This window comes from Podarcis tiliguerta (assembly GCF_965153285.1).
Source record: "Podarcis tiliguerta genome assembly, chromosome: 5".
NCBI classification, from domain to species: Eukaryota; Metazoa; Chordata; class Lepidosauria; order Squamata; family Lacertidae; genus Podarcis; species Podarcis tiliguerta.
The window spans coordinates 63,754,245-63,881,619 of NC_139538.1; the positions used below are offsets into that span (position 1 = coordinate 63,754,245).

The 127,375-nt window shown below is 42.1% G+C and overlaps 2 protein-coding genes and 1 long non-coding RNA gene across 7 annotated transcripts; 1 reads left to right on the forward strand and 2 right to left on the reverse strand.

Annotated features, from left to right (window-relative positions):
* Window positions 1–2,076: 2,076 nt before the first annotated feature.
* On the reverse strand, window positions 2,077–10,104 carry LOC310679029 (gastric triacylglycerol lipase-like). 4 transcript variants are annotated; one of them, XM_083443744.1, is made up of 11 exons: window positions 10,086–10,104; window positions 9,041–9,090; window positions 7,946–8,058; window positions 7,277–7,400; window positions 5,548–5,746; window positions 5,148–5,257; window positions 4,678–4,814; window positions 3,746–3,892; window positions 3,164–3,235; window positions 3,005–3,073; window positions 2,077–2,403 (listed from the first exon to the last, which is right to left on the reverse strand). In XM_083443744.1, exons 3-11 carry the CDS (start codon window positions 8,045–8,047, stop codon window positions 2,170–2,172), a joined length of 1,194 nt encoding a protein of 397 aa, XP_083299870.1. In that variant the 5' UTR covers window positions 8,048–8,058; window positions 9,041–9,090; window positions 10,086–10,104; the 3' UTR covers window positions 2,077–2,169. The 4 variants fall into 4 exon arrangements, with proteins under 4 accessions (XP_083299870.1, XP_083299871.1, XP_083299868.1 ...); XM_083443745.1 differs by lacking the exon at window positions 10,086–10,104 and adding an exon at window positions 9,792–9,910 and having other exon boundaries at window positions 7,283–7,400; XM_083443742.1 differs by lacking the exon at window positions 10,086–10,104 and adding an exon at window positions 9,792–9,910.
* Window positions 10,105–16,589: 6,485 nt separating this feature from the next.
* On the forward strand, window positions 16,590–108,103 carry RNLS (renalase, FAD dependent amine oxidase). 2 transcript variants are annotated; one of them, XM_083443753.1, is made up of 7 exons: window positions 16,590–16,866; window positions 17,904–18,009; window positions 21,090–21,232; window positions 23,317–23,475; window positions 79,286–79,459; window positions 93,167–93,342; window positions 107,808–108,103. In XM_083443753.1, the coding sequence occupies exons 1-7, from the start codon at window positions 16,746–16,748 to the stop codon at window positions 107,958–107,960; spliced, it is 1,032 nt and encodes a 343-aa protein (XP_083299879.1). In that variant the 5' UTR covers window positions 16,590–16,745; the 3' UTR covers window positions 107,961–108,103. The 2 variants fall into 2 exon arrangements, with proteins under 2 accessions (XP_083299879.1, XP_083299878.1); XM_083443752.1 differs by having other exon boundaries at window positions 16,696–16,866; window positions 23,314–23,475.
* Window positions 42,642–48,511, reverse strand: LOC310679054. The gene is made up of 3 exons (XR_014512102.1): window positions 46,977–48,511; window positions 46,591–46,688; window positions 42,642–43,179 (listed from the first exon to the last, which is right to left on the reverse strand). It is a non-coding gene; the product is annotated as an uncharacterized lncRNA (long non-coding RNA).
* Window positions 108,104–127,375: the final 19,272 nt, after the last annotated feature.

Sequence of the window (127,375 nt, forward strand, 5' to 3'; positions counted from 1 at the left end):
TCAAGGAGAATTAAGAAACACACAATTTGGGCAGCTTGCATGTTTACATACTAAGCTGGTGCTTTTGCTCCACTAGAGTGACTGTCTCCAGGGCAATAAATATTTTTTAATTATTACATTTGTTAGTTGCTTTATGTTGCCCAGGGCAACCCAAAGAAACTTACAACCAAACAACCTAATAATAATAATAATAATAATAATAATCACATTGATACTGTCATGAGTTTGACAGTGTGGGTTGGGGACTAAGCTTCATGTCATTCTAAGCCTGGATCCAGCAAGTGTTAAAATATAAGCCAGGTTAACTTTCTGTGTCGAGGCGTTAGTTTGGCTGCCCACCCTTTCCCTCAACTGGCTGCTAGCTACAAAAAGTCAAAAGACAAGAGTTGAGAGTGGAGTGATGTGACCTTGAGGTAAAACAGCAAGCTGGAGAGAGAGTCAGAACAACGTTGGAGAGCAATGTTTGATTTACGTTTGAATCCAAGGCCGCGGCTATGGGAGAAACTGTCAGGAGCTCGGCCTACACTCGAGTAGGACCCTGGCAGAGACACATGCCTGACTGGCATGTTCTCTCCCTCCTGGTTGATCGTTCAGGAGCTTCAAAAGCTTTCTTCAGCCCGAACATCACCGGCACACTTAGGGATCCACAGAGTCTTCACAGATTCGCGTGACAGACCTCAGCAATTCAGCATTTTGGGTAATCTACTTTACATATAAACACACATGGAGCACTGTAACATGGCTCCCTCTCTCTCAAGCATCAGACAGCAAGGAGAAAAAAAGAACAAAGGACAATAGTCCCACTTCACGGAACACAGTAACACAAACATCCTGTCTTCGTCACGTCCCACTCTGTGAAGTCAAAACATACCATGTCATGTGAAAGACAACAATCCCATGACTACAATCATGGAGCAGGAATTCTAACAGAAACAAGACCCCTTTTGGGTGTGAATGCTGTGAACCCCTCCATTGTAGGTTCAGGTTGTATACAGTGGTACCTTAGTTCTCAAATTTAATCTGTTCTGGGAGTCCGTTCGACTCCCGAAACCATTCGAAAATCAAGGCGCAGCTTCTGATTGGCTGCAGGAGCTTCCTGCACTCAAGCAGAAGCCACATCAGACATTCAACTTCCGAAAAAACATTTGCAAACCGGAACACTTACTTCTGGGTTTGCGGTGTTCAGGAGTCGATTTGTTTGAGAGCCAAGCTGCTCGAGTACCAAGGTACCACTGTATATGTGTAAATAAATGTACACAATGTACAATGTACATTACACAATGTATATGTGTAAATATGTGTAAATAAACTATATATCATGAGGACACCACAGTCTCTGCTGTGCCACATATCCAAAAAGGAAACATGAACCCGGGTCAACTCCTGGAACCCCTGGAATCTTGCAACGCTTAGAGATTGAGGTACGCACAATATTACAATAAAATAGTGGAAAGCTTTTGCTTGGTGCCTAAAGCACCACTGGCAAGAGCATTTCACAAATGGGGAACTACCACAGAAAAGGCCATTCTCCATGATTTTCAGGTAGAATTCATCAGGGCATGAGATATCAGACCCTGAGATCATCTCCTGAGGCCCTTCTTCGTGTGCCTCTTCCTTGAGAGGTTTGGAGGGTGGCAACACGAGAACGGGACTTCTCTGCAGTGGCTCCCCATCTGTGGAATGCTCTCCCCAGGGAGGTTCACCTGGCACCTTCATTATACACCTTTAGGAGCCAAGCAAAAATGTCTCTTTTTAACCAGGCCTTTGGTTGATCCGAATTACATCCTATGCTCTTTTTAAATTTTTTTTTTGGGGGGGGGCTATTGGGTTGTTTTTATTTTTATTAGTTATTATGTGGTTTTATATCTTGATTTTATTCTGTGAACCGCCCTGAGACCCTTGGGTATAGGGCTGTATATAAATTCAATAAATTGATAATTAATAATAATAATAATCAGGAATGTCCTTGATGATGTGTAAATTGGGCAATATATTTATCAAATCAAATTTGACTGATGTGCATTCAAATCTGAGGTGGGGTGAAAATGTACTGGGTACAGTAATACTATGAGAACGTTTTATAAAGTATTAGCTTATTTTTTATTTTAAAAAAATCAGACAATCAGGAAAGCAAATGGACTTCGTTCTTATTCCAAGAGAAACATTTCCTTAAAGGTTCTCTTTTAAATTCTCAAGGATTTTATAATACATTCGATCGGCAGCATCAAGACCAAACACAAAATCCAGATGATTCCACTCAGGAATATTTTCGTGGTAAAGGAGGTTTTTTATCTTGGGGATTAACATATCGACATCCTCAGGGCCAGAAAGCCAATCGTTTCCAGCACTCCAGACTATTGTTGTTACATTCATATTCCTTATATTGTATTCAGGAGGTTGAACCTTTAAAAAAGATTGAAAGAGAAAATGAGCTCAAATGAAACGGAGTAAGATTTTAGCAAAGTTTTGTCCATTTTTTATGTGTAAGGGGAGGGGGGAGAAATGTAAAGAAATATTTCATAAAAGATATGCACTGTTAAACAAGAAGAACCCTAAATATGGTTTACAAAGGTTATTTTTTTAAAAAATCAAGAAGAGTTAACAACAATAATCTAATATTTCTGCAAAGTTAAAATAACAATAGACTAAAAACAGATTGAGAACCTATAGCATTTTTTTACTAGCTTGTTTTACTTTAGTTGTTTGGTAAAAGGTACAGAATATTATTATTATTGTTTAATTAATTTTAATCACTGCAATGTTTTAACCACTGAACCTGGCTTCACCAGGCAGTGTAAACCAGCTTACTCTCTTGAACAATCTACTTTCTTCCTTTCGCCTTCTCACCCCTGCCCCACTGTCATCCGTCAGTTGCTTTTTAGAATAAATACAGCATGCTATTCAACGCTTTAAGGGCAGTGGAGATAGTAAGGGCATTTGCAAACTTTCAGTATTTTTATTTTCATTTTGGAACAAAGTCTGAAAAACTTGGAAAAGGCTTTACCTTGCTATAACGAGCTAGGTTGTCAAACAATCCATAATCATAAGCTTGGAGTTTACCACTAAGGATGCTCTGCAGATAGAAAAGAATCTCAAATGTACGCATGTATCAGGAAAAGGAACAAAGGGAGAGGGGGAGGTTAATATTTCCGGTGGACCATACCTGCTTCCAATGGATTATATTCTGCACAGATGTTCCAGATGGGACATGGCCTGCATACACATCTATTCGGCTCTGAAAGATAAAACAGCTTCTTTTTCACAACCCAGCCAGGCATCGAAAAGGTTAAACATGTGATTCAGAATAAGAATATTTATAGGATTAGCTAAATGTGCATGCAGTGATGTACAGAACTGTGGCCTGAATTTTTGTGTATGGTCGCAGTTTGTTCCCTTCTTGCCTCGACTGCTTAGACCAGTGATGGGGAACCTAGTGGACATTGTTGGACTCCCATCAGCCCCAGAGAGCATGTTCAAAGGTCAGGAATCATGGGAATTGTAGTCCAATATCTGGATGACCAATATCCTTGGTTTAGACAGAACCAGACAGATAATGTGTCTCTGTTTATCCAAGCCAGGCACCATCTACTCAGTTGCATGTTCAGACTCCTTCCTTGGTCTTTAAGTGGTCTATCCTTGAGTGTGGCCGTTGCTTTTCATAATACATGCGATTCAGGAGGAGTAGGTGGATGGAACAGGTAGTCTTGAGAATGCAGAAGAGAATATATTAAAAAATTCTACTCACCAGGTTTAGGTTCTTCTCATTAAATCCACACAATATGAACAGGAGGTTGCCACAAATGGGGGCCAATAAGTTTCGGCTGCAAAATTCAGCAGCAATCGAAGAACCAAAATAAGTTTTTGGTAAAAAGTCTTTCATTCCAAACATGGCCTGCAAAATGTCAAAGTGACACTTGTGTTAAGGATACAGAATCCTCGTTATTCCAGTTCCGTAGAGTGATAATATGATCTAAAAAGTCCCAAATTATAAGCACTTAAGATAAGCCAGGCACGGACACTGCTCTGCATGGCAAATGTCTCTAGTTGTGGTCAGTGTGTGCAAGGGATAAGTGTGTGAGCAAGAGTGAGAGGTGGCCACACCCACTGCTGTCCACAACCGCTGTTGGCATGGGGCCCCCCAGAGGCTTAGCCGTGAGTGAATGTGGTGCTCAAGTCAAAAACATATAGCCAGTGCTGAGTTAAACCAACAGTCTGCCTAGTTTACAAGGCAAAGTTGTCCACTGATGCACTTTTTTCAGGGGGTCACTGCAAGGTTTGATAAGGGCCTGGCCAAAGTGCCCTCTGGTGGTGCCCTTTCACAGCCTCCTGGTTGTTTCACCCGAAGCTTACCAAGAGATGGGTGTTGGCAGTGGCAGGCAGCAGAGGAAATGGGCAGCTGCGGTGAAGGCACTGCAGACCTAGCCACCCGATACTATGACTGCCGCCATGCTTCACTTCACAGCGCCAGGCCACAGAGGGAAAAAAGAGGCTGACGTCATCTCCAATGCTTGCCCAACCCACGTCAGGTGTTGATGCCCGGCCTGTCAGGCATCACACAGTGCTAAAGGGTAAGGAGTTGCTCTCGTGGGTCTTAGGCCGCAGCAGCACCAAATTGTTTACCACTACAGGGTATTCCGCTCTGGATCTGTGTAGTGAAGACTCAGAAGAACTGCATACCTTGATTTGCACTTCATGAAGCAGTGAGAGCTTTGCCAGAGGAGTTCTAGCATATTTAACTGTGGCAACGGGACCCAAGGCAATGTACAGCTTGATTTTTGCAGCCAGTCGAGGATTGGTAGAAAAAGCTATAAAAGCTATGGGGAAGAAAGAGGAGAGAAGAACAGGTTTTGTCATCAAAGAAAGGAACTATGGGGGAGGGAGTTTAATGGTAAACTTGAAGAACTGATTTGTTGACATTTTAGCTTCTAGGGACAAGGCAAAGCCAGGACCCCACACCGCACCCATCACACAACTACAAGCAAACAAGTTTAGCAAAATTGTCATCTACAACTTCATATTTCACTGCATGTGGCTATGCAGAGTGACTGTAAATAGGAACCTTTAAATAGGTTGCAATTCTAGGCTTGCCTGTTTGGAAATAAGTTTCATGTGTACCTGCTGGTCAAGTTGCAAGCTTTTGAACTTACCCATGGTGGTTCCTTGTGAATGGCCAATATAAAACAGTTGTTTCTGTCCAGTTTTCTGCAGAACATAATCTATAGATGCCGGAAGGTCATATTTTGCCATCTGATCAAAGCTGGGCGGGGGGAAAGATTATCCACATTAAGCTGGCTTCATGGGGATAACAAAGGACTTTCCAGAGTCTTTGAATTCCAGAATGTTATGTCAGGACTATCTTCCCATTTGCACTGTGCTTAGTAATTGCAGATACTCTGAGGTTATTGAGAAAAGAGGGCCTAACATTATGACCTTTTCAGCACAATAGATGCTGATGCGATCAATACATTCTCCAATGTGGGGCTGTCAATGTGGGACAGGATTGCTGCTGCCAGACTGCACACTTTTGCTGTGCAACAATCAGGTTACCTGAATTCCCAGAACTCCACTGATCTGGGTGAAAGAAAGTGATGTCTTCTGGACCAGCTGTTCCCTCGGCTGTTTCCTAGCCAAACATCATAGCCAGCATCAGCTAGCATGAATGCCAGGCTGTTATGAGGAAGGTTTTGGAACCAGTTTGCAGCATCTACAAGCAAGCCATGCTGCAGAAATACTACTGGCCTTGGCCCTGAAAGAAAGGAAAAGAGAGGGACGCTGAACAATCTGGGGGATGCTTTGACCGGGCCCATTTTTATGATGCAGTAAAGCTTCAACTTGCACACACAGTATATCAGGGACAGTGAAAGAATTTGGATAAATGTCTTCAGAACATGAGAAGATTCCAGTATGATTGGCATGTTCATTTGTTTACTATTTAATAGCACATCCAAGGACAGATGATAAAGTGAGTTGAAATTTTACATTCCTCTTCCTAAAAGGACAGGATATTTAGAACATGCCACCCGTCTACTGTTGAAACGCATCAATAGTATCCTCATCTTCCAACTGTGCAGGTGTATCTGTTTCATTAATTGGTCGTCCATCTAGTCTGAATCTAAACTGTCTCATTGACAAACCCCATCTCTCACAATAGGCCTTCATTAGTTTACTTAGTGGTGTGTGCTGTTTTGTTTTACTTTTAAATTGATATGGTCATTCTCCATTTTTTACTCCTTCCTTGGGCTTCTCCTAGGACATGGCGTCGCATCAGGCAGGGACCTCTCAAGCAGCCAGTCTGCACGCGCACGGAGCCCCCGTCTTCCTGCCCTCTCCTCTCCCGCCCACTTTCTGGCCTCCCATCATTATCTTTGAACTTTGGCAAGCTCAAAGGCAATGGCATCGGAGGATTCCATAAGAAACGGAAGCAGAAATTGTTGATGTTCACTTCTTAGTCCCTTGTTTTCTTAGTCCCTTGTCCTCTGTAATTTTGTAAAATTCTGCCAGAGGACAGTGAGAGGAATAACTTAGTTTTGTCAGAAGCTGAACTGCAGAACAGAAACAGTGCTGAATGCAATGAATGCAGGTCATAATCGAAATTTATGATTTTTTACATCACCACTCAATGGTAACTTTTGTCCTATAAGATATCATTTGCTGCTATATTAGATTATGGATCTATTGCTAAATACCATATTTTTCGTTCTATAAGATGCACCAGACCACAAGACGCACCTAGTTTTTGGAGGAGGAAAACAAGAAAAAAAATATTCTGAATCTCAGAATCCAGAACAGCAAGAGGGATCGCTGCACAGTGAAAGCAGCAATCCCTCTTGCTGTTCTGGCTTCTGGGATAGCTCTGCAGCCTGCATTTGCTCCATAAGATGCACACACATTTCCCCTTACTTTTTAGAAGGGAAAAGGTGAGTCTTATAGAGCAAAAAATACGGTATATACCCGGAAGAGTCTGTATGTCTATTGTAACTACTGGTTGCAAATATTTTGACATGCTCTATCTGAGCTAACCTGTCCCCAGTAGCAGTGATGCCACTCTAATTTTTAACCCCACTTTCAGTACCCAGACATGCACAGAGAAGGGTCAGATGAGTGGGAACAGAGAGCAGAGGAAGGTTGAGCAATTTTAAAATTCAGGAGGCAAACTAGATATTTATACACAGATTGAAGGGAGTGGGGAAATGATTCCCCCTTTGAAAGCACATTAATTCTTAAGCATTGTTAAGTCTTAACGGAAATCAAGCAAATAAGAATTTATAGTACAAACTCGCACCTGGGTCCGGCCTGTCAGCTCTGCCATGGGGAATTCTGAGGATGGTAAGTATATAGCCATCGTCTGTTGTGACATCATGTTCTTCAGCAGGGTATTCCCAGTACTCGATGAGTGATTTCTACAGAGACACACACAATATTTAAAATCAGTTTGAGAAGCTTTAAAAGTCTCTTCTACAAGTAAGTATTGTAAGTATTCTGTCACAGCTCAGAGGGACTGGAGGAGTAGTAAAATCCAGACACAGCCATGTGAATGAGAGCACGCCTTGCTCATGTGCTCCCTTCTTTTTCACTTCCTCTCACATCTTTGACAATGTTGTGGGAGGCAGGAAAGGAGCATACCATGTATGGGGAGGGGGGAAGAAAAGAATCTGCCTCACCCTCTTTGTATAGAACAATGGTAGTAAGAATCTGGCCCTCAGCCATCCCTCATAACGTTTCTTTTTAGGGATGCTCCTCTTTTTCCAAAGATAATAATCATCATGGCCCCTGGAAGCTTTCCAACTAGTGTGTCCCCTGGAGTAGATATGAGCTCAATCAGCGTGGAATGATGTTTGGCAGAGAACAGGTCACACATTTTGTGCCTGAACCCATTTAACTGATCCCCTAATGGGCTTCTCTCATTCTGTGTCTTGAGGAACATCCCCTGCTTTGCATTACTTACCGCATTTAAAGTGGCTTCATAATCAACCGATCTATCCCCAATAAGTCCATGAGCTAAGGCAGAGCCATAAACCAAGCAGATGAGAATGGAAGCCCACGACATCGTCTGTTTGCCTGTTGGGAATGGATCTTAATTAGCACACCCGAATTTGATGAGTTTGAGCTAACTTCACATGCATCAATGTTATTCATACTCAAGGCTTTTAAAATGATCAGCTTGGCGTCTTTCATCGGGTCATTGCACTTCAGGTAAGTCGACGGTGTTTTCAAAGAAAGAAGTGAATTAACTGCTCTTAGGAGCACTGTCCTAGACAGAAATCAACACTCAGCAGATAAGAAGTATTGAAATGTTGGCCACTTATTAAAGTTTGCAGTAGCAAAAAAAATTAACAGTGCCTCCAATTTGGCCCCCTTCTGCAATAACAAAACTAAACAAAGCGCTTCCCATCAAATAACATGTTACATTAGCGGCGTATCTGTGCCTTTAGGTTTCGACCTTTCCCCCTACACAGCAGCAAACCAGATCAGACCTTATGTGCCAGCAAAAGGGAAAAAATAAGTTCCCATTGAAGTGAAAATTAGAGGGGTTTTTCCTCAATGCGGATTGTAAGTATTCTGTGGGGTCGGTTGAGTGGTCTGAACCAGGACTGCAGCAGGTGGGTTAAAGTCACCCCAACACCATTCTAGGGTCCCTATCTGCATCAGGGTCCCTATCTGCATCAGGGTCCCTATGCTTACAATCAGTGTAAAACAAACAAACCAGCCCTGCATTTAAAGGCACAGATATGGAGCTAAACGTACCATATCGTTTGGCCCTTGTGTGAAACATAGCTACTGCTGCAACTCAAGTTTTCTCCATCTATATACATTTTCCACATTATGTGTCATAGGCCTCTCTTCTGCAGTAGGCAGCGACCATCAGTTTTCTGTCAATCTGCCCCTCTCTGTGTAGAGAGAGGACATCTTCTACACCTATATCAGCAGAATCCATGTGCTGTACACATTGTGTGTGAACGATAAATCTAGTATTAAAAAACATCTTCCATCTAACCGTATACACACTTATACACACCCTGGACAGTTCCGAGAACCTTACCTCTGAAGATCCGATGCTTCAAAATGGATCAACTGCAAAAACAGCAGCACCTGCAAAAATCAGAAAACGCAAGTAAACCTAATGAAGGGCAGAGCTAAAACATGTAAGATGGCAAAAGGGAGCCACAGTTCTCTCACTACATACCGTTTAGAATAAACTGTGTCTCTTGTTGACTGAGCCTTTCTCAGATATAAACTGTGGAGCTCAGGGGGTAGGGAGGGGAGAAGAATGCAGGGGTCACGTAAATAACTGTGACACTGTCTTGGCTATCAAAAGACAACAAGCCACTTGAGATAAGATCTCCTTACAGTTTAAGCAACCACTTGAGTCGGTTCTGCTCACATCCCCCTTTCCTCCTGCCCAAGAATATTTATGTACACTTTTAAAAAATGATACATCTAACATCTTTACAGGGTCCCAGTTAACCTTCACGAAAAGGTTAGCTCATAAATCAGAGCAGTTGCGTGCTTTCCTAAGCTATTGTGAAACAGCTACGCAAATTACGTTTGGACATCCAATTAACTGTTGGCTTCCGGAGGCTATTTTGAAAGTTTTTGTTAAACAAGGTTAATGTTAATCTCAAAGTTAATTTTGGGATGAACATTAATCTTAAAGCTAATCTTAAAAAAGCAGGGTTTGTATAAATAAGAGAATGAAGAAATCAGTAAATCATGCTGTTTCAAAATCACAGCCTTGTGGTGATCCTTCAGTGGAATGGGGAAACTCTGTGAGAGTTTCCCCCTGTTCTTACCTGTGGACAACTGGTGGGATAAGGATGTGTCAGTAAGGTCAGACATCTGCCCAGGCTGACAGCCCAGGCACTAGCATTCAGTGCACTGCCAAGTTGCATCCGTACAACTGACTGCCACGCCAGACATAGCACTGGACTATTACCTTTGCACCATGTACAAAGCACTTTTTTAAAAAAGGGAAGAAAGAAGCAAAGGTTCAGCCAGAGCAGTAATCAGTTGCTGCTGCTAAGCAAACTCAGCTAAGTCAGTTAAAAAACAACAACAAAAAACCCTGCTGCAATGCCCCCACCTACCAAACGTCAAAATGAGGGTAGCCTTCACGTCAGCAAGATTAAATGTCCTTCCACGAGCAGATTGGATGGGCTGAAACAAAGGAATTCCTAAGAAGGACAGAGCTTGTGGTTTAGTCAATAGAAGATACAATTCATGAATGCCCTTTTTATAATGATCTTAGAAACAATTGCAGGTATATTTACCTGTTGTTAAGATCACAGAAGGGAAGCTGATCCCTAGCAAAGACCTGTTTCATGCTGTCTGATGTACTATATACTTCAGAATATCTAGATTTCCTGCTTCAAAAAAATCTATGCTATTAAACTTAAAAATTAAGAAGCAGAAATGTAAATCTTATTATTATTAATAATACTTTTGTTACTGTTTTCATGTGTAGAATGGCTGTCTGCAAACACACAATGGCTGTCTGCTAACACACAACAAACTGACTTGACTTGGCCCAGTCCTTCTTGCTCTTCTGCTGCCTATCCATCACTACCCATTTCAGGTCATAGACTCCATGGGCTGGGGCTGGTGAGGTCCAGCAGGCAGCAACACAGACGAGCAGCAACCGTAGTGCCAAGGATTACCATATTTTTTGCTCTATAAGACTCACTTTTTCCCTCCTAAAAAGTAAGGGGAAATGTGTGTGCGTCTTATGGGGCGAATGCAGGCTGCAGAGCTATCCCAGAAGCCAGAACAGCAAGAGGGATTGCTGCTTTCACTGCGCAGCGATCCCTCTTGCTGTTCTGGCTTCTGAGATTCAGATTATTTTTTTTCTTGTTTTCCTCCTCCAAAAACTAGGTGCGTCTTGTGGTCTGGTGCGTCTTATAGAGCGAAAAATACGGTAAGTCATCCCAATCCCCCGACTGATCGAGTCAACCCAGCCCAACCAGGCTGTGCGTCTGCAGGTACTGAGATTCTTGTCTGGACCTGTGAAAACCTGGAACAAACCTCTGCTGGCTGCCTTTAAGATATGTTGTTGGCATCCGTCTGTCTCAGGAGACAATGGAGGGAGCGCCTCTGGGGGTGAAGTCAAACTGTTGGACAGTTGTAGCGCCCGCTGCGGCTATAGAGATGGTCATATGGGAAATACATGTTTTGTTGCAGCTGGGGCAAATGAAGGCACCTGGTTGTGGTGCTTCGGATGCCCTAGGGCATTTCTTTGTGCTCCCCCAGCAGTTGTTCCACCTCTGGTCACTGCCATGTATACATGACCTGACTGTCTCCAGGCACTGAGGTTGTCTGCATGGGGTTCTTACATGGTGGGGTTGATGTTGCCAGCCTTCGTGTCACGCTTGCAGACATCTTTGCAACACACGGTTGGTCTGCCCAACGGGCCTTGAAAAATAAAACTGCTAGTATCACAATGCTTTTATATACAATACGATACTATAAACTTTATTGTCATTGTCCCATACACAACAACGAAATTGAAAAAATCTACATCAGACATTCAAAAACCAACAAGCCTGCTATCCCAGCTATCCCAGCCTGGTTAATCCCCTAAAAACTCTGATACCCCATAATTAAATGCAATATACTCCCACAGGTCCTAACTTACACTGCGTTTAAAACCCAAATCGCATTTTGATAAAAACTGTTTCTCAGGCGGCTAGTCCTGGCCTTTATAACCCTATACCTTCTTCCAGAAGGCAGAAGCTGAAATAGATCATTTCCGGGATGCGCACTATCCTGCACTATCTCTACAGCTTTCTTATGACACCTGGCAGCATAGATTTGATCCAAGGTGGGAAGAGTGCACCCAATTATTCTCTCCGCACTCTTTACAACCCTGGACAGCATTGTTTTTTCCCTGACTGTGCAACTCCCAAACCACACACACATACACACACATATACATTTAATACTTGGGTCAGAACCAAGGGCTAGGTTCAGTTCTTCTTTTATATCATGCTTGATATTTTAGGCCACTGTGTCCACCTTACAAAAAATTATTTAAGTGCCCTGGCTTCCTCAGTGCGATTCTGGGTTTCGTATTCTACACTTGCCTAGTTGTTTCTATTCCCCGATTCTGCAAACTGGGAATTTGTTGCATGTGATTAAAGAGACAGTATAAGAAAAGTGTGTGCAAGTGTCACAGTGCCTAACTTCTACAATCAATAAAAACGCTTCTAAAACAATCAATACGCTTCTGAGAGATCTCTAAAGAATAGAAAACACACAGAGAGAGTGAGAGAGAATAAATATACAGTGGTAACTCTGGTTACATACTTAATTCGTTCCGGAGGTCCGTTCTTAACCTGAAACTGTTTTTAACCTGAAGCACCACTTTAGCTAATGGGGCCTCCCGCTGCCACTGTGCCGCCGCTGCACAATTTCTGTTCTCATCTTGAAGCAAAGTTCTTAACCTGAGGTAATATTTCTGGATTAGCGGAGTCTGTAACCCGAAGCGTACGTAACCCGAGGTACCACTGTATGTTACTTAGCACATTCTTCTGTACGGAGATGTAGCTAACCTGCATCAATTTATTTGCTGCTGCAACTGTGAAGAGCAATTCCAAAGGCTAAGCCTGCCCTCTTCTGGCCGTACATAGTACACAGAGACAAATATTTCTCATTCACAATACATACAAATTTCACAAACCAATGCAAAGTTCTAATAATAAAAAAAGGAATTGGATACATATCCCAAGTTAAGCACTTTCTAGTCCTGCTGAATTCAGTGTTAAGCACATTCTAAACTCTTCAACTAGGGATGGGCAATGTGTCAATTTCAATTTCTCCGTTTCTAATTTTTATCATCTTAAATTCAGTTCCCTATGTTAGCATACCATTTTGCAAGGTGGGGCAGAGAGAATTAAAGTCCTCAGAAATGCTCATCAGCATTTTGGTATGCACCTCTCCTAATATACCCATTTTTCTATGCACTTTCCCCAAATATAGTAGCCTCCTAGAGTGGGTGGGACAACCCAGTCAGATGGGTGGGGTACATCATCATCATCATCATCATCATCATCATCATCACTGCTGCTGCTTCAAAGTGGTTTCCCCTAATATAATGCATTTTGTATGTTATTCTCACTAATATAGGCATATGTGCACATTTTACCCTGGTGTGCATTTTTATACATATGGTTTGGCTAGAGAACTGCACACCAAAGCTCGGAGAAGTTTGAATTTCCCAGGATGGCTGCGTCTTGTTTGCACATTGTTTTGGAAAGTGAAAATAGGGCAGGTTTATCCTTAAATGTGAACTGCATCGTGCTTTCCTCTCATCTCCTAGCCCAATCAAAGAGTGCCAGTTTGTTCCATAATCACTCAGCTGTTTCTAAGGAAGTACATTTTGGATTTCTAGTGCACATCCAGCAAGCCTATCTACACATTTTTGAAAAGGAAACAGGGTTGGCACTTATTTCTGCACAAATAAAAGCAAGTACTGTACTTAATAAGCTGCTTTCAACAGCCTTTGAAAGTTGCAGCTACTCCATGCCACAGTTTTAAACTCGCTACAGTATTTACTTATTTGTTTTCTAAGAAATAGTTATATACCGCTAATTTGTTTGTGTTTTTTTAAAATTGGAACAGTTTACAACAATTGTAGTTTTTTTAAAAATACACTGAAAAGTATTTGCTTAAAAACAGAAACCAGGTAACTATTATTTGATACAAGTTACTTTGGTGCACATAATACTGATATCTAAACATATTCTTTAGGAACTTTCAAATGGTTTCTGAAGTACAGTGGTACCTCAGGTTACATACGCTTCAGGTTACAGACTCCGCTAACCCAGAAATATTACCTCAGGCTAAGTACTTTGCTTCAGGATGAGAACAGAAATTGTGCTCCAGTGGCGCGGCAGCAGCAGGAGACCCCATTAGCTAAAGTGGTGCTTCAGGTTAAGAACAGTTTCAGGTTAAGTACGGACCTCCAGAATGAATTAAGTACTTAACCTGAGGTACCACTGTATAGGCCTATAGGCCTCCAAATACCTGTGTTTAGGAGTCACACGTGGAAAATCAGTCACTCAGTCCCTCCTCCTTTTTATTATAAACCATTACTGAACTTTAAAACATAAATAAATTACCAAGCACAAAGTCTTGCCTTCCAGGACAAATGCACGTACAGATGTAAAGTCTTCTATGTGGTCATCCACAGAGCATTAAAACAGACTTGGAAAATATTTTACATTACACATTAAGCCCATAGGTTGGCTGCCAAGATCCTGGGTGACATGGGCCTTTGGTCTGATCCCGCAATGTCTCCTTACATCAGGAATAGGGAACCTGTGGCCCTCCAGATGTTGCTAGACTACAAATCTCATAATCTCTGACCACGGCCCTTGCTGGCTGGAGCTGATGCAAGTACAGATTCAGCATCTGCAAGGCCACAGTTTCCAAATCCCCACCCTGTGTGATATTGTGGTGTGCTTAAAAACCCCCGAATCAGACAAATTGGGTTTCACAAGGCCAGAGTGAAGAGCGAGCTTCATCTTCACCCCAGGCTGTTCTCAATTACAGGCACATCAAAATATCGCTTTTAATGCCTTTTCCTTTGCAAATGCCGTCACTTTCAGGTCAAATTGTTGGTGCTTTGACATGTTCATTTGATATAGCTACCAAGCCAACTGAGTTTCTTTTGCAACCTCGTTGCAACATAGTTGAGTGTTTGTAAATTTTTATAAATTTGAACTTTTGAGAAAAGCTTGTGATATAACCTGCTGTGGTCCATGTTTTATAAGCCTCTGCAAATTATTACTGCAGCTGTTAGACCAGTTAGTAGGGTCACTGTAATTCAGACAAAGCATAAAAAATACCACCTTCTTTTGCAGACTTTACAGTCCTCTCACATTTCTTGACATCCTTTTTTTTCTTTGTGTTTTCCAGAAATATCTCCAATTTGTGAAACTTCCGGCTTAGAGTTTATAAATGCAACCAATCAATCAATTTCAACTCCTTCGGTGCTAGTTTCAACAAGAGTATAGTCATATTCTTGTTCTTCCATTTCTTTCTGTGCACAAAGGTATTTCAGGGGGAAACCCTCTTGCTTTCCTTGCTCCTTAGCTTTTTCTTAGCCTTTCATTTGCAGCACTGAACTCCAGACGGTAGCTTTTTATCACCCATAGCTCACTAGAAAAATGCATACATTTTAAAAGAAAATTAAGATACGACTGTAATATATATAAAATTAAGTAATTTTTCACATGAAACATAAATTCCAATCAACTTTATGTTCTATCTCATATACTGTAAGTAAGCCCACAAATTACATGGGGGATAGGTTCTGGGGATCACACCCTAAAGCCAAAATCAGGTATAACCAAACACACTAGCTGCAATGGTGGGCAGGTTTGCCAAAGTTTTTTTTAGCCAGATGCCTGTCCTCTCCCCGCTCCCCTTTTATTTTTATGAACTTTTATTTTGCCAAGCACATAAAGCTGAATATGCACAAGTTAAATGCATGCAAGTTGAGGGTGTGTACCATATACCAAAAATCCCCCAACAATTCTAATGTATCAATTACTTCAAAAATGATAAAATTATCCAAAATATAAAATAAAATGAAAATATTTTCAGAAATTTTTCAGCTATAACAAAAACTAATCTGTATAAAGCTGCGCCTCTCTGAGGTCTCTGCCCTAGGCAACTGTCTAGCTGACCTAATTATAGCACTGGCCCTGTCTTCACCCTATGACGAAACCTAGGCTGTACGCACATTGAAATGTACTCCAGATCCACGGCACTCCCACCACTGGTATTTCAAGTTAAGTACACCTAACACTGGCCACAATCCATATGTATTCTGTTACTTTCTTGAGAAATGCTACTGTATTGATGCACTTTCCCTCAAACCAGCTTCCACCCAATTTGAAAATGTAAGCTGTGGCTGAGCTGATGTGTGTACATTTGAGACACTGCTGCAAACTGTGGTTTGCTCATTTCAAAGCAAGAAACATGCTTAATGCATCTGAGCTGCGAACTTTCCTTGGAACGTTTTAATGTATGTTATAATGAGTATTGTGAAATATTCTTAATATTGAGATGCGTCAATATTACATATGAAGATGCTTCTGAAATATATATATATATATATATATATTCTTTTTAAAAAAGAATCGCATGCATCTGTCATTATATTTCTTCGTTTCCTTTCCAGTCAGGACAAGGCTGCCCAGGACCCCCACCCATGAGGCAAGGGGAGGCAAGGTGACCTCAGGCGGCAGGATGCACAGCAGCAACAGATCCTATTGTATATTTTCATTCCCCTGCTTGTTCCTGATTTAGATCTGCACTCCCCGCCTTCTTCCCCTGTGGGGAGTGGGACACTCTTTTGTGGTTTACCCCAGGTGCCAAAATGTCTTGGGCAGGCCCTGCGTCGGTAATTAAGTATGTAATTTGGTTCTGGTGCGCAATCCAACTGAACAGGGAGCGGGGTGTGTTTTTGCACAAAACAGGGTCCCTATGCACGCTTCCCAACTTGGAGAAATTAAGGTCCTTTTCCTGCCTCCTCCACCGAGAAGGCCGGCTCTGAGGAACCTCCGCGCTCGCAGTGGCACCAGGACCGGGGAACAAGCTACCAAGCAGCGGCTGCCTCCGCGAGGAAGCGGCGCGATCTCCCTCTGCCGGCAGCCCGCAGCGAGTCGGCTCCGCCTCCCGGTTGCACAAGCAACCCAGGAAGAGGGAGAGGATCCCACCCCCATCCGCCGGCCGGTCCTGCCATGGCGCGGGTTCTGATTGTGGGCGCGGGGCTGACGGGCTGCCTGTGCGCTGCGCTTTTGCGCAGGGAGCTGCCGCAGCGCCTCCTGCGCATCGTGCTGTGGGACAAGGCGCGCGGCGCAGGTGGGTCTCTCTCGTCTTCGGCCGTAGTAGATCCTGTCGGGTCAAAGAATTAAAAAAATAAAAATAAACCGGGCAGGCAGGCTGCGGGATCTGGGAAGGCTGGCAGGAGAGGTGCCGCGAATAAACGCGCCCAAGTTCCGCTTCTCTACATGAGCACGCTGCAAAGTGTCCGCCCTAATTCTTTGCACGTTTACTCAGAGGCAAGTCCCACCGTGTTCCTTGGGACTCGCAGGTAATTTTGCACAGGGTCTGTGGCCGTCCTGCCGCGCCGTCCTAAACTAAAAAAAAAAAAAAAGTTGAGCGAGTCCCGGCGGTAAATGCGTTAAGCATAGCGCACGCCTTCAGAATACGTCCTCCTATGCAGGGCTTATTTCTGAGGCAGCGTGCATTATGCTCAAGCTTGGATAAAGGTAGATCGGGATCTACTAATAGATCTACGGCTGATTTGCCAGGGGAGCGTCAAGGATTTCTGACTCACCGTTGTTTTAATAAAATGACGCAAGCGCTTTCCAAATTAGACCGCAGAAAACTCGAGTTAACCGGACTCGATTTTTGTGTGGAAGAGCTGTTGTTGTGCTTCAACACTCTACATCGCTTAGGTATATGTATAGGTTGGTAGAGTCTGTCAGTCAATCAATCATTCAATGAATGCGTGTCCTTTGCACCTAGCTGCAGCTAGTGGATTTGGGGTGGAGGGAAAACACAAGAACCCTGAAGTCGGTTCTCCCCCCGATATACACGATGAAAAATCCCATTCCGGACGAAGCTGAGGTTGTTGGGTCTTTATAACTTGGAACCGGATTCCTAAGCAGACAGCTTTAGGCAGCAATCCTATAGATGCACTTATCTGGGATTGAGCTCCTAATTAAGCGCTAGGCAACAAACCATCGCCCCCTGCTCGGAATGACTTGACCATACCCCTGCCTCTTCCCAGTTACTAGGCGCCACTGGCTTATTTTGCCCCACGGAGGAAGCTGATTGGATACGCGCGGCTGTGCTTTAAAAAACTTCTTGTCTCCACGCACGTGATTTTTAAGGGGGAAGAATGGCTACAAGCCGCAGCACTCAGGATCCGAAATGCACGGCAGATCTAGGAGCCCAGTACGTCACTCGGATGCCCGAATATGCCAAAAAGCATCAAGGGTGAGCGGGGGAAATGAATGACAACGGGCTGGGTTTCTCTTTTGGGGGGGTGGGGGGGGTTCATATGTCAAGGGTGAGACCTGCCAATACTGTTACAGCAACCCGTGGTTATTGATTACATTGCAATCTACCGCTGAGCACCAATGAATGGAAGATTAAAGGGAATTTGGTAAAGTGACTTTTAAGAAGGAAAGTGACACTGCTAATGAAAGTACCTTAATTTTGCTAATTAGATCTTACTGAAACTCTTGAGATGGAATCTCAGTTGGCATTTTCTCTGTTCATGCTCAGCTTTTTCCTGTTTCACTTTTTGTTTTGTTTTGTTTTTTAAAAAAATAAGAGGTTGCTTTAATTTTGTACACACTTGTAAGCTACAGTTGTGTTTCATAATTTGCGAAGCATTGGTGTCTGAATGACTGTGTTGAAGCATCCTAAGTGGCTCGTGTAGGTCTTTTGCACATTCTTAGTATATGAAAGAGCAGTTGCAAATCTTTGTTAACATAAGGATACTGTGAAAGTTGAGATTCCCCCCCCCCCCCCCGCCATCAAGGTTAGTCTTCTGTTTCAGAGAGCAGGTAGTGTAAGGTTGCCAAGTTCTCAACCAGCTAATGCACCTATGCCTTTAGTGTGAGTAGCAAACAGTTTTAGCCAGCAGCCCTACCTATCTCCATTTTGTGAAAAGCTTCACCTGTTAATTTCTTGACATCAAAGTCCTGTGAAAGGTTTAAGAGTTTGACAGCCTATTTTTGCCTGATCAGTTGGCATGTCTGCATTGATCCAGTGCCTATGGAAGCTCACAAGTAGTATTTGTTGGAAGAGGATTGTTCTCCTTACGACTGACTACAGGCTTGAAGCAGTCCTCGGCAAATTGTTCTCCATGCATCTGGTAGGCTTACCTCGTGATGCTGCTCTGCCAATCGGTGCCTGTTGGCGACCATTTTACTGGCCTCGAACAATGCTATATCGTGCTTCAAGGTATTGTGGGAAACTTAAAATGGTGGCTCAAAGCAACCCAGCACATGGCAAGGGAGGCCCTAGACAGGTATTTCCCTTCACATACGGCACAACCCTGATCTAAATCACTTGCTTTTTAAAAAGAAAGTGCCATTTGTAGCTTTGAACATAGCTCTCTGATGTAATTGACAGGTTTGGGCCCAATTTGTTCTGTTTCTCTGTACGTAGTGGGTAGTAGCTGCTGCCAGACATGTAACCAGGGCTAGCCACTACTACATCTCATGCTAGTGAACTCTTCAAGTTCACAAAACCATACCATTAAAAAAAATACAAACATTCAAAATCATAGATCAGCTAACTGTTACAGAAATATGCCTTCTTAGTTGCCTGCATAAACCTGACAGAATACGGAGGTTTTCAGCATGTTTTTTGAAGTTGAAAGAGAAGGCACCTGCTGAATCTCTGTTGGCAGGACTATTTTGTGGAAACAAAGCAAAGTCTTTATGGCCTGAGGCATGCATCATTTCCTTTTCATGTTCTCCCATGTCACGTTGTTTATCTTTGTGTTTTCCTTCGGACACGACAGTGTGTTAAGAACGTGGGTAGCTTCAACAAGAATTTGAGTAGCTTCCATTCTTGGTAAGCTTGATAGGTGTGATGATGAGCAACTGTATAGTCATCTTTCACTAGGAAGAGAGAGGGAGTTGGGCACATTGACACCTGCTTCCAGCTGAAGATTGCTGCTTTATCTTGAGAGGCGGGGCAGGAGGGCTTGCTTTTTCCAACCAGAACATAAGGCAAGGGTGGGGAAATGTGGCCTGGACTCCCAACTCCCATCATTCCTGACCATTGGCCATACTGCCTGATGTGAACTGAGGTTCAACAACCTCTGGATAGCACATACGGCCCACCACTGATGCCTTGGGTGAGCTGTGCAGTCCCCTTACACCTGCTGTTTCCTTCCCATGGAATGTAGGAATATGTTATTTGAACTGGGCTGAAAAGAGTCTGTGCTAGAATGAAATAAATTTAATCCAGATCCTTTCATCAAGGAAAGCCAGAATCTGTGACTTGTGTAATCAGGACAATTTTTATTTTTATTTATTATTTACTTACTCACTCAGTGGGTTATAAAAATCTTTCCCAGGGTACAATTGCCCTCCCAAGGCTGTGCTCAAGATTTTATAATAGAACAATAACAATAGGAGTACCCAATAATGTAGTCATCCAAATTAAGACCACATTGCATTCCCTTTAAACTGGGTGTGTAGCAATTAATTCATCACAGAAGAGAATAAAGACCTGACTAAAATAAACATATTTTGCAGTTTGCTTATTTTTTTCTTCTTACTTTAATCATTTCTACTGCAGTTTCCGTTATTTTGCATCATTTGTCCTGGTTTTACTAGTTGTAGGAGGATACTGGCCCTAACAGACCTTTGCCTTCTGAGGTTTCAGCAGGCAGAGTTCATTTACTTTCTAGCCTTTTTCAGACAGCTGATTCCTGTATCCATGCCTGCATTCTGTGCATATCCAGAGGGCCAAAAGTTCCTCAGGCCTGATGTATTGTCAAGCATTGGGAGTGGCCAAAGTGGCCTAGTACCAGATGTTCTTGAAGTTCCAACATCCCTGACCACTGGCAGTGCTGACTGGGGTTTGGTAGTTGGGGTTTTACTGCCACTGTTGAATAAATATGCCTCTGAATGCCAGTTGCTTGCAATCACAAATGGGGAGAGTGCTGTTATTCCCAACCTATGGGAACCTATGGCTTCCCATAGGTTGACAACTGTCTTGCATTCTTACATAGCTTCTTGAGGGCAGCAGATTACACAGCACACACACACACACACAAGCACACATAAACTGGTCAATCAGATCTTAAAATTAGGGCTGTGAAATCGGTTCTTGGTAATTCATCTTAAGTAGCAATAGCTTTCTGGTGAATGCAAAGGCCACTGCTGCGCATGTGGATATTTTTCCTTTTGATTTTAATGGTTGTGGATTTGATCACTCAACTTTAAGTTGGGTATTTCAAACAGAAGCATCCTTTTGGGGACATAGTTAATACAGTAGCTATAGACAATTTGACATTGATGTGTTTATGCTTTTGTTTTGCTTGTTTTCAGCTTCTATGAAGATCTGCTGACTCACGGAGTGCTGCGGCCATTGACTGCCCCTGTAGAAGGAATGCAGATGAAGGAAGGGGCAGATAATTTTGTAACACCAGAGGGAATTTCATCAATTGTGAAGCACTATTTAAAGGAGTCAGGTATAGACCTTGAAACAATGATCCTAAATATATTATTGTGGAAGCATGCCCCACATTTAAAAGTGAATCTTTCAGTGCAACCCTACACATGTTTAATAGGAAGTAAGCTCCATTCAGAACAATGCAGTTTGCATTCAGGTCAGTGTGTGTATAGAATTGCATTCTTGGTGTGTTTATAAAATCACATTTGGCAGGTAACATCTTACTATGGATAAACCCTATAGTCTATTTTTATTTGTTACTATAAATTCATGCTTCTCTCTCTCCCCACCCACCCACACACATAGTAATGAATGGTGGAACAGAAATAGAGCTACTGGATTTGGCCTGTCTATGCGTTATTGTACTTAACTTAGTTAAAAGATTTATCTCTCTCTGCACCCTATGCTCAATTCAGCAAATTATTGTGCGCATGGTGGCAAAGCATTTCTGGCCTTTTTCATTTGGGCTTGCCACCTGGTTATGATGATAAAACGGCTCCGGAGAAGCTGGTAGGTTCTTCACTCATAATTAAAACTGCAGCATCCACTTTTAATAAAAGCAGATTGCAGACAAGTAAAACATCTGCTGCAGCACTTAAATATCCAGCCAAAGTGACCTCACCTCCCCATTGCTGTTTGCATAAGGAAGGTCTTGCAGCCCATTCTAAAAGCCATCGGGGATGTGCTACTTTGCCTTCCTGACTACCACTCCAAGCAGGTGAGAAAGATCTGGCTGGCTCTCTTAACCAAACAGGTGTCAGTTATGAAGACAGATTTGTTTCTTGGAGGATAGCTGCTTTCCTTACCATAGGCCTGAGATTAACTAATGAAAACCAAAGAAAAAGCTGTTGAACCTCTTCAAGTTGGGTTCCATCCAGCTGGAAGAAACAGAGCCCCAAATTCTTTCCATTCTCTTACATACCTATCCTACTCTACCATTGCTTGTTTCAGTGTCCCAGACTTACACTTTGACTCTCATAGTCCACCCTCTGTGTACAGTAGTTCATGTCAGAGGAGAAAACCAGAAAGTTAATATATCACTTGTATTAGCTGGTGTGGCAGGGCGGACAGAAGGACAGAAGGACAAGCTAGCAAGTGAGGTCTGGCCAGGAAGGTGCTGGGAGAGAAAAGAATATTTGCAGATTGGTTTTCCTTTCTGTCTCTTCAAGGAGCAGAGAAGAACAGGTCCATTGTGATTTAAGGTGGGATTAAAGCCAAGAACCTATGGCATATTTAGCTGCCTTATTCTCAGCTGCTAGAGGAAAACCATGTGAAAATAAGGTCCATTAGTAGCAGTGGAGTTGCTTCAATGTGACAAAAAGAAAGATACAAACTAATCAATACAATTTAAAAACAACATTTATAAATGAAAGACAATAATGAACAGCTACATAAAATACCACGTGAAACTTAAAGACCTTAGAAAATGTAAAGGTCTTTGTCACCAAAAAGGCATTTGCAACATATGTGTCTACTCAGAGGTAAGCCTTGTTGGGTTCAATAGCTCTTAATCACAGGGAAGTGTGTAAAATATTTCAGGCACTGTCCCATATTCAGGAGAAAATCCTGTTGAACGGGACTTGCCTCTCAGTAGATATGCATAGGAAGGCGCTGAGAGAATTCCCAAAGTGAGGTTCCACAGTGGAGAACCTTCCCCTCTCCACTGTCACAGCCCACCTCTTCGAAGATGGCTAAAAAACCCAGAGGAGGGCCTCCCTTGCCGACCTGGTGCTGTAGTTTTAGACTACAACTCCTGTCAGCTGCAGCAGGGACTGGGACTGATGGAAGTTGTTGTTCAAAACATCTGGAGGGCACAAATTTGGAAAAGGCTGCTCTGATCTACTGCACAAGCAGGTTTATGTGGGACTTGAGACAAACCAGGCGCCAATGAATATGGGAAAGTGGAGTCGCATGTTCTGCCTAACTGTGTCCAGTCAAAACCTGCGCAGCTGTGTTCTTAAGAGGATGAAGTTGCTGGACAGCCTTCAAAGGCACCTGTGAGTAAAGTGTGTAGCATCAGCCTTGATGTAACCAAAGCACGAGGGATGTTTGTTTGTTAATTGGTTCAGATATCTCTTAGGTTCTCTCTTTCTTTCGAAGCAGGTGCTGATGTCTTCTATAACCACCACGTCACACAAATCTGCCTCAGAGATGAGAAGTGGGAGGTCTGCGTCAGTACAGGCTCCTCGGACCAGTTTGACATAGTTATTCTCACAATGCCCGTCCCACAGATTCTTCAGCTTCAGGGAGACATTGTGAACAGTAAGGTTCCTCATTTAGTTTAGTTTTACATACTTGTTTGCTTGCTTGCTATATTTATATCATTCGCTTCTCACAAGGAGCTTAAAGAAGTATATGTGGTTCTCTCCCCTACCCCCTATTTTATCCTCAAAAAACAACTCTGCAAGGTAGGTGTGGCTGAGAGAGAGTGGCTCAAGGTCTTCCAGCGAGTGTCATGGCTGACAGGATTTGCAGCCAGGGCTTCCATGTTGGCTGGCTGTCAGTTCATACTGGTGTTGTGAAGACCACAATGTTCAGTTATTAATGTAATTTATATGTGTTTTTATGTAGTGTAATATATATGGAAACGTATATCTGAACTTTGCAGACGTTATCGGAGACATGCCTCCATGCCCCCCCTCTGCCCCAGCCATTTGATGTTAGCCATGTGGCGATTGGAGAGATGAGATGTCATGATTGAAAAGGGAATCTATGGAATAATATCCCTAGGGAGGCTCTGCTGGCACTGTATTTGATGCCGTTTCTGCACCGGGCAAAGATCTTTGTATTTGTTATGCCTTCTGGCATGTGCTGTAAGCTCATTTGGGTCAAGTTTTGTCTGTTCTGCCGAAGTGTTTCGTTTTGATGCAGATTCCACCTTGGAATGGTTTTGTATTTCAGTTGTCTTTATTGCAAGCCATCCGAGAGGTTTGTTGCTTTTGTTTTTTTAAGTGTGGCAAATTCTCTAAATAAATCTGTAATTACTTTGCCCATTACATCTAGGACAACTGAAGGCATAATTGTCATTAAGGTGCCTGGGCTATGCTACTTTAGACTACAGGTTCGGAAAGGGACATCTCAGGTGATAGATAAACAAACAAACAAAACATCCCAGCCCATAGAAAGCTAGGTGTAGGAGTTACTAAGCATTCTCACCTAGTTCTAGCCACAGTTGCAGGGGAAATTGTAAGGTTTTTCCTTTAAAAAATATTAATCAAAAATCAGAATTTCAACATGCCCAGTAGAAAGATTCTTGGACCTGTTTGCTTGTGCATTGGCAGCTTTAATCCTCACTAAAGGGATGCTGGGCATGCAAATTCCATCCACTTTTCAAAATGAAAAAAAATATAGATTATTGTTTATTTCCCAACAGCAAATTGAGGGGTGGAGGATGAAACCTCCCCACCACCAAAGAGACGTTGCCTTGGACCCTAAAACTGAGTTAAACAGCCTTCAAAACCCTTCAGATTGAGGCATGCTGTTTTCTGAAGCTCTGAATGGGGTCTGGACCTAATCTTGGGGGTAGTGCATAATTTGGTTTATCTTATCTGTTTACCAGGTCTCATAACAAAGGAAATGATAGTGTGATAACTGGAAATACTGAGAGATGTGTAGTGATTTCTGTGGGTTACTTCTGTCCCTTAGAACTGAGGCATTGGCATTTCCACATTACTCATCGATGTTAATTTTATTTTTGTTTCTCATTGTTGCTTTAATGCCTTTTCTCTTGTGGATGTGATTCTGCAATTGAAGACTATTTCACAGGACATAGAATCTTGAGCAGGCTGCAGCCTAATATTTATCCTGATCAGTTCGAACATATTCAAATGAATAGACTCCTTTAATGGGAAGACAAAAGCTGCTCCCTCATTTATAAGTTTGAGCTTATTTTTACTTGACATTTACCTTTAGCAATTTCACCCTGCGTGTGCAAATATTTTAATTATTAAGATGTTTTTTCTCAAAATGAGTCAGTGATTTAAAAACAAAAAAATTGCTGTCAATCAATGGCTTTTGCCACTTTCTACGGAATGGGGGGGGGGGAAGATGTCGGAAACACAAATTCCTTAAACATTCAGTTTCAGAATGCAAAAAGCCTGCAAGCTAAAACTTAAAAACCAGAAACAGTATAAGTTTATCAAATTGAATCCCCACTGTGACACTTAACTGCCAGAGTTAAGCTTCAAAAGAACCAATATTTTGACATGTTTCAAGTCTAGCACTTCCTTGCATTGGATTTATCGGGCAGGAGAAATGTTTGGCGCTTGAAGGGTTACCATTTAATGAACCTGGAAGTGTTTCGCATGTTGCACTGGAACCAGTCTTGCAGGGGATGAGGCAATCCTGTTCTAAGCTGCAGTATTTTAAAGAGGCAGTGGATGGCAGCATTTTAATGGCCTTTGAAATGGCTAGATCAAAATGCCTTTAAAAATCGGAAGGTAGGTTTGGTTTAGCTGTGAATAAACGCCAGCTATTATTTCAAGCTCAACTTCGGCCTCTAAATCAATGTTTTCTGCAATTAAAGCATTTGTGCTGACTTCATAAGGTTTATTTAAAATTTGTAGAGGAGAAATGTAATAAACAATAGAAAGTTCCTCAGCCACACATGTGTAGGGAAGTGGGATTTTAATTATCCATCACATTAACAGTGCAATCCTAAGCATGGATGCTTGGAAGTAACAGCCTCTGAGTTCAATGGGATTTACTCCCAGGTAAGTGTGTAAAGCAAGGGTAGCCAGGGTGAGGCTCCCCAGATGTTGTTAGACTGCAACTCCCATCAGCCCAAGCCAAACTGATAAAATGTCAGGGATGACCAGGCTAGCAACATTGTGTATAAGATTGCACCCTCGGCCACTACACATGATGAAGCATGTCCCGACTCGCCCTTGATGACTTGCAGCTCCAGCACAGCATGGAGGTTGAGAGGATGCCTGGTGATTAAAATATGAAAGCACCATCTTTGGTGTTAGATCCTTGGCAGCTCATTCCCACATACAGGCCACCACTTAACATGCTTACGACTGCAAAATTGTGTGTAAACAAGCGCTAAGAGGGCTTTTTACAGATTTTCAGGTGGATTTCAGGAGAGCGGGAATTATTTTCAATTTCAATAAATAGACCCCCACCCCAACATTCCCCTGTAGTAACATAAAGGCTTTCCTGAACTGGGAATGCAAGGGTGTCCCAACAGAAGTAATCACAAGGTAGATCCATTTCTTAAGTTTAGGGTTGGGGCATTCATTGGGCTCCATGGGCAGCCTAAATTTAAGCTCGCATCCTTGCCTGGCTCTTCTTTCCCCAAAGTTTCCCATTGAAATAACACTTTTTTTTTAGCCCTGTGTACCTTTTGGAGGTTTGGTTGGCATGTTCTGTTAAAATTCAATAAGAGGCGGACTGCAAAGCAATAAAGATTTGTCATCAATTATTATTAGTTGTAGTAGTAGTAGTATTATACCGCCCTATGCCCGCAGGTCTCAGGATGGTTCACAGGAAGAAGAAGAAGAGTTTGGATTTGATATCCCGCCTTTCATTCCCTTTAAGGAGTCTCAAAGCGGCTAACATTCTCCTTTCCCTTCCTCCCCCACAACAAACACTCTGTGAGGTCAGTGGGGCTGAGAGACTTCAGAGAATTGTGACTGGCCCAAGGTCACCCAGCAGCTGCATGTGGAGGAGCGGAGACGCGAACCCGGTTCCCCAGATTATGAGACTACCGCTCTTAACCACTACACCACACTGGCTCTTTATCACAGGATAAAATCACAATATAAAAACACAGAATAAATAATCAAAATAAAAACAAGAACAACCCAATATCACCCCCGGGAAAAAATACATTTCAAAAGGACATTGAATGTCAGTCAACCAAAGGCCTAGTTAAAGAGGATCATTTTTACATGGCACCTAAAGGTGTATAATGAAGGTGCTAGGCGAACTACTCTGGGGAGAGCATTCCCTAACATGAGCCACTGCAGAAGAGGCCTGTTCTTGTGTTGCCACCCTCCAAACCTCTCAAGGAGGAGGCACACGAAGGAGGGCCTCAAGATGATCTCAGGGTCTGGTAGGTTCACATGGAAGGAGGCGGTCCTTGAGGTATGGAGGTCCTGAGTTGTTTAAATATACTTTTATTCAGAGTAGACTCATTGATATTAACAGACCAAAGTTAATTATAGCCATTCATTTCAATGGGTCTTCTCTGACAACTCAAAGCCTTTTTGTATACTGGCAGATGTCTGTGTTACACTGTCAGTGAGTGAGTGAATGAATAAATGTCTTTGTGTCTTCGTTCCATAAAACTCTACCTTTCCATTTTCAAGGCTTCTTCCCTCTTTTTTCCCCTCTCCTCATCTTCTATCCAAATCCGTGTCAAAATATTCCAAGTTCTATACATCTGCCAACACTTATCGTCGGAATTTGTTTTGGGAACAGAGGAGACCCACCTCATGCCTTATTTGAACAATGTTATTTGGACTGGAGAATCTGGGATGCTAAAGCAAAAAATAAAATCTAGATCTCTCCTTGGTGAAGTTTCCATTGCTCGCTCGCTTTGCATTAATGAAAATGCCAATGGGCATGATAATTCACATTTGTTCTCTGATGCCTTTTAGAGCAATTCCCCATGGCTTTGTTCCATACCGTTACACAACACAATTGTTCCATAGCACAGTCAGTTACTTGTAGAATCTTCAGTCAATTATTTTCCCTTTCCATTTTAATGTATGGTTGAGGGTGAAGTGGAGCAGTCAAGCTGTCGTCTTCACTGAGGAAAAGGGCAGAGGCTGAGGCTGGCTAATCAAGAGGAATAAGCAAGTGTCTTCTGTTTCACTCTGCAGCTTGCAGTTGTCCCAGCCAGCTATATAAGGATGCTGCAGAGTGGATCATCTTTTTCCTGATCGAGATGTTTGGGACTGCAACTCGCATTGGCCTTGGTGGCTGGGCAAGGCTGTCTCCTATCCGTGTATACCTTCTTTCAGCTAACACTGCTATCAGAGTTTCCTGATAATAGTGTTAGCTGAAAGACACCACCAACACTTCAGATGTGTGAAGTGATTATATTGACTACTTGGGGTTGTATACATGCGTGCATTCCCTCCATTCGACAGTTTTTTTCCTGTTTGTATTTTTGTGTTTTAAATAATATTTTTATTCAAGTTTTTCACAATACAATAACGGCTACAAAAAAATACAAACAGAACAAGTAAAATATGGAGTCGTCTCCTAAAGGGGTTTCAGCCCCTATTACCCACAAAGAGCCCCTCCCAGCTCTCATCTGGCACCCCTGTTTTTTCCTCCTAACATCTCACCCTGGGAAACCGACATTTCCCTGTCTTGCATCCAAAGTCCTCCATCAGCCATCCACCACCTGCATTAGTACACAGTCCCTGGAACTTAGCAAGTGCCCCAAACATAGGACTCCAAAGGGAAAAAAGAAACAAGAATGTTTCTTTTCCTTTTGTCTTTCTTTCTTTACTCTCATTCGGCAGTTTGGTTTGTGTGACTGTCCCCTTTCAGCTGGCTACGGTGTCATGCACATGAGCTTCCTTTTCATCCCTGCCTGTTCATCAAGAGTTAGCTTGAGAGAAGCGCAAGACTGCTGTAAGCTGTATTAAAACAGAAGCATGGAAAGCTGATATCTAGCATACCATCTGCTTTCTGTGAAAACCATGTTGTCACAAGCTGGTGGGGGTGTAGCTGGGGGGAAAAAATTATTCTGAAAGAGTCAGGACTTTTGAGTGCCCAGATAGGGAGGAAGCATAACTGGTGCTATGCTGCTTTTATTGTAAATATTTGTATGCTGGTTTTTTAAAATGTATATGATGTTTAATTGTTTCAACAATTGTTTTTTTCAATGTTTTTAGCAATTCTTGTTTTTATCTGTAAGCGCTTCTTGTTTTTAGCTGTGGCGCTTTGTCCTGGATCTTAGGCAAGTCAATTGAAAAATCACCTTTTTTGGCATTTTGGGGTTTTCCTTTAAAAAGCTCAATGGTTTTGGGTGTTTCCTGGGGGGGGGGGGAGCTCAACCACCTTTGGGGTGTCCTGGTTTTTACTTTTTGAAATATGGCAGCCCTATTTAAATAATGATAATAGATTCTAATATTTATGCTTGCAAATGCAGTAGACCAGACTATAAGAGAAAGAGAAAGTAATGTGTGGAATATGTCTTGAAACCTTTTACTAGGTGGGAGCCAAACTGTACCCAAACTGTAAAATACCACCTACTTCCTTAGGAATTTGCTCCTGTATAAGTAAGTGCTTCACTTGGGAACCTGGGTAGTATCCTTAATAGAGGGCTAGGCTAGGCCAGGACTGAGGAAACCCAGGTTAAAAAACCTCATATTTGAAGTTCACTGGGTGGCCACATACTGTCTAGCCCACAAACAGGTTGTATGAGGGGAAGAAAATGGAGGGGCGCTGCTTCTCCTCAGAGAAATGATGGGATGTAGTTCAATCACAAAAATGCTAATCTCTATATATAGGAAGATAAGGTTATTCCTCACTTCCTTCATACCTCAGCAAGCATGCAATTAACTTGAGTTTAGTAGATAGATAGAAACTTTATTTTCATTAGCCACTAGCCGTAGCAATAAAGGAAAATATACTGGGGATAGAGATAAATAGTTAGCTATACAAAATACATTCTGGAGGTTTACATCAATACAAATAGCAGTACTGATACATGATCCTTTAGCCACAGAGAAAACATGTTGAGCCAATAGGCTTTCGTTTGATTAAAAAGAAAAAGAAAAAAAGCTGAGCAATGTTAGAAAATTAATCAAATAATAGATCCTATTCTGATCGCCCCTGCTAATTTTTTTGCAGTTTTTGCATGCAATTAGCTTGAGTTTGTGTGTGTGTGTGTAACAGCCTATATAACATGTCTTGCTTCATCGTGGGAATTTCAAAAGGTGTCAGGCTGCCCTACACAACCAAATGTAGCCCAAATGTATTGTAGCCTGCCAAGTCCTTAACTCCTGTTTTTGCAGGCCCAGGCAGGCAGTAAAAACAGGAGATTTATTAAGCTTCTAGTAGGCTGAATCCAGCTTTTGGGGTCACAAATTGTGCACATCTGATATTGTGCAGGCATAATTTCTTATTGTTGTCATGTTCCAGCACCCCACACTTAGCTTGAGAGGCCTTCACTCAGCCAAAATTGTTTAATAAAAAGGTGCTAATGGAGCCAAAAGATAAACATTCCCATGCTTTTATAACACTGGTGATTTGCTTATTCCAAGCCCTTATCAACCCAGTGAAGTTTCTGTAGCAATATCTGTATAATATTTGCCTTTCTGAAAACATCACGCCATTTTCCATACTGCCATGATATGAGGAAGTATGTCTTTAAAAGAAGTAAGCTTTTTGTTGTTGTTTAGATTGCTTTTTTTATAGAGTTATTTTCTGCTGACTAGCAGGCAGCTAGAGATTTGCACAACTTCATAATTGTCCTGGGAATGTCAGAATCCAGCTTCTAATGTGAAGCCAGTTTGGTCTTTCAGCTCTGCATGCGTTTTCTTTCTTTTTTAAAAAAGGAAACACTGAGCCCTCATTTGGGGGGAGGGGGGAATAAGGCGGTTGGCTTGCGACATGAAAGCCGAGTCTGTTTTAAGATCTATCATCATCAGTTCATTTGCATTCCACTTTTCTACAGTGGTGCTCAAAACGGCTCATTACATACCAAATGAGCAATAATAAATGTAACAATTCATTAAGAACAGATAGAAATAATGTCAATAAATGCAAAATTAAATAAATCCATACAGAAGCAGTACAAATAAGCTAACCTAATTTAAAAGCTTAAAACTAAACAGAAGAGAGAATATTATCCAACAGGGAAATAAAATAGTAGCATTCAAAATGTAGCAGGCAGGTGGGGGGTGAGTCTTTATTCCCATAGGACATTCCACAGAAGCTCACCACAGTTAATTTGCATATTTTGTATGGTAGCCTTATCTCCTAGTTCTGAGATCTCTCTCAACCATTTCCCCATCTCTCATCTGCAGGTGTAAAGATTGCCAGTCCTTCTTAAAAGCTCACCTGCCCTCACAGTTCAGAAACTGCCGATGAATGGATGTCTTTCTTACAGACAAACCATTGCTGTTCCACAGAGACACTGAAAGGCTGTCAGATAACATCACATATTTAAGCACATAAGATTACTGTCATAATATATGTACTATATAGTTTATATGTGCTAAACTATATGATGAAATTGATTAGTAACACTGAACATTGATTCACATAGATAAACCTATCTAGTGAATCAACATTTAAGGTTACTAATGAATGTACTGTGTCTATTTTAACTTACTTTAATGGAACACAGGAGGAACAGTCGTGGGAAATTATGAATCATAATAGTATCCAGAAACATTTAGGATGACTGAAATCAAGAGCAGAAATTATCAAACACCTGCATGATACAAACAAACAAACCTTTTCCTACAATAATTAATGAGTCATCTAATACTTAAACAGGTAGCCCACTTAAATAGCTTTTCCTTTGTTGTCATTTTGGCAAACTTACCAGTTACATTGGCAAAGAAGAAGAGTTGCCCCACAAGCTTGCTTCCTGCAGAGAGCATAATAAGGTGCTTAAAGCATGTGGTAGATCTTAACATTATGCAGACCTTTAATAGTTTCAGTTTACTAAAGGTATGCTTGTCTGGTGCAGCCTATGCTGGAATTTAACTGAGGTTGTCACACTGTTCTGAGTCTTTATTCATTGCTGACTGTGTCCTTGCAACAATGTGGGTACATAAATTAATTAATTGTGTGTGCAGCGAATCCAACAAGGATAGGCTGCAGCATGGTAAAGCTTCTTCGAGTGGGTGTTGGGGCCCAGTCCGCCTCTTTCTTGTTGCTTGTTCCAACTTAAGTCTTCAGCCGAGGAAACACTACATCATGCTGCCAAGCCTACATGTGTTCCTGATCACATGAAACACATGAACTCATGTGCAACATTACTGCAGAGGCATGATATTTTTAGATCTTGGGCCCAGAGTCTCCATGAGGAGGTTGCTCTGCATGTCAGTTGCCATGGGGAATTAGCACCATACCACTCAGTCTCAATTTGGATTAAATCAGCGTGGGTTTAGTTGCAGAACACCAAAACAGTATCGGAGAGGGAAAGGGCTGTGTGGTTAATACCACCAAAATGGTTAGAGATCATAAAATGGTTACTTGGGAGTAGAATGTATGCGTAAGCACCAGCATGCCTGGACTAATGGCTTACAGTTGCTGCTTTGCTTCTGTGATAGGGATAGATTGGGAAAGAGAGACTTAGTTTGCCTACCCATGTGTTAAAGCAACCCTAAATCCCAGGGGGTGGATCCGGCCCAATCGCCTTCTCAATCCGGCCCGCAAACGGTCCGGGAATCAGCGTGTTTTTACATGAGTAGAATGTGTCCTTTTATTTAAAACGCATCTCTGGGTTATTTGTGGGGCCTGCCTGGTGTTTTTACATGAGTAGAATGTGTGCTTTTATTTAAAATGCATCTCTGGGTTATTTGTGGGACATAGGAATTCATTCTTGTGGGTTGTTGTTTTTCCAAAATATAGTCTGGACCCCCACAAGGTCTGTGGGACAGTGGACTGGTCCCTTGCTGAAAATGTTTGCTGACCCCTGCTTTAACAGAAGCACAGTGGGATGCTAGAGATTTGGTAGGCTGAAATGGAAGCTGAAAATTCAGTAGTGAAAACTAATAGAATGGAGGAGGTTTGGCTCCCATTAGAACAGAAAGGACAGGGGAAACTGAGAAATGGGGGTGGTTAGGGGGAACCAGGAAGTGGAGTGCTGTTACTTGTCGCAAGAAGAGGAGACTGAGTAGAATCAAGTTTCCCAAATTCCCCAGTGACCCAAGAGTTAAAGACCATGATTTAATGTCAAGGTTCCTAGAGAGTCTATGCCCAGGTTCCTGGATGTCATCCACAAGTAGATATGCCTTCTTAGGTTGCCTTTAGTCTTGTATTTAATAGATAACTTGTGTTCCTTAGAACCCTCCCCAGATGGTTGAAATACTGGGAAATGACCTTTAAGGAAAACGCATAGCTTTGTGTCCCACCCTTAAAGGTCCTGACTAACCAAACATGGAAGGTAATGGAGTGAACGAGGCAAAGAACGGACTTGGCTGGGGTTGTAGCATCTTCCACACTTCCCTTGGGCTGACTGGAGCAACCCAGGAAGGCTGAAAATTTTTGCTGCCTGAGGGGAAGGTCTACCCGAGCAAAAAGTGTCTGGGGGGACAGGACAGTTTCCAAAATGATAGGTGGGTATGCAGAACTCTGGAGGCTGTGTACTTCAAGGGGTCAAGGGTGGGCTTTAGAATACCTACTCAGTTTTGTGCATGGCCTTCTTTTCTGGTCCATAACTGCTGCACTGAAGGTCCAAGGTAAAAAACCAGATGGGGCAGTTTTCCCCACTCCCTACCTCTGCACCCATGGCAGAACGTACAGCTGAATGTGGTTTGGGGGTAAGTGTACATCACAAGACCATGTCTAAAGCATTATGTATTTTAGAACCAACAATAAGGACAGAGAAACACATCTCGGATATTATTAGATGGAAGTACACAATCATGTTTTCCATAATTGGTTAGCTAATTATTGGATGGGAGACAAAAGCTCTGTTACAGCAACAATTCTTGTGTAACATGTAGCTACTGCATTCACAACTTTGCCTTCTAATTTCTGAGTGATGTAGAGGCATCTGAAAAAGATGTTGGCAGTTTTGACACTGTAACAAATCAAAACTGTTCGGTTTTGGTCTTTTTATTCTCGGACAAGGCACACGTGTTCCATAAATTACGAAAATAATTTCTGAATTTCCTTCGTGGTATTTGTATGCTTTTATGTCTTCAAAGTCTTCATGGTGATTGATATTCTGGAATTCACTGATATGACGCTTCTTACTGTGTTACATTCTGCTCCTTATCAGGCTTTCGTTGTTGGCAGCATTTTTCTAAATAAAAATTCCCCCTAGAAATCAAGCTCCTGGGGACAATTCCCACAACCATTTTGGTGGACTGGTTTCAATCTAATGTGTCATCTTTTTATCAGCCTATGTGGAACGTGGGCTTTTTGTGAAGTGAGCATCTGAGCGTTCCCCTGTGGCCCAAGATCTAAATTCAGCACACCACTCTAAACACCATAAAAAGACTGCAGATGTTGTAATGGTGCAGTAGATTGGGATTAGTGCAACATTAGGTCCTTGAGAAATAGGATTAACCATGAGGATCTGGGCCCAGTTCAAGGAACCCAAAGCTCCTCTATAGTGTTGTTTAATGTGAATAGTAAGCTTGTACCCTCTCCTACTTTCTCATATGCTCTATTTTTCAGAGTATCCTTAGTATGAAAAAATTCAGAGGGGGTATGTGTGGGAAGGCAGTGATTTGGTGGGAAACCTCATATGGATGAGGGAGAATTAATGGAGGCACAGGACGCCTACTGTTTGCATTAAACAGGAAGTATGGATGAGCCCTGAACTGATTGCTTCTCCATACCCACAAACATTCAATACAAGATGACCAAAACAGCTTGCTGTGATGGCCCGTGAACCTGCTCTGTTCCTCCTTGGTGCACTAACCCGGAGGTGCCCTGAGCATACTTTTGGATGTGGAAATTCAGTGTTGTTTGTCCTGGCTTCTTGTGCATCGTAGAACAGTAAAGGCAGGGGGATTATTCAGGCAGAGTTCCTGCGGCATGTATCTGTGTGCCGTTCTTAGCAGTTATTAAGAATAAGCGCTGGCTATTGCAGTTATATAATGTGTGTGGCTGCAGCTTGGGTCAGTCGTCTTGAGCTGAATCAGGGCACATGTGGAGACAATCTGGGCAATTCTCTTCTGGTGCCTTGAGACGGAGGGGAATTGCGACAACAGAGCCGCTCTCCGAGTCCTCTGAACTTGTCGCTCTTTAACGAAGGGATGCTTTATAAATATTTGAAATTGGGTAGAAGTGCAGTGGCGCGGTATAAGAAAGTGAGCTGTCTTTAGAGAGGGGAAAAATTGGTTGGTTACACAGTGATCAATGCTGACGACCGCGGTACTTGTCAAAAGCCATACTAACCATATTAATAAAAGCACATGGGCTGTTCAGGGGATGTATATGCCTCCCAGCTGTTGAATTTTTAATTTGAATATAAAGTTGTGGAATTTTTCCATCCATCTTGCATGCAGCCAGTATTTACTCTACCGGATTATTATTATTTTTTCAACATGGAAAAAAGGATGAACATCTTGTTACGCAATGCCAGGAGATAGGGCCCTCAGAAGACCTTTTCGCCATCAGAGAGCTTTATCTGATGCCTTGAAGAACTTCCTTCCAAATGAATAAGATTCACCAGTTCATGCTAAACTCAGGCAATCTGAGATGAAAATGGACTGTATAATTAATGCTAGCGTGCCACGCTCTGTGTGCTTACCAAGGACGTTGCTAGGAAAATTATTCCATTATTTAGCATTATAAACCAATTCCTCCAAACCACCTCAGCTGCTCATGCATGCAAGCTTTCATTTCCACAGCGCCGTTCTCTTCAGCAAATGCTGTCTCATAAAACACAACAGGAAGGAAGGAAGTCTTTCCACAACATAAAATAAAGCTGCGCTTTAATTTCATCTTGTTTTCACATCAAGCATCAGAAATGAACAATCGGAGAATCACTTCTATGATTGTTCTTCTGTTATTCAACTGCGCCCCCCCCCTCCCAAATTTATATCAAATCTTCTATGCCCAAATTTCCATCCATGGGAAAAGTTGTGAATGAGTGAAATGGTAGTAATATGTGGGTGAGAGAAACATTTTACAAACTTAGGTAGAATCCCAGAGCAAATGGTAGAAAGTTGCAGGGTGGATATTATCACTCAAGATTTCTGTACTACATGTTAGCATAATTAACAATTGTAGTCCTATAACCGTCTATCTGAAGTCAACACCCTTGGTGTTGAATGGGCTTTAGGATTGAAACTTGAGGTTACAATTGTATCTGTTTTACCTGGGATCTGTGCATGTTTTTGCAATTCTCCCAAAATATTATTTATTTGTTTAAAACAAAAACCTATTTTTCTCTGAAAGCTTGTACAGTGGTACCTTGGTTTAAGAACAGCTTAGTTTATGAACAACTTGGATTAAGAACTCTGCAAACCCGGAAGTAGGTGTTTTGGTTTGTGAACTTTGCCTTGGAAGCAGAATATGTTCCGCTTCCCATCGAGTGTGTGCCATTTGTAAATTGAGTACCCCACTGCTATGGGAAAGCACGCCTTGGTTTAAGAACGCTTTGGTTTAAGAACGGACTTCCGGAATGGATTAAGTTCGTAAACCAAGGTACCACTGTACAGCAATGTCTTTTCCTGCTTGAAATACAGGAATATAAGTGTTGTAATTTTATAAAATTGCCAAAATTAGATTTTTCTAACACATTCTTCAAACAGATATTTAAAACTCCTTTTCCAAAGTTATTTATTTATTTATTTTGCTCAAATTGTTTTGCGCTTCTAATATGGGCCCTACTGTTTCTCTTTTTTATACGTCTTGCGTGTGAGAACTACATGTGGCATAAAATGTCACAACCTATTAGTTTTATTATTTATGTATTTTTATCAGTATCTTCAAGTTGGGGACCTGGTTTTAAAGGTGCAAAGAGATTATGGAAAGATTGCTTATTTCCAAACATACTTCATAATTTTCAGCCCGGCCATATATGTAAGAAGTTAGATTTGTTCTTTCTTTTCGGTCTCCTGTGAGCTATATCACTCAATGCAATGCATTTTTATTTTCTTCCCAGTTTGTAATACTATAGAAAAATAAATCCATTTTTAAAATTTTATTGCCGCAGTTTAAATTTCTCTGGGACTTGCTCCCCAAATATAATTCTATCATTTCTTTGATAAGTCAGCCTGATGGTAATTTTCCCATTTTAAAACAATTAATGGCTTAGGACCTTGATTCCTGAAAGATAGCTTCACATATATCTATCGCAAACTTGAAATCTGCTTCTCAGTAGGGCCTTTTCCATGGTGGCACCCCAGCTGTGGAATGCCCTTCTCAGAGAGGTGCACCTGGAGCCATGTTTATGGTCATTTTTATATCAAGTGAAGTTGTTTTGTTTTGTTTTTATTCTCCCACAACTTTAGATGATTTCTGATCTTAGTCTGTTTATAGGCTGTGTATTTTCAGTCATGCTGTAAAACTGGTTTTATTGCTATCTCTGCTGTAATTTTTTTATGATACAATTTGTTGTTTTATGGTATTGTATTTTATATTGTTAGCTGCCCTGAGAACACTGTTATTGAGCAGCCTAAATAAAATCCTTAAATATAATTTTCATCAAGATGCTATACATTTTTTTTAAGGTCCTATGCATATATTCAGCCAACACACCTTTAAATCATGTTTGGTCCTTCTGTTTGCACCCTTCAAAACAGGTCCCTAAATTGTAGATGTTGAAAATATAATTAGATTAGCGAAGCTGGTACTTTCTGAGGCAGCAATATCACTGTCATTTCTTGTTATGACAAAGGCTAGGTTCAGACTCTCATATCTTGGTGTAATAACCAGATATGAACAAGTCTTGTGCCTCCCACAGCCACTTCCTTCCTTCCTTTCTGCCATGTCTGAATGGAGGTCATAAATCTCCAATTAACCATAGTTTCCCATTTGGTACAAACCTCGATATTAAACCATGGTTTAAGTTGGTTTAAGGTTCTGACTTGTCCCGAAACTGGTAACCACATAGTATTCAAGTTTTAAAGTTATTGAAACCAATGGTTAATTAGCACTGGAAGTATTTAATCATAGCACATGGTGAAATGTCGAGGGTGTAGCTATCTCTCACAGGCAAAACCAGTGTGTAATATTTTATAATATTTGGGGGTCTCTAAATCACCCCCAGTACTCTGTTGCATTGTTTTTAACTGTATTAGCAGTATCTCGTTGCTCATATAAAGTGATTCATCACTTACTGAATTAAACATGTGTTGTGGCATCCTTACTATGATTATTTTAAAAATAGAAACTAACACTTATTTTTTATATCTGTTACTTGTTCCATCTATGGCGCTAAGTTGCATATCTGTCATGTTTTTAATTATCAGTTGATCAAAATTATCATTGATAAGATTTACCGGTATTTATGATCATAGATCATTTTACTCTTAGACTCAGAGGCAGTAATAATGTTTTATTTCCATATGATTAAGACCAGGCCCTCCAGAAGTTTTGGACTACAATTCCCATCATCCCTGACCACTGGTCCTGTTAGCTAGGGATCATGGGTTTGGGAGTGCCTGATTAAGACTTTCACTAATTTATAACCACACATCTTTTGAAGTATACTTAGGAGATCAATTAACTTTCTTGTGTCCCATGGAATCTTATACATATCTATTTGGAAATAAGCCCACTCAATTCAATGGGACTTATTCTCAGATAGTATTTATGGAATTGCAAACTAAGGCAACACTTTGAGCACTTATCAAGATCAATTGATGCATAGCCATGGTCAGTTTTTCTGTTCGTGTCTTTTTTTCTTTTATGTTGCTTTTCCAAAATGTCTGTTCCTGTAAAACTGCGCAATCTTTTTCTTCCCTTTGCATATAATCAGAGGCTGTACTGATTATTATTACGGTATATGTGCAAATCTGTTTTCCTTCACTTCCCATTTTTAGATGTGTGCTTAAGCCCCAAGCAGGCTTTTGGTTTCAAAGTGGTCAGCTGCTTTTCTGCTTTGTTTTGTTGTCACGGCCGTGTGTTTTAAGAGTGGTTTAGGTATAATTTGTGTGTATGCGTGTGAATTTATATTTTATACTTTTACTGATGGTTGTTGATACACAGCAGAGTGCGGGGAGACGTTGGGATTTGTCAGCTGGTTTGAATACAAAGTTTTTATAGGGAAGTCGAACGAACATCTATTTAATAATAGCAATAAAATGTATTTATTATTCAGTGGAAAACTGAAAATTGGCAACCGTTTGCAGAATCCTTAGGCAAGCTGAAGAAAGCATCTCCCAGGGCAGCAAGTGTTAAAATGAAGGCTTGTGTTAGCTTTTTGGAGCCTTAGGTTTTGAAACATTGTGCCTGTACAGCTATTCCCATAGATTTTGCCTCATATATACAAAGACGGGTGGCTGTAGCTTCTTAGGGAATGGAAAGCTGGGAAAGGGGATGAGGTATTGCTGAGTCATAGCTTTTGAAAACTGCAGAGCTATATGCTTTTGTTCTCCAGCTCCAGTTTTAGATGTAAAACTGAAGGGCTTTCCAATATTTGCTTCTTGCTTTTCTTCTGAATTTCACGGAGGAAGTCACTGTACCATTTAACTTGGGCAGCCATGCATCTCATCTGTAAGCTCAATTATATCAGTTCTTCCTTTTGGTTTGAAATGATAGTGCTAATTGGCAGCTTTGTTCAAGGTTTCCCTAATTTCTCATCTTGCCCCAGCAAGAAGGCATGATTATCTCCAAATGTTTTTTTTTCCCCCAGGCAAAAGGTAGCAATGTGTTCAAAGTGACGTGGCAGGATTTTGTATTGTTAAGTACTGCTTTTAATTCTCCCGCTCAGTTAGAATCAACCACTTGTTTGGTTTTAGTTCTTCATGCTAGAGACGAGGTACCATATAATCCAGCACAAACACTTGCTCCCATTAAAAGTTTGGGTGTTTTGCACACACATGGTTAGATTTATTTTGAATCTTCACAGTGAGCAGGTGAAGAAGAAGAAAATCTGTTTAGGATTTTTGTTACACACACACATGCAAACGCAACACAATAAAAACCAATGTAAAGGCAGGAACAAAGCAAAAACCCAAATAGAACTTGAAAATTTGATTCAGCAATGCTTGGAACATTTTGTGTTTGGGGTCCCTGTTCAATACTTGATTCTTCAGGTCTGTTTTAAAAGGTACTTTTCTAAGTGGCAACATATTTTGGATGTCCAAATCCAACTGGGGCCAGAGAAGTGGATTTCTGTGTGCATGTCCCTTGCTGAATGGGGATCCACATACGCCAGTAGATGCTCTGTTCATTGTTCCCTTACCTGAGGCAACAGCCAGAGCCAAAGATATAAAGAAAACAAAGTCCTGGTTATTTTCACCATCGTTTGGCTTCTCATGGGCCCCACCTCCAAACTTCGATGTAATCACTACTTTGAGCCCCTGAAAAATGTCGGGATCTTGTATCTGCTTCTCTGTAGAATCTTTCCCATTTCATGTGAGCAGGTATCAAAGGACATGAGTTTTCTTTATGCACACACCTCTATGCTTACGTGCCTTATACCGTCCAAACAAATAAGACATATTGTACTTAAGTATCCCAAACTTTTGTCAAGGTGTTGCTGTCTTTTGTAATTAGTGAGCAGGAGACTGGGAACGGTGCAAAGGAAAGCACACTTTTGCTGTTGTTTCATTCCTTATTACGTTTAATTTCTTTGTAATAAAATGGAGTTTTATGTACAGGTCAGTAGGTTTATGCACAGTGAATTCATAATGGCTTCCCAGATGTTCATATTTAACTAGCAACCATATTCCTGAAAAGAGCAATGCATTCAAAGGTTATCTCCTTGATTAATTACTTCAACTAGTCGCTACTTTCAGCTTAGTGATTTTTATAGTCCTCCAGAAAATTTAACCGTATAGTTACCCACCCAGTTTGCAGATTGAGGCAACTGTACACAATAAATACATGAGTCTTCTTGACATTCGTGCATTGCGCAGAGTGTGTCCATCCCATTGAGTTTTTGAATGTGTATCTCCCCTCTTTAAGCCCCAAAAGATGCGTAGAGGAGGGGGGCAATTTGGAGCACGGATGTGGTGTGCGGGGAAAGGGTTAAACAAACCAATAGTGTGTATGTAGATGAATTCCTCAATGTTTGGAGGAGCTGGGCCAGTCAGAGTAGATGGGCAGCATGAGAAGGAGCGGGTGCTTAACTCTTCCCTTGCACCTTGTAGCCCTGCTCAAATTTGCTCCCCGTGCACTTTCATTGATTAGTATATACCAATGCCAGCTTTTGGGAAGGTGTTCTCAGAAATATCCTTTTTAACTATCACCACTGGGGCTGGATCTACATCGACCCCTTTAACATTATTTCATCCTAATAGAACTACATTAGATATGTCATTTTAAAACTTTTAAAACAGGGCATACTTGTTAATTAAAATGTTTTTTACCTTGGTGGTCCCCCCCCCCCCCACTGTCAAATGTAAGTAATACCCGGCCACATGATTTTCCAAAATGCTGATTCTTTCCCTGCTGGTTGCTCTGCTCCACTCTGGGGTCACCTTTTAAACCCCCCCCCCCCACCTCTTGTCTTTTGTTATCTGCCCTCAAATACCAATGGAGGGAGGTCGGAGTTTGAATACAGCAAAAAAAAAAAAAAAGGTGATAAAGGCAAAAAAACAACAACTAAGTGATAAAAAGACGAGTTAATAATGCATTACGAACGTAAAAAGTAGGACGTCGATATTATCAAAACCATTCCTTAACCCTTCCTTAATGTTAAAAACCATGAGTGTAGATCCGCCTTGGGTTGATATTCTCTAGTCCAGTGTTTCTCAACTTTGGGTCTCCAGCAGTTTTTAGACTACAATTCCCATCATCCGTGACCACTGGTCTTGCTAGCTAGGGATGATGGGAGTTGTAGTCCAACAGCAGCTGGAGACCTAAGGTTGGGAAACACTGCTCTAGTCAGTAATATGCATTATGCTCCTGCTTTTAAAAATACTACCCAATGGGAAGGAGAGCTGGCTGATCAGCAGTGAGGCACAAGAACCAAGCAAGCGGTGGGTGCATGTATGAACTTAATGGATTTTTATCCTGCCCTTCAGTCTAAATATTTCCACAAAGGCTGGATGGTGGCTTCTCTTTGGGAGGGCACACTTTCCACACAGCATGTTGATGTTTCATCTCAAAGGTCTTTCCCAAACCGGCATAGCTGGGTTTGTAGGATTAATTGCTTTTGAAATCTCCCTAGTCAGTTCCCAGTTCAGAAAAATAGGGCATCTTCATTCAGCATTGTTTCGCTGCAAGCCCACCCACAGTGGAACTCTGGAAAAAAATGAATATTTTTTATGAAATGAAATAAAATAAACACCCTTCAGGATGCTGAGCAGAAAAAAGAATAAAATATTTATTTTGGAGATCAGAAGAGTGGAAGTTGTCATGGGGCAGAGGAAGCGAGGCATTAGGGAAGCCGTCAACCTCCACTCCAGAGAGGCTTCCTGGTGCCCTCCTTGATAGATCTTGATGCGCCTGCAGTTTTCACCAACATCCCTCAGTACTGCAGGGCAGAAAAGGACAGTTCATAACCAATCAGGAAATACAATTGAAGCCTCTAAATACGGTTGAGGCCATTTAAGTGGTTATATATAGTCTAACTGTCCTAATTCTGAACTTTTTCTGTCAGCTCCATGGTAATGAAATATTCATTATCTTTTGAAGTTTACATTGGACTGTACTTCAAAAACTATCAGCACATCAAATTATAATATATAACTGCTCTTTAAAAATCTGATAGTTGTAATCCTTTGTGAGATGCATTCCCTCCCCCCCCCCATCTTTTTGCAATTTCTTCATCAGTGCAGATGTTAGCAACTCACACGGGACAGCTAAAAATGTCTTTCATAAAAGCAACAGAAGAAAGCTGTAAATCATATGCTCCAATTAAAGGAGAAAAACCGAGGTTTTGCGGATTACAAGACAGGCTCACAGGAACAAATTAATACAAGGCAAAACATATAATGCTAAGACCAATGCTGTCCTTCCTCGTTATTAGGTTTATTAGGTGATTGGACTTTTTTGTGAGTTAGCATCAGTACTTTGGGGAACCTGTGGTCCTCTGGCCTCATCATGGTTGACAATTGGTCATGGTAGCTGGGGGCTGAGGGGAGTTGGTATCCAACATCTGTAAGGAAACAGTTTCTACATCCATGCCACATACGACCCAAACAGTGCACCTCAGAACCCCTCTGCAGCTTTGAAACTCCTTTTCACCTAGAGAAAGGAATAAAGCTTTGACCTAGCCTTAAATAAAACTCATAAGGAAATTGGTTCTTGAGTGACCGTAGAATGCATTGAACAGGAGCAAGTCTACGATCTTGATTAAACTGCTGGCCATGGGGCTCCTTGGCAAGTATTGTTCCAGTCCTAACTAGAAAATATAAAATTGGGGTAGATTTCAATTTTTGAAATTGTGTGTGTGTGTGCTTTGTTGTCATAATCACTTTTGTTGTTGTAATCACATGATACAGTTTTTAATTTTTTTGGCAAGGCTGCTTACCCACTGGATAACATCCAGAATTTGTTGTCCAACTTGACAACAAAAATCATCTCCTACTAGTATTGAATCTAGAACCACTTTCACTGCCAACAGTCATGTTAAAAAAAGAAAAGAGATAGCAATTATGTGTCTAGAATAATTTGGAAATTAGGCTTGGAAATTACCGTATTTTTCGCTCTATAAGACACACCTGACCATAAGACGCCCCTAGTTTTTAGAGGAGGAAAACAAGAAAGCATCGCAAAGCCTCCTGAGCAAAGAAGCAGGAGCGCTCCGGCTGCGCTCAAGAGGCTTTGCACGGCTATCCCAGAAGCCAGGAGAGCAAGAGGGATCAGTGCGCACCGATCCCTCTTGCTCTTCTGGCTTCAGCGATAGCTGCGCAGCCTGCATTCGCTCCATAAGACACACACACATTTCCCCTTACTTTTTAGGAGAGGAAAAGTGTGTCTTATAGAGCGAAAAATACGGTAGGTTTTTGAGCTTTTCATTCAATGTTTTTAATGCTTGAAATACTGTGCTGCTGCTGCTGTTCACTGAAAGCTAATTCTTTTTTAAAAAAACCCAAAACGTTTTTATTAAGCATGTTATCCCTAGAGGATAGTTACGTAATGGCTATAATCAGCATTATTTTTCTAGAAAAAGAGGTGCTGGAACTCACCATGAACATCTCTTGTTCTTTTAGAATGCTAATGGCGCACACCTGAGAGGTGCCGGAACTGAGTCCTGGTGAGTTCCATCTGGAAAAAAAGCCCATGCTATAATGAATCTATAAGTCACTCCTGGAAAGAGACAGATAAATGAAATTAAGAAGAGCTGGCTGGGGCTGATGGGAGTTGTAGTCCAACAACATCTGAAGGGCACCAGGTTGACCAAGGCAGCTATAAATCAACAAGCAAGGACTACATCAAAATCAGCCAATATTCCATACTCAGCTATTTCTTTTTACAGACAGGTTTTCTAAAAGGCCCCAGCATATAGTTAGGGCCCACAGATGACAATGATGAACGTGTAACTCAGGAGATCTTCTCTGTCTGCTGTAGCACAAACGATAGTTAAGGAATTTTAAAGCAGTCTGATGAACGGATGTAAAACCTGCTGCTCCAGAGCTGGCATTGGATTCTAGAAATTCTAGAAAGGATAGATTTCCTTCCCACTTATGCCTCGATATCCAATCCTCTGAGGGACTGCGACTGCACATCGTGTTGGATTAGGTTGCAAAGCAACTTCTTTTGCAGAATCAGTTTGCACTTGTTTAGCTCATAAATGAGGAGGACAGTGCACATCACGGGGGCAATGGAGCAGGTTGTTATTATCCTGCTCTGTTTTCTAAAAGTAGGACTAGTTGCCATTTGATTTCAGATTTTGTGTCTCCCTTCTTACATATAGGAGCTGACTGGTTAGCGGTAAAGAAGTGTGATACATTTTTCATGGGACGTAGCAACTAGCAGCAATTTGGTTGGCAGTGGATTTTACCTTCCGAGAGTATGAGTTATGATTCCTCAGTTTTAGAATGTGAAGACCTTCTCCAAGACTTAAAAAAAACCAAAAAAAACAACAACCTCATTCTCAGTTAAGATGATAATTATTTCAGCCTTTTCCCAGCAATCAGATAAAGAGAAGGAAGGGGGGAAGCGGGAGACACAGCATCCATCTAGGATATATTAAAGATAAAATCTACAAATCTGCTGTAAAAAAAGGTACGGAATTAGATTTCTAAAGCATGTCTCAAAGCCTCTCAGGGCCATGTTAATTTCCTGTGGGCAGTTGTGTTGCATAGGAGAACAATGATCCTTTATGTCTTCATTGGATGATGTTCTGTGACCCTCTTAAAATGCAGGAGTGCAATGTCATAATTTTGCATTGCTGCATGAGTATTCTTCTGTGTGTATTCTTCTCCCATTTCTATCCTCCTAGCTTTTGCTTTGAATTATTTTAAGGATACTTCCAGTTACTTATTTATTTGACTCATCTCCTTTTGGAAAGTACCGAGCAACTTTTATAAGACTCTCAAAAGTCTCTCATTTAACAACAGGTCACTCGCTACGCCTACATAGCTTCAGCATTGCTACACTGTGTAGCTGACTTTCATCTTAACAAAATAATTACTCCGTACGAGTCTCAGACATGGAAACGAAAAGTTGCCACCCCACCATCCAGACATCTTATGAGGTCCTCCTTCCACAGTTCTGAATACCCCCAAAGCATTGGATCAGAATACTCAATAAACTTTTACCCACGCATTGGACTAAGGCTGCAGTCCTATACCCACTTATCTTGGGAGTAAATTCCATCAGACTCATGGAACTTGCTTGTGAGTAGAGATTAAAGGATTGCAAGCTAAGCTAGCTATGACTTAAGTTTCAGTAGGACCTTTTATTCCAAATCAGGACCAAGGAAGAAGCCCCCCAATCTCTCATACTGTAGGGTCCCAGTCTAGATTGGGGCCCCTATGGTAACAATTCATTTTTATTTTTATTTTTTTGTTAAATACTCAAAGACAGAACTATGCAGATGTGGCCGTGTGTCATTTGGCCTTCAGCAGTGCAGGTCATGCTTTGCTGCATGAGCAGTTCATTCCCCGTGTCTCCACCCTCTACTAATCAGTTTAGACAATACTGAGCTGGACGGACCATTGTTCTTCCTGGGTGTAAGGCAGCTTCCAAGGTTCCTTCCTGTGTCAGATGTACCTGTTTAGGGAAGTTTTTAATGTTTGATGTTTTATTGTGTTTTTAATATTCTGTTGGGTTGCTTTAAAATGTTTTCCATGGTTTTAAACGTGAGTTTATTTTATTTTAAATTGTACTATTTTAATATTTTGATGTTTGCTGCCCTGGTTTCCCTTGCTCAGAAGAGTGGAATAGAAAATTAATTAAAAAAAATAAAGTCACATGTGGGAAAAGTACTGTTGTGTTCAGGTACTGCTTCTGGGCTTTCCTTGGTTGTCTGGTTGGCACTGGGAGAACAGGATGCCACGCGAGCTGGGCCTTCAGTCTGATCCAGCAAGTTCGTCTTACGTTTGTTGTTGTTTGCTTAAAGAAAGCAAAACTGGTAAAGATGTTGACATCTACCTTGGTGGTGCAATAAAATAACCATTCAGATTTAAATGTTTATTAAACATTACTCACTTGCAGGTGTGTCAAACGTGTCCTGCAGCAATGACTTTTACAAAGGCCCCCGTTAGCTTCCAGAACAGCTTTCCTTGTATTCGTTTATTGACGGTAACCTGTGCAATCATTGGTGCAACCGAGTAATTCGCTTTGCAAGAAAAAGAGGTTTTAGATTGATGCAAAAAGGGGATGGCCTTAGGAGTAAACGCTTGCAGAAGTGACATGAACAAGAAATGGACAAATATGCACCTCCTCCCTCATATGCTCATTGCTGGCTGCTGATCTTATGTTGCCTTCCCTCCTGCCTTTCCTCCACCTCTGGCTTGACATGTCCTACCTTACAAAAATCTTACTCGGCTCTTATCACTTGGAATGACTCCATTGATTAGGACATAGATGGTTACCTGCCTCTGGTTGTTGTTGTTCATGTTTCTGTTGCTGTTTCATCTTCCTTCCTTCCTTCCTTCCTTTCCTTTCCAATTATTGTTAACCCAGCCCAATCATAAATTTTGGTCGGATTTGGTATGATCGTCATTGTTTTATTTTTAGTTTTCTGGACCTTAGCAGATTTTCCATAGGATAATGGGAACCCAGAGTTAAGAAGAAGAAGAAGAAGCTCTTTTTAACTTGTGGGAATCCCAACATGAAGAGAGATTATTGTGTTCTCAGAGAGCTGTGTGGGACTTGCTGCCCAAATATGTTAAAGTAGGCGTTTGTTATCATAGCTCCCCCCCACTCCCATTGGTTGTTCTTCTGAAATCTTAATTATATGATTGCTACAATATGTACGGCTTTTTCATGCTTTTAAGAAGAAATGGGACCTCTGAACTTAAAAAAAAAGAGAAGTGTAAAGTGTTGTTGTATTATCTGTCTGATCTTATTCTGTTATTTATTGTTTTCTTGACTGTGGATGGGCTTCTTGTGTAAGCTTTGTCCTTTCATGTTCGTTTTAAAGGGAGCTCCCACTCATAAACACAGAATGCCCAGACGTCGCTAGATTAAAAGAATGTCTTTCTGTCCAAACAGTCATCTTTTGTAGAATAAAAATTGGCTGGCTGATATTTAATGAACAGAGGTTTTACTTATCGTGCAAAAATAAGTGGGAGCACTTACTGCATTTCTGATCTGTTTACTTTCCAGAATTTAGAGAACATTCTGTCTTATAAAAATTGCCACAAAACTGACAAGCGCCATTTCACAAACAGCACAGTTCTCATGCTCCACATGTGCATTTTTGGAGCACATGGAGCTCTAGCCAGTCATGGGCTTCCCTGTTCATAAGGATGCCAGGGCTTACTCACACATGAGTTCCATATGCTAACCCATTTTGTTGTTTTGTGTATCTACTAGATTGTAGGCCTAACAGCAGGGACAGTCTTCCTACGGATACTTGAAAGCTGCTCTGGGATTTTTTCCTGCAGCAGAGCATGGCAAAAAAAAAAAAAAAGAACACTGAGTATTATTATTTTTTAGTACACGAAGTCACTAGATCAGTCTTCATGCTTTGTGCCAATTAAGCATAATAAAGTATATTTTATTAAACGCAATAATTTCAACAAAAAGCACTGAGTTGTTAGGTAATAATTCTTCTTACTAATATTCTGTGTTGCTGTAGCTCTTACAACACTCACAAGGTGGAAATACTCCTATTCATATTTGCTTTTCCAACTTCATGAATAAGAGGAAATTTCAGCTGGAGGCTTTCGAGTTTCCACTCATAGCCACTACATGAACTTTTGCATTTCTTTGCTTATCTGGAGTGATTTTCAAATTCATCTCCACTTGCACTGTATGTTGTCATACCTTAACTTGTTTGGGTGTCTTTTTAAGTGTAGCTTTCATAATTCATTTCCTGGTTATTCAATGCTTGCTCAGTGTAAAGTGAGTTAGAGCCATGTTATGAAATAACCATTCATGTGAACGAGTGCTGGGATACCACAGCTACTTGATAATTTAAAGTAAGGGGAAAGCTGCTGGTTAATTCCTTCCCAGCTGAAAAAAGAGATGTCAAAAGTTTTCGCGTTTTGAGTGGCCAAGCCCATTTTTCCTCCCAACTTCTTGAGATGTGGTTGTTCTTCAAGCTAATTATTGTAATAACTAAAGACGGGGAAAGCAATAACAAAAGTCGGGGAAAGCATTGCAATGGAAGAAAGAAAAAACCTGATCAGTAGGAAGAAGTACAGAGCGAAGGGAGCAATGAATGAATCCACTTAGATTAGCAAAATTCCATTTGGTTTTTCAAGCACCATTGTGGGAAAAGGGGTTGCATGTCTTGCATTGCTACTCAAAGCAGTGATGTGCTTCTGCTGGAGATGCAGCAGTTATTGCAACTGGTTCTAAACAGTTAATTGCTCACAAGAGTGTGTGCCTTTTCAGTAGCCTTGTAGCACCCGCATCAAACCCTAGTACTTTATTGCTATATTTGGGATCTGGGGGGTTCTGGTAATTCAGCGGTACAGGAAGTTGAAAAGCCTGGGTTCTCTGGCCATTTAGGGACAGGGTGGTGGGAATGCAATTTTGTAAAATGTAATTGTCTTTCGAAATCACAACCTGGTGTGCTTCTATATGGCTGCCCCATTTCGGGGTAGCCCTGTTTCGCTTCCTATCAGATAGCCATCAAAGAACAAGATATCAGGCTTGAAATCCAGTCTTATGAAATAGTCTAGGTGGCTTTGGAGAGGACAGTCTCTCAGCCTAAAGTAGGTCATCAGATTGTTCCAAGATAACCCTGTGCACACTTTTGAGTTCCTTGGACAAAGGACAGCATCCAAACAGAGTTGGAGCAATAGCAACAACTTATTGTGGATTTGGTGCCCTACTGCAACTGGAAAGGCTGCACAATTTTCTAATTGTGTTTTAAAGTGCTTTGAACTGAAGGAATGCCAAGTCAATATATGAAACCTGAGACTACTATAGAAAGGTGCAGAGACTAACTGTGATTTAATAATTCATGCAGTGGGTTATATTCTTCGCCTTCTCCTAATGCAACGATTCCCCCAGACAGCATTTACTCCTATTGTAGCTTTATAACTACTACACCTTGAAGGGACTGTGCTAATATTGAGTTGTGTTGGCTGTTCCATTGTGTGCAAGAGGATCATATTCTTCATGACTCCCAACACACCAAACCTTTCAGTTACCACTATTTCTCGTAACAATATTTGAATACTGTCCTTCATGCAAAGAACTCAGAAGCATACAGGGTTGTTCTGTGTGTTGCTTTGAAGTTTGTGTATTTTAATACTTGAAAAAACACCCTTTTGCAACTTCATTTAATGTATCTAGCTTAGCCATTTAAAAATGACATTGTGTGGCAATATTTTCCCAGAAGATTCTTGTCCTTAAAACCCTACAAGTACTTCTGTGGATGAGATGAAGGCTTCACAATGACACAGCGAGAACTTATATTTTAGTTCTCAAAATTAAATTAATATAAGGACAGCAATAGTGCTCGATACAGCAGATTGTTTTGTTGGTAAATTACAATAATGAAATGTGAATATATTATGTGATTTTGTGCCTGCCTCCCTCCCTCCTCTGTTAGGGCATTTTAAAGACATAATTTTAAAATGGATGCTTTAAGAACATAATTCCAAAATAATACCAGCAAGGGATTGCTAATAGTAATAACATAATATGCTTAAAACTCTGAGAAGTTGCCAGCATTATGAGTAGGTGCAGCTTCTAAATGCTTATAGTGTAATTCAAAACATCATTAGAGGGGTGAAACAATGGAATCAGAACTAGGTCATAAGGATCTTTTAAATATTTCAGTGCATCTGTTAAGGTTTACAGTTTGTCCATTAAAGGCTTAATCATATTGTACTTTTGGATCATTTACAAACCCCTGCAACGACTGACTTGCAGATTTATAGAAGACTTGTCTGACCAGGGGGGAAATACTATTAGAGAAAAGTATTTTAAAACACATTTCCCCTATGTGGACATCAAAACTACAGATCTTAATCTACCCAGAAAACATGAAAGCTTAAGCACCACTTCACACATTACATTTTTTTATATATACCTGAGTAGTATAATACTTTTCATTCCTGGAATTACCGATAAAGTGGTTTGATCCTGTCTGCGAGTCCCTTTCACAATCATTTGGCCCTGAATGCTCTATGTCTGTGAAGAGTCTTTGCCGCCTCTGGTAGAGACTTGCAGTTTTTTTCATTTCTTATCTAGTTTCTTATAATATATGGCTTTTGTAAACATACAAACAGTAAACATAAACAATAAATCAGTATTATTGATGTATGGACAAAGTCAATACAAGTAATTTAAGTATCTAGATCTGGGAACAAAATAGAAGATAGTACATTTAATCAGGAGGAAAAGAGAGGGGGGGAGATATAGAATTGAAACATCTCTGTAGCACAGCTAAAAAGTATTGTGTGTGTCCCCACCACTAACAATGGCTTGCATACTTTGTGTGCCACTTTGCACATCTAATTTGCATTGTGGTTGAGACATATTGCCTTTTTTTTTTTTTTTGCCCCATGTGGCAATTTTCAGAAATTGAGTTATGAGCAGACTTCAAACAACCAGCTTTCTTTTCTTTCTTTTTTATTTTTTAAAATAATTTTTTATTAGTTTTTACACATATTCTCTAGCATAACATCCTTTCAAACATCATTTCGGAAATTTTGGCTATCACAGCCTAAGACTTCAACCTCAACTGATGGTTTCCTTTGTGATCGCTGTAGGAGGTTACAGCACATTACACTATTTGAATTTGAATTCTTTTCTGAAGTCTCATTTGCCCCGGTTTGCCAAGAAATGGTTCCGAGTGCATTTAAAAGTGCAAATTGCTTTGCAGGCGTGACAAACTCATTAAACCTTATGGCAAGTCTGTGGGATACAGATCATTAACACTCACATTTTGCATTGGTTATGAGTAAGTTTGGTCGTGGATATTCCCATGGGCCTCTGTTAGATAGAGGGAAGGGATTAACAGAAGGTCATGCTGTGGTTAGAACTTATACCTAAGCCCTCTGCAGAGCTTAGGTATTACAGTCCTGAAAAGCTAACATGAGAAGAAAAGGGTGGCAAGGCTACACGATTAGACGCACTCCTGCCATCATACAACATGTGCTGGCTTTGATTACTTCTGCAGCAGGAAACCTTTTCTACTTGTGAAGGCTCCCCTTGCAGCTAAGAACCCTGATCTTTCCAAGTTCAGAGGACAGTTCTCTGTTGGAAGTGGTGTCCAGTCCAAGGTCAGATTAATGATAAAAATAACTCCACTAAGGAAGAGTAGATGGGGGCCTTGAGGTTTCTCATCAACAATGAGCATATTGAGTCACAGACTTGACCAGGCACACAGATGTATCCCGCTATTTCTATTTAAATTTTACTAATTGTTTCCAAATTTGCATCTATGCCTATAAATTAGCATGTGACGGTTTTATGCAAGTCTGTGTACTGTAACTCTTTACGGCCCTTTTAACAATATGTTGGTGGCTACAGTTCCCAGGATTCTTTGGGGGCAAGCCATATTCTTTAAATGTGTGTTAAATGTGCTTCTGATGTATGGTGTATGTTATGTAATGAAGTTCTCACCCTGGGCCAGCAGAAGGATACTGCAGATAGTTATGCAAATGAAGGATCAAAAGTGACGTTCAATGATTGGATAGTTTTAGAAAAATGTTACAGTTGCATTGTAGTGGAGCTCTATATAAGCAGGCTGACTGAACCCTTCAGTTCAGTTCTGTCCTGGCCTGTTGAAGAATCGCTGTGCCGTCTGATATGTTCACCCACAAATTAACAGTGTAGATGTGCCTTGTCTAGCATCCTATTACAGTAGTGAACTAGATGCCCATGGGAGCTTGCATGCAGGATCTGAGTGTAGAGTTCTGAACCATGTGGGTTTAGCGCTCTAAACCATGTGGGGAGCCTACTCGCCTAGGGGTCACCTTCATTCAGACCTTCCCCTCCTCCATGCATGGAAGGTGGGGGAGGGGGTTAAAGAGGGGGGGCTGGGCCTTCGAGTGCAGTCCTACTCTTCCCCTTACACAGTGGTAATCACATGAGGGGACAGCGAGTGAATAGGGCTTTTGTGTAACACGAATTCTACTGCAAGATGAACAAGAGATCTGATTCAGAGATGTCTTTGGAACCATCGTTTGGAATAATGGACCGAAAGGGTTGGGAATTCAATAGAAATGGAAGCATTTAAGGCAGACGGGTCAGTAGATGCCCAGTGTTCTCGGCAAAATCCATTTGTTGTCTAAGTGGTTGCGCTTTTGTGGCGCCTACTTTAATTAAGGCCCTGACAGGATTTCCATTATAAGCCCATGTTTTAAGAGGTTTATTGCTCGGCTGTAAAAATTTGCTCCAGGCGGCCTGTCTCAGCCTGAAAACGTTTTCTCAAATTTTGAAAAAATAATAATAAAACAAATTAAGTTATGCAAGTAAGGCTTCTGAGATGCTCGTTTTCAGTGGCATGTAACTAAATCAGCTCTCGTGTGACACCAGTCTTGTTCTTCAAGCTCTAGAACAAGGAGATGCCAGTCGAAGTGATCTGATGCTGTTAAAAGCAAGGCTTGCATTTGCAAAAATGTCTCGGTCCTGGGTACCTAAAAGACCACCCATCACAAGCTCTAAGTTCAACCAGGAGAGCTGTCAGCAATGCAGCGCACAAGGCAGTACAGAGGGCATGTGGGGATGTATTTTTGGCATCTGCCCAGCCACTTTTGCTCTTGCTAAAGTCTGAGCCTAGGCATTTTCTGAAAATCTTGTTAAACCATTTTTTTTTATTTGATCTGACTTTTTGTGGTTAGGAATAAGGTAGCTCAAGGAGAGATTTGAGATGCTTCCACACGAGACAGTTACATACAAGAAAAGCCATACTTGGTTCATTCACATTTTATGTGGTGTCCAGTCATTTTTCTGCCGTTTTATGTTTGATCCCCCACAATCATTATTGAGACTGCAGAAAATGTGGCCATTTATTTGTACAAAGAATAATATAGCATGGCACAGTAGAGTGATTTCCTTAGGTGTGTTCGAGAAAAACTGCAGTTGAGGTCCCCGGTGAGAGGATGGTTCAGGAAACCACAGGAGCGGGGAGTTGTCTGTCCCTCGGGTCCTGTTCTGGACTTGGCATCTGGTTGGCCACTGTCAAGAACAGGGTGCTGATCTAGATGGTCTGATCCTGAAAGCTCTTTCTGTGTTCTTCTAGTCAAGTAATGGTGTGGATTAGTGATGTTTTACCATTTCCTGTTTGCAGTGCCAATCTGCAGTGTCCCTTCCTGAATTTCAGAATTTGTACACCACTTAGAGAGTTTTATGATAAAGCAGTATATCAGGGGTGGTTAACCTGTGGCCCTCCAGATGTTTTAAGGACTCCAGCTCCCCCCAGCCCCAGGCAGCATGGCCAGTGGTCAGGGATGATGGCAGTTGGAGTACAACAATATCTGGACAAGCACAGGGTTCATCATCCCTGCAAGATATAAATCTTTCTCAGTAAATAAGGTACCAGGTCCTGGAAGAAGGGAGTGGTCTTTATGCGTTCTGTCCTCCTTTGATAATGAAGGACAGAAATTTACTGGTGTCTGCCTCACTCTGCTTCATGCTCAGGCCAGCTCCTGATCTGGGTAACAAGAGGGTCTCCGATTACTGGGAATATTTAATATTCAGAGAGATGTTTATCTAGCAAAGCCAGTTTTCTCAAACAAAGCTTTCACTTGCCCCCAAGATCTCAAAATGCATCTTGTGGAAATAGAAATTAGAAGTTGACTTTTAAATGTACAGTATGCACAGTACTTCTGTGCAAGTAAACTGGAATTCCACCTATGTGGTTTTTTTTATTTGTAAATTATACATAAGCTTTCTAACTGCTGCAAGCATCACCTCTATTATTTAATAGGCTTCCCTATCAATAAATTATGGAATTTCAGTGGTATGCAAATTCATATCAATATTTGGGTCCTTCAGAACTTCAGACCCCAAACACACTTAAATTATACATACTAATGTAGTGATACTCCACAAAAGTGTTCCCCCCCCTCGCTTAGATAGTACTTTCTATAAAGCTGTGCTTTGATCTGCAAGTTTTATTTCCCAGTGTAAGGGCAAGAAAGGTGTGTACCAGGCATACTTTGTTTAAAACTGAAAGGCCAATTACGTGCTGTTTGAAATAGGCAACTGAACTATAACCATTATTTTAAAAGGAAGGGATTTGTGGTATGTAATAAAGGTGGTAGGCCATTGGGTTAAAAATGTTCAGAAATGAAAAGGACTTGCCCAGCACAATAAAATGTTCTCTAGCGATGAGTAATCAACCAAAGGCTGAGATATGTGTTGGTGTATGTCTGTGTGTATTTGTGTGTATTTCCCCAGATTAGGTTATATCTTCCTTTGCCGTTGCTTATCTGTGCCCCGTTCATTCTGATACATTTCATCTAGCAAGAGTCCCCTTTCGGTCTCTCACTAGAACCCTTCTCTGAGGCTACAAGAATACACAATACGAATCAATCTCATGATTCATAGCCCCATGATTCATCTTCACTTTCTCAAACCAAAGTCAGTTTTTTTTATGCTTGCTTTCGCATGGTGTGCTCCAAACATCTTTTGAGATGACAAGCCACCATATTCAGATTACAGGTCTAACATGTCCCCCCAGTGCCTAGTTCTGCATTTCTTCCTTTGTCCACCCATTTCTCTCCCCCCCCCCCCTTTTTATTTTCCTCTTGAGATTAGTTCTCCTCTATTATTTTTTTGCTTGACGAAGCAGGTTCTTTTGGTGGAGCATATGAAACTGTGTTAACATGAACTATGGTTATTTTAAAACAAACTAACTTCAAAATTAGGGCAGCACTTTTTATTAGGCAAACAAAAATGTCACAAAAAGATCTTCAAGTTTTCAAGCAGTCCACAACTCTTCATTAGACTAGACAGCTTCTTAAAAATAAAAATAAAAAGGTGTGGCAGAAGAGAAAAATGATCTGGTGATAAATCTATCTATATCTGCATCTAATAAAAGTTTTGATTTGGAGTGTGGAAGAGCTAACAGAAATTAGAGATTTGTGGACTTTGCTGTCCAGGGCACAGCTTGTATTCCCTTCCCCTCATTACCCCATCCAACATGTTGAAATAGTTTTTTCTCCCTATCCCATTGTTGTTGTTGTTGGCATCACACAGCAGATTATACGTTGTTCATCAAGCTCATATTTAGATTCAGTACATAAGGAATCATGTTCAACATAATCTGCTTCTTTTGTTAAGCAGATCGCTTAGCACATTCTCTTTTGTAGGGAGAATGGGCCTTTGCAGAACTAAAGACTTGGCCAAGTATATGTGATTGGTTGCCCTTGTATCTAAAGATAAACGATATCATTTGGATACAATAATGTCAGCATAACGTATACTGTGTCGTTACGTTATGGATACAAAATCCTTTTTTAAAGCCAATACAACTTGCTAATTTGCCATGAAAACTGACAAAATGTAGGAAATGAGCAGATTTGCTCAGGGCAGATAAATGCAAACCCTGCAGGGCACATAGACTCTTACCTTGCATTTTAAAAGGGGCGGGGGAGTCCTTGCATGATCTGTAAAATAAATTATAAACCGAAACATCTCCTTGCCCCCCCCCCCCTTGTACAGTTGCTGTGAAATAAACTAGCCTAGCCACTAAGGGTTTTAGCCAATGAGTGAAGCCAGAGCTGTGATTGAACCCATCATTCATTCTCTCTCTGGAAAACTAGGATGAGGTCCAGAAGATCAAAGACTGTGGGAGGGGAATCCCCTTGGGGTTTTCAGTGTACCATTTTTGTTCACTGTATACATGCTTCACATGTGGTTGAATTGTAGCTGAATAATTATGAAAGGCTTTTTTTTATTTTGAGAAAGCAAATTAACTTTTTTTTTTTAAAAAAAAGTATTTAGTTTAAGAAAGTAGACTTTAATTTACTATTCCGCCTTGTGCATTGGTATACCAATATAACCGGGGCACATGATAATAAAGGTCAATCCTAGAATACCTTCTGATGTCTAAGCATAGTGTGTTTAAGTTGCGAGCAGAAAATCCTGGTGAATAACGAAATTAAGTTGTTTATTCATAGTGCATATTTTCCAAGATTCCTGCAAATGCCAGTAAAGAATGGTTTTTGTCCTCCAACACACACTTTTTGAGTGTGGAAACATGAATATAGAAAAGTGAACAAATAGAAACAGCCAAAATTGAAATTATTTTTCATCTGTACGCTGTGTGGAAGATTCCAGGGAGATCCCAGTCTGTTGCTGTAATCTGGCTATAACTAGCATGGTAAACCATAATGATTCCTTTGGAGGTGAGGCATAGAAAATGGGTGAGTTTTACCCCCAACAAATTCAAAATTTTATATTTTTCCTTAACAAGGGGGGGGGGGACTGCCATATCGGTAAAGATTTATTTTAAAGGGGTGGGGCCACAAGGGAGGAGAAGGAGTGTGGTTTGAGGAGGAACAAGGTGTGGGGGACAAAATGCCTACCGCTATCTGACCCTAAGGGCCCCTAGGAAGCTAGACCCATCCCTGCGTCTTGGCAGTAGATTGCTTGGGGAGGGGAGAAAGCAAGGGACCCAAAGCGCATGCAATATTCTGGGCCCAGGAAATCCTTTTAGCATTCCTGGTTGCAAGCATGCAGATTCTGATTACTTCTGATGTCAACAGTGGCTCTGCAGTGAAATGACACTGGCCTTTGTCATCCCTCACCTCCACTACCACCTTCCATGACACAAGCTAAGAGTGGGGACAGCTGCTTTCACCTTTATCGGTTCACTGTGGCAATCTTGCTTAGCAAAACTCCTCACTAGCCTTTCTGCCTGTGCTGGAAATGTGTGAATGTATCTCTCAGTAATTTAGGACATTTTCTTTCGATTGCTTGAAAGTACGAAAAATTAATGCGTTGGATCAAGACTAAGTCAGGATCCAGGTAAAATCAATGGGACTTAAGTCAAGTTTTGATGAATAACTTGCCCCATCTGTTGAGCATTGTGCAGCTAACTTGTAGGGCAATCCTATACATGTCTACTCAGAACCTTGTTTCATTGAGTTAAGCGAGACTTACTCCTGGGGAGGTGTGTCTAGCAGGGGTTGGAAGCCTGTTGCCCTTCAGATCTTGCTGGACTACAACCCCTGTTGTTCTCAACCACAATAGCTGGGGTTGACAGGAGTTGGGAGTCGAAAATCATCTGGAGGGCTGCCGGTTCCCTGTCTCTGGTGTTTCAGATTGCAGTCAAATCCATTATAGGTAAGCTCAACTTTCATAGGTGCAGCAATATACAACTGGCAGGTACACAGAACTGTTCATCACAATCTGCATCATGTCATGAATAATTATTATGCCTTGCTTAAAAGTCTACCCAGTATCATTTCCACAGAAAGGTGATCCAATGGTATGCAATGCGTTTTGCAATCTTTTTCATCTTTTCACCTTGTTGCCAACAATCTTTCAGGACTGAGATCTGAGATGGACTGAAATATAATATGGCCTCTAGAGTGTAGTGTTACAGAGGCTGTGTTCAGAGGATCACTATTGTAGAATGGTTTCTGCTTAACATTTTATCTACCACATCGCGTTCTCTGCAGAAATAGTTAATGGATGTTTCTTCCTGATCTTTTGATTTCCCACCCCTGTGGAAGAGTTTTGCGCACATTGGACCCAATGACATTAGTGGAACTAACAGTCATCGTCGTTAATTTGAGTGGGTCTACTCTGAGTAGGGCTAGCATTGAGTACCACCCAAACTGTCTGCCTCCTGACTTGCCAGGCCAAACTCCTTAACCCACCATTTCCCACTGCAACAAGTTCCTGGCTGCATCCTATTTCTGCCTGTGCTTCCCGAAGCTGAGGATAACATGAGACGTTTCTCAGAAGACCTTTTTTGTGGAAGAAATCTTTTATTTTTCTTAGCTAGATAAAGTCTGCTTTTCATAATCTTCTCCATCATGTGCTGGGGGTGGGGGAGAGAGAGAGTAGATGTCATCCTCTCTGTGGGCCACCTTCCTCCAGTGTCGCAGAATGGCACTAGGTAGGTTCAGGGATTTTTGGAAGATGTAAACGGTAGCCAGGCTACCAGCACAGTTGCTACTGCTCCCACTTGCAGAAGCAGCAGCAACAACCCCCAACCCTGAAAGGCAAACAAACAAACAACCTCAAGTGTGCTATTGTGACTGTTGTTGGTGAGACCCACTAGTCTCCACCACTAGAACCAGGGCTTTTTTTCAGCCAGAACTCATCTCCAGCACCTCTTAGGTGGGCACCATTGCCATTATAAGAGAACAAGGGAGGCGCTCATAGTAAGTTCCAGCATCTCTTTTTCTAGAAAAATAGCACCTTTGGGATAATTTTTATTCCCCACTGCAGAAGTTCAGGATTTATTTATTTTTAACACATCAGTTTCTTTGCCCACAGATAGAATAGAGCAGGGGTTTTCAACCAGTGTGCCGTGGCACCCTGAGGTGCCCTGAATGCTGGTCAGGGGTGCCACAAGCAACACTGGCCTCTGTCCCTCTTTCCTTCCCCCACTCTTCGTGTCTCTGCCTCCCCAAGGCTTGATCAGCTGTTTGTTGCAGCAGCCCTGGCTACAAGCTCCGCAGGCAAATGGTGGCTCTGGGGCTGGTCAGGGGGTGCTTGTTGCCTGGAGCTGAGGCGGCCTTGGAGTAAGCAGGTGAGGGAGCCTAGCCAGCCAGTCCACCAGCCCTTGCAGTTGGGAATGGACAGACAAGTGGGAGGCTGGGCGAGCGGGCAGGCACTGTGCTGGCCTTTCTTGTGCTTGCTGTGTGCAAGGCCTGCCTGGGAGCAGAATGACTGGTGCTGAAGGTGAGCCTTTCCACCATGTAGGCCCTGCAGCACCCACTGCTGCCACTGCTGCTTCCCAAGGTAAAGTGTTCACCCTTGGCCAGTCTCCATTAGACCACTAAGGCTTGGTGCATCCTCTTCCCAGGCCCCTGTGGGGCAGTGTGAGGAGGAACCTCTCTTTGGGATGGAAGGGGCAGCTCAGACACCAGGGCAGCAGAGACCAGAGAACTCCCAAGAGAGGGGAGAGGAGAGGAAGCTGAGAGAACACTGCAGAAGGGAGGGTGTTCGAAAAAGGGTGAGAGGCTGCCAGCTCTGCAGGCAAGGGGTGACATAACTGGGCTCCTGAGCCCCACAGGGGTGCTGCAGAAAGAATGCAGTTGGTCAAGGGAGCTGTGGACTCAAAAAGGTTGAAAACCTCTGAGTTAGAGAATTTTGTGAAGGCATTTGCTCACAGCTCTGTCACAGGCCTTCTGTCACACATGTGGACAGGAACCTTGAAGGTTATCTGGCGCAAGCACAGAGAACCTGACAATGCTAGAAGGCTGTTATCTGCAATATATTTAGATCACCGAAGATTCCCGAAGCCTCACTGGCAAATATTGCATATCCTTCATTAATTTCTAATGTACAGGCTTGAATAACTTGATACGTCCAGTCACAGGTAATTAATACATATTTTGAGTAATGCCAATTACTTCCACTTATCTTATCAAATATCTTTCATCTGCCCAATCAGGGTGATATGAAATTTGAGGAGAAAGCAGGGAGTTTAATTTCCTTATTGAGCAGCGCCTTTTGACCAGAGCAGTGACAATTGTTTTCTGTCACTAATAAACGGATTTCGGTTAACCCAGCTGGTGCAGCAGATCATGTGCTGGATCAAGGATATGTATGCCAGCTGGAAATACTTAAATATATTAATATTGTTATTATTATTTAAGCAATTTCCTAATATATGTCAAGAGAACAAACTGTACAGCGGATTAGCATATGCCTGCCAGCACTTCCAGTTTTTCCTCATGATTCACTGACTCCACCTTGAAGTAAACGGTTCCTTGGCCCAACACAATTCACTTGAGATTTTGCTTTCAAAGAAATGTAGGGACAGGAAAGAAAAAAAAATGTCATTTATATTCTGCCATAGCAATTCCCATATCTCTTTTAAAGACCGTGAAGTTATATTTTGTTTCCTGTTTCACTTTGTGGCCTGGAGTCAGTGGGTTTAGCCTTATAGTTATTTCTTGCTCAATTACTTGTGCACTAAACAACGTCAAGAGACTTTTCTAGTGCATTGTCCTTTAACTAACCTTGAGTTAGTTTAGGATTGTGCCAACCAGGGGTGTAGTTAGCCAGGGTTGTGGGTCATTGATCCATTATGTTTTTTGGGAGCAGAGTTCTAGGAAAGTCCCCATGTTGGCACCCTACAACCCAGCTCCCATCGAGTGATGATTTGCATTGACTTATGCATCGCTGCTGCAAAGTTCTCATACTAATTGCCCTCTAAGTAGCTAAAGAACGAGACTAATAGGTCATTATCTGCAGCACCCAAGATTTTTCCCTCAGGCAGTTTTGCAATTTTGCACCAGAATGTCCTTGCCAAGAGCATTGCCAAGGACATTCTGGGCTATCTAAAGGCTCTGCTCTCTGCCTCCTCTTTCCCTCTGGGGAAACGCTTGAAACGGGCTTCATTTGAAGGCAAATTGCTATTGCTTTGGGAAGGACCCTGGTATTTTGAAGCTGAGGACTTGTAATTTAATTTCTGCACATTTATGTCTCTGCCCTGTAAGGGTTGTTTTTTTTAAAAAAAATTATTTTACTTGTGGGCTGTGTTATTGAAACTTTTAAAAGCTGCATTGCTTTGTTCTGCAAAAACCCAAAAATGTTTTGCTCTGAGCGTGTGTTTGTGTGATTTGCTCTGAGTTGCAACTTACTCTCAGCAAAAGCCAAGCCTCTTGCTCTTTCTACCTTTGTTGTCTTCTTGATGAACTAAAAACAAACAAACAAACCAACCCATACCCTGATCCTGCATATATTGTTCATCAGAACTCCAAACAAAAGTAAGAGACCGAAAGCTCATTTTTGATGTATAATCTTAGAAGATTGCATAATCTTAGAAGGCGGCATGGCTGTGAGGAGGTGTGGAATGACTGTCATAAAGGAACCCTGCACTTCTGAATTTGCCACTACGCTACCAGCACCAACCTCTGGCGTCCAAAGGTTGTTTTGAGAGGATCTAGGACTCTGTGTGTGAGGGGTGGGTGAGAAAAGGAGAGAACCCAAAACTGACAGATTTGTTCCTCCCCCATCTGGGAGGTGGGTTCTCAGTCTTTGGCTGAGTGTAATAAGATCCTCATTGCTTTAATCTGTTCCTGATTGTAAATACCCCCAAAGTGTATTGCTTTATTATGGTGTGAGCTTACATAGAACTCACTGTACCAGGTGTATAATACAGACCTCTATCCAAATAGGAAGTGGACCAGTTTTTTAAAAAAATGCGTTCACAACCCCCCCATGAATGTTTCTTAAAAACAGGAAGGAATTGTTTTAAAGGGAAATGCCAGGTGGGGAAAATACACAGAGGGATTAATCAGTGGAAGTAAAACTAACCAGCCCATAATGTTAAGGACATGCAATCATGAGGACATAGTCCTGCGCAAGAAATACTGTTTCTTATGCACAGTGATATGTTCATGGGAATGAAAGCGGAGCAGCAATTGCTATGAAGGATCAATACTTCATTGGGTGGGCTGTGAGAGCAATATGCAAGTGTATCAAGACAATGCATTAAGTGGTATACATTGGTACCTTGGGTTAAGAATTTAATTCATTCTGGAGGTCTGTTCTTAACCTGAAACTGCTCTTAACCTGAAGCACCACTTTAGCTAATGGGGTCTCTTGCTGTAGCACTGCTGCTGCACGATTTCTGTTCTCACCCTGAAGCAAAGTTCTTAACCCAAGGTAATATTTCTCGGTTAGCGGAGTCTGTAACCTGAAGCGTATGTAACCTGAAGTGTATATAACCCGAGGTCCCACTGTATGTTGTAAGAGACTTTTTTTTTTAAGAAAGCATGACAAGAAAAGACAGGGGTTGACTATGCTTCGCTTCACAGAAGTGAAGAAAGATTGTTTTATGCTTATAGTATGTCTTTTGTGCTGCTCAGCCCATCAGCTGCTTCCCATAGTGTTTTGATGTGGTTTCGCTGAATCACTTGAGGACTTTAAGTGGGAGTAGATGTCAGCTCTTTGTTCTAGCCCCAGAAGGATAGGCTGGGTCAGATGATTTTTGTGCCTGGGATGCATTCACATGTGAACTTCCACTCTACCTGCTCCCCTTCCATTCAACAGGGCCCCACCCCACCCCACCCCAAAGAGTGGGGAGAAGTGGCTTCCAATCTGCTGGAGGTAACAAGCCATTGTTTTCACTTCAGCAACTCTGTGTGGTGCTGCTGAGAATCCTTGACAGTGTCTGTAGCACAATGGAAACTCGGTTTGGAGGGAAACTAAGACTGCACTTGGCGGAAAGATCTGTCAATATTCTGACTCCAAAAAATGAGCCATGCAAAATGAATGTGGTGGTACATTACTGCAGAAGTGGGGGGTCTATGGCCCACAGGCAAAATTAGACCCAAATTGACCCATGAGGCCATTCCACAAATAACACCCAGTTGGCCCACACCTGACAGATGTGGGGGGCAGGTAAAGACACAGCTGCAAAGGAACAAGTGGGAGCCTTGGAATTCACACCTAATTGTTCATTGGTAAGAAAGGCATGTTGTCAGTGCCAATCAGCCAACTGAGAACTCCCTGGTGTAGCTTGACTTGTGTCTAAGCCAGGCTACAACGGAAGAAAGGAAAGAATGGGCAGCGTGCTCAGAATGCCATTAAACTATTACTTCTTTTGATGTTGGGTCTCCTGGCATCTTGCCAGGTGATTGGCAGGTGGGCAGCCCTGCCTCCCTGTCAGCATGGTACATGGAGAACTGGGATTTGGCCAGATCCTCTTACCCACTCCTGAATCACTGGGCCAATCTGTTTTGTGTAGAAGCATTAAGGAACCTTTGTGAATCTTGTGGGTATATTCCATCTCTGGACGAAACAGGAAAGGAAGCTGGTGTTGTGCCTAAGGAAGATGGGATTGTCTTAAATTGTGATCCGCCAACCTGGGGTATTGCCCATATATTTTTTTCATTCCCCTTCCAGCTGGTCTCACAGTTATTTTTGACTTCATGCTTTAGGCCACATTCGGCCTGCTCTTCCCACTTCTCCTGCCGGAAGACTTTTAAGCGTCCCACTGAGCAATGACATCAGGCTGCAGAGATTCATCTGTTCGATTTCTGCCTTTGCCCCTATCTGGTTCAGAGGGAAAGAATACATAGATCTGGGTAGTACACAGAGGGCAGCCCGCTCCAAAGCACCGTTCTTCCAGCATGTGAATGTTGGAACAAATGGGAAGTAAGCATTTTCTGCTTACATCAGGGACAGGCAGCCAAGTGATTTGAACCATTGTCCATGCTGATTGGGGCTCATCGGAGTTAGACTCCAACAGTAACTGGAGGACCACAAGTTACCCATCCCTGGCTTACGTGGTGCAGAGGTTAAGCCGGGTGCCTTAGCACAGGTGCGTAAAACCTGAGATCTACCAGCTAGAGCTAGGTGCATGAGTGAATTCTCCAATATTATTTTGATCCATCATGAGTGTGGAGGAGATAAACAGGTCAGTCAAGATCACTAGACGTGCCTTTGTTCTCTGACGAGGGAGGGGCCACCTCAGAACCCATATTATCTTTTGTGTGACTTAAAAGGCTTTTAGTGCCATTTCTGCAAATAGTGTCATGCACGAAGAAAATGAATGCTCTTATTTCATTGTTCACCTCAACTGCTTGAGGCATGCTATGCTTTATGCAAAAGTTATTTGCTAAGTGCTTTGTAATTAAGATTATATAAGCAATGAGAGTTTTATATTTATGGCATGTACCGTGAAAAGGTTCATTGTCTAAATCTCCGCACTTCAAGGTAGGAAACAAAGCTGCCATGGCGTGGTCCAAATGATTACAAAGACCATGGAGTAATTCCAGCTTAATTAATAAATACATCCATGGGGGCGGGGGGGAAGGCTGTTGCTATGCCACACACCCTTTTGCCAGCACATGATCTTAAAGTCAGAGAATTGGAATTCATAATTTTATCACTTGATAAAAGTGAACCAGTTTCCTTGTTTTCAAAATGCACAGAACAGAATACAGTATGTGTGCACTTCAGGAACACAGAAAGTTGCCTTAGTCCATCTACTCAGTATTGTCTGCACAGACTGGCAGTAACTTTCTAGAATTGTCTCCCAGCCCTACCTAGAGATGCCAGGGATTGAACTTGCAACCTTTTGCATGCAAAGCAGATGCTCTATGACCCATCCCCAGAGGAGAAGCTGGGTTTGCTAAAATATGAACTACTGAACCCCCTAAGCTAAATATCACTCCTTCTGATAGTGAATTTTCGTGCGAGGTGCCAACAGGATTGTAGCCAAAATGGGGTTACTGAGAAAGAAGAGAGAGGTATCAGTATGCTGAAGGGAACCCTAAGTTTTACCGAAGCACAACAAATTGTTAACCAAAAAGAAAACCCTAAGGAGGCGAGGACTGTGTTCAACTAAGTTCTGTTCAAAGTAGGCCCACTGAAATTAAGGAACCTTAGTTAGTCATGTCTATTAACATCAGTGGGTCTACTGTGAGTAAGATTAACATTAAATATAACCCAAATTCCTAAAACAAAACCTCAATAAGAACGGAGTATAGTGTTTACCTACAGAAGATTGAGTGTTAGAATGGGAAGAAAGTTGTGTGGTGTGAAATGCCCAGTTTGACCTCTGAATGCCTTATAGCAGATACTGTTGTTCTCTCATCATACCTGAACACTGACCATGCTAACTGAGACGGGTGGACATTGGAATTTTACAACATCTGGGTGGTCACAAGCTACCATTTCCTGATTTGTTGCAACATAAAGGAGGGCACAGCTGGTTGGCTGGCTGGCTGGCAACTAGAACAGAAGTATTCCTATTATTAGGTGGCAATATACTGCAACGTTTTGTTACATATCTCACTTGTAATGCTGCTGCAGGTACTTGCTGGAAGAAAGAAATAAGACATCAGAATATTGGATAGCCAGGACCACAATTTTTATTGGCATGATTGCAACAAGATCTGCAATTCTAACACGTGTGGTGCTTAGCTAAGCTCAGGAACTGCCTAGTGACTCAATTTGCTTATAGAACTAGGGGTTAGTCATGCCCACTATACCCTTTTCCGTTAACCACACTTGTTCCAGCTGCTTAGTCCTATAACACTCTAGGAAGTGTCTATGGTCACAACCATAAGGAGAGCCAGTGTGGTGTAGTTGTTAGAATGTTCGGCTAGGACCTGGGAGACTAGGGTTCAAATCTTCCCTTGGTCATGAAGCTCAATGGGCAACTTTGGACTGAAATTGGGAGCGGGTAGCCACGTACCCCACCTTGAGCTCCTTGGAAGAAAGGTGGGAAATAAATGAACCATATATATATATATATATATATATATATATATATATATATATATATATATTCCTTTTGAGAGACGTGTGCATATGATTCTGTGAAGCAAACCTTTGAATAGTTGGAAGGTGCAGCCTGTCAGATGGGTGTAATTTACGTTCCAGTCTCTTGGCACAGGCAGGCATTCAGGGTGGCTCTCACCACCTACCAGTACAATGCCTAGGCTAACAGAAGAGCCATTTCTCCCCTTTGCATAATGAAACAGCATATTTATGAGCAGGGCCCTCCAAATCATTATGATCGGTTTTGGAGGAAGGTTTTTCTGGTTAAGCATGAGCTTACAAGAAACTACTATTGGGTGTCCTTGCTTTCTCCCTGCACTTTCTGTATTTAGAGAGATTTAGATACATGAATGTTTACACAGCCATAGCTCTTTTTGCTGCACTTTTCAGAGGATGTACTTCACTCCTTCCCAAAGAGAACAGGGGTGTTTTGCCTTAGCCAGATAGCACATTTGATCTGGAAATATGTGGCAATGATATCACTGAGAGGTGTATGCCTACGTAATATTTTTAGAATCAGGGTATTCCACTTAAGTTGGTCTGTATCAGAACAGCGTTCTAGCTGAATAATTTAGGATTTTATATGAGTTTCTTATAATGTAGGCCAGATTTTGTTTTTCAGTTGTTTCACTGACCTGATACACACACCTGAAAAGTTGTTGTAACTCATTATGTTACTTCATAAAACTCATTGCGACGTAATTCTTCGTGTCTTTTCCCCTGCTTTGATTATATAACTCCATAAATGTACCCTTTACACATCTTTCACGTGTCACAAACTTCAGGCAATAAACTTTATAGGAAACCATTCATGACGACAGTGATTTAGAAATGCCGCTCGTTAATAGACAATTGCCATAATGTTCCTAAGCACTGTGCTCTTGCAAAGATAACTATTATGCTGCGGCTCTCAGTAGAAACACCAAAATGGAAGTTCAGCACATTCGAAGTGCACTTACATTTTTGCATATCTCTTTTTTTAAATTGCCATTATTGTGCAAGCCTTAACATGGCTGAATTTATCTGCAGTGCTGCCCTTTAAAATCTGAAGACATGATAAGAAAACTCAGCTCGAGGACCATGTCTTTCTCATAACCTTTGCTACCTCCTACGTAAGTATAAAAGCAGTCAAATGCTCTGCAGCTGGAAATGGCCTATGCGGTGGCAAGAAGCCAGCATCCTTTCACTGTGACAGTTTAAAAAAAAAACTTAATGATTAACAAATGGCTTCTTTTTTTTCTTTTTAAAGTCTCTTCTTTATAGCCTCCTCACAGATAGTATCTTAATAAGCAGCTTCTGATTCTCTGGTAGAGAAATCCCACAAAGGAAGGAATGGTTTTCTTGCTTGCTGACTTCATCAACTTTTAATGTAATGTGTAATTTTGTATAATTCAAGACCTCAGACATAATGCTGTATAGAGTTTAAGGCCTGTCAGGTTGAAACAGTGTTGCTTCTGATTGCAAAATGTCCTTTATTCTAAAGGGAAAGAAAGTATTTCAGGCTCATTCTCACATTAAAAATACAGCTCTACCCTTACAAGTCGCAACAGTGTTCAAGGGCGGTTTCCTATGTTACGGTTTCGTTCTCAGAAGTGCTTCTAAAAGTTTTCTCCATAACGCAAACAGTAATTCTCTATAGTCTTACATAAAGAGTATGTTTTTAAACTTTCCCTGCTTTTTTTATGGATAAGCAGAATTTAAATTGCCTAAATAAACTTTTTACTTGTAAGACAAATGTCCAAAGTTGCTTATAGACATGGGTGGATCTTTTAATTTTAATTTCTCGCTGTTTCTCCGGCCTTAAATTCAGTTCACTACAGCTCCATATCTAGATTGCATTAGGAAAAAAAATATCATGAAAATTCACCATCATTTTAGTGTGTATTTGTTATAATAAAGAGGTTTGTGTGCAGTTTTGCATAATGTACACATTCTTTGAAAGCAATGTACCCTAATATAATCAAATTGTGTGTGTTGCTTTCATTGGTATACACATTGGCTGGAGAATTGCATTGCAAAATTCAGAGAAGTCTAAATTTTGAAAGAAGTTTTGGTTCATGTATTCTTTCGGAAAATACAAATTAAGTAGGTTTGGCGCTATAGAATCAAACAGAATAAAAAACTTACCTATCTCTAGACTTGCATGTCACCATAGCATGTGGGGCTTCGGACAACTGGTATCAGAGCAACCGTCTCAAACTCACTCATAAAATTATGCAATTACTGTGCGTGAGCTCCCAGTTACCAACAATTTTGAATAAAATTTAGGCTACAATACAGTAAATAGTTTCCTGTTCAATGGGCCTTACTTTTGAGCAGACATGCCTAGGATTGTGGTGTCAGTTATCAAATATTATTGTTACTATTTACACCCTTAATGACACACCAGAATAGCATATTTATTGTAACATGTGGAAGCTTTGCTTATATATCTGTTCAGTGCTAATGTTTAACTTGAGTTTTACCTAGTTTGAAATTAATTTGGTTGGTGCACAGGACGCATACTCAACGGATTTAGGCTGAAATCCTATACTGACTTGCGTGGGAGTAACTCCCACTGAACTCAGTGGGGCCTATGTCTGAGGAGACATGTATAGGATTGCCAAGATAGATATGTGATACCCATTTAAAAAATGCACGTTCATGTAATCTGGCTGCAACTAATCGTTGTTTCTCTTCACCACATTTGTGCTCCTTTCATATGCCAACCCATATTAAGGATTCAAGGTATTGTGCCACAGTGTGTGGTGTACAAGGCACATGAAGCCGCAATCTAGCTGAAGTGAAGCAGGTTTGGGTTTCGTCAGTGCCTAGATGTGAGACATTCTGGGAAACCCATGTACATCTCCTTGAGTTCCATAATGGGAAGAAAGCCAGAGTTATAAATATACCAAATATTTCCTATGTGGAAGTGCTTTCGCTTCAGGAATCTTGTGGCACAAACTCTATGATTCTGTGATTTCTGAGAGTCAAATTCAGGTTTAGAGTACATCCACTGAAATCAATGGAGATTATGTTAATCACTAGCTGAAGTCCCATTTATTTCTATGAGTATTTTCTAAAGGATGACTAAATCTGGATTCATCTCCCAAGTTTAGTGGGAACTGCAGAATGCTTGAACATTGCTTTGTATTGTTCTTCTCTTACCTATTGTTGTGCATGTATTAATCCCCTTCCCCCCCGGTATCTTCCCATGCATGTTCAGACATGGCTTTTAGTCTCATGAGTAAATGAATCTCCTTGATCAAAACATTTCAGGAAGTTGCCTTTCTTTCCATTTCCCACCCCACCCCCTTCTAGACATTCATTGCTTCGCCATCAGTCTCATGGAATGGGGAAAGGGACTACATGTGTTCTGGTTTAACCCCCTGAAACAAGCAAGGGCTGTATCCGTCCACCCGGCAGCCTTCACAGTCTAGTCCACGTTGGCCAACAAGCAAGGGAGCAGGTGCAGCACAGCAACAAGATACTTATGAATAGCTGTAGATGATTCAGGCAAAGAGCCCAACCACACAATGCAAGGAGAAGGCATAAAATTCCCAGGGTCTCCAGCCAATTTAGCCGGGGGGGGGGGAGAGAGAGGAGGATTCCTTCGCAGCCTGGAGTCTGTTGGATCAGTCAGACCCCATCCAGTGAGTCATCCCAAAAGAACATTTAATTGGGCACCACTTCAACAATCCTATTGCTAGTTATGGCACAATCGATGTTCCTTGTTTTTTGGAACATTCCAACTCCACGGAACTAACACCACATCTTTTCTTGTATCCCTTCTTCTTGGAATTTGGTCTTGGCAACCATCAGCTCCAAGGTAAAAAAAAGGTCAGGCTGCATGATCTGTCAGGGCAAATGTTCTTCTGAATTCTGTTAAACAGAATGCCCACGCTAAAAATACCTATGTTACAGTTTAACCACAATTTCCTTTTTAACTTAAAACAGCAATCAGCAGCAGCTTCAAAATACTACAGCTTGTTCAGGCAATCTGTATCTAATTGACTAGTTTTAAATTCTTGGCCAAAGTATGATTTAGTCAGACACTACAAATAAAATCATCTTAAACAAAACAGTCTGTTGAAGGAAGAAATAATATATTTTTTGCACTGCATTGAACATTGTGTGTGTGTGTGTGTGTGTGTGTGTGTGTGTGTGTTCACACAACCCCAAGCATATGCATATACATACAAAAGGAAAGTAACAAAATAAAAGGTGAACAATACAATTCTATGCTCCTCTACTGAGCAGTCCAGATCTGCCAGTCTCACTTAACCTTCCCTTGTGTGAATAGATCCAGCATAATTCAGTGCTTAAAGTATCAGAGCTAGAGAACTGGGGACATCTAGGTTCAAATTCTCATGAAGGTCACTGGGGGTTGTTGTGATGATCAAATGAGGAGAAAGGAGGATTGCACACTGTACCTGAGGAAGGGTGAGATAAGTATTTGAGAAAGAAAGAAAGAAAGAAAGAAAGACTTTCAGCCACCTAATATTTAAACCCTCCCCCAAAAGCTTTAGAATATCACCTCATCACCACATATTCCCCATATCAGATCAACCTTCTGACGTGAAAGAAGGGTAGTTCACCAAGCCCTAGATTTTTCTACCGATTCAAACCTCTGTTTGACAAGAAACAATCATGGGGGAAAGAAGCACAGAAGCAAGCAGCAGGACTCTCTTCCCCTCCTTTGGTTTCTAGCAACTGTATTCAGAAGCATACTGCCTCGGGCATGCAAAAGTTCCCAGGTTCAGTCCCCGTTACCTGAAGTATCAGGTGATTTGGAGGACTTTGGCCTGAGAATCTGGAGAGTCACAGCCAGCCTGAGTAGTGAATATTGGGCAAGCTGGATAAACAGCCTCACCTGGTTTGCAGCATATCTCTGTGTGTAGGACATTAGAGTCATAACACTAGTGCGCTGAGAGCTACGCTGGTTGCTAATCAGTTGACTCCCTATATACCTGTCTGCTCACTATATGGGCCCACCTCATGGTTCCATGGGCACCAGAGGTTTGTTTTCATGGTGACTCAGATCAGGTCCTTAAGCATGCCTGTCCACTGAAGTTAGACAAGTACCAACATCATACACATTTCATCAGATGCTAGAAACTATTTCTACAGGCCTTCCCAAAAGGTTCTGTAGACTCAATGTCAGATATCAGATTTCTTTGGGGAAACTGTTTTTAATCTGCCTTATTTTTGTGTTTTTATTATTGCACACCACTAATTTTTAACTGTCTATGATTTTTTCCAAATAGATGAATCGATAGAGAGTACATTGCAAAATGACCTGACCTAGTATAAAGAAGATTCATACAAGGAGCCTGTTTTTTTCTTTTCTTTTACTATCAAGAGCTCCTTTATCCCTGGTTTCTTTTCTCCTTGCCGTTTAATATGTCTCATTCAACTGATCCCACTTCCTACAATTTCACTTTCCTTGCTCATAAATGGTCCTTAACTCCCATACATACTACTGCTTATCAGGGGTTTTCCCTCCAGATCAAGGACATGGGTCTCTTTTTTCTCCTTCCTAGCTCATTGCCCCATTCAGCTTCATCTTGGGTACTACCACTCTTATAAGGAATACAGGATGCTGCCTTACAGCACGTCAATCTGTTGGTCCATCCCACTCAGTATTGTCTACAGCAAAAGTGGGCCCTCTAATTGCTATTGAACTCCAGCTCCCATCATCTCTAGCATGGCCAATAGGTAGGGATGGTGGGATTTACAGTCCAGTTAATCTGGAGGGCACAGTGTTGGCTACCCAACAGTTCTCCAGGGTTTTAGACAGGACTCTTTCCCAACCCTACTTGGAGTTGCCATTTATTGAACTTGGGACCTTTTCCATGCACAATATGTACTCCTAACACTGAGCTACAGCCCTTCCCCCTGCATCTGGGATCCTTAGCAAGGTGAGGCATACCTTGAACCCCCACCATGTGTTTTCTGCGTTCCTCTTTACAGAACCCACCTGCCCTTTGCTTTCATCCAGTTGCACCAACCTAGAGCCTACACACAAGTCATCACTGTCCTTGACCCAGCAGATGACTCTTGCTGGGCATTGTCCCGCTGCTCTACCACCTCCAAGTCAATATTGGGTATTCAGGTCAATTCCTTCACTCTCTAGAGAGTTTGTTGGTTCTCATTTATTAATTTATAAGCGCTCAACGTGGTTATCTCCCAGCTCTCATGGTACATGGGAGTGTCTTCTGGCTTCTGCACATTGGCGTCCTTAATTTATCACTTGTCCATATTAGGATGGAGCACTACCATCTTTGTTTGAATGTTGTAGCATCAGGATAGCGGTTTTTCTTTCTAAGTCATAATGGGAGAGGTGTTGCTACGTCTGAATGATAATACAGTTTTGTTTTTAGTTTGTTTCAGGGGGAAATAGCCATCTCTGTTTCTTTGTAATTAAATTGCCAGTGGGACAGTTATGACCAAGGCTTCCGTTTATGCTCCAGTTGTGGTGGTCTGTTGCAAACCTTCTATCCATGACTTAATTAGCTTGGCTTTTTAGAACTCTCAGAGAGCTTCAGCATCTTGTACTCTGTATGAGTGCAGTCTAAAAGCAAGAGCGCAACTCTGCCCCCAACACCCACACTCTAGAGTTGTTATTAAATCATACCTGCTTTGGGAAGGAAGGAGATATATATATATATTATTTTAGAAACAATGTCAAATCATCTTCCCTGTTCAAATTCAAACCAACAGACGCAGAATTCCCAAAACTGAAACTCTCACCTTGATTGAACTTGACTCACCTCACTGTCCTTAGTAGAAATCTTCACAATGCCAGGCATATAACTGTGCGTTGTTATGCAATATTTCTGTTAATCTGATCTAGGCAATGGGTGAAAGACAACACTTAACGTGAACATTTTTTGTCTTTCATTCGAAACTTGAATGTTACGTTGACGTTCAGTTCACAAAGGCTTTTATTTGCTCAGACTAGATGCTAATAGGCCCTCAAACACGACCATACATGTACACTTTCACCTGCCAAATGGCTTCTTAATAATGAAACATCACAGTAATGTAGATCCATGGGGAGGATATTGCATATTTTGTGTATATATATCTGTTCCAATTAAAGGAGAAAGTTGGTGCAAGTGCATTGGTAATTTGAATAATCATATAAACTTACTTTAAAAGATAAACCTAGTAGAGGATTGGTTAGTTTGGCACAGACTCCTTTAAGGGAAGTGTCTGCTTTATATCCTTTTTTGTCACATTAACCAGTTAACTGGTGTTTCACCTTGAGATTTAAGCAATGTTTCCAGTGACTATTCAGTCACGGATATTACTGAGATAGCTAACGAAAGGTGAAGGGCACCATGGGGAGGGTGCTTCATTCAGAAGTCTGAGCACACGGGGGAACTCTATAAGAACCAGATTGTGCCTGTTCACAGATGATCAGCTATCCCATGTGAATGTAAAATGGTATTAATTTCAGTTTAGCTTTCACCTGAAACGTCTGGCACATGGAATACTGTCACTCAATAGTTCACAAGAGCCACAACTAAGGAAGCAGGACTTCTTAACACAACTTGTAGAAGGGGTCACAAACATGGCACCCATGAGGTCTTTCCCTAGCACCCACAAGTCTTCTGAGACACACACACACAACTCACTGCTCATGAAGTGGCGAGGGTGGTTACATTTTTCTCTGTTGAAAAATACATGGAGCTGAAGCTGGATGTGCCACATTCTTTCCCACTTCCTCTTTCCTATCTTAAGTGTTTTTCAAAGGTCAGATTAACTCCACAAGATCCGACTTTGACATAGGTCTCTTGGAAAAGTGAAGTGTGTTTGTGTGCATGCCCCCTTATCTCTCTCCGTCTCTCAGTGAGGTTGATCCAGAGGAGGGGGAGATAAGTGGCCAGAGGGTTAAAGTGTGCCCACAGGCCTGAAAAGGTTAGTCATCCCTTACTTGTAGAATTGAATGTAGTTGGACTACTTTGGTGTGTTTCATATTTTGAAGTGCTGCGCTTGGTGAGGGAAATCAGATACACAGGTATAGGCTGGCGGGGAGGGGGGAAATCAGATGCATGGGTATAGTGGCTTAGCTGTAGTGCAAAGACCTTAGGATTGTGGGCAATCTTGAGTTGATCGTAAGTCAGTAGTGTAACGTGGCTGCAATAAAGGAAAATGCAATTTTAGGCTACATTAATAGAGACATGGTTTCCAAGTAGCAATAAGTGATAGTCCCATTTTATCCTGCAGTCGTCACACCTCATCTAGAGTACTGTGCCCAGTTCTGGGCACCACATATTAAGGAATATATAGCCAAATTGGGACAAATTAAGAGGAGAGCAAGGAACCTGGTGGGTGTTTGAAACAAAGTCCTATGAACTAGGTTAAAGGAATATTGGGGGGGGGGGGATATGATGGAAGTCTACAAAAACCTGGATGGCTGCCCCGTGCAAGAAGGCAAAGACTTCTCCTCGGCTGCCTCAGAGGGCATGCCTAGACCTCATGGGCTTAATTTACAGGAGGGTAGATTATGACTGAAGTTTTTTTGCGGGGGGGGGGGGGGGGACTATTGATGGTAAGAGTGATTTTACATTGGAACCAGTTATTTATGGTGGCACCAGGTTGTAACTTCATGGGGTGTCTCTAAGCAGGAGTGGGTAGCCACCACAGAGCCCTTGTCTATGTCCCACTTTGGGAGAATGGTCAGTTCTGATGAGGAGCAGGACAACAGCCACAGCAACTAGGATGGTGACATGCTTCATTCTATGAGGTTTGGGGAGCCTCCTCTCTGATGGCCTTCTGCTGACTTGTGAAGACATCCTTTTATTTTATCAATCTTTTAATTTTCCACACTGAGGTGTTTTTATTGAAGGACTGTTTTATCTGCCATGCCTATGTCTCTTGTATATATTTCTTCTTGTTGCTGTATTTTCCTACTGTGATTTTAATTATTGCAGGGTGCTTTGAATAGCTCATATATACAGGCAACAATCAGTTCCGGACTCCCATTCGTATCGGTGGAGCCCATGTCAGCCTACCCCATTCCGTCGCCTTTTTGGTGACATTTTGGTGATGTTTTTGGGTCACTTCCAGGTTCGGCACAATGCGTGTGTGCATGGTTGAGCACATATTGGATACTCCTAAAATGGTTGCTGGCTGTATTAAAAAAGTGAGGCATAAATCTTCATATCAGGGGTGGGGAATCTCAGATCTGGGGCCCAGATGCAGTCTTCCAGGCCTTCCTATCTGACCTTCTGGACTCTCCTCATGCCACACAACCTTTCCCCAGGCCATGCTCCTCATCTACCCTGCTTTAGTCCCTCTTTTCATGTTGAAATGTGTCCTGTAGCTCTGACAATGGCATTTGCTTGCCTGGATGGAGGATATATAGAGGTATGTGTAGAAACCAGCTAACATATAGTACAAAGCTAACATTTACGTTTGTTGCCCCACTCACTTTTGCCTCTGGCCCTGGCCACCCTTGGCATTTGGTTCCACCCAACCAACCAGTTCACCACCCCTAAAGATAAAGGGACCCCTAACCGTCAGGTCCAGTTGTGACCGACTCTGGGGTTGCGGCACTCATCTCGCTTTATTGGCCGAGGAAGCCGGCGTACAGCTTCTGGGTCATGTGGCCAGCATGACGAAGCCGCTTCTGGCGAACCAGAGCAGTGCACAGAAATGCTGTTTACCTTCCCGCCAGAGCGGTACCAGTTTATCTACTTGCACTTTAGACGTGCTTTCGAACTGCTAGGTTGGCAGGAGCAGGGACCGAACAACGGGAGCTCACCCCGTCACAGGGATTTGAACCGCTGACCTTCTGATCGGCAAGTCCTAGGCTCTGTGGTTTAACCCACAGCGCCACCCGCATCCCTTCACCACCCCTGCATTATAATAAAACATAGGGCCCAGGACCTCAGGCCTCCTGGCTTCTCCTAGCTGTTCTCCTATCTGCCCCCCCCCCAAACAAGATACACACAAAGCTACATACCTACACCCTCTCTTATTGCTTTTGCCTGGCTAAAATGTGTTATTGAACTGCAATAATGGATAGAGGATATACAGATGTCTGTATGGAAACCTTGTGACGTTTGCATAACTTGAATGCATCCTGCTGTGCCAATACACGAATCACAGCCGTTGCTTCACCAGCTTTCACAGTGGGCCCTGCCCATCATTGCCATATAGCTCCCGGAAGGTTTCTCATGAGGGAAAACTGCCCTCAGATGGGGGGGGGGGGAGGTTTCCTCACCTCTATAATAAAATTAATAACTGTTGGGGATGCTTTAGCTGCAGATTTCTTGTATTCAGCTGAATGAAATGGGGGTGGGGAGGGCAGACGGGGTTGTGTCGCCTCCCACTTCATTGGTGTATATAAAGTGTTTTAAAGAGTCATTAAACTTCAATGCCCGTGGGGTGAACGAGGCACCGATGAAAGGGTGAGTCAAGTAGTCAGGGCGGAGGCTGTGAATACAGTTGAAGTGCATGACAGCTATGGATTAGCAGCCCTTCCTATTGTCCTGTGGGGCTTGCGGCTCTGGAGTTTGCTTCAGAACCACTGCTGGGTGACGCGAAGCAGTGACAGCTGTGACTACCTGCAGATGGCACTGGTGATTTCTGCAATTTCAAGGAAGCATCACCTTCATTTAGAACATACAGTCGTACCTTGGTTGTCAAACGCCCTTGGTACTTGTCCATTTTGACTCCCGAACGCTGCAAGCCCGCAAGTGAGTGTTCTGGTTTGCGAACGTTCTTTGGAAGCCAAATGTCCGACAGGGCTTCCAATTGGCTGCAGGAGCTTCCTGCAGCCAATCAGAAGCTGCGCCTTGGTTTCCGAACATTTTGGAAGTCGAACGAACTTCTGGAATGGATTCCATTTGCCTTCTGAGGTACCACTGTATTTGTCTTTGCCTTACACAATGATCTGGTGGATCCTTTCCCCCCTGATGCTCCTTCATTTTTCCTAATGACTTTCTAAAATATAATATCACATACCGTTGCATTCTTTCTCAGGCCAGAGCACTGTAATTTCCCTTTTCACAGGAGACATGTGAAAATGTTGCCTGCCCAATGAATAGCACTCTTCAGAATACTGGCCATATTTTGGAGAACCTTAAGAGAATAATGGACTTATAAAACTTTGGGTGCCACCATTGAGAACATGGGAAGTCAGATCATTGCTGCATCAGGCTCAGGACTGTCTACACTGATTAGCGGTGCCTCTCTGTGGTTTCACACAGGGTATCTCCCAACCCTAGCTAGAGATTGAATCTGTGACCTTCTGCGTGCAAAGCAGGTACCCCACCACTGAGACTAAAGCCCCTCTGTACTGAATATGAACAAGAATATCTGTTATCAGGAAATACCATTCTGATTTTGTGGAATTTTCTCTCAATGTGAGGGTGGATGGCTCTGTTGAAATTGCTAGAAATGTAGACTTTTGCTTTCTACCATGCTTTAGCGAGGTAGTAACCAGTTAATGGTTTCTTACTAGGTTAGAGACAAGTTAGTCTCCTCTGTTCTTATCTGAAATTGTTTATTTGTCAAGAAATCTGCAAATATATATATATAAGCATGTTTCGGGGGGGGGGGTTAGTTTTATGGTACCAACTGCTTTGAGGGTCCTTAGCAGGCGTGAAAGTGGAATAAATAAATGAATGAATGTCTCCATGTGTGTTTAGTCCAGGGAAATTACTCTGGAGCCATGTTGAAATGAAACAGCACTTTTAATCTCTAATCGTGAATGCACTGGTTCTTGTCCACGACTCACAATCTTATCTATACTCACAGCAGCATAGACATATATATTTTTGTACTCATGAACTCCCAGATCTAGAGGTCACCAAGAACTGAGTCTGCATTGTCAAGAATGTTGCTGATTAGTAATGAAAAGATTATTTGGTGCTTAAGATTGATATTTTCTGGAGTCCTTGTTCTAAATTCCAAACATGCAGATGCACACATGTGGTTGCATGACTTTTTAGTAATTTTTTGCATGCAAAGGAAATCTACCTACGCGGGTAATTCTACTGAGTACAATATTACGTATGTATTGTTATTTATTATGGAAGCTTGAAAGTATTCTCTTTGACTACTTTTAAGGAGAAAGAGACTAAAATAAGACTCACATTCTTGAATTTATGTCTGCATTATAATAAGAGGACAAGGTCAGCAGCCCAGACCACCACAGTGGCCCACCACAGCAGGGGGATACAGTGGTACCTCGGGTTACAGACGCTTCAGGTTACAGACTCCGCTAACCCAGAAATAGTACTATTTCTGGAGTCTGTATCCTGAAGCATCTGTAACCTGAGGTACCACTGTACTTCCACCAGCAAATCTGAAAGTAGTTCTTAGGGCATGAATAATGATGTAGGCTCCTCACGGTTAACACACGGTGTTGTAGTGGTCAGAGTGTCAGAGTAGGACTGGGGAAACCCAGGTTTGAAAGCCCACTCAGCCGTTGGGCAACCTTGGGCCAGGCACTATCGCGCATCCTAACCTACCCCACAGGCTTGTTGTGAGGATATAATAGAGAACCACATATGCCGCCTTGAGGTCCTTGAAGGGAAGGTGGGGTAGAAATGTAATAGCAATAATAACAAAGATTTGAAAGTACACTCAGGGACACGGCCTCTTGGGATTTTATTCCTTGGGAGGAAATGGATTCCTATTTGCCTAATAACATTTTTGGAACGGGTTTCTGAATGGAGTACCACGTCTCTGTTCTTGAGTGGGCTTTTAGAATTTACTGTAAGTTATGAAATGTCCCAAATTAAATGTATTAATATGTGATACGATACCCTTTGTGAGATGTAATTCTTCTTCTCCTCCTCGTTATAGCCATTAGCTAGTAATCCGATTACATATATTTTGTGGATGATACGATTTTATCTTGCAGGACTTTCCTCTTAGCCATAATGTGTTCTCAAGATTCTGTTGTGGCAAAGCTCTCCACACACACCCTTTTTTGGGGGGGGGGATTCTGCAAGTGGCTTATATCGCCTCCCCACCCTTTGCTCTGTTTCGCCTCCGCTCGCATCTACCTGTCCCCTTCCCTTTCCATTTTACGCACAAGGATATATTCCGTGTTTCATAAAACGTGGCTTCTTAAGTATCCTTAAAATTGTCTGATGACCCTCTGTGTGACAGTAACAAAGACCCAGGACTACATTCGTGTTCTGTCATTTGAAACTATGCAGTGGCGCATGGCTTCTGCCGCCCGCAACCCCCCTCCCTTTTATTTCTAGGCACATATGAGTGCTGTTTTAGGAAAAGTCTAAGCGGCTTAACTATAGCATTATTTGCAGGTTTAATGCTCTGAGAGAAAAGTAATTGTCTACTTCCTTTATTTGTCTTTTTTTTCCCTCCACAGTAATTAACAAAAGTCAAAGGCAGCAACTGGAATCTGTGAGCTACTCCTCTCGTTACGCTCTGGGCCTTTTTTATGAAGCCGGCACACAGATTGATGTCCCTTGGGCAGTACGGTACATCTCCGATAATCCCTGCATACGCTTCATCTCCATTGATAATAAGAAGCGCAATATAGGTCAGTGCTCCCATTATTCCCTTTAAGCACAGTAACAAAGGAGGGTGTAGATCATGAAGGGCGGGGGGAGAAGCGACTTAATTGAGTGTTGCTATTCTGAACAGAGCAAGTATTTAACTCCATGCCGTAGGGGATTAACAAAAAAAAAAAGTAATGTCACATTTGGCCTGTAATAAAATGCACAATGAAATTAAGAAGGATTTTTGAAAATCATCATCATCTTCATCACCCGACACATGGTATATATTATAGCATTTTATGAAAGCAGTGTCAGAGATGGGTTAAAAAGAGAAAGAGGAAGAACAAAGGAAAACATCAAAACCTGGCTATTCCAAGAAATGCCCTGGTTCTGCTGTTTAAAGCTTTGATTTTTACACAATTTATTCTACCGTCCATCCAGAATTTTGCTACCCTTCGTCACTCCTCCCCGCTGAGTATGCTTGGCTCCAGAAATGAAATGTGTAGGCATGGCTGCTGAGCCCAGTCCTGTGGCAGTGCTGGGAGGGGGGTGTTAGCATGGAAGGACCATGATGTTTCCGTAATTCCATATATTATTCAAGAAGACCTCCCCCCCCCCCCCAAAGAGCTGCTTTTGTCAGTGTTTTGGAATACGTTGTTGAAAATGGCTGTGGAAAAGACATTGGGTCCCACTTTTATTCCCCCCCCCCAAGGCAAATGTCTTCTTTGGAGGAGGAGAGATTTTCATCAGGACTGTGGCATGGAAAGAAAGGTTTTAACACCCACCCACCTTCCACCTCGTTTCTCCTGTCGCAGTTAGGATGTGCTTCCCTCCAACTTCAGCTGCTCCTACATTGCAGTTTCCAAGACACAGTTAACAAACCACACATTTAATGTGTACTTTGGCTCTAAAGTCTCCAGAATTCTGCATTTTGCCACAGGTTCTAATGATGTGCAAATGGTTGTCGTCATCTATCTGTGGCATGGGCCCCTGAAAGTGAAGTCCTATTTCCAGCACCCCTTCCTTAGAAGTCCCTTTAGATTGTATATTTCCAAAGGTGTCTTCTCGAAATGAAGTGAGTCTTGCCTTTTTCCAAGGCAGGAACGCACACAGTCCGCATGTTGTGTCTTAAGACTGTATTCTTTCAGGGGAAACTGTGCCAAGCTCTTTCTGCAGAGGTGCTGTTGCAAAGGTGCAAGTGCAGTGGCAATTTGCACCAATTGGGTAGAATCTGTAGACATTCGAGCCTCTGCTCTTTAAGGGCACCGCTGTGGGCCATCTGCCAGAAAAGGCTGCCCTCTGCTCCTACTCGTTTCACCCTTGTCCCTGTAACTTTAGCATCCCTAATGAATGCAGCTGTCATGTAGGTCATATCAGGAGGCCATGGGAGGTGCAGCCCACCAAGGGCATAGAAGGTCAAGATCTGGACCTTGACCTAAATCCAATATTGAACACAGGGCAATGAAGCATGAGAAGTACTAGAGTGATGTGCTTTCAGTTGCAGCCTGCTGTTTCCTAGCTTTCTAAGTTGGTCTTCATTCAAAGATGGTTATATATACATGACCATCTATGTCTATGTATGTATAGATCTAGATATAGATACCTTTATATATTTCCCAGCCTTCATTTCTCTGCTCAGAACACTAAATAAAAATTGCACAGATTTAGTTTGATTGTGCAGGATATTATTATTATTATTATTATTATTATTATTATTAGGCAAGCCCTGACTTCCAACAGTGTAAGAACCATATAGAAGACATACTTTTTTTAAAAAAAAATAGTAGTAGTATTTATAAATTTGTATCCCACCCTTCAACTGTAGATCTCAGGATGGTTCACAGCATAAAAATGCAAGATAAAAGCACTAAATATATTATAAAAACAAGGACAAACTAAAACAAGCCAATAACACCCCCACACCTCAATTTATAACCAGAAAAATACAGTTATTAATAACTACTTTTATCTGTCCTCATTGTCAACAACAGTCATACTGTCTTTGTTTTATTTATTTTAGAGATTCATATCGTACCCTTCCATAAAATTCCCAGGGCATCTTCCCAGTTTTCACTTCAATCAGCATCCCTTGGACTGTTCCCCAAATCTTCCTCTGCTCTCCCAGTTGGCTTACGGTTTATGTTTGTGATGTGGGAGAGGAATTTTAACCTTCCATCTATTATATTCTGCATTTAGTACAAAATCATGTGTGCTGTGAGGATTCTCACATTTAAAACATCTGAAACATGAAAATATATTAGTTATATTAAAGTATAGGTTAAGAATTGATATTTAAGGGCATTCTTTCTTTTTTTAGCAGAGGGGAAAGACGTAACTTTTCACCTGAATTCTCTGCATGGTTTGTCAGGGAATCTGGCTTGGCTTCTTTCCCCCATCTTCTCTTCTTCTTTTTCTCATCCATTGCCATCTTGCCATCAACCAACTTGTGGTCCTGCAATTGTGGCAGCTGTGCTTGCCCAGATCAACCATAATCCTGCAAGGGCCCACCTCCTGTGGCCAACGTTGGCAGGTGGACAGCCCCACCCACCCGACAGCGTTCTTGCAGGTGCACTTTGGGTTCAGACCACACCTGCAAATGGATATTTCTCCTCAAACTGAGGAAATGCACAACAGAAGCTGCTAGCCACTTCTGGAACATTGGGGAGAAATATTTGGGGCTAATAGCCATGGTAATGGGATGGGCAGGTGCCTGTTAGGAAACTTGTATTGCCCAATGAAGTGCCAACTCCATTATTGTTTCTATTGTGTTTAATTAATAATAAACAAAACAAGAAGGGAAGGGGAATAAAATGTCAGCCTCCGTTGATTGAACTATCATGCCATTGTGCCTGTATACATGTAAGCCTGATTTAACCAGCTGCTCCTGATGGATTAAGAGAAAGCCACAGTGTATCAAAGCATGCTCATCCTTCATGACACAGATTTATAAATTGAGAGTTGGGAGTGAGGTGGGGGTGGGGGAGAAATATTTGTTGGCAGTAATTTGTCTAAGATAACCAGCTTTCTCAGAGGGAGTGAACTATATAACTGTTATAAGCTTTTTTTAAAAAAAAATGCTGAAGACCAGCAGTTGCAGATGAATTTCTTCCCACAAGACCTCATTATGACATATGGTCCTCCTTCTCTTTTGTACTCTGTTGCCCCTTGTTAACTCGGTTGAATTTTGCAAATTGCAACTCCGTTCCAAGAAAAGTAGTAGTAGGACAATGTGCTTATTAGCAGCAAAACAGAAATAGTTGTGATGGCAAGGGCTCTATTTAATCTCAGGGTTTTATGAGATGGTTCCATATTCTCTGGGTTTTATTTAATTTTAAAAAATAGCAATGAAATAGCTGAATGAGAACAGTAAGAGTGAGGGGATTTTTGTCCTTAAGGACATACGTCTTTTGCCATGTTTAATGAGCATTACTGCAAGCCAGGATGCTTATGATGAAGACTATCTAGCCAGGAATAGATAGATGATAGATAGATAGATAGATAGATAGATAGATAGATAGATAGATATAGGAGGTAGGTAGATTCCCCAAAACTATAATGCTCACAGTCATTGCATAGATATTATAGATGCTTCACATGCACAGGCATGTTAGCTGCCCTGTGCTCCCATTGGAAGGAAGATAAGTACGAGGGTATAAATAAGTGCTTAAAACTGAACTCATACACATTGTTCTCAGTCTGCAGTGCATAACATGTTTGGCCAACTCTGGTGCACAAAACCCACAAAGAGTGGGCTTTGCCGAAAGAAGAAGCAAGCCATAGGGTGCAGACAGAAGGTGTCATTCTTCTTTGTCCTGCCTACAAGCTTCGTGTAGGCTTCTTGACGTGGTGCCAGTTGTGTCATGCCAATATGCATCAGACAGAGCAGAAAACAGTGTTCCTTGCAAGGCTCATTCTCGCCTGGTGAGACTCAGTAGATCAGGGATGGGGAACCTGTGGCCCTCCAGAAGTTATTGAACTACAGTGATCATCATCCTTAACCACTAGACATGCTGCATACTGCCTCTCTTGTGGCTTGCTTTGCAGTTAAGAAATTTGCAGGAAAACGTTTTCAGCTTTTTCAAGCTTGCTCTAGCCTCCGCATATACAGTTTCTTCTCCTCCTCCTGTTGCAAAAAGGCCTTTATTTACTTTGCCTCCATCAGCAGGTCACTCCACCAATACATTTGACTCCTCTTTGCTTTATCGGTTTGCTTTATAGCCCCTTTCATAGCTCCTTTCAAGGCCACTAAGAAATTATTCACGAAGATAACGAAAGACGGAATAGGTTATCCAGCATTCTCTTTGCAGGACTCCCTCTGATATGTGCTCTATACATTAAGGCGATTCCAGGAGGAATAGAAGAAACTCGACAAGCCATGTGAATTTTTAATAGAAAAACCAAGAACAGCCCATCCGTTTGCAAAGTAGTACATTAACGTCAGTACTGACATTTCAGAGGAAATTCCAAGTTTATTTTTAGATTCGAAGGAATTTATTTTTATTCATTATTCATAGCTAGATACATCTTATTAAATCCAAAATGATTTTTCTCGATAGATATTTTAGAGGCACCCAGTCCGCTCAAATAACGGATTACCTACTTTCCAGGTTTTTTTCTTCTCACCCTGCTTGTCATTAGATCTCTATTTGTGTGTGTCATTTTCCCTTACAGATTGCCATTCAGACTTTAATTCAGGGGTTGCCAGCCCTTTGGGGAGCATTTCAAATTCTGAAAGAGGGCTGGAAGTGCCAGTCACAAAATGGCTACCATGGAATATTACAAAATGGCTGCCACAGGGAGCATGGCATAATTCAAAAATAGAGAGAAGGGCACCCCTGACATCCTTATGCTTTCCATGGGAAGTTAGCTATGTCCTACTGGTCCTGATTATGGAGATCTCTCTCTCTCTCTCTCTCTCTCTCTCTCTCACACACACACACACACACACACACAAAAACACACACAGAGAGTGTCTTTCTCATTCGAGGCCTTCACTAAACTGAGAAAAAATATACAAGGTAGCCACACCACCAGTCTCATTTCACAGAAAATGCATAAAAGTTTTCCACATATTTGCCCTGCAACTTCCTTTATAGGAGAGCTAGAGATTTTATTTATTTTTTAAATGAACACCTGGGGTCTAGGGAACTTGCCCATGGTGCCCATGGGCACTGGGTTGGGAAAGGAAAAGGGAGTAGTCAGAAATGGCATTTTTTTTCCTGCCATTCTCTCTACATAATTAAAATAAATTGCACTGGAGGCTAGCCTCTTATATAAATGCTTTCTTATTTATTTCAAAAATTCTAATCATGCAGTCTCAGCACAGTGGACTGTGAAGTGGCTAATAGCTTATAAAAATACAAAGTGCCACATATTATTCGTTCAGCACTTGCAAGGAATCAGTCCTTCACCATGGCAGCACCTACACTGTGGAACTCCCTGCCCATTGAGACTGAACTGCTTTTGATGCCTGCTAAAAACGTTTTTGTTTATGCAAGCTTACCTAGACTTACACATTTGATATGTATTTTAACATGCCGGGTTTATTTTGAAAAAGTTCAGACTAACTTTCTTTAGCATCTGATTTTATTGGTAAATTTAATGTGCATTTTATGTAAACCACTTAGAGATTTTGCTGATTGAGCCATATATTGATCCTGTAAAATAAAGCAAAATTTAAAAAACACAATAAAATAAGCAGTATTAATTAAAACTAAAAAAACAAAAAGGCAAGCCAGCAATCTTCCTGAACAAGCAGGTCTTAACTTTCCATTAAACAGGACATGAATGGCAAAACCATTGCAAAGAATGAACTCAGGGCATGCGTCAGAATTTGCGCACCTGGAACGGATCGTTAGATCAGGACACAAATGCAACATTTAAAAAATAGTGAGCACAAACCCCGCTTCAGTAGGCAGACTAATTGCCGTTGTTTTAGCAATATTTCAGGGCAAAACATGCATGGCACAGCGGATTCTATCTACGTTAAAAGACAGAGTGTTGTCTCTTACCACTTAAAAGTACTGAACACATGCTATGTGTACACCATACCATAAAATGTCTACTGTACCATAAAATCAAGTGGCTAACTGAAATATCTTTTTAAAAGAAACCTGAGGATGTGGTTTGGTCATTTTGCCCTTGGGCAATAGCATTCACATGGTGAGAATAAGGATGAGACTTGAGAAACCTAATTGCCCAGGATCACATAAATTATGGTGTTAGGTGAAGGGCTGTTTTGGGAGGGAGAAGGGTTAGGCACATTGCACGTACATTACATGCAACCTCCCGCCTCTCACGTGAGTTCAGATGGCTTTAAAGGGAGATTATTGATTTATTTGCATGTTTACACCCAACATTTTTATATTGGCCTTTCACAAAGTGACCAAACTCTGATTCTAGGTCATCGTATGGACTGACCATCTCAACCAGGCCTGAAACAAATACCTATGGTTCTTTTAAAAAGGGTTTTTTTATAGTCATACTGTTCTCCTTTTTTCTCTCTCACACACATCAATAAAATAAAACACTATGAACCACGGGGCAGAGATGCATATGGAAACTAGCACATGCTTCCTCAGTTTGCCCTAGAAATACCACTTCATTCACAAACGGGAGGAACTACCACTTCTAAAAGCAAATGTGGTTTAGTTTCTCAGCACATTCTGTTCTCTGTGTCCCTGTGGAGACCGTGAACAAAAGTGTTGATTGTGGTAGGGACTTTTGGCATCAAATCCTTTTTTAAGTTCAGAACTGGGTAACAATCACCGATTCAATTTGCACAGAATGCGATTATACTTGGGCAAATACAGTTTGTTTGTGTTTTTTATATTAAAGAAAAATCAAAGATTTTAGAGCTTTCTTTTTTATTATAAGAAATGTCAGTTTCTGTGAGAACTTGCTTGATAACTTGTCAAAGCAGCATTTTAAAACAACGGCAGAATTATTCTAATTCTGTGGCTTTCTGTGCGGTTGTCTAAAAAATGAATAAGAAGAGCAGAGACCACTTATTCATGGGGGTATGGTATGTGGGGCCCTTCAGAAGCTGCATCATCCCTGACCGTTGTCTAATGCTAACTTGGGCTGATGGGAATAAGAGTCCCACAGCACCTGGAAAATGCCACATTGGCTGTCAGTGGTTTATTCCTTCCCTATTTCACATGTGTGGGACGTGGGTGGCGCTCTGGGTTAAACCACCAAGCCTAGGACTTGCCGCTCAGAAGGTCGGCGGTTCGAATTCCCATGACGGGGCGAGCTCCCGTTGCTCGGTCCCTGCTCCTGCCAACCTAGCAGTTCGGAAGCATGTCAAAGTGCAAGTAGATAAATAGGTACCGCTCCAGCGGGAAGGTAGACGGTGTTTCCGTGCACTGCTCTGGTTCGCCAGAAGCGGCTTAGTCATGCTGGCCACATGACCCGGAAGCTGTACGCCGGCTCCCTCGGCCAATAAAGCGAGATGAGCGTCGCAATGCCAGAGTCGGTCACGACTAGACCTAATGCTCAGGGGTCCCTTTACCTTTATTTCACATGTATAAGAAATACTGTAATGTAAATGAAAAGGTAGCTGGCAAACACAGTAGCGAATTTTGCAAAAAGAAGTTTCTTGGTTGAACAGACAAGGCATCCCTGCCTGCTTGACTTTCAGCTGTTGTTTTCAGACCTCACCACTTTCTAAAACCTTCCTGAATTGCTGTATTGTTTCCCACTTTCATAGACTATGTATAATTTCTACCTTCTCCAGTCTCCACAGGAAGAGTTCTCACGTTGTGAAGTGTATTGAGAGAGACATTTACTCAAGCAAAACCTTTAATTCTTCATGATTTACAATCTGCTAAGATAGCTTAGACATTACTGAGCTCAGGTCTGTAGTTTAGCTAACAATACTGTAGAACCATTTTCACTGATACTTCTTTCCTTCAAACCTCATGGATGTCATGAGCACTTCTAATCGTTAAGATTAAAAAGTTAAATCACTATAACTTCTTAAACATTTAATGCCTCTTTAACATGAACTTTTCTTTATCGTGATACTCCCAGACCCCTTTCTGGCAGTAGTTATCTTAAACTCCTTATTTTTCTTTAATTCTTTTTTTAAAAAAATCCATTTTCCCATAGGCAAAATACATGTGAACAAAATTGTTTCTTGAAAATATGTGGGAAAGCATGCAATATCCATATCTGTCTGTCCCAAAGTCCTTCTTTTATCAGAAAGAAGTAGCAATTTATCAGTATCAGTTTATCCCAGTTTGCCATTTTTCTAGCCTTCAGTTCTCTACATTTCCAGATCAGTTTGCAATTTTTCAAAAAGGTGTTCATGAAAATTCAGCATTTAATTCAAGTTTCTTATAATATACACATTTTTAATTCAGTGCTGCCATATTTGCAAAGCAAATATAATATAAATTCCCTAATATACAGTCATACCTTGGAAGTCGAACGGAATCCGTTCCAGAACTCCGTTTGACTTCCAAAGCGTTCGTCTTCCAAATAGCGGCTTCCGATTGGCTGCAGGAAGCTCCTAGAGCCAATTGGAAGCCACGGAAGCCCCATTGGACTGGAAAAGTCACTTCCAGGTTTCGAACGTTCGGGAGCCAAAACGTCTGAGTTCCAGGGAATTTGACAACCATGGTACCACTATATATTAGGGAATTTATATTATATTTGCTTTGCAAATATAGCAGCACTGAATTTCCACTAATATGTACATTATTATGTACACATCACTGGGGCAAAAACTGCACCAGAAGATTTGGAGAAGTGTGAATTTTAAAGAAATGGGTATGTTTTGTTTGGTTCATGTATTGTTTCAGAAAGTGTAAATTAGGTGGGTTCACCTTTAAAGGCGAATTAGCACAGAACAAAAATACTGTTCAACTGAGATTAGATTAAATGATTTCATTGATGTGCTGTAATCCTTCTGTGTTTCAGCTGATAAAATGAAAATGGAAAGCAATTAATATTTTAAGATGTATGACATCAACAGTGCTAATATATTTTTCCCTAACTTAAGATTCATAGCCCCCCATTACATAATATCAGATGTGGGCCAATTCATAGAAACAATCTTTTAATGGGGTGGTTTGAAAATAGTCAGTGTAGCTACAACAGTGCTAGAATCAGAACTTTTGGGAAACCAACTTGTTGTTGTTTGCGTTGTATCTTTCCTCACATCTATTTGACCTGTCTCTTTGCTTTTTTTAATTTCAGCACATGAGTCCTAAATACAACACAATAAAAATGATAAACCCTAGCTGATTAACTATATGAGTTTTAGCTGAATGGTTAGTTGATTGATCAAAGCTGCGTGGTTTTTCGTGTGAATAAAACAAATAATAGAATAGAGAACCTTTTTTGTTTTTGGACAATGCAAGCATTTGTCACAGCAGAAGCCACGTAGAAAAAAACATATCCTTTGCTCAAGAGGGAATTTCTCTACTAAGATAGCAGCTAATAGCGACAGGTTTTTGTAAGTTATTTTAAAATATCAGCCTCCCAATTCATCGGGTAGCAAGTTTCTAGCCAGTCAAGACATGAATATACCAACTGAAACAATTAATTAACCAAATTCTATAACCCTACTAAATACACCCTGGACTTCTGACCAGAGGGATTTCTGGTTAGCATCAAGTGACAGTATTTGTAAACTGTCATAAAAGGGCTTGCAGTCTTCTTGCCCGTGTTGGCTATGCAAGCAACAGTCAATACAAGCTAATAGGTGATTGTTTTAGGGACAGCCTAAAACTCTGTTGCCAATATTCATGATGACAGCAGCTTTGAGGACAGAGTAGCACCCAGGCACTGCAGGTTCCACCTCCCCAGCCTTATTATGGATTTGTGTCAGTCAGATTGGAGAAGTCCTTTTTATGTGCTGGAAGTCAACAAAGTTGACTTTTCCCAGTGTCATTGTGTATGGAGCGAGGAGCCACAGCACAGTGCTTCTTGATATATATTTCCATATAGTGACTCAGCATGTTCTGGTGTTATTTCCTGAGCAAATTCTGACTTGCTTATTTCTGTTTGCCTTTCCACCAGCATCGGTCCCATAGGCTGTCAATTATTTGAAAGGTGAGCTCTTGTAGAACTGGGATCAGAATTGCAATGGAGCTCTTGAAACAAACCCACAGGAAGGTTCATATGGAATAATCACCTGCAAGTCAGGGTGCAAACTGTCTCGAGCAGGTCTAGTTTAAGGAATTGACTAGATAGAAAGGCAAACAGATAAGGACGCTATGGGCTGGGAGGGAAGAAGGTGGCAGGGACATGAGCAAAAATACTTACAACAGTCCACTGCAAAATCTTCATGAGGTTTCATTATCCCAAGAACTTTCCTCTATGCAGAATGCAAGTAGTATGATGGTCCCCTGGCAGAAAGACGACTATAAATGCAGTGAAAGGGCTGTTTGTTTGATAGTTACAGGGGAAAGACTTCTGCAAAATCTCTAACACTCTGAATAATTTGCATCAGAAATTGGGGGATCAACTGCAGTTTTTCTCCTTAGGTTATTTTCTGCCTTCTGAAGAAGGGATGAAAGGACTCTTTTTAAAAGCAAAAGGGGAAAAAGAATGCCTTATTCTCTTACATTTTAACTATACCAAGAAGAGGGGTGTGGGGAAACAGCCTAGCATGGATACAGCAAGGCTGGAAAACATCAAAGATATCTACTGCTCACAGCCCATGGGGTGAATATGGTAACTGCTGAAGGAAAAGAAGGAAAGGAAGAGCAGACTTCTTCTTTTTTTGTTTTTTTGCAATATTTATCTGTCTCCCTATAGCAGTGTTCTCTAGCCATCTACAACGATAAAACATTAGCATGTTGGTTTCATACAATAACAATCAATAATTACAGCATAAACCGATCAACTCATACACCTCAAATCATAATGTTCCTCCACTGGAGTGCAGGTACACCATGGGAAAGAAGAAGAAATAGCTCCAGATAATTCAGTCGAGAAAAGGGAAAGAATCAAATTAACAGGAGACAAAGCAGGAAATGTATGCCTATAAACATATACAAGAGAGTCATGAAAAAAGACGCAGTGGGAGAGAAGGATGAACAGGAGCATCAATATGACCCAAATGCCTTTGCATGTAATTGGCAATCCTAACTGAGTAGTAAGTCCTATTGCGTTAAGTGGGGCTTATTCCCAGGTAGGTAGGGTTACGATTGCTGCCTAACCTGTTTTGGAAGCATCTAACCAAATTTAGTTGCGTTAGTCCAGTTCCTAGAATGTTACTGATTCATTCTTTAGTTGGCAATAATGAGTGAATGGATGGTAGTTGGCAATAAGCCGGAGGGCCATTGGTACCAAGATCTTTCCTATAGCTAAAATCACAAATATGATACTTTCTTCTTATTGGCCTCTCTCTCTTTCTCTCCCTCTCTTTCTTCACTGTTGTGATATCTTGTTTCTCTGAGTTCGCCACTGCTATTTGTTTATTTTCCATGTGGTATCGGCCATCTTTTTGGAGTGGGCAGTGATACTTCACTGTGGCAAGCTTCTGGTTCCCAATAAATAATCCTCCCCTAGCCTTTGAGCACTAACAAGTTTTTTAGGTTTGTTTCGAGACTATCCTGGTGGTCATACGCAACAGAACTGGGGCTGTACCAAGTGCTTGAGCCCTGTTTACATTTTGGCTCCAAACACAAGCATGTTTGACATTTCTGAGTGATAAATGAGTTCTGTGCCTGAAATCTGATGAGGCACATGCTGAGCAAAGTGTAGAAAGAGCAGCAAATATGCAAAATACAGGAAGATGTACCCCTGTTGTATCACTTTTAGTTTTGGTCAGCTTCTGCATTTCACCACACCACCGTTTTCATGGAATTTAACTGTGATTCCCCCACACCCCCATAAAAACATAGCCCGTCACCTTCAGAATCCGATTTCGCTTCGTGTGTTTTCGAATGTCAGCTTCTAAGAATAACTCTTAATTTCAAGAACGATCTTGCTCCAGTAACCTCAGCGTTAAATCCATCACAGTTTGGGTTTCAGCCTCAGTCACACACTTTTGTCTGCTGCCATCCCAACAAAAAACCGCTTCTCGGTTGCCATTTCTTATTGCTGAGTGAGCACAGCATCCCTCTCTTCCTTTACTTTTACTAGGAAGCTTCCCATCTCCTCCGTGGTTCATTGCTCCTGGGCAACACAACCCTCACAGCACCCCTTTGGGGACGAGCTGAGAAGAGCTTGTGTTGGCAGATAAATCATTTACACATTGCACAAAGTTAGGCCCAAAGCAGCCTCAGGTGGCTTGGGAGGATTTTAGGTGTGACCTGCAAAAGATGTAAGAAAGAAAGAAAATCTGAAGCTAGGCAGAGACTTGAAGGAGGTCTAGTAAGAACTGCCTCTACCCCTGGAAGTATCTCAGGGTTGCCACCTTGCAATCGGATTCAGGGCATTAAATTTTCCACTGTAAAACATCCCTAATTCATCCTGCTAATGCATTCACCCAATGTGGTTAGTAGGGACATGGTTGGTCTGAATAGTGAGGGAAGGGAGAAGGCAGCTGACAGGAGCAGGCAGCAGGATCTACCACCGTCTCACTGGTGGCAGCACACTTTGATTTATTGTCTTACTACAATTATTTCTCCATGCAACTCAGTGTGGTGCACATGGCTGTCCGCTAACCTGTTTTAGCCTCATGCCCGACTCTGGAAAATAGGATAAGTGAAGAGAATACGACCAGTACAAGTGTTTCCCAATGAGCTTTGTGGTTGAGTAGGAATTTAAACCTGGAACACACTGGTCCTAGACTAACCCTTTACCTACTACAACATATTGCATATTGCTGGACTACAACTTCCGTCATCACTGACCATTGACCATATTAGGTGGGGTTGATGGGAAATGGAGTTCAGCAACATCTGGAGGACCACAGGTTCTGCATCCTTGGCACACTGTGTGCCTAGTGCTGAGCCTCTTCGGCTTGTCAATCAGAAGGTCAGCGGTTCAAATCCCCATGACGGGGTGAGCTCCCGTTGCTCTGTCCCAGCTCCTGCCAACCTAGCAGTTCGAGAGCACATTAGTGCAAGTAGATAAATAGGTACTGTTGCGGCGGGAAGGGAAACGGCGTTCCTGTATGCTCTGGCTTACATCACGATGTTCCATTGTGCCAGAAGTGGTTTAGTCATCCTGGCCACCCGGAAAGCTGTCTGTGGACAAACGCCGGCTCCCTCGGCCTGAAAGCGAGATGAGCACCGCAACCCCATAATCGCCTTTGACTGGACTTAACCATCCAGGGGTCATTTACCTTTTAGCTTTTATATACTTTAGTTACTAGGTGGTACATTCGTCTCTATATGGTCCTCAGGACTCTCTCTCTAAGCTACACCCCCTGTCCCCAAGCCAGAACTTTAGTGTTTTTGCCCACTTATATTGTGTCCTTGAACTCCAATAATGCCTCCTGCTTGTGCAGATAGATGACAGAGAGGGGCTTGTGAATATGTGAAGATACTAGCCCATTGTACGAAAGTAAAAAATACATTTATTACCTCTGGCATGTGGCCGTCAGAAGGGAATGCAGTCTTCAGGCTGAAAAAGGATCCCCATCCCTGAATTAAATGTTCAGAGAGAAAACATGTTATAATGCTTACTTTGCGCTATCCATATTAACTCTTAGGAAGCTACTATGCCATTAGTTGCTTTTGGATTCCAATTGAAGCTGCGTTTAAGGTACAAAACAGTGCTGAATCTTGAACATAATTATTTGGATGCCAAATAATATATATATTTCTTTGTGTCTCTTGCAGAATCACCTGATGTCGCTCCATCTGTTGTTGTTCACACCACCGTTCCCTTTGGAACTAGCCACTTGGAGTCAGACAAGGAAAAGGTTCAGCAGTTGATTCTAGACCAGCTGAAAGATGTTGTACCTAGTTTGCCTGAACCAGCCAGCATCAAGTGCCATAGGTGGAGATATTCTCAGGTAATCTATAATAAAGGATGATAGCAAAATGCCCAAGTCCAATGATAGCTTGTTCGGGAATGTGAGAGGCACACATGATTTTTATTCAAGCATTGCACTGGCTTCTGAACAGGGACTCGCTGTAGTTTGTTCAGCATTTTGTGAGACATCTGAATGTAAGCCACCTACATAGCTCTATTGTATCAGGATGTGGCCCCTTGCTGAAGCTCTGTAGTAGAGCACAAAGAGCCAGGGCTTTGTTATGAGGGCACATGATGCAGTCACCTCATTGTAGCTAAGCAGGTCTAGATCCAGACAGCAGGGAGACCACCTACCAACACCATTTACAGCACTTTGAGTTCTGTATGTGTGGGTTTAGTTGATTTATTGGCATCTCCAGTTAAGTATTATGCCTGCCGTCAACTATGGAAAATGTGCAGAATTGGGTTAAGCATTCCGTGAGGTTGACCCATTCTAAGGTAGGTTCATACCCACCTTTTTTAGAAAACCACCCTGCATGGCTGGGATTCCATGCTGCAATGGCATCAGCAGCAATCATGGTGGTCAAGCGTATCACAGAAAGAGATCCTATATCCATGCACCACTGTGGTGTGAAAACCTGGTCGCACAGAGGGCCTGAAGTCTATTCTTTATTCTGCTGTATCCTTTCTGACACTGTTAGTTCTTTGTTCTTGCTACAAGACAACTGAGTGTTGCAGGCCAGTTTCTTATCAAATGTGTGAAATGGAGCAGAGAAGCTATTGCTATCTTGGTTCCCCGTGTGAGTCCCTTCTGGAGATACATGCCCCCCCATCCCAGGCTGGGCTTCCACCTAACCAGATGCTGGGAACAAAAAATGGTGCCTCTGACGCAATCCTGGTTAGCTATTTTCCTATCTCTGGATAAAAGGTGATAAAGGGAAATAGTATACAGATGACTGTCAAATATGAGACACCTTGCTCCAGTGGCTGAAATGGCTGTTTTGTCATATATGTCTTCTCTTCTTCTATGCCTTCACATAAAGAAATGGTGCCGCAACATTTCTATTAGGAGAATTATATATATATGTTAACATATATCAACTGTAATGTGTGTGTATACTGTACGTGTGTGCAGATAATTACCAGAAGATGCTGATAGTTACCAGCTGTAAAAATAAAGATGGACACATATCTGAAGTGTCTAATTCAGGCCAGGCTTTTCAAAATTCTTTTTTTCCTTTTTAAATGAAATTTAGCAGCCTAACCACTTAGTGCAACTCAAAATGGTGTGTGGGTGTGTGGGTCTGTGGATGTATAGATATAGATATAGATATAGATATAGATATAGATATATAGTTAGCAGTTAGTTATGGTTCTTCCATGATGCCCCATAACCAAGGTTTTCGACAGAGGACATCACATCGCACAATGAATTTCACAAGATGTTACAGGACAGGACCAGACATGGAGATAGACCTCTTAACATTCACAGTAAGCTGTTTGCTATTAGGTATGTTCATCACACTGCCCCTGAACCAAGTTAAGAAACTGTTTTGTTTGTTTTATAAAAAGTCCGTTTTTTAAAGACAATACCCTCAAGTAACCAGCAGAAGTATAAACAATAACAAACAGCAAAGAAAACAACAATCAAACTGCAAGATAAAAACATCAAGGCCAGCAAATTAAACAGCAGCTTAAAAAAACCAAAAACAAAAAGACAATGAGAGGATCTTAGATACATTAAAAGCATGAAAGAACAGTATAATCTTTGCCTGGCACCCAAAATATAACTAAGGAAAGATCCCAGAAAGCATATCTAGGGACAGGATTCCATAATTTGGCACCACCACTAAAAGGACCCCCTTGCTTGCAAGCACCCAGAAGACTGAAGGGACTCTGAAGATAAGTTCATGTTGAAAGTGGTGGTTCTTTACACACCCTGACCTCAGGCTGCTCAGCTTTGAAAATCAAACCTATGATGAACTTGAAAAATAAATTCCCCTGGAAACAGTGGGTATCTTTGATGACTGCATTTGCTTGTTTTCCTATTTCTCTGCTTTGTTTTCATTTTGTACTGTGCCTTATAAGCCATTGTTTTAAATCGCCAGTCGTCTTGTATGCATTGGTAGAAAGAGGCCATATAAACTTAGCCGCTGAATAGTCAGTCACCTTTCCATTTCTGTCATGGCTCTGGAGCCTGTGTTTTTGAAATTAAAAGAGGAAAAATAAATTTGAAGCCACGGTTTTTGCCCGATGCACATGATTCATATTCATCTTGTAGCGTGGGTTTGTCCCTTGTTCTTAAATGTTGCAACCACAACACATGTGCAACAGCCTCTTAGGAGGTGAGCATAGCTACCCTGAAAGTTGAGTTTTATCACTCGCTCATCTCCCCCACTTTCATCTAGCTGCAGAGTGATCTGGCTCCCTTTCTGTCGAAGGAAGGGGCAAACTGAGCTTCTGCCTCAGCAGCAGGAGGCTCAAATGCCACTCTTGCTCCAGAGTGGCAGGAAGCAGCCTCTGAACCAGCAAGAGGCCGTCTGAGGACCAGAGGTTAAAAATACTACCATAAGGTAATCTGTTTTGATCATAATATAATAGCAGCAGCAGCAGGATTTCCAGAGTGGTTATCATTATGGCAGCTAGATTTAATTACAAAGATAAAAACACCAGGTTGTTAATTAGGTTTATTGTGGTTATTATAATTCATCACTCGTGCTACTGTAATGCCCACAATGCCTGCACTGTAATATCTGGTTGAAATTAGGGACATGGTATTTAATTCCTGGAGCCCAGAGAGAGGAAGAGAGATGCACAACTCTGAACACAATTCATGGATCTTAGGGCTGCCATGGAGCAAAAACAGGGGGCGCCACTGAGGCAGCCAGTGCTTGACAAGTGTGTGTCTCGTAAATGTGTTTGCAATTATCTCTCTGCCACATTTCATCTTTTAGGTAGGCATCTAAGGTTTCAACCCTATGCACCCCTACCCTAGGAGTTAGCTTCCCTAACAAACATCATCAGCGTCATCACAGCGTACACCGCCTTTCCACACAAAAAAGATGTTGTGTTGTCCACAACAAGAACAACAATACATCACGTAATCAGAAATTGTAAGAATAATTTCACACCAACAGCAATAATAAAACAGCAACATACAAGGAACATCCAAAAGACAACAACATTTCAGTACTATAAATGTAGCAAGATTACAACACCTGGCCACATCAAAAATAATAAGGGTGCTTTGAACAGATCTTTCCTTGGACCTAGATATTCTCTAGCCACTAACAATAATAATAATAATTAATAATAATAATAGTTTATTATTTATACCCCGCCCATCTGGCTGGGTTTCCCCAGCCACTCTGGGCGGCTTCCAACAAAACACTAAAATACAATAACTTATTAAACATTAAAAGCTTCCCTATACAGGGCTGCCTTCAGATGGCTTCTAAAAGTTTGGTTGTTATTTTTCTCTTTGACATCTGGTAGGAGGGCATTCCACAGGGCAGGTGGCACTACCGAGGAGGCCCTCTGCCTGGTTCCCTGTAACTTGGCTTCTCGCAGCGAGGGAACCACCAGAAGGCCCTCAGCGCTGGACCTCAGTGTCCAGGCAGAACGATGGAGGTGGCCTTCTGTGTCCACTACAGGTTAGCCAAGAACCAAGCATAGGGTTGTGTGGCATGGTACTTTAGGGCTAGGCATATAGCTCAGGGCCAAAGTAAAAGAGACATGAAATGATTCTTTGCATTTAACATTTATGCAAACCTTATAATGCACATAATGACCCCCGTGCCAGATAATGTCCTCTGCATGTGAAATCATAAATCACCTAGTGTTTTGGAGAATGTTGTCAGCAATATGTTGGTGGCACATAGCTCCACTTCTCCTTTACATTTGCAGGTGAGGCAGTGTATGTGCTGGACCATTTTCTTGCTTTGGTAATGGACTGCATGAGAGCCAATAAACTGAAGCTCAATCCAGATAAGACTGAGGCATTGTTAGTGAGTGGTTGGACTGAATGGCTGGGAGGTTGTCTGCTCTTGATGGGGCTACACTTCTTCTGAAGGAGCAGGTACATAGCTTGGGGGTACTTTCCTGTCACTTGAGGTTCACGTGGCCTCAGTGCCGTGGAGTTCCTTCCATTAGTTTGGCTGGTGGCCCAGCTGCACCCATATCAGGACAGGGTTGGTCTAACTGCTGTTGTGTATGCTCTGGTAACTTCTAGGTTAGATTACAGCAATGCGTTATACATGGAGCAGCCTCTGATGACAGTTCAGAAACTTTAGCTGGTGCAGAATTTAGCAGCCAGGTTGCTCTCTGAGGCAAGACGCTTTGAGCATATAATGCCAATCTTGGCCCAACTACACAGGCTGCCAATTAGTTTCTGGGCCCATTTCAGACTGCTGGTTTTGACCTATAAAACCTTAAACAGCTCAGGACTGCAGTACCTCAAGGACCGCAACATAAGAATGGGCCTTTTCTGCAGTGACTCCCCATTTGTGGAATTCTCTCCCCGGGGAGTCTTGCATATCTTTAGGTGTCAGGCAAAACCATACCTCTTCTCCCAGGCCTTAAGATAAGTAAACTGTGACCTTTTAATCTGGGGAGGGGGAGAGAGATACAGTGGAACCTTGGTTCTCAAACGGCTTAGTTGAAGAACAAATCTGCTCCTGAACGCCAAAAACCCGGAAGTAAGTGTTCCGGTTTTTGAACATTTTTCAGAAGCCAAACGTCCAACGCGGCTTGGTTTCTGAACGTTTTGGAAGTCGAACGGACTTCCAGAACAGATTACTATTTGATGAACCAAGGTACCACTTTATTGTTTTGGTTTGTTATTATGGTATGTATTTCTTCTGTTTTTATATTGTAAACCACCCTGTGATCTTCAAGTTAAAGGTGGTATAAAAATTTAATAAATAACAATGGTGGTGGTGGTGGTGGTGATGACAAAGAGGTCTTTGCCTGCCCCGTTAATTCTCACATGCTTATATATTAGATGTGGCTGATTCATAAGAAGCTTATTTGTCAGCCATAGATCTGTCCCCGTAGATGGCATTAAGTGAATGTAATTGAAGAATGCATTCTCAGAAAGGAAGCTCCCTACAAGAACTGACTACGCTTAAGTGCTATACAGTGGTGCTCACTAATTACCTTAAAGCCATTTTTGCTTTAACATTCCAATCAACTATTGACACAGCAGCAAAAGGAGAAAATGAAGGGTGGACGTGGTCCCCCCCCCAACCCCCCGAGGCTTTCAAGCGGGATTTATTCTTTTTGTTAATTCAGTACAGCCATTATGCCCTTCATATGGGCCAAATACAATCCCAGGATTAAAATGCAGACATTACAATTATCCATGGAAGATGTGGGATTAGTCCTCCCAAACTTCTATTGATACTACTTAGCAGCACAGCTGCCGTACTCTATCCCATGGTTTAATTATGATAAGACAACATTAGCATCAGCAATCAAGGATTCCTGAGCCAGAAAGTCTTTTCAGCCATCATGTTGCATTGTGGTAGGACTCGGGGCGGGGGGGATAGCCTGAGCAATATGGCCATTTCATACTTTTTTTATAAGCAGCGCATTTGCTGTATCATTGAAATTATATGTTAAAGGAGCCCACATTCCTAAAGCAAAGAGGTAGTACCATTTAAAAGCAGACCTGCCTCCCATTCCCAAGCGCAAAGGGTCAAGAGGCACGTTGGCTTGGTCTCTCCTGCTGAATCAGAAGGGCATCTCTGTCACAGGTATCGTACAGCCCAAACGACCCTATGGAAGGGGATTTTGAATTTGGATGTACAGCACTGCCAGCTAATAATAATCCTACATGGGCATTTCTTCCCTGGGTGTGTATATATATGTGTGCATACTTGCGTGATTGCTGGATTACAGAGGGGTTTGGACTAGATTACCCTCAGCATTTTATCCAACTCTACAATGCTATTATTCTATGTACACACTGACTAAAAGATCCGATGTGGCCAAAGGACAGAAGACCTCTTTTAACTTTCTTCCCCTCCATAGGATAGGGTTCTCTTCTGTCCATTGTTTGAAGCAAAAATTGTAGGTCCAGAGGCTTGTGTCTTGCCCAGTTGCTTCTGCACACCTGTTGTTCACTCCTGTTGCACCCTGCTCCCTTTCAGGTGGCCCTCTTTTGCTTTGTCCATCCTCTTCCCCATTACAGTCCAGGACAGGTGAGCTAAGCTCCCTCGTTTTAACTGACTTAGAGCACTAGGTAAATTCTTAACAGCAGAGGGGCTGGATTTTCCAAGTCCCAGTTAAACACCTGAGGCACATGAGGTTTATTATCTTGTAGACAGTTATTTTTCTTACGAATGATCGGAGCTGTTGTTGCTCGGTGCCATCGGTTTCTTACTAAGCTTGATGCTTTGTGCTGCCCTGTACCTAGTGGCATACAATAATACAAGGGAAGTAGAGCAGTAAACTTGACATTTGTAGTTCAATTGCACTTCTGAACAAATCTTTGATCCGGAAGAAGCAAATCCAAACTAAACAACAACAGATTCCAGGGAAGAGTCAAGTGGGAAACTTTACTGGGAAGATTTGAAGGGGGGGGGTTGCATTCTTCTTCTTAAGCTGTTGTTTGTTATTTTTTTAAAACCTTCTCATTTGTTTTGCTGTCTTTCACTTCTACAGTATATCCTTTGGTCTCACTGCCAGAGGGATGTACATCTTTTGATCTACCTAAAAGAACCTTTACTCTGAACCATGCGTAGATCTATGTCCCATTCCCCACCACCACCACCACCAAAAACATTAATGTTCATTTCTACTGTGTGTTAAAATGGGGTTTGGTTGTTCAGATGACTTTTGCTCCAGTTGTTGTCATTTCAGTTGCCACTCTATTCTATTTCATCTAGTTTCACATTTCACAACACTGATACTCTAAGGCACCTAAGCAGCATCAAAACCAAATACAGTTATTTGAAACAGCAACAACAAAATCAAAAAAGCAGCAGACCCTTCCCCTTAAAAAGTTCAGTACCATAGACAGAAAGCAAAAGGTGCCTTGCAAACAGTTTGTCTCGGAGTTCCAAAGCCTTGAAGCCACCACAGTAAAGGCCCTGCCCAGGGCAATTCCCTCCCATACTTTAAGTGAAAGAAGGCCTCCAAGGAATATCTTGAAAAATAGGTAGGTTTATAGTGGAGAAGATGGTCCTTTAACTCCTCTGAATGGCAGTCAAAGATTAATGAATTGGGCCCTTTAAAGTGGGCCCAGAAAATGAACTGGGAACCAGTAGAGTTCATCAGAATTGAAATACAGTCATACCTTGGATCCCAAATACCCTGGAACTTAGACATTTTGGGTCCCGAACGCCGCAAACCCGGAAGTGATTGTTCTGTTTTGCGAACGTTCTTTTGGAAGCCAAACGTCTGACAGGCCAATCAGCCAATCAGAAGCCGAGATTTGGTTTTTGAATGTTTTGGAAGCCAAACAGACTTCCGGAACAGATTCTGTTCGAATTCCAAAGTATGGCTGTATATTCTCTGTGGTCCATCCTGCAGTTTGGTGGCCACATTTAGTACTAATTGTTCACAAGAACTCTTCAGAAGCAACCATACATCACAGTACAGGATTTGAGTAAAGCATGGCACTGATTAGCTTCTCTAAAAAGAGTGATAATTGCAAGTGAATCTTAATAATGTAAGCCACATAATAATGGAAGTAATAATGGACATTAGGCGTCCTGATAAATATAATACAATTTTCATAGCGTTTGAAATTTCTGGATGTTTTCCCATTGTTGATCAATATTTCTGGCAAAATGAAAAGGAATAGAAAACTGGTCTGAAACAAAAAGAAACCAAATTCAACAGAGAAAATTGCAGAGTTCTTCAGTTAGAGGGAAGGAAATCAATTGTACAAGTATCGGATTTGGGGGAATACCTGTGATGTCTGGATCACAGTCCTGCACAATGTGAACATGAGTCAGCTGTGTGATGTAGCATCAATACAGGCTAATGCAGTTTTAGCCTGCAGTTAATAGAGCCATGGTTTCCAATACGTAAGAAGTAAAGGCACTACTTTATTCTGCACAGTTCAGAGCTCATCTAGAAGCACTGTGCACAGTTCTACCTTCACACTTTAAGAAGGATATAGACAAACCAGAACAGGTTCAGAGAAAGGCAACAAAGATGATTGAGAATCTGGAAAATAAGGCCTATGAGGAAAGCTTGAAAAAAATGGGCAATTTGGGTCTGGTGAATTCTGAGGCAGATTGCAACAGCACTCAGATACCCAAAGATTCTCACATACAAGACAGCAAAGATTTGTTCTCTGCTGCCCCAGAGGATAGGACTAAAACTATTGGGCTTAAATCGATATAGGAGGGTGGATTTCAGCTGGAGAAATGTCTTAGTAAGAACAAGCCTATAGTCGAACCAGTTATCTAAGAGAGAGATGGAGGTCTTTAAGCAGAGTCTAGTCAAATCATCAGCTATGGGTTTCTTGTACCGAGGAGGGGGTTGCACTAGATGCCTACAAGGCCCCACTGAGTTTGGTCATTCTTTTCCTTTCTTTCCTTCTCCTTGTTGTATTCATTCCTGGATACAACTGCTATTTCACTGGGGCATGCCCTGCCCCTGCCCTCCTTTCCGTGACAATGTGGAGCGGCGAAAGCTGGTCCCAGAAGCGTGCGCCTGGATTCCTCCTGCACGTATGTTCTCTGCAGACAGATTGCTCCTAGGCACTGCCATAGATGCCGTGCCCCTCTGCATGTCCCTTGAGCAGCTGCAGCTTTGAAAACTGCAGTCTGGCACTGCGTTACAGAGTTCGGGAAAGAGAAATTCTCCCTCTCTCTCTCTCTCCCATTAACTCCTCCCACACACATACACCATCAGCCTGAACAGGCAGGCTTACGGATCCATAACGATAGCCGTGGTAGCAGATGTCACAGTAGTGCTCTGCATGACTCATCTACTGTACTCTGCGCTCTCCAGAGAGCCCTGCTTTTTATATGGGCTCGTTTGCAAAAGGTGGAATCAGGCAGGCCAAACAGGCCACCACGAGCTGTCAAGTCTCGAACTGCCTCCTAAAAGCACATCCCTTCCATTATTAAAGAAAGCTCAGTGGCCCACATATGACAGCTGGCTTGCAATGGCTGGAGACAGTTCTTTCCTTCTCTCCCCCCCCCCCCCCACTGCCTTTTAAACAAAAAGAAGGCCACTGGGCATGCTAAATGTTAAAGGGAGCTGATACACATGGGGAGGAGAAACTTTGCTGGGTTTACTGCGCAGTTGGTTCTTGGCTGCAGATCCTTAACCACAGTGGTAGAATATGTAGAGGGAATATCCACTGACTGTGTTGGAAAGGCTGGTGCAGGAGGCGAGGAGAGAAAGACACAGAGAGATCCAATAGGCCTCTTTCCCATAGGAATGTGTCTGGCCCCTGATAACAGGATGTTGGATTAGATGGGCCTGGCGGGCTCTTCTTAGGCCATGGCTTAATTTGGTCACATCACTTTCCTGTTGGCCCCTGCTCCACTTGGTTTTCACACCCTATCTTCCCCTTTTCCTCCTTGTACTAAATAATTTCTTTCCCTTTCTTTCTCTCATCCTGCAGGCTCAGCTATTTGTTCTCTGTAATGGGTCAGTTGGGAATTTCCAAGGGGCTGCTCCCCCCACCCCCAGAATGGAAGGGGGAAAAGAACTAAATTGGACAAAAGTATCTAAAAACAAAATCCAATGTTAAATTTAGAAAGTTCAAGGCACTGTATACTTAGATGGTTTTTAAACTATGCTCAGGGAGCAGCAGGGTAAGAGAAGCTCAGCCTTCTCTCACTGTATTTTCAGTTTCATGGCTCCTCCAGACAGTCTGTTGAGCATCCTGATTTGCTTGCACTAAGCTTACAAGGAGGTTGGATTGTACTCAGTCTCTGCCTGGACACAACAATGAGCATTCTGATATGCTTTCAGGGCATTTGTACTCCTGGTTAATCATTCATTCATTCCACGCTTTTCAGTGCATTTCCCCATCACCTTCCTAACTGCAAAAAGCCTGTTTATTTTTTAAAAATTGTATTTGTTGTGCTAGGATGGTGGAGTGCTTTAACCCACTTCAGCTATGCAAAGATAAATTTCCCAGTATGCACTTCAGCCCTTTCCATAGATTGTTGACAGCTTGGAAGTTCCCTCGATCAAATATCATGGTGAGCCCTATCACCCCACCTTTCTCCAGAGGAAAGAAAAGGGCCTGGGTTCTGTCTGTTCCCTAACTCCATCAACACTCAGCACACACACACACACAACAGTGGATATTGAATTGGTGCAATAGCCAAGCATGCTACTTGGCATGAAGTGCATGTAATGTAAAGCCCTGGCTTTACATGGCTCTGTCGATGGTGAGGATGGGTATTGGGCTTTATATTACATGCATAAAGGAAAAGGAAAATGCAGGCCACTCTAAATTATTCATTGATCTCAGTTAACATGATGCACAATTCCTTCTCTTGGTCTTGCCAGAAGATGTACATTTCAGTCAATATTACAAGCGTATCTCTGATTCAATAAATATTAGACAGCAACATTCATAAATATTGGCATCCATCGCAGTGAAAAACTTAACCAGGAAGAGCATAAAATTCGACCTTTTTTCAGCCATGTTGATTGCTTTGTCGTCACATGCAGCCATTAGCATCACCCACGTTATTCATTCCCTTGAGATTTTCAGCAGACTTCAGCAAAAGCCACTTGGGATGTTTCAGTTCACACATCTTGTCAATTTTTATGATACAAAGGCTGATGCTCTTCGTTAACAACTGCCTTCTAAATAAAAGTTTTGCAAAAGTTGGTGTTGCAACGCTTGGTGATAAACATGTATAAGATAAAGCAATAAATGAGTAAAATAAAACTGATTAAGGAGGAATGTCTCCATCAGTCAGGCTGAGCATGATGTTCCTGTGAATGTCTTTAGTTGTTAATTTGAATACGAAACAAGAATGCTGAGGTTTAAGACTTGATGTTGGATTTGCTTTAAGAGTTGTTAGTAATGTTTTGCCTGCCTTACTTTAGTTCTTTTTTACAGTGTGTTTTATTGATGCTTTCTCATATTGTATTTACATTGTGGCTGTTAGCCGTCTTGAGCACCATTTGGTGGAAAACTGGGTACAAATTTTAACACATGAAATAAATAAAATATGCCTTTTATCTGCAAGCTAAATTCAGTTCAGAGTTGAAAAGGGTTAAAGGTTAAAAATTGTTGGTGCCGCCGGAGCAGGACTTCGGGGCAAAAGTCAAATGGCCCCTCTCAGCAGAATGTGGAAGTGGGCCACCAAATGCAGTAGAGCAACCAGCTAACTACATTTTGAGAAGGATGTAGAGTAATATACATTACCATTGGGGGTGAGGACTGCTATTAGACTATTAAGTCCAGTGCTTTTGTTCAGTCAGAGCTCGCTGGACGTCAGTTCCAGCACCTCTCAGGTGGGTGCCATTGCCATTCTAAGAGAACGAGGGAGGTTTCATGGTGAGTTCCGGCACCTCTTTTTCTATAAAAAAAAATAGCACTGATTAAGTCTAACATTAACTAGGCATATTTGTAAGCATTACCAATGCCATTTTTATAAAAAAAAAATGGGACAATAATTGTCAAAGAAGGAATTCAAACCTACAGAAGCAAGCAACCCAGTGCATAGACATTGTCTAGTAATATAGACTGCTACATGACAATGCAGAATTTCTAAAAGCAGACTTTACAGGTTTGCAGGAGTGAATAATAATAATAATAATAATAATAATTTCTGCTTGTTGTTAGAAGGATTCAGCCATCTCAAGGCTGGGTGAACTTTGCTATGAGTTATATATATGGAAACAAGGCAGCACAGGAAGATATCTTGTACTGAAGCAGACCCTTCCTCCATCTGGCTCAGTGCTGTCCACACTGCCTGGCAGGAGCTCTCCATGGTGTCAGGCTGGGGGTTAAACCTGTGACCTTCTATACAAAGCAGATGCTTTACCACTGAGCTGTGGAAGAGGGGGCAAATGCAGAAAGGTCAGGTGAGTAGGCAAGAGGGTAAACATGGGGGTCAAAAGAGGGAGGCAGTAGGTAGCCTAGGAAAAGGCATATGGTAGAAGTGATAGCCAAATGGAGAAGGGATGGGGATGAACAGGGCAGGTGAGGCAAGATGAGCAGGAAAAGGCGGGAAGCAGGAGAAGGCTAAGAGTGCAGGAGGACAGAGAGCGAGGCCAAGAGGAAGGAAGATGGGGCTGGCAATAGCTTGCTGACTCAGCTGTGGCTCATCTTTATAGCCATACGGCCATATGGCAGGCATCGCTTTAATTCAAGATAAAGTATTTCCCTATCGCTTCTTTCATCTGAGTCAGAGGTTTCGATAAGCAGTCGTTGCTGTTTTGCCCTGTTGACATTAATCTGTGGATGTGTCCCTTTTATAAAGCCCAGGCAAATTCCATATCTGTAAACATATAAACAGCTATTTCCATTTGCATCAGCAGTAATCACAGTCTATGTTCCTTTTTATTTATATTGTACTCTCTTTCTGTAAACAGGTCTATTGATGCTAAAAGGAATCTATTCCACTCCTCTCCTAACAAAGTCAAGGGGGGTGGGGGACCACGCATGCAGTGTTTACTTTGCCCAGAGAAATGTAATGCCGTTTCTCACTGTTTAGAGAATTCCTTGACCATTAGCAATATCATAGGATCAACATACATTGTGTTTTAATGTACTTGATTCGGACCACTGCTTCTGTGCTCTCGTCAAATTGAGAGGTGTTTTTGTTTTGTTTTTCATTTTAATAATGCTGAATATCTGCAAACCATTGCTCCAGCCAAATCCCAAATCCTGAACTGATTCTGGTTGACCCAGGATTTGGCCAGAGTGGGTTGAGGCAGCCCCAGGTCTCCCAGATCAATCTGTGCTTGTTTAAAGGGTCGGTCAGGAGGTGAGGTGAGGAAGGAGTAGAAGGAAACACATGCACACTGCCTCCTTCTCCCTCCCCCACCTACCCACCCAATGTTCAATTGTGGTTTTAAGCCCTAATTAAAAACTCTGCAAGGCCCCAATCCATTTCGGGCCCTGGATCAAGGTCAGGAACAGATTAGGGCCACTCAAAAGGGCCAAATGAGGCCCTGAATCAGATTAGGGGCATTCACAGCCATAATGCAAACCTGCACAGTGATAACATGGCTTGTGGGCAGAGGCTTAGGCATGCTCTGTCCAGAGAGGCCTACCTGGATGCATTCTTTATCATCTTTTTGGAGCCAGCTGAAAACCTTTTTATTTACCCAGACTTGCAAATTGTACTTAAATCCAGACTCTTAACTCGATTCATTCGCTCACAGTTGTAAGGAGGTTTTTGCTACCTCTTATTGTTGTGGTTGCTTTTAATTGCTATATCTTGTCTTTTTAACATTGTTTTGTTACAAGTCAAACAAGGGATATTTTTGGTGGGTAGCTATATTAAATGATGATGGTGTTGTAGTACTAGCTGTCGTAAGAAATCTCTTAATTGGAGTCATAGCCTATATAAGACATGGGGATTCAATCTTTCCAAGTTTAAATCTGTTTATTTATCGATCTAGTCATGCATCCATTTATTTACATTTATATCCCACCTTTGTTCCAACCTGAAACCCAAGGCAGCGTCAATTGATTTTCCCAGGGGGACTCCCATCCAGAATCTTTTTGCACCCAGACCTGCTTAACTCTAGCAATCAGGGGTGTTGTATCATGCAGCTTCAGATTATGCTGAAATTGGTGAGCATAGAAGGCAACTCCTAGGAGCTGAGGTCCCTTCGTCCCGTCCCCCCATAAAATATTTGAAGGGGCCACTCTCCCCAAAAGTTGAAGGGAATTCCCATTCAAATGGTATGCCATGTCTTTTGATCAAATATGCGGGGTGGGACTTACCTCCCCCCCCCCAATATTTTATTTAAGTTGGCACCCATGTTGGCAGGTGCAGGTGAGGCATACCAAACCAACTTGGCTTGGCAGGTGCCATACTGGGGGAAATACTTTTCCCAGAGCAGTTGGCTCACGTGTGCGGCAGCATGCCATGTGCAAGAGAGAATGAAAGACCTCCTTCGATTCCCCCATGAGATCCAGCAAGGAAGGTAAATTTACGAGTGAGTGGAAATGGCTTTGGAACCAGAAAAAGCAGGCTTCGGTACTTTGTATTTTCTTTGAGACAAGTATTGTGTGCTGCTAAGATTCGTATTGCCGCTGTTCCAAACTCGGCAACGTCAGTAGTGCAAATGTATTTTAGGCAGATGGCCTTCATGAATTTTATAGAGGTTTCAGAGCCTTTTCTCTTCTCATGTCATAAAGCATTTTACCATAGAATGAAAGAGCACTAAACATGTTTGTTGTGATAGGTGTCAATTATTATTAAAACGAAGGGACTGTTTCTTCCAATTAACACACGTCTTTCCTTGAAATATGAGTTACTCATATGTCATGCAATATAATGAATAGCTACTTATTTTTCTAATCCCCTCTGTGTTTTGTTTTTTTTCCAGGTTACCAAAGCTTTCCCTGGCAGTCCAGGACAAATAACTCTCCATACGAAACCGTTTCTTGTCTGTGGAGGTGATGGATTTATTCATTCCAACTTTGATGGGTGCATAGATTCAGCAATGAGTATTGTGCAGGCTTTGAAGTCCAGTTTGTAGGATTTTTCATCATTTGTTTGTTTGTTTCCTGTCCCACCCCCATGCCATCTTATTTCTATGACGAATTATACAATAGACTAAAGCTTGATATACTTGACCTACTTGACCTCTGTTTTAAGGAAATAAATCATGAGAAGTCTTCAGACGTTTCACAGATTTATTGCAATAGTTGGAAATGTTGCTTATTTATTTGCTCTGCCTTGAAGACACTCACTGTGATAATTTTTCTGGCTTCACAGAGTGTCAGACATACATCAAAATGGTTGTATGCCTTCTGTCTTCACCCACCTTCCCCAGCTCTGGGCAAAATATTTCCACCAGTTTTAGATGGGTAAGGGGGAGGAAACCGTAGACTACCTCCTTAATTATTATAGGGACCAACCACCAAAGAACAGCAAGCCAGTGTGGTAAATGGGTAGTTGTGTGAGTCTAACTGGGATCAGTCATCTGTATTCACCAGTTTTAGCATCTTATGAAGTCACATGATGCAACCACCATGCTGGATGCAGTGAGGCCTAGATGGGAGGCCACCTGGAAAACCAGTGGACACTAGATTGAGTTCCACAGTGGAACAAAGTTGGGATATACAAGCCATGGTGGTATGGCTTTCCTGCCCATGATCACACGCTAAAACGGTCTTGCAAAATGTTCAAGTTGCCAAATCCTGGGGAAGCCAATATCATGACACAGCTTCTATTTCAAAACATGCTTTGGATGTTTCTCTGTTGCACAGAAATGACACGAACCAGTTCTCTACGCAGTGATGTCAGTGCAAAATGGGAAGGTGGTGTGGTGACAGAACAGGAAGTGCAGGGGAACTGATGAAACCTTTTCCTGTGCAGCAAGGTAGCACCCAAAGTCTCTCATAGTACGTCACGGCCTTGCACTTTTTTTCAGAACCGTTTTACCATGTGAATGCAAAGGAATTTCACCTCATGGTGATTATTCCACCTTTTAAAATGGTCACCTAAAATCACTATTGCCAAACAAAGGCCTTCTGAAAGAATTGTGGAATTGCATGGTTTCACTGAAGAGCATATATCGAATATTTTGTGGCTTGAGTTTTCCTTGCAAACTTCACTAATTATTTCCCTCAACATATTGCTTGCTGGAATATAGTTTGAGAATCACTGAACGAGATAATAATGTGTCCTAAAACAATTAACAGTTTGTGATTTTTTAAAAGCCATTACCCTGACTTATTTACCACAGTTCTTTGTCGTATACAGGCAGTGGCTTTGTGTGCACAGTATCTAAGGAATCTACTAGAATGGCAGAGCTATTCAGGCGGCAATTCTATACCCATTTACCTGGGAGTGAGTCCATTAAACTTAGTGGGACTTACTCAATCATAGACATGTAGAGGAGAGCACTGTTACCCCATTTCCTCTTTGATAGTGAATGAAAATGCTTTGCTTTTTCTTATCCTGTATGTTGTCTGGCCAACAAACAATCTGACCATGCACAATAAGGAAGGAATTAAGAGGATTTGAAAGAAACTTAAGTCGATTTATGTTTCTTCCAGCAATCACATTTTACTCAAATTGTTATCTTGAAGTGTCCGCTAACATATACTCGCTTGCATTTGGGCTGCTGCAACTTTCAGTGTAACAGACAAAAACAAAACCGGGAGACAATTGCAATAGCTCAGTTGTTTGCTAGATGAGTGGGTGATTCTTAAACTGTTGCACAGTCCACAGCAACTTGGAGGTTGCCTCTAAGATAACAATGGAAATAGAGGGAAATGCTGAAAAGCCAGCAGGTTATTTGAAATATGGTAGCTGCCTGTATGGTGGAAAAAAAATTAGTTTTGTTGCTGATGGTGTTGAAAATGTGAAGTTGAAAAGCAGCTTGACTCTTCAGCAGCACAAGTGGCTACAACAGAAACATCAAAAAACTTCAGGCCATGTGCCTGATTCTCCTCGGTAATCTGACTGGTGAGGTAGGGTAGGAAGAACACAGTTCCTTGCATCCAGTGCGTTGTGAGGAAAAAATGGCAGCCATGATAGCCACCTCTTCCAAACTCTGTGGGTTCAGAAGGGAGGTGAAGGATTCCCACTGTGACTGACACATAACACACAAACTTGACAACAAACATTGAAAAAATTGTCCCCCAAATTTATCACTAGTGAACAGAAATTCAGAATTTGGAGACCATTTGAGTTTGGCCCCATTAAGCACTTCTATGGCCCTTCCCAGAAACACTTATGAGTGTGTATTTGTCTTTTATTGAGAACCCGTCAGCCCATTTCCTAAAAAACCAAAAAACTTTAGGAAATTGACAGAAGCTAATCATTTTTATTTTTATTTTTAAGCATATGTGTGTTCAGCTGGGAAATGGGGTTAGTAGCTGCGTGATATAATGCATGTTGGCTAGTAAGCACAGCCTTTGCCGAAATAAAACTTTACGATGCTGTGTTGGAAAAGCTTAATTAACAAACTGTCAGCCCACATGTCCTGTTCAGGAGCTGAGGATGACAAATGATCACAAGTGAGCAGTAATTTTTTTCCACCTTGAATGTTTTCTGCAAGCAGGAAATTACCTTGCCAAAAAAGAAGGGGGGGGTGTAGAGAAGCTATTTTAACATTGTTAAAATCCTTTGAAAAATAAATGCGTTGTTGAGACCAGCATTGACATTTTGATCTGAGAATTTGGGGGCGGGGGGTGGTCCTCACAGTGAAAGGAAAATTAATCTACTCATCTGCATTTACATGAAGATATTACATGTGGAGTGGAGCTGTTAGGGAACATCACATCACTCGAATTTTGAGAGGTCTGTGTTGGCTGCCAGTGACCTATCAGGTCCCCTTTCAGGCATTGGTACTAGTGTAAAGGTAAAGAGACCCCTGACCATTAGGTCCAGTCGTGGCCGACTCTGGGGTTGCGGCACTCATCTTGCTTTATTGGCTGAGGGAGCCGGCGTACAGCTTCCGGGTCATGTGGCCAGCATGACTAAACCGCTTCTGGCGAACCAGAGCAGTGCATGGAAATGCCGTTTACCTTCCCGCCGGAGCGGTACCTATTTATTTACTTGCACTTTGATGTGCTTTCAAACTGCTAGGTTGGCAGGAGCAGGGACCAAGCTACGGTCATGGGGATTTGAACCGCCAAACTTCTGATCGGAAAGTCCTAGGCTGTGGTTTAACCCACAGAGCCATCCGTGTCCCTTGGTACTAGTGTACAAAGCCCTAAATGACTTGGAACCCAAGGAGAGCCTTCCTCCATATGCCCAGATTTAGGGAAGGCGGACTTCTCTCAGTGCCACCTCTGTGGGTGGCAAGAAGGACAGGAATGCAGCAGAGACCTTTCACTGTGGGAACATTCCCCCCCCCCCCTAGAATTCCTTTCCATGGGAAGTAAGACTGTCCTCTTCCCTGTCTACGTTCAACAGAAATTTGAAGACATTTTTATTTGTCCAAGACTTTGTAAGGAAATAGGTATTGTTAAACTATGGGTTAAACATGACTGTCATGTTAATTTATGGACTTCGGATATTGTTTTGTTTGATTTTATGTTGTTGACATAAAATTTTTATGCTGGAGCTTTTTGTGATCTAGCAGAGTTCTCCTTATACTCTTCTTCTTAAGGAAGCCTGCTCCCATTTAGATAGCCCTGTCTTAGTTTCTGTTTCTTGGTCACACTAGAATGTGACATAAGGTTCAGAGAATAAGACAAAAAGTTTGAAGCTGGATTTGATGTATATAAAAATCTGCATTGAAGAAGACCAAGATTCATCTGTGCCTCATTTCCAGAATCTTCTACTGATATTTAAGCACCTGTTCAAATATTAAAGATATATTCCTTAAAGGTTACAAGTTGTTCTCTGACCTGATGAAGGCTGTGTAGTTTCAGATTATAGATAGGTAGGATATACTTCTACAGATAAGGCGCATATTATTATTATTTTAAGGAAAGATCCTTTGTTTGGTTTTGTAATTTTGTGTTTTGTTTTATTTGCATGTATTTAGGTTATGGTTTGTATGTTTAGTTCTGTTTGTATGTAATCTAATATATTTGAGCTATGAAACTTCAAAGAATTTGGGTTTGGGAGGGTTAAAAAAGAGATTACCCAAAAAAAATCAGGGTGGTAGAAGGAAAAAAATATGGTTCTTAGTGTGGTACACATTTAAGATCAAAGCAGAGGAATAGAATTTCCACAGATCAAGAAACTTGTGGTCTTAACTAACATCCTAGCATAGATTCGCTTCCAAGATATTTGTGGAAGATCAAATTCACTGGTGTCATCAGTCATGACTTCAGAGCAGAAGTCCAGGGCCCCACTCAGCCGAATGAGCTAGAGGTTCCGAAAAAGAGCAAGGCTGGCTTAATACATTTTAAAGTGAGTGAAATAATACTCAGAACCATCTAAAAAGCCACCCAGGTAAGACTATGAAATCCAGTGTCTAAAATCACCTCTGCTCCTATTATTTGTTAACTTTCATATTATTTATTTACTCTTAATTGTTGAAAATATAGATGGATTTACCATCTCTACACTGTGACATAGAAGTTTCATCTAACTATTAGAGAAAAAAAGTAAACTAAGTCAAACTTAAGCTGCGGATGTTTGTTATTCTGCAAATGAACAAGGAAAGCTGTAATGTATGGACTGTAGGCTTCTTTTCCGCTAAGGCCATTCGCAGTGTATTTTGGAGGGATGCAAAAGCTCATATTCACCATTATAGAGGGGTGTTTATCAGTTGTGCATCAGAGCTGCATCAACTTGTCATCATAAATCTGCCCAACTTTCAAAAATGTTCAGAGAAACCAACTGGGAAAGATGAGAAATGTCAGAGAGGGTAAAAATAGAAGACGAAAAAAGATGAAAGATAGTTGGTTTTTAGGTCCTAAACAAGGCTTTGTGAGGGGAGATGAAAACCAACATAGGCCTCACAATGGATTTGGCCACTGAAAATCTTGTTCCCTAAAGTCTTGTTGAAGAGAGATCTTCTCTTACTGCTTTTCTTTTTCTTTTAAAAAAAGGGCAAGCAAGAAAGGCACTTGAAGCACACAATATGTACACAGTGACTTAGTAGCTTCATCCAGGTTGAGGGTGCATGTCATGTTTGTCTGGTCTACATATGTGGTGTCTTAAGCAGGCCTGTGAATTCTACTCCAGCCTTGAAACTTGAGACATTTCACAGCATCTCAAATGTGTTACATGTGGTATTTTACACCACCAGCATCACTGAATAGAGCCACTGGGGTTCAAAGCCCTAATCAGCCATAAAGTCTGCTGTGTGACCTTGGACCAGCCACTCTCAACCTCACCTAACCTCACAGGGTGGTCGTGAGGATAGAATGGAGAGGGAGAGAAGAAGTATGTAAAACCACCTTGAGCTCCTTGTATCAAAGGTAGAATATAAACATAGTAATAATAATATGTTTTAAGTGGGTTTCTACTATAAAAAAAGAAGCTAAAAAAATAAAGCTTAGGGTTCCATCAAGCTTACAGTCTCTATCTGTGGTTTAATTATGTGTTTAAAAGCAGTGCTCATCCACACTGTCTTCTTCAGTTCACTGCCTTACCTCTCCTTACTAGGTACAACTTCCTGGTATGTCCTTTCCATTTAAACTAATAAATTATTCCAAATTGCCTGCAACAGACTATAGTCTTTTGCAGGCAACTTGGGGTATATATAGCACTGGTTCACATATATGTATACCCCCAGTTCAGTATATTGCATCATCATAACAGAAGTACTATACACCAAATATGGAATCTCCTTAACACCTTGCATAGACTCAAAAGCAATGTTTTTTCAAAGGAGCCAAGTCACACACTCAGCTGCTAGTCTTCAAGCAAAGAAAAATTAAGTGATGCACATTGTGTAAGCAAGCCACCTAACTTCAACCTAGCCCCCCACCACTCACTTAGGCTGTGTACACACTATACCTGTAAACAGTGCTTTTTTTCTAGCAAAAGAGGTGCAGCTACTCACCAAGAAGTTGTTACAGTAAGTGCCACACTTTTTAACAACAACAAAAGGAGGTACCAGTACTGTGTATCCTTAAGTACTGGGGGGGGGGGAGGGGAAGCACTGCCTGTAAAGCACATTCAAAATACATTATTTCCCTCAAAGAATTCCAGGCAGTGTAGTTTATGCCTCACAAAGTTACTATTCCCAGCCTGAGAACGGTCTATACCTGGTCAGGTGGAAGCGAATTAAAACATATCTGTGTGGTGGTTGCTCCAGTCAAGGATGTGAGGATAGAATTGACACACTGAGCCATTTCACTACTCTTACTGAAATCCTTTTGGTTTCCCTTAAAATTATTCTAATGTTTCACCTAAGGAGGGCCACCCCGTTTTTTCTTCTGCTTTAGGTGAAATTTCAGGGACAATACCTTTCTTAAACATTAGCTCAACCTCGGTTAGCAGAAGCACACAGATTTTGTAACAGTTGTTCCTAAAATTGCAGATGGTTACAAACTGGCAAGTTCCTGTTTGAAAAATGCAGAACTAGAAGGCTGATGCGGCACAGCTCTGTGGCATTAGGTTTTGCTCGTCGCATCGTAGAACTACATGCTCCCTCCCACCCACCAGATTTAACTTCACAAACCAGAAGTGAAATAATGAAGAGTGAGGCTCAAATGCCTATCATTAAGGCGCAGTTATGAGTGGGCTAGACAACAGTGATTGTGTCTGGCGGATCAGATGATCTGTTTGAGAGAGAATAAGGGATCTTCTTCCTGAGCCTGTTTACTCTTGAGCTGGCGAGCAGACATTCAGGAGAAATCGGGGGGGATGTGATTTCCTCCCCACCCCCCTTTCTAATCCTGGTTCTGATGTGCAGTTGGTAAGCTGCTTTGCTAAAATCCAGAGACATTGATGATGTCACCTTCGGCCACTGCCCCAGGCATTGTATTAGTTGGATAATAACGGTTTGTTATGGGTTGCACTTTCAGTCAAATCAATCTGTATCCAGAATGGTACCAGTATACTATTTGGGAAAGTAGCTGATATTAAACTGGTTGATAAAGCAGCCCTACATCACACTGCCCAGTGCCAGCTTTGGAATAGTTATATAGTCCCTGAGCCAGCGAGGTTGGTTGATGACCACACAGGGAGATAAATGCTTATTATAATTTTAGTCTGGACCACTAGAAATTAAAAATTGGTGCTAGAAATGCATAATTCTTTGCTGTTGTTAGAAATTGATAGGGAGGCCCTGTAGTGCAGCTTCAGAAATCTAGCCACAGGCAAGCTCAGATGAATGGTTGACAACACAGAGAAGTCAAGTGTTATGATCTGCTATCACCTGTTTCCTATCCCTCCTGAGATCTTGACTATTTTCCTAATGCAGCCGTTGCAATCCTGCATGCCTATGAACACACTGTTTCAGTATGACTCACACACACAAACACGCTCGCCTAGGTGGTACCAAAGGTACTAATGGTCAAATTTGACATCTTGGCTCCTTGACAATATGTGTGTGTCTTTCTGAAATGGTATACATGAAGGTCTCACTATCGAAAACAATGCACTCACAGGATATTGTTAGGCAAGCATTTGCATGACGAGGCAACATTTTGCATTGATCTCTATGGGGAAATTTCTAATGCGTTCCTGACCACAGAATTTTGACTCTGGAAAGGGGGTGGGGACAAGAAAACCCTGTGAAACCTTGCAAAAGGCAAATGTGGAAATGAAAAATTCTCTAATATGACCATTCCCTCCTCCTTCCTACCTCTTCCCTCTTTCTCTCCATGGTTTCTGGCAAAACGGCTATCACGGACCAACAAAACACAAAAAGTAAGGCTTGTTTAAGGTTGCTCATTTGTGTACAGTACTGCACACAGGTCCAGTTGTTTGGATATCTGAATCTGCAGTGTGTATAGTGAGGTTTGGGTCCTAATTCCTCAAGTTTGGATAAGTGAGATTTAGGTAGCAGGACATGCAAGAACAAGCAGGCTTGCAGCCGCTATGTCAAAAAAAAATAGGCAAGGGCTCTGAAGAAAAGGTTATCTGCTGAGTAAGGCTGGTGCTATCCATCTCATGCCAGAGTAAAGCCTGCAAAAAAATTAAACATTCCCGACATTATATTTTGAGCTCCCTGCTGCGTTCGCCATCTACAAACATCTTATTGGGGGAGAGGAGATAACTGTCCCGTTTGATAAGCCATTCAGGGTTATCATTAAATTACAAGTGGAACGACGAGAGTGCATATAATCATAAAAGAAAATTGAACTGCATTAAAACGACCCATCCAACCACCCCCACCCAGCCTTCAGTCTGGGAGGATTAGTGCTAAAAGCCATTTCTGCAATCACAGACGATATCTTAACCCTTTGTACACTACGTGCATCCCACACATTTTAAACATCCTCCTGTTCTTTTCAGTGATTCACAGAATACACCAGAGAAATAGTGTGTAGTCCTCACATGGCATCTTAAATTGCCATTTTAGATTTATTTACTGGTTTATAAGGTTATTTTTGTTTTACAAGCGGTGCACAAAGTATCTCTGTAGCTTATGATGTTTTAATTGTGGCTTTATTTGTGTGTGTGTGTGTGTGTGTGTGTGTGTGTACACACACAGAGAGAGAGATAACTATAGACACATGTTTCCTTTTTTGTATGGTGCCTTAGTCTCCATATTGAAGGAAAGGTAGGGCATAAGTCCAGCTGATAGATTAAAAAGTGGTGTATAATAAATCAATAAAAGTCATTCCAATAATAATAATATAATCCTAATACATGAACACAACCAGCCATATAGGCAGCTGAGCATATACTCGCACACACTAAAAGCAACCTTAACATACGAAGGATAAGGAGAATGCTAAGTAACAAAAGACTAGGGCTATGCAAGTATTTCATGAAGTGTCTACAGGACACTTCATACAGGAATGCATTCTGCCACATTCCCAGAAAAAGAGAACCCTGGAGTTTTGGTGCCACTACTGAGAAGGCTTCGTTTTAGGTACACATCAACCAACCGCGAGGGCAAGGAACCACTAACAGGACATCAACAGAGCTTCTTTGATTCCTATGATTATATAAGGATCTGGCTTCCTCAAGTATGGAGAGACGACAATGTTCCATTGTCCTTAGACCTGGAGATGGAAGAGTCTTTGTTCATTTCTGGCCTCCGTTCTTTTATAGAGAAAGAGATCGTGCTTGACTCTCATGCTTTCTTGAACTGTGGGAGCACGTACATCCATAATGCACTCAAAAGGCTGCTTATGTTTATAAGTGAAAAATTTAAAGAAAGAATGGGTTAAGCTGATGCAATTAAAGGACAGAAGTTTGTTTGTATTGTGAACGTTCTGCTTAAGCCTAAGTCACAAGGGTTGGGGGGGGGGGGATGTCTTAAGCCTTGCTGCAGCCAGCATCTGTAATGCACAAATGACCTCTGCATGCATGCAGAGAGGTTTTGTGCATGGGCACGCCCATATGTGCACGTGTCTGCATTTCTCTTACTGTGGGAAAATGAACTTGCTTTCAGTCGCCTTATGCATCTGACCACTCAGCTGATCAGTAGAGCATTGTGGTAAACCACAGCTAAGCTTCAGAGATCTTTTTTAGAACATAGTTCCGGTAGGACTGGATGGTACCTCTTGCATCACCTTGCTCCTGCACCGAGGTGGCCTTCCTTCCTCATCTTTTATCTTTTCTGAACATGGTTGCATACTCCTTGATAACACCATTACAACAAACACACATCAAATCTTTGTCTGATTAGCAGACCGATAGCTTCTCAGTTGGGTTAGCTGTCGTGTGCACAACAAAGGATGCAGCCAAATACACAATCTGCAGCTTAACTAACGACAACGGAAGGTTTGAAAACAAAAATACGGTACGCCGATTAAATAAAGAGGAAAACGGTGTTGCAAGTTGAGTAGGGTTTAAGCAACAGCATCACACAAGAGCATCCAAACAAACAAGACTTAGATTCGTGATTTCTCAGCTCTTGCAAGATCTTACCATGTAAACTACACAAAATGCTTATGTTCAGATATAACAATGCTGCTGTAAATAAATAAATGAGGGTAATGTAAGTAGTAATGAATTAAAATAATAGGGATTCACAATTTAAGAATTTGGTGCCCATGAGAAAATAAGATAAAAATGTACAGGTGTATGTTATGATTTTATGATACTGTATAGGTGGGAAATTTCAGGCCTAGAATCCAACTCAGTCATCTCTTATTGGGACCTCAAAACTCCCTCTAGGACACAAGCCTCTCCCAGGACCGGGGCAGCTCCCTCAATGGGGCAGAGGTCCCACTGCTGCTTATGTGAGGTGATGGCAAGGCTGGGGCTGCACAGATGCACCAGCAGGAGTACTGGATTGGCTCTGCTGGTGCACCCCCACAACACTGACCTCACTGCCCACTCCCAGTAAACAACAGGGATGCCACTGCCAGGAGCGTTTCACTGTAAGTTCACTGGGTGAGCCATTACACCAGGGGAAATTGCTTTGCAAAAATATGTACATTAGCCAAAATTGCATACAAAAGCAAATTGTGATATTAGATATGAGTATCTTAGAGCTTTTCTCCTAGCATTACTTTATGCTGTTACATGCTCTGCTGATGCAAAGCACTGCTCATCCAGGATAGATGTACAAAGCCGGCTATACTCCTCCATTTCCAGCTTAACCAACTTAATGCAATGCAATGCAATGCTTAGCTCTCTTAACATGCCTTACAGAATATATAGGTCAGCTTCTGCTGCAGTCCTCTGCCTTGTAGGGCTAGCCCCAGAACAAAGCTGCACAACCCAATGGGTGGGAGGGGAGGGGAGATCATTCCACCTGGCAAGCTCAAACACTTGAGCTTATGGCACAAACATAATAGCATGAAGTTGAATTTGTCATAATGCAACTAACATCCGAATCTTTGACATATTTCCATGTCCAGTTGCTTCCAAGGACCAAACTAGATGTGACACCATTCACACAATTAGCAATTACATTAAAAATAAAAATAAAGATGAGGCACGAGGTCCCATATCTGGATCAGGACCACAGTGGGTTATGGTCAAAGGGATGAAGTCCCTTTAAACCCTCCCACCAGAGTCTCCATCTGGACTAGGGACCCCTATTATTTACTTCTTTTTTAAAAAAAAAATGCTTTCATGATACTGCTAATTGCTTGCAGGGTCAATTTGCTGATTGTGGTCAAGTTATGGCTGGTTGGGTTATTTGGACACTTGAGGCAGAAAATCCGCCAGGGAGTAGGGAATATAAAAATAATAACCAACAATTTACTGCCCACAATCTGTTGCCTGAGGCAGCTAGCTCACTCTGCCCAGTGGTAGGGCTGGCTCCAATTGTTCGAATAGTGTCACATCTTGTTTGGCCCCCAATAAGTGAGCTTAAAATGACTGGCTCTAAATCTGCTTAGATTCTAAATATGATGGTAAATGGAGAACTAATTCGCATAAATTAAAACTGCTCAGATCCATCCAGTCCATGTCACTTTGGAGCTTGAAGTGGAAAACCGAAATGGCCCATAAAAACTAATTGGCAGAGGACATGAGCCACCAGAAAGCCCTCTTACAAGAATGAGAGCTTCACAAAACACATAAGTACTTCCAGCCTAGTTCCTAAGCCTGTGTCTTCAACTATGGGAGTTAAATCAGAGTTCCTCCCAAGCAAATGTGCATAGGATTCCCATCTGAAAAAGCAAGGCAGAACAGAACTATTTGCATGTCGGAAGCACACGTCCTGAATCAAGCATAGCACCCACACGCTATGTCATATTCCCTTTCAACCAGGGATGGGGGAAAACATTTGAGGCAGTTCACACTTAAAGGCAAACCCCCCACCCCACCCAATTTGCATTTTTCGAAACAGTACTTGAACTGAACCACAGCCGTCCTTCAAACTTGGCACTTCTCTAAATTTTGCAATGCACTTATACAGCCAAGTAATGTGTACAGAAATGCATATATTAGTGAAAAGGATATGGGAGGGAAATGCATTATATCAGGGGAAATTGTTTTGCTAAAACATGTAAACTAGGCTAAAGTGCATGGAAAAACTTGTAACAAGAAATTCGCACAGAAATGCTGGTGTGTTTTCATGAGGACTACTGCGGGGGGGGAGGGGGGGTCATAGCCTGCTGTTGGAAATGGGGAGAACTGAATTTCAGGTTAGAAAAATGAGGAACTGAGAGACACTGAAATTGACAGATTTGCCCATCTCTACTTTCAACACAACCGTGTGCCAGGACATGTGAATTGCAAGAAGGGCAAACAAAAGCCTTGCACTTCTTATTTCTGAAGGGGAAACGAGCAAGGCCAAGAACCACTAACTAGCATCTTAACAACTACAACAACAAAAAACAGCTTCTTCTTTACACGCTACTCTAGAAGATAGACAGCTCCTCTTCTACATATTAACTACTGACTTGCTAACAGTACTGTTCACATATTCGCTACCATAGTATGGGAGGCAATATTCACTGGGCAGGAAAATGCCTGCCTACCTGTTCTGAAAAAGTTCGGCACACCGTTCCTTACTGAAGTAGGGAACAGCTTCATGTGGTTAGTACTACTGCTGCTGCAACTTGGCCAGGAGAGCAGAAAGACAGGGGAGCAAAAACATTGGCATCTTTGACAGATAACTCCCGAGCATGTGCAGAATCCTTATCCAGATATTTCTAGAGATTTTACGTTGCACAGCATACAGAATTCACATTGCAATCTGAGGCACCATTCCTACACGGTGCGTGCATATAGTTATGACAGCAAAAACAGCTCAGCAAAAATTTTGCTTTCTTATTCTGGAAACTGGCCAGGAAGATGAAAATTGGGTGTGCCTGTAAAATTCCAGCAAACCTACAACCCTGAAAAGGTGAGAATGGGGAGATGTGGCGGGGAAGGGAGGGAAGTCAAGCGAATCAGACCCTTCTACTGCATAGGGAGTGGCTTTATTTGCCAATGACATATGGTGAAGTAATGGGTCAAATGGCAGAGGATGTATGTGGAGTCTCTATACGCGCACAATAACCAAACTTTTGAAGGCAGAGTGGGTGTCACTGTATGCTGCAGTCAGAGGATGTGGTGATGCATATTGTCATTGGCAACGTCAAAAGCAGAAATTCAGAGGGGACAAGAAGTTTTAAAAAGAGCAGAGGGAAGTTAGAGACAGTCCACAAAAGTACAAAGAAATACAATTCAGCAAAAAATAATAATGATATGTCCTTCAGTCGTGCACAGCTCTGGCTATCCCAGGGGAGGGAGCACAGCTCTGCAGAATCAGAGACAACCCTGCATGCATGGGCATGGACAAACTGCAGCTTGGAAACGTTTAGCTCTCGGGGACTCCTTTGAGAGTGCAATTGTGTGTTGGGGCTGAGGCTGTCTATGGCAGAATTGGAAAGCACTGGCCCCAGGGCCCTTGGGTGAGCCTGCTGCTTGCTCCCCCACCTCCTACACTGTAAGAACAGCCCAATTATTCCTTGTCTTTGCTTCCTGTTGTTTAACCATTTGCAGAACCATAAAAGAACTAAGGGATGCGGGTGGCGCTGTGGGTAAAACCTCAGCGCCTAGGGCTTGCCAATCGCATGGTCGGTGGTTCGAATCCCCGCGGCAGGGTGAGCTCCCGTCTCTCGGTCCCAGCTCCTGCCCACCTAGCAGTTCGAAAGCACCCCTAAGTGCAAGTAGATAAATAGGTACCGCTTTATAGAGGGAAGGTAAACAGTGTTTCCGTGTGCTGCACTGGTGCCGGCTCGCCAGAGCAGCTTCGTCACGCTGGCCACGTGACCCGGATGTGTCTCCGGACAACGCTGGCCCCCGGCCTCTTAAGTGAGATGGGTGCACAACCCTAGAGTTGGACACAACTGGCCCGTATGGGCAGGGGTACCTTTACCTTTACCTTAAAAGAACTAATCCTTCTAGGCCAGCTTTCATAGGCATCTGCTTTATACCAAGTCAGGCCATTGGTCCATACAGCTCAGGGCTGCCTACGTTTGACCGGCAACAGCTTTCCATGGTTTCAGATGGGGGACATTCCCACAGCTGCCCAGAGATGGAACCTGGGACTTTCTGACACACAGAGCAGATGCTACACACAAAGATGAGCTATAGCAGTCCCCCAATTTTTTTGTTACCTATGCTAATAGCATTTCTGTAATTCTGTGCCCTACAAAAGTTATTTAACTCCCATCATTCCTGGCCACGGGCTGGGGCTGATGGGGATTGGAGTCCAGCAACATCTGGAGGGCATATTGGCTCCCCCTGCTATAGTTATTATGGGGTGTAAAAAAAAAAAAGCAGCCCAGGCAAATGCTTTCAACATGCAAGCTAGTGGTTGTTTCGTTTGGGGGTTTTGCTTTGCGATTTGTACCGCAGCCCTCTGCATGTTTACTCCAAGGTAAGTCTCACTGTGACCAGTGGCACATCTCCTCCCTGTTGAGTGTGCAGTCCAAATCTGGGATAGATGAAAGAGAAGGCCTTTTATACCTTGCTCAGAATCCATGCCACTTGGCTGCCTGAGGTGAAGCTCAAGATGACATCCCCTTTCCGTTGCACCTGCAGCGTCCTCCACTACACCTGAGGGCAGTGGGCTGTATTTGGGGGTGCAGGACAGATCACGTAGCTTATGCAGCTCTGTCGTCCAGTGCCTTGCTGTGGCTCGCTCACTGTTCTGCCCAATACCTGTTCACTATCCATTCAAACAGGACTGGCCCTACCATGAGGCAGAGTGAGAGAGGCACCTCAGGCGGCAGTTGCTGAGAGATGTGGCGTGGTGCCCCCCAAATTAGCCTGCTGCCTTCTGTTGCAGGACAGCACCAGAGTCCATGTAAGGTTCAGCTTCCATCTTGTCTTTCGTCTCAGGCTGCAATATTTCTTATGCAGGCCCTGCACTCAAAACAAATGCAGAAATGCAGCCAGCATTTGTCACATGAGCAGGTCATCACACACCTGCTAGAGTGTGCAGCCTGGGCTATCTTATGCACACCCAGCATGCCTAATGGTAGGGCTGGCCTCGCATATCTCCTACTACTGAAATCTGGAAAATTACCATAGGCACATGGACCATTCACCTGATCCAGTAAAAGCCAACTTTACAGCACTGAGATAATGCCTTCTATTGAACCCAGCCAGTTTATGTCCTTTAATCCAGGTTGCCTCAAATTTCACTAATGTGATTTTTTTTTTGTCCCTATGTGTCAATCTGAAACAATCAAATGCTGCAGTGTTTTCAGACGCTCGCCTTTTTAAAGGGGGGTGGAGACACACCCTTCCTAGCCTTCCAAACGGCTGTATCAGTTTCAGCACAAATCTGTTCTTCAAACGGCCAGCACATGTTGAATCTTGCTGTCCTCTGAGTTTACAGGAAGAGGCCTCGGATGGGTTAACCGCAGCGGAGCCAACCTTTTCAAGTCATTTAAGGGGGGGAAAAGACGAGTGCTTGCCCCACAATGAGTCGAATCGTCGCCGAGGCTGCAGGAAACCCTGACCAAATAAGTGGGGTGAGGGGCAGTCATTGGGTCCCTGTCTCTCTCTCTCCCCACACCCCACCCCAGGCTAGCAGCACAAGCCAGCAATGCTGGTTCTTAGTAAGAGAAAACGCAGGCTTTGGGTATCAGTAAACAGTCACATAACCCAGATTTGAAGCTGCTCCTAAAATTACAGCTGTGGAGCAGACATCCCGGCAGTACAACCTGCTCCTGCGTGCATTTCTCCAACTGCAGCCGAGTGATGTCATTCCTCACTCCTAGGGCTCTCAATTATTGCTATTCTTGTTGTTTTCATAACGTCTGGGAAGAAGCTGTCTGTTATTTTTGTTAGCCGAGCATGAGTGTTCTGTAAATTCCCACCACGTCGCTGTGCAGCTGACATATTCCACGTATCTCTTCGACTCCCACTGCTTTGGCTCAGAGGCTGGACTGCCTCCTTCCCTGGGTGGGAGAGGACAAATAATGCACAGCTTTATGGGAGCTGAGGATCAGCCCTAATGAACCCACCACCCCTTGGCAGGGTCGCAAGATAAGAAAGCCCTGTTGTTTTTCTCTTCGTCGCTGTCCACATACACACAGATTGCACACAAAATTCAAGTGTATGCTCAGGTGGTGAAACCCCTGCTCAGGAACTCATTTTGATCAGGGGCCGCATTCTGAATTTAGCAAGGGCTAAGGGGCCATCTCTGTGGGTGGTGCTCAAGGCTAAACAAGGCTGTATGTGAAACGTGTCATTGCATCTCACCGATCTGGTGTGCTTTTCTAAAATTCAAATAGCAGCAGAAGGGGTGTTAAATCTCCCTACCCCACTTGCAGTTTCGAATCAGTACTCTCACACACACTGATTTGAAACGGCAATATGGCCTGATAAAAGAAGCTGTTGTTGGTGCCACACACTTGGAGGTGTTGCGACCAAACTTAAGTCCAACAGAATTAACAGAGCAGGAGCTGGAATGAGAATACCACGTCCTTAAATTGGGGGGAAATTGCTGGGTATAAAACAAACATATTTACTGACCTCCAATGTGAATACGCTTTCAGTCTTTCTATGCTGCGATACTCAGTGTAGATGGTGTGACATTTCTAATTATATAAACATAATTAAGGAAGATTACACCCAGCCTCCTTCACTTCTGTAACATGAATTGCCCCAACAAGGTTTCACCATTAACACCACAATAAACCATACACTATAACTATTATATCTACAAAGACACTCGTTGTAGCTAGTGCTATGCTGTGTTTAAGGAGAGGGCTGTATCTTTAACATGCTTTGCGTTTGCAAAAGTCCGAAGTTCAGTCCCTCACATCTCTAGAGTTAAGGTGAATACAACAGGGTTAGGAGAGACCCCTACCTGAAAACTCAGAGATCCCCTACCACTCAGTGCAAATAAAATGGGGGGGGGGCGTAAACCAAGGGTCTGACTCAGCATAAGCTATGTTCCTAAGCTAGATCAGGATCCTTCTCAAAGCAGGATCTGAAACAAGCCAAAATTTCACATCCTGAATTAAGTGGTGACCATTGTTTGTGTGTGTTAACCATGGTTAATACTGCTACAGACATGATAGTTAGCAATAGTTAGAGACCCCTGTTTCCCTCACAGAGCTAAAATGCCCAAGGCAGTTTAGCAATCCCACTACGACTGCTTAACATGGTATGATATTGCTTTGAATGCCTAGTAGAGATCAGGCCTCATTGGTCTTTCTAATATGACAGAATAACAAAGTTACAATTTTGGACTTTACTCCCATTTCTATTCCTATTGAAGGGACACGGGTGGCGCTGTGGGTTAAACCAGAGCCTAGGACTTGCCGATCAGAAGGTCGGCGGTTCAAATCCCTGCAATGGGGTGAGCTCCTGTTGTTCTGTCCCTGCTTCTGCCAACCTAGCAGTATGAAAGCACGTCAAAGTGCAAGTAGATCAATAGGTACCACTCCGGCGGGAAGGTAAACGGCGTTTCCGTGCACTGCTCTGGTTCACCAGAAGCACCTTAGTCATGCTGACCACATGACCCAAAAGCTGTACGCCGGCTCCCTCGGCCAATAAAGCGAGATGAGCGCCGCAACCCCAGAGTCAGTCACGACTGGACCTAATGGTCAGGGGTCCCTTTACCTTTACCTTTACCTTTACTATTCCTATTGCTGAGCTGCACACAGTTTCGCATGTGATTTTGAAATGTCTTTTGTTGCCAAAGTCGGGACCCCTCGCCACAGTTTCAGCAGCGGCGATTACAATTGCAGCAGCGGCAAAAGGGAAATAAAAGGAATGTAATTGGAAGTCAGTAACCTGGAAGGCTGGGAAACGCTGGGACATTTCAGAAACAGCCACAAGTGGCACGTTCTCATCAAGCAGAAAACAGGAAGTAGGAGGCCGTCTGCAGCTTCAGAAGCCCCAGGAGGGAAGAATTCTTGCTGCTGACTCAGTTAGAATTTCTCATGGGTTCTCTCCCAGCAGAAAAGCATACAGCTGCCATAGCAACACCTTTCCCCTCTAATTATTTCATGCATTTGAGAAAATGTGCTCCGTACAGCAAATCAAAGCAAATCTAGTAGACTCCACTGATGAAAGGAGGAGATGAGGACTCCTCCCCTCCATCCACCAGCAAGAGATTAATAGTACATCTAACTGCAATGTATGCATTTTGCATCCAGATAATTCCTACACTTTTCTTATGTGCAAAGACCTAGAGAGCAAGAGAGGGGGAAGGACAGGGGCAAAAGTTTCTTTGAACATCTGTAGATGATGTATGTGTGTATTGGGCACCCCTGGGACTTTTTTACTGCAAAGGATAAGGGTGACTTCCTTTCAGGCTGTGCTTCCACCAGAAAAAACTAGTTGGACCTGCATTCAGACAACGAACTGTCACTAGCAATGTCAATACATTAGTCACTTGCTGGTGCTATGTGGCACTATTGATAGCAAGGTGGTTTTCTGACACAGAGCAGTACCATCAGTTCATCCATTATTCCTTTCATTTTGGATTAAACCGGTGATTTGTTTTTTAATTTATTTTTTAGCTTTTAATTTCAAAACAAAAATGAGCAAAATCATTTTAGAAAGCTAGCAAGCAGAAAACTCTCTTGACCCTGAGTTTGACTGGCAATGATGTTGGTCAACAGGGCTGAGTTCTCCTTTTGGGGTGTAACTTTATGTCCTAGGGCTGATTCATGCATGTATGTTCAACACTTGATAACAGATGCACCAAGTGATGCCATGCATGTTCAGGTAAGTCAAAATACTATAACCAGAAAAGGTTTCTATCACTTTCCAAGTAAGTCAGTTCAGACACACCTTCAGCTGACTGGTCAAGTGCCGGAAAACCAAATGCAAGTGTAAACCAGAAATATTAAAGAGATGCTAGCTGATGTCCCTCTAGAACAGAAAGGCCATGATTCAGGACTCAAGTCACATATGCAGCTTTCCCTGACATTGAAAAGAATAGGTAAAACTGCTGTTCCTACTAGTATGCGCTCATTTGGAAGCCAGCAAATGGAACTGAATCCTAGGCTTGGGTATTATCACCCTATGGTCCACCTCCAAAGATATTGTTAGATTCTCAAAATAAGAGGCACTTATGTAGTTTGGTTGACATTTCCATATTGCTGTGACCCATACTCTGAAGCCATATGGAACACAGCCTTGGTTATGACAACAACACATCATAATTGGATGCATGTCATTTTATTATTATTATTATTGTGGAACTGGCTTTGAAAAGTGTTTGAAAACTTTCAGTTGACCAGAGCTGAGCATGGGGAGTTACAGCATGTAATTTGTTGTTGGTCAAAGTATACTGGCTTCCAGTCCATGTTCAGGTTCAGTTCAAAATACTGGCTATTATTTTAAATGGCTTGGGGCCAGGTTACTTAAAGGGCCATCCATGCAGGCCATCCAAGGAGGCCTCCAGATCCCATTGTGATCCAAAAAACACTCAGTTAGCAGGGACATGGGAGAGGGATTTCCCCACTGGAATGCCCAGGCTCTCCAGAACAG

What these genes read in the sequence shown, in the direction of transcription:
- LOC310679029 (XM_083443744.1), bottom strand. Translation starts at nt 8,047, where the DNA reads ATGTCGTGGGCTTCCATTCTCATCTGCTTGGTTTATGGCTCTGCCTTA. An exon ending in ATGAAGCCACTTTAAATGCG is followed by an intron (nt 7,401 to 7,945) that starts GTAAGTAATGCA and finishes GTGTCTCTGTAG; the next exon opens with AAATCACTCATCGAGTACTG. An exon ending in ACCTAGCTCGTTATAGCAAG is followed by an intron (nt 2,404 to 3,004) that starts GTAAAGCCTTTT and finishes TCTTTTTTAAAG; the next exon opens with GTTCAACCTCCTGAATACAA.
- RNLS (XM_083443752.1), top strand. Translation starts at nt 16,746, where the DNA reads ATGGCGCGGGTTCTGATTGTGGGCGCGGGGCTGACGGGCTGCCTGTGC. An exon ending in TATGCCAAAAAGCATCAAGG is followed by an intron (nt 18,010 to 21,089) that starts GTGAGCGGGGGA and finishes GCTTGTTTTCAG; the next exon opens with CTTCTATGAAGATCTGCTGA. An exon ending in TAATAAGAAGCGCAATATAG is followed by an intron (nt 79,460 to 93,166) that starts GTCAGTGCTCCC and finishes TGTCTCTTGCAG; the next exon opens with AATCACCTGATGTCGCTCCA.